The sequence below is a fragment of the Corvus hawaiiensis genome, chromosome 3 (assembly GCF_020740725.1).
Source record: "Corvus hawaiiensis isolate bCorHaw1 chromosome 3, bCorHaw1.pri.cur, whole genome shotgun sequence".
Classification (NCBI taxonomy): domain Eukaryota; kingdom Metazoa; phylum Chordata; class Aves; order Passeriformes; family Corvidae; genus Corvus; species Corvus hawaiiensis.
The window spans coordinates 120,776,070-120,912,379 of record NC_063215.1 but is presented as its reverse complement, the minus strand read 5'-3'; the positions used below and the strand labels follow the sequence as shown (position 1 = coordinate 120,912,379).

At 56.3% G+C, this 136,310-nt stretch overlaps 4 protein-coding genes and 2 long non-coding RNA genes across 13 annotated transcripts; 4 read left to right on the top strand and 2 right to left on the bottom strand.

Moving 5' to 3' along the window:
• The first annotated feature begins 24,596 nt into the window (after positions 1-24,596).
• KIZ (kizuna centrosomal protein) lies at positions 24,597-52,709 on the top strand. 4 transcript variants are annotated; one of them, XM_048298043.1, is made up of 13 exons: positions 24,597-24,874; positions 25,728-25,790; positions 27,080-27,233; positions 29,193-29,285; positions 32,686-33,013; positions 34,209-34,425; positions 37,811-37,945; positions 38,436-38,600; positions 39,788-39,923; positions 40,614-40,755; positions 44,535-44,634; positions 50,852-50,895; positions 52,470-52,709. In XM_048298043.1, the coding sequence occupies exons 1-13, from the start codon at positions 24,612-24,614 to the stop codon at positions 52,571-52,573; spliced, it is 1,944 nt and encodes a 647-aa protein (XP_048154000.1). In that variant the 5' UTR covers positions 24,597-24,611; the 3' UTR covers positions 52,574-52,709. The 4 variants fall into 4 exon arrangements, with proteins under 4 accessions (XP_048154000.1, XP_048154002.1, XP_048154001.1 ...); XM_048298045.1 differs by having other exon boundaries at positions 27,080-27,236; positions 32,686-32,887; XM_048298044.1 differs by having other exon boundaries at positions 27,080-27,236; positions 40,620-40,755.
• Positions 52,710-56,110: 3,401 nt separating this feature from the next.
• On the top strand, positions 56,111-88,576 carry XRN2 (5'-3' exoribonuclease 2). Of its 2 annotated transcripts, XM_048298012.1 has the most exons (31): positions 56,158-56,246; positions 56,844-58,427; positions 60,499-60,626; positions 60,716-60,827; positions 61,111-61,222; positions 61,975-62,033; positions 62,113-62,202; positions 63,183-63,255; positions 63,348-63,398; positions 63,557-63,714; positions 64,104-64,178; positions 64,269-64,402; positions 64,489-64,546; positions 64,633-64,740; positions 65,394-65,438; positions 65,736-65,867; positions 66,885-67,003; positions 69,173-69,308; positions 70,855-70,962; positions 71,049-71,138; positions 71,620-71,692; positions 72,472-72,555; positions 73,153-73,250; positions 73,335-73,414; positions 74,541-74,597; positions 75,152-75,220; positions 75,320-75,454; positions 76,295-76,422; positions 80,040-80,100; positions 84,467-84,605; positions 87,804-88,576. In XM_048298012.1, the coding sequence occupies exons 3-31, from the start codon at positions 60,586-60,588 to the stop codon at positions 87,864-87,866; spliced, it is 2,688 nt and encodes an 895-aa protein (XP_048153969.1). In that variant the 5' UTR covers positions 56,158-56,246; positions 56,844-58,427; positions 60,499-60,585; the 3' UTR covers positions 87,867-88,576. The 2 variants fall into 2 exon arrangements, with proteins under 2 accessions (XP_048153968.1, XP_048153969.1); XM_048298011.1 differs by lacking the exon at positions 56,844-58,427 and having other exon boundaries at positions 56,111-56,246.
• A 2,133-nt stretch (positions 88,577-90,709) lies between these two features.
• Positions 90,710-92,225, bottom strand: NKX2-4 (NK2 homeobox 4). 2 transcript variants are annotated; one of them, XM_048298062.1, is made up of 3 exons: positions 91,834-92,225; positions 91,242-91,729; positions 90,710-91,208 (listed from the first exon to the last, which is right to left on the bottom strand). In XM_048298062.1, the coding sequence occupies exons 1-3, from the start codon at positions 92,201-92,203 to the stop codon at positions 91,068-91,070; spliced, it is 999 nt and encodes a 332-aa protein (XP_048154019.1). In that variant the 5' UTR covers positions 92,204-92,225; the 3' UTR covers positions 90,710-91,067. The 2 variants fall into 2 exon arrangements, with proteins under 2 accessions (XP_048154019.1, XP_048154018.1); XM_048298061.1 differs by having other exon boundaries at positions 90,710-91,729.
• An 8,990-nt stretch (positions 92,226-101,215) lies between these two features.
• LOC125323261 lies at positions 101,216-103,179 on the top strand. Its single transcript, XR_007202447.1, has 3 exons — positions 101,216-101,477; positions 101,588-101,981; positions 102,083-103,179. It is a non-coding gene; the product is annotated as an uncharacterized LOC125323261 (long non-coding RNA).
• A 4,215-nt stretch (positions 103,180-107,394) lies between these two features.
• On the top strand, positions 107,395-115,287 carry LOC125323259. Its single transcript, XR_007202445.1, has 3 exons — positions 107,395-107,611; positions 113,317-113,569; positions 114,280-115,287. It is a non-coding gene; the product is annotated as an uncharacterized LOC125323259 (long non-coding RNA).
• NKX2-2 (NK2 homeobox 2) lies at positions 111,389-119,275 on the bottom strand. Of its 3 annotated transcripts, none has more exons than XM_048298070.1 (3): positions 119,073-119,275; positions 112,631-113,403; positions 111,389-112,248 (listed from the first exon to the last, which is right to left on the bottom strand). In XM_048298070.1, exons 2-3 carry the CDS (start codon positions 112,884-112,886, stop codon positions 111,689-111,691), a joined length of 816 nt encoding a protein of 271 aa, XP_048154027.1. In that variant the 5' UTR covers positions 112,887-113,403; positions 119,073-119,275; the 3' UTR covers positions 111,389-111,688. The 3 variants fall into 3 exon arrangements, with proteins under 3 accessions (XP_048154027.1, XP_048154026.1, XP_048154028.1); XM_048298069.1 differs by lacking the exon at positions 119,073-119,275 and adding an exon at positions 118,967-119,064; XM_048298071.1 differs by lacking the exon at positions 119,073-119,275 and having other exon boundaries at positions 111,389-111,837; positions 111,940-112,248; positions 112,631-113,301.
• Between the last annotated feature and the right edge of the window lie 17,035 nt (positions 119,276-136,310).

The following is a 136,310-nucleotide window of genomic DNA, read 5'->3' as shown; positions in this document are numbered from 1 at the left end:
CTGCGAGAGCCCTGGTGGCTGCTGTGCCTGGGATGGCCGTGCAGCCCCGCATCCCGGTGGGATCCCGGTGGGGTATCCCCCAGGGGCTGTGGCAGGGAGCGCCGGGGCGAGGGACAGGCCGAGGCAGCTGAGGAACTGAGCTGCAGCCAGTCCAGGCCTCGCTCAGGGCCCCTTTCCCTGATTTAAGGACAGGCTATCATCCTGTGAGCACTAACCTGGCTCTCCTCGGAGCAAACCCAGAGAATTCCACTCTGGAGATGGGATCCTGACTGGAATACCGAGCCACCGCAGCGGTAATTAAAAAGGCAGCATTAATCATCTCCGGTGTAATTCGCCCCCGAACCTGTATGAGCCAGTGTCACTTCACAGTTCCCTCCTTACAGACAAACGCGAGACCCACATGGACCCGGGGGTGTCCCAGCCGTCCCTGGAGCTCTCCACTTCCCGCCTCTCCTGTTGCTCTCTGCGGTCAGCTGAGCAACAAAACCGAAACAGGAACTGTGGGTGAAATAACTCTCTCCCAAGGAGGATTCTGCTCCCAAGGTCAGTAGTAAGTGGTAATCATTACTTACACAAACGACTCGATTTCTTTAACACACCAGGCCACACACCGGAGGTGAAGGATAACTGGGGCAATGGGTTGCACGTCTCATTCTGAACACCAGACGCCAAGGAAAACGCTGGGGCGCGCAGACCCGTCTGGGTTATCCTTTACCGGCAAAGAATCCCGAGCAGGTTTGACTGGACACCAGGGCACTTCTGTAAACAGGACTGAGCTCCCCGCAGCAAGGGCTGGGGAAACTGCCAGGCATCACTTGGCCCGCCCTTTCCAAGGTTTCCCTCACCGCTCCTTCCAGAAGCACTGGGGCAACTCGCACGGGAAGAGGCTTCCATAGTCCCAAACACATCCCGCTTCCCAAAGCCGATACCGGAGTTAGGCGCGGATTCATCCTCTAGCTCCCAGTGGCTCGGGGGCTGCTCGGGGCCGCGCGTGGGGCCGGCCGTGCCCTCGGGGCGTGCGCTCAGCAGGCTCTGGGAAGGCTTTGTAGGGACGCGTGTGTGGTCCCCACACGCACGGACAGGGCGCTGCAGAGCCCCCCGGCCCGGAGCGGCTCCCTGTCCCTGCAGCGGCGTTCCCTCCGAGAGCAGGGGCTGCGGTGGGAGGCAGGAGGCTTCTAACAGCGGTTTTGGCTCTTTACCGCTGCCTAGGCAGGGCTCGTTCCTCCCTGCCTGCGGAGACAGGGCCAGGGCTGCCACTGAGCAGGGTTCTCCCCGCATTTTTGGTCTTTCGGCCTATTTTAAAAGCCCTTCTGTGATAGAGAGGAGCTGGGCAGAGCTCTCGTACCGTGGGATTTCTTCCTGTAACTTTCAGAGGAGTTTTCCCCAAGTCCTCGTATTCCTCCCCTACAAAAGTGCGTCATTCCCTGCAAGAGAATCCGGTACTCAAGCTTAGGGTCAGAAAGGCGCTTGGGGCTTTACTCTCCTTTCTCTTTTTTGTGTGTGTGTTGTGGACTTTTTCAAATTCACCCGCTGCTGAACCGTACAATTGGAGCGTTTTATTATCGTTAACGTAACACCTTCACATCAAGCGTGCGCTGGCACGGAGGAACACGGTAATTCCTGGCGAGGGTGCCACAAGGGCGTGGCTCTGTTGGCACAGCCCAGGGACGAGCAGCGTGTGGGCCACGAGCTCCCCAAAAGCCATCCTTGCTGCAGCATGTGCTGGCTTGTGGCTTGAGCTGCTCCATCGGGATCCCTCACCCTGGGAGGGTCCCAGCTTTCCTGGGAGCCCTGCCCTGGCTGCGGCCCCCACCCCAGCGCTGCTGTGTGGGCGGTGGGTCCTCAGCCTTCGGCAGATCCCGGGAACGCCGGGGGGAATAGCCATAAACCCCATTTAAATAGGGAGCTGGTGGGAGGGGAGAGGGGAACATTTATTACCATCTAATCCCGCTCAGCTTTTCTACACCATATGTCTGAGCGGCAGAACATGTGAAATGTGTACTAATTACTCTGCCTGTGTCATGTGTGTATATTTTATATGCAGTCCCTGACCTTTTTGTTAATAACTTCACATTATATTCATTGACCTGAAACAAATTGAATTCAGTGGCACTCACTCCAGAATTGAATTACATAGTCTTCTTAATTGGTCTCTTATTTAAATGTGGAAAAGTAACAGTTTACCACCTGTAATTATTTTTTTCCTTAAGAAATTCCTGTGGAGAGCGCCTGTGTGCGTGCCCGTGCACGCGTGCTGGGCTCGCGTCCGGGGGGCAAATTCTCATGGGGACCCCAAGCCCGGCCGGCACCGTGGGGCAGAAAGAGACCCCCCGAAAGTTCCGTCCCTCCGAAGCGAGACCACCCGTGAAAGCGCGTGGAGGCCCCGGCACAAGCTGCCCCGCTGGGGGAAAGGGCAGCCCCGGGCCAGCAGCTCCGCCCAGCCCCCAGGAGCCAGCATTCCCCGCTCTGCCGGGTCCCATCCCGGCGCCGAGCACGGCGAGCCGAGGTGGGAGCGCAGGTGCTGCTCTGGGAATGCCGACCCGCCGTGGGAGAGAGCCCGGCCGGCTGGAGTCTGCGCTCGGCTTTCATCCTTCCGAGGCTGAGTTAATTGCCGAAGCCGCGAGGAGGAGACTTACTCTTTACTTACTATATTTAACTTAAAAATGCAAATGTTATTAGTGTCCCGATCAGCGATAAGAGTGCCTTTGTGCCAGGCTTTAACCTCCATTAGGGGGGATTAGGAGAACGTATCCACATTGGCATTTTCCAAGTGTCACTGTGACAGCACTTGCTGCACAAATGCCTGGCTGTCACACTGAGGTTTATCACCAGGTTTTTTCCTGCGAATGCAGACTAATAAGCCCAGAAATTACAATTGCCTCCCTGCCGAATCTGTGATAGGCGGAAATAATGATATCAGTGCCCTGCTAATCTCCTGCCTCCGCGCTTGGCACCAGCCTATTGAGTCACCTGTCATACGCCGCTTTGATGAGGCGAATTCAATCTCTCAGCTATAATGACAATGGAGCCATTTTAATGTTTGGAAATGATTATGTGAAGGTTTCTCTTTGCTCTGTCTTGGCAAGCAAACCGGGTCAGCGTTCCGGCTGTGTCTCCCGCCGCCGCTAACGACTTGGAAGGAGCCGGCCTGTATTAAGTGAATATGCCAAGTTATTAGAAAGGAGATGCTGAAGGCAGCTGGAGGGGGGAGGAGACTCCCTTTTTATTTCCTTTCTCACAGCGAGCGTGAGCCCGAGAAGACGCTTCACACGCACACACGAGCGTCTCCCACGCGTCCGCGGCGCCTGGCGGGCCGCGAGAGCTCCGCGCGCGGGCAGCCGCAGGCTCCTCGTCCCAAAACCCACCCGGGAATCGCTGGCTGGCTTTGCACAGCAGGCTGCAGGGAGCTGGCTCAGCCAGCAGACCGAGCTCCCAGACCTGCTGCAGGCCCTGCAGCCTGCTGGTGTGTTGGGAAGGGGGCTGCTGGGGAGCTGCAGCCGGGCCTGGCTGGGCAGCCACGGAGAGGGTCTCCCACACAGGATCCCTGCCTGGCTGCCCCCATCAGTTCAGTTTGTGGTAGAGGCTCCGAATTTCTCCATCTCTCGGGTGTCTCTGGGTGTGAGACCGGGTCACAGCCCGCCTTTGAACAGCAGCTGAAACACTTGGTTTGTTTATCTGAATATGAAAGGAAAATAACTGCGTTTCCTCAAGCTGCCAGAGCTCCCAAATTCACAGAGGAAGGCACCTCCAGCTGGACGAGGGCTTAAGTCACCTTGGAGGAGCTCAGGGTCTGTCAGAGCCTGCTGCTGGAATTTCACAGGTTGGGTACAACCTGGGGACTCTCCATGCTGCCCAAACTTCCAGCTGGATGGGCTCTCCCTGGTGTGTCTCTCTGCCAGGATCCCGTGACGGGATGCGGGTGACGTGGCCATGGCCAAGTCCTGCAGAGAGGCTGGCACGTCCTGGCGGGAAGCGATGCTTCCCACACGGTTCTGCCGCCACCGCCCCGAGGGAGCCTCTGGCACTGAGGTGTGGCAGCCCCAGGCTGGGCGGGTGATTTCTGCCACCTTCCCTCCGGCCTCCCCTGCCAGGGCACAAGTTTTCATGGATACGACATTGGTTTTCCGGGGTCTTGACCAAGTCTTGGCCAGGGGAGGGATAAAGCAGCAGAATTTCAGATGTCAAGCTTTTATTAAGGCCAGCGCTTGAGGCCGGCCCTGGATGGGTGCTCTGGGCCGCTCTTCAGCGGGTGAAAGGCAATCGTTGGGCTGGAGAGAGAGGACAGAGCGGAACCCCATTGACCCACGCCGTGCCGGGAGCAGCGCCGAGCCCCTTTCGCCGAGGGCCCTTGCGAAGAAATCTTTTTTATTAGAGCTGAGTGCTGAAATTATTTCAAGGAAGTGATTATCTGCCTAATAACCGTGCCCGCGCGAGCGACTGCCAGGGATAGAATTACGGCAGCGGATTTGGAGAGGGGCTGAGCAGGCGTCGAGCCAGCGGCGGCACGGGCGCACGGGGCCGTCGCCTCGTGTGCGTTTGTAGGGATGCTCCCGGCGGGAGCTTGGCTCTGGTCGCTGTGGTGGGAACGGGATGGGCGGTGGGCTCGATGCCGGGACGCCCTTCGGTTTTGGGTGCATCCTCGCCATCCTGGAAGAGTGTGGCTTGGGCGTCACCCCGCTCCCCTGCCAGCCTCGTGCCTGCGTGGCGGGGAGCAGGGTGCCACCAGCGCCGCGCAGCCCCACGTCCGTCTCCCCTAATTAAGGCAGCCAATCTAATTAGGGCGGCGCCCCGCGCGGCCGCCCCGCGGGGGCGCATCAAAGCCGGCGTGGGGCGCGCGCGCGGGCAGCGCAATTACCTAAGTTAAGAAAACATCCCTGTAATTAGCCAGGCAACTCCGAGCACAAGGAATGGAAATTAGTCACAGCGCAATAAATTAGTCGGTGCATATATTACGTGCCGGGAGCACCCCGGGGGCCTCCTGTTTGCAAGGCTTTGGTTTGCAGCCCCATGCCTCTCAATAAAGCATTCATCCCTAGGTGATTATGTGCCGGCAAAAGGAGTTTTTAACTGAATTACAAATTTTCTTTTCTAATTCTTTTGTAGGCAGAATTGGGATCCCTCACTTTTCTCTCTCTCTCTCGTGCTTTTTTTTTTTTTTTTTTTTTTTGAAGGTCCAGGGAGCAAAGCCACTTCCCTCTCCCCCTTCAGCTAATAATTAATTTTCAGCTTTTCAGGGTGCTTCAAGACCCTGCATTGTTTGCTTTAATTAGGAGCGGTAGTTAAGGAACTATTTCAGAATCCCTCCCCAGTTTTGAACTATTTTAGCTGTCGTTTCTTTCCTGGGGGAAGAAAAGGGGAGGGCAAAGCAGGAAATTGGACTGTAGCAGCACATAACATTTGCATCAAAATAATACAGCCGGCAACAGAAAATCACAATCACATCACTCAGAAGGAAGGAACAGAATACAAATTAAAGGAATAATGTAAATTTTTTGCCATTAAGCTTCAATGACCATTTGAAATGGTGCAAGGCACAAAGGTTTTGATGAGCATCATCCAGTTTGATTATTCATACTTGTGCTTCTGCTTGAATTAAAGTAGGAGTGCTAGAGCCTGTTAGAGCAAAATGTTTGAATTGGTAGTGAACTCTCACCTTTACTTGCATCCATTTACTTTTCAAATGAATACCAGATAAGTTAGTGCATTTTATAATCGGCCTGTTTTCCAGTGAGTGCTGTCATTACATACCAATTTCTTTTAGAAGTGCTTCCTAAGAAACATTAAATACTTACAAATAAGGATGTGTCCATCACCGGCAGCAGCCCTCTCTGAGCGGGGCGCCGCGGGCAGGTTGTGCGTCCTCCCTCCCAGGGCCCTGTGTGGCTTCTCCGGCCCTGTGTGGGGCTGCCGGTGGCGTCTGACCCGGGTCGGGGGCTGCCTGTGGGCTCCAGGCAGGGGTCCAGCCCTGCTGCCCACACCCTGCCCGGCCAGGATGGCCTGGCCTGGCTGCTGACAGGGGTCCTGGGATGCTCTGCTCTGCTCTGCTTGTGTCACCCCTCTGACAAACAGGGCAAGGGCCCCAGCCCACGATCCAGAAGCTCCCGGTTTCACAGGGAAGCGCTGCCCCGGGCTCAGGGAAGGCAAAGGCTGAGCCAGGCGCTCCTACTGATGGAGGTGTTGGTGTGCGGGTGCTGCAGAGCCCCATGCAGGAACATTCCTGCCAGGCTCTCCAGCAGCAGCTATGGGAGGAAAGAGCACGGCCAGGAGCTCTCCCTCCACTCCCAGCCTGCAGCTTTCCCCCCTGAGCAATTGCTGCTTTATCCCGGTTCCAGCACTCGCAGACGTGGGGCACGGATTGCTTGCAGAGCGGACAAACGAGAGGAGAGACCAGTACTGAATGTGGGTTTTCAGGTGAAAATTCACATTCATCCATGTGAATAACTATGGATGCAGGGGAAAAGCAAGGAGCAGTAGGGCCAGGTAGCAGGAGCCAGCCTGGAGAAGCTCCCCTGGGGCCTGGTCTGACCAGTGTGAGGGGCTGGCAGGTTTGCTGGGTGCCCCCAGAGCAAAACCGGCCAGATGTCTGTCTGTGGGCTTAATGGCCTCAAAAGTTGCAGCAGGAGAGATTTAGATTGGCTATTAGGAAAGGTTCCTGCCCCAGAAGGGCTGCTGGGCCCTGGAACAGGCTGGCCTGGGCAGTGGGGGAGTCACCATTCCTGGAGGGGTTTAGCAGGGCCTGTGCGGACGTGACACCTGGGGACGTGGCTTAGCGGTGGCCTTGGCGGTGCTGGGGGAACAGCTGGACTCGATCTTGGAGGGCTTTTCCAACCTAAATGATCCCGTGGGCTCCTGGAAAAGCCAAAAGGCAGCCTCAAAACCAGCGCAGAGAATCCCAGAAAGATTTGGGTTGGAAGGACCTTAAAAGGAGGGACTCCTCCCACTCGCCCAGGCTGCTCCAAGCCCCATCCCAACCCTGGCCTTGGACCCCATTCCGGGGATGGGGCAGCCACGGCTTCTCTGGGCAACCCTGATTTGCTCAGTAATAATTAGGTTACTGCTGGCTCTGCCGCTCAGAGACATCCTCCGGCTCCATGCGCTCGGAGATGTCAGCAGAGCTCCTGTGGGCTGGCAAACACCCGCTGCTGGCCCAGCGGGAGCTGCGGGATGTCTCACCCTGCCCCGCTCCGGGGCTCTATAAAATGCCTTTTATTGAGATGAGGGAGGGGGAAATCAATGCGAGCACACATCAAACCTGAACAAACCTCCGGTTCAGCAATCCCCGAGCAATCCCTCAGGAGCCAATGAAGGCCGGGTTATTTAAATGAGAAAGGCCGGGGATGAATGCCTGCCTTTGTCCGGGCGCTTCCCCAAGGTGATCTGGGTTAAACCCGTGCTCTCAGGGTTAATTATCAGCTGCTTTTCTTTTAAAAATGTTTTTTTCCTTATTGACACAGGGGGGCTGATTTATGTAATATCCATCATAATTCCCAGATTTCTGTAGATTACAAGGTTATGCCCACGCACCGCTCTGCCGGCGGAGGGGCTCCGCGCTGGCCTCCCGCCCCGCTCCGGCCACTGCCGCCCGCCCTCCCGCTCCCTGGCCCCTCTTCATGAGGGATGTTTAAGATGCGGGGCTCCGGGGTGCAATTAAACCCAAATAAAACAAAAAGGCGGCGCGGAAAAGCGCAGCCCTGCGCTTTCCTTCCGCCTTCTCCCCCGCCTGGTGTCCGTGCTGCTGCTCCAGCCCGCCAGGGATGGCTTCGGGGGACCACCAGCCCCAGCCCAGCGGAAGCCCAATCCCGTTCTCGCCCCCAGCTGGGGGGAATGGCCCATGGGGTCACCTGTGGGGTCACAGCCCTGCACACGAGCCTGGGGCTGCTGTGGGGTCTCTCCTGTCCCCGTCAGTAGTTCGACAAACCAGCTGACATCCCGACTGGGATCCAGCTCTCCAGAGCAGGTGTCCCGAGCCTGAACACTCCGGTCCTGGGGAAAGGGAGCGATGCCCGACCCTGCCAGTCCTGGAGGTTGGAGACGCCCCAGTAGTGCTGAGGTGGTTTCCCAGTGCCTGGGCACCGGGAACAGGAGCAGGGCTGGGCTGGCAGGCGAGGGGAGCTCCTGGCACACGCGGCACCACGGAGACTTCGGGAAGGAGCGTTTCCTCGGGCCTGGCTGCTCCACGTTACTCGTCTCGCCATACTTATTTTTCCTCCCCCCATCCTCAGGTTTTCTGCCACTGCCCTCCCTGCCCAGTGCTTCAAAGCCACGCTGCCTTTCCAGGCCCTTTTCCATGTCCTTGTTTTCCGGCCTGCATGTGGGCAGCCACAGATTTCTGACAAGGCCGAGCGCGTCCCTGCCGCAAACAGCAGCTTTCAGGGATCATTCCACTCGACTGGCTGAGAAGAAAACTGCTCTGGTAGAAACTATGTCATAATAGTTGGGAACTGGATAACAGCACCCCGTTGCCAGGCCTGGTCTATTCTCCTGCGCCAGCATGGGGAATTGGTCTCCACCAAAGCAGAAAATGGAGCTGGCTTTTCGGGAAGGTTTAAAATCCAGAGGCTCTGGAGTCACCAGATGATTGTTTCAGTAATATTTCTGTGTCCAAGCCAGCACTTTCATTCCAGGCAGTGCTGGTCTGCAAAGCAAACGTCCCACAGGATCCAGCCAGAGCTCCCCACTAAGGTTTGACTTCGGCCTTCAGCTCCCCACGGCAGCATGGCTGCAGGTGGGGGGGAGGGTGCCGCTGCCTCTCAGGAGTGACCGAGTGGTGAAGCCTAAGAGCAGCAGCCTGAGCGATGATGAGAGGAGTGACCCATGCTCTGGATCTGCTCAGAAATCGAGATCTGCCTAGGTTTGCTTTGGAAAGGCAGGAATGAGGGGGCCGCCAGAGAGTGAGGGCTGGGCGTCGCCGGTGAGGGCCTGGCACAGGGTGGCAGAGCCACTGGCGGAGCGGGGCCGGAATAAACCCACGTGCCCGTGTCTGGCTGGCACATGTGGCACTCCAGCCCAGCTGGCACCCCGGGAAGGGTGTCTGGGCAATCTGAGGAGTTGGTTTAACCCCAGGTCTCCGGTTTGGTCCTCCAGGGGAGGAGGTGCGGTCATCGCACAACGCCCGCCCGCAGAGCTCGCAGCGGGTCCCTCCCGGTGGCTCCTGGCAGCATCCCAGCTGGAGGCCACTGGAGAAGTGACGTTCTTCCATGATCCCACGCCAGCTCTCCTGGATGCTGCAGCCATCCCCGCACAGTTTGCCACCTCTCCCTTTTCCTGGCGCGCTTTGCGCAGCTGGAGTTGGCTCGTGCGATAGATGGACGAGGTTCAAAAAACATGACTCCTCTGAACTTTTTAACCTTACACGAAAGGGAGGAATTCTAAGAGCAATGGGTAAAATTCAATTAACTGAGATGACAGAAAATAATCTACTGAGCGCGTACATCAGGCAATTGGAGGCTTTCATACCTTTCAGAAAGGAAATAACCTATTTCTTCCCTTGTTATCTAATGACACAGGAGTTTATTTCTCTGGAAGCAGTTACAAATCTACCTAATGGGGCCTAAATGCTGTTGCCAGGCAATTAGGGGGTTCATTGTGTGCCTAATTCTTTCATTTCCGCGGCGGTGCGAGGGTGGTGGTGGTGGCGGGCGCGCCGCCCCTGGGCCACGCTTGCACGTGGGCACGGGGTGTGCCCCCCGAGCCTTCCCGGCGTGGAGCACACCTCTGGCTCTGGGCGAGCCTGTGTGTGCTCCATGGCTCTGCCTGGGGCACTCCTGGCTTTGTCACGCTGACTTACTCGGTGTCTGATCCCTGAGTTATCCCGCTCCTCTGAGCTGACTGCCTCTAAACGCTCCTGGCGCGAACCCTCCGTGCAGCCCGGGCGGCCTTTGGTTATGAATGAGCGTGGAGACACACGCAGGGGTATTATTTATCTAAAATATATAAGCAGGAGGAGTCTCCATAAATCACAGGCTGCTATTATGCTGGGTTCATGACAGCCATATCTTTGTTTTTCTTTTGCCACGGAAACCCGGAATACATTAAACACGCCAGGCCTTGGAAAGGGACCTTTCAAACCTGTACAGTCGCTCTACTTATCCCATTCCTTTAGCATCCAATATCTGACGTCTCTTCTACAAAATCAATCTTAAAATTAGGATTTAAGCCAGAATTTATGGCAGGAAGCTCCTGTATCTGCCTGTAGGAGTATTGTTGTTTACGACCTGAGGAATGGGGTGGTTAATCCTGGAGGAAGAGCCTTTGGAAAGCTGCTTTACATTGGGCTCTGCTCACATCAGGCCTGCTGGGGAGCACTGGCAGGCGTGTAGGCAAGGCTGTGCCTGGACCAGGATGCTGCAGGAGGCCCGGGATGCTGCGGGCGCGTCGCTGCCCTGCAGTGGCACCTCACGAGATGGTTCCAGAAGGCCCCTGCTTGGGCTGCGCTAATCAAGGGCTGTGCCCAACAGTTTACTGCAGCATTTAATTAAACAAATTTACCTTTCGAGGGAAAATCCACGGCAAGCAATTTGGGTTCTGGTGTATCAGAGCCTTTTTTGAGGTTACTAGTGCTTTTAACCACTGTCTAAAGTGCAGGCGGTGTTAATTAGCATATTTAGGATTAAGTAGATTTAGCATGCAGTAATCATTCCCTAATTCAGTAAGAACTATCTCTGGTGAATAGTGGACATTAATGACAGTTGCAAGAGCTTAGATATTACATAATCACTAATTACATTCTGCACAATTAGCGGAGACTCCTCAGCGTGAATGGCTAATGGCTGATTTGTGTCAGCAGCCTGTTCTGGCTGTACAGAAATATAAACAGTCTGCATAATGTTCTGAGGGAATTAGCATAGGGAAGGAGGTTATCTGCAGAGGTGGGAGGCCGGGGGAGCACTGATGGATGGGGTGAGCCTGGAGCCAGCGTCGTGCCTGGACACACGCCTGCCCTTCCTCAGGAATGACCTGAAAATGCTGCCACGCGCTTCGAGGCTCTCAGCTCTTGTGGGCAGAGGGCAGATCTGGCACCCAGGCGCCTCTGAGGGAGTCTGGGGTGTTCCGCTGAGTTCTGAGCGAAGGGGTGCAGAGCCGGCCCCTGCAGCCGAACCCCGAGTCCTTGGAGGCCTCGTGCTCCGAGCTGGGGAGGGAGCAGCTGGGAGTGACACATGGCCAGCCAGGGCAGGAGCGGGGAGCAGCGACCTGGAAGTGCTGCTTGGTTTGTTTGGGGGATTTTTTCCATCACTCTGTCTCCGGAAAATACAAATGTGGCGGTGCCTTGCCCTACCGCATTCAGCATTTCCTCACCATTAACCATTTCCCAAAAGGATGAAGAGGCTGAGTTTTGCTGCGCGCCCATCACGTGCACCGAAACTGCCCCTCAGGGAGAGGGCCTTCCCTGGGCAAACCTTTCGGGGATTTGGCGGCGGTGAGGTGGCAGGCAGGGGAACCAACCCGTGCTCCATTGATTCTTAGTGGTGTTTGGATCAGGTCCACGGGTTCTTACGAGCAAATTCAGGCTCCCACGTTTGTTGTGTGATTAAAATGAAGGAAAGCAGTATTAAGCGGAGGGAATTGTTTTGGACAAATCCCAAGCTGGAGACGGGCACTGGGGCCCTATACCTTGAGGTACTGGGTGTTTTAAATTAAGATTGCATGCGGTTTTAAAAGGCATTGTCAGAGCAAAAGCAATTTAACAAAAGGCAATGTATCTGACGGCGACTCTCCTGTCTGCCAAGTGCTCTTCTCCGCGAGCGCATTGTAGGGACGCAGATTACATCTCCTGAATATTTTTGTCTGTCGCTCGGTTCATTTTCATAATAATAACTCGCATCCGTCTCCATCCTTTCATGTTGAAGGGTTGCAAACTATTACACAAACACACCACCCGCTCCTGATGCAGCCGCCTCCCTCCAGGGGACAGCCCGGCGGCTTTCTGCAGCGGGGAGCGGGCCGTGGCCGCCCGGGGGGATGCTGACCCCAGCGGCCTCTGCTCGGGGTGGGGACGAGGCGTTCTGGGGAGCCCCTGCCTGCAGCACACCCCACCTTGTGCCTCCAGCACGGACCTACGGGTGCGTGGCTGCTGGGGAAGCACGGCGTGGGCGAGTCCCTGTCCCGCCTGTGCCTGGGGGGGCCCGCAGAGGGGACACGCGGTGCCCAGAGAAGCCGTGGCCGCCCCGTCCCTGGGAGCGTTCCAGGCCGGGTTGGAAGGGGCCTGAAGCAAGCTGGGATAGCGGGAGGTGTCCCTGCCCGTGGCAGGGGGTGGAACGAGACAGACTTTAGGGTCCTTCCAAGCCAGACCGGTCTGGGATTCCGTGTGTGAACGAAAACATTTCCTTCAGACACATTTCGTTCAAAGCCCCCGCAGCCTCAGCGAGGCTGCAGCACGCAAGCAGCTGTGCCCCGTTCCACGCCACCAGGCAGGGATCAGGGAGGCTTTATAACATCTGCAGTGCTGTTTCCCGACAGCTGGGACGTTCAGAGCCAAGGCTGAAAATACTGGCCTTTGGGTGCCTCCTGTAGAGACCCCGCTTTTTCACCTCTGCGGGGCTGGCGGCCAGGCCGGTGTGAGGTGGGGGTGAGGCCAGCAGGGTTTCTCCTCGGTGCGCCGGGGAGGAGCAGCTCAACAGGGCGGACGCAGCACGGAGAGCATCGTGTCCAGTTGGGGATCGCTCAAAGCCACGCTCCTCGGTGGCACCGGTGGCTTCTCCGCAGCAGCGACCGCGCGCGGCGCGTGCTGCGCCCTGCCCGCCGCCGGCCTCGGAGCCTCCGGGCTCCTCCAGGCCTGGTGCTGGGGGCTGGGGACGAGTTGCAGGCCATGGCGTGGGGCAGCATTTCCCTAAGTGCTGTTTGCCGAGGCAGGTGCTATTCCTTACATTATCGCCAGGACATTTAAATCTCACTGATTGGCATTGTTGTCTCAAAGACGGTGTTTTTCCTGCTGAGAAACTGCATTAGATCGGCGAAACGGAGCTCATTTCCATTCACTCAGCAGTCTCTCTAGAAATGACATGCAGTGCTTGAAACTGTTTATTTCCAAATTCAGGCCTCCTCCGCATCAGTCATCAGCTTCAATTACCAGTTTTCCGGAGCCGAGCCATCAGGCAGTCTGACACGAGGGTCCAACCTAATTCCCACCTTCTCCAAAGTCAAGAGCATAATGTGCAGATGAAAAGGTGGAAAATAGCCTGGACTTCATTAGCATGCAGAGCCCGGCTGTTCATTTGCTTGCTGCGAATGGAAGTTCTGACACTCGGCGCCTTCTGCAATATGAGAAAAGTCCTCTTCAGAGTATATGATGTCCTCGCCAGCCAGCAAAGGTCATCAAAAAGGCAGGCGCTGACCTTGCTCCCTGCTCTTCATGACTAGTTTATTGATTCCAGGAACATCTCATTACATGCCGGATCAACATATTATTGCCATGTTCAGCGGCTGAATTGTTTACAAGTGTCTTTATAACCAGCAAAAAGCCTTCCGGATGATGCATGACTACACTCATTTGGATGTGACCTGCCAATTAGATGTTATCCGATCCGGTGCCGTGTGTCCTGATCCCTGACCGGGCCCGCTGCCCTGCATCAGCGCGGGCCCATTTACTACTTCTTTCGAACGGCTCTTTGGCAAAGTGTCCATTAGCCTGTCAGTCTGTAAATATTTTATTTTTTTTTTTGCCTCGGCGGCAGAGGCGCCGCCGGCGCTCCCGCTCTGTCATTTGCTATGCATGAGGTTGATAATCAGCTGGGGGAGGTGAGGGGGTGTTTTATGGCGCCGTCTGATGGCCCACCCCATTTGCAGTCAGCGTGCGTGGCCAGCGCTCCCGCGCCGCGTGCCGGCCCCGCCACGGGGACCCAGCGTATTTTATTCCGGCGCTGGCATGGCGAGGCTGCTGATTTATTGCGGCAGCGAACCCCCCCGCGGCTCAGCCTTCCCCTGCCCTGCCTCCAAAGGCCCCATAACTTACCACCCAGCAAATGCATTTCCCCCTTCCCCACCTTTTCTGTGCCCTGCATCCTCCCTCGTTAAAATATTGTGCTGCGTTATTCATCCCGGCCCGCAGCCGGGCGGCTCGGGGTATTTACATGCCCGGAGACGCGAGAGCCTCAAAAATAAATCACGGGGCACGACTATTATTTTAATCTCTCACTACAGACACTTCTGTGGCTCCATAAAGAAAAGAGTGGCGCGGCAACTCGACGAGCGAGTCCGTAAAGAGACAGCTTCGTGCCAAAAAGCGGCGCTGGGATCGCGGCTTCCGGGCACCCGCCTGCACGGGCTGGGTTTCTGATTCTTCTGCCTCAGCCTTTGCTGGTGGTGGCAGTGGGGCGGCTGAGATACCAAAGGGAACTCCGTGCAGCCCTGGATGTGGCAGTGCCGGGTTGTCCGTGGGGTCTGCGGCCTAGCTGGGATACGATGAAACATTCACGCACATGGCACCCTCTGCCCGCAGCGCTGCAGACATTAATTAAGTTGCCCAGCGCCCCTTGGCAAGTGTCAGTGCCGAAATCCCCTTGCTGGGGTTAAATCCAGGGACCAGAAGGGCTAAAGAGCTGCAAGGGTGAACCCGCGGCCCCAGAAACGCCACATCTCCAGCATCCCGCTCTCCAGAGCCAGCATTGCATCTTCCCAATCCCAAAACCTGCTGTGCCAGGCCCCAGGCTGCCAAACCACGGGAATGTGTGAGGAGTGAGGGATGTCCGTGCTGGGTGACAGAAAACAGCTTAGGGGTCCAATTCCCTCTTTACAACATGGAGCTTTGGGAACTGGGGGCTGGGAAAAGGGGGGTTTGAATTCCTTAGAACAGCACAATTAGCTTCCAAAATAAAAACTGGAATGTGTTTTTTCAATTAGAGCTGAGGCGGAATAGACTCTCAGGTCAGACCAGCCTGAGGCTCCAGAGACAGCACAGCACGCTGATCTGAATTTTGGAAAGGAGGGGGGAAAGCGTCCGTTTCCTAGCAAATCCCTGGCTCTGGGCAGCCCTGGAGCTGCTGGCATTGAATATTCAGAGGGCTGATTCCCCGTGGTGAGCTCGGAGCCGGCGCTGCAGCCAGGTACCAGCGCGGGCTGGCACAGCGGGAATGGAGTCTGGGAGCCCAAATCCCAAATGTGGCATCTCCACCTGGGCGCTGGGATCTCCCTGCCCCGGGGCAGGTGCCAGGTCCTGGCCTGTCCCACAGCCCCGGCGTGGGGTCTGGCGTTATTTTCCCTGTGATAAGCCCACAGTGCTTTATCAAGCCCCAGACATCCATCCAAATTTGGCACCTCGTCCCTTCGCTTCTGTTCATGTCCCTGTTCCGGATTCCTGTTCGTGGTGTAAATTCTCTTTTTATAGGGGAGAAAAAAATCAGCTCTTTATGACGGTGAACAGGAAAGTCGCATGACTATGGAGAGGAGCATTAACCTTTCCTTTAGCTTGGAGGACTTAACAATCTTTTAAAAATCAATTTTTTATTAATTTTGGAGTGATGCTTAATGCCTGAAGGGAGTGAGGCGCAGCGGCATCGCCAGGGGAACTCTTTGCCGCTCTAACTTAAGGTCAGGCCTCCGAGTGCTGCTGGAACCACGGCCCATGCAAACATGGAATCATGGAGTTGTTAAGGTTGGAAAAGCCCTCTAAGATCACTGAGCCCAAGCGTTCCTCCAGTGCTGCCAAGGCCACCACTAAGCCGTGTCCCCGGGTGCCACATCCACACATCTTTTAAACCCCGCCAGGGATGGGGACTCCACCACTGCCCAGCTCCAGGCTGGCCAAGCACCACGTCTGCCCATACGGCCCACGGGGGGGTGAATTAAACTGGTGGTGCTTGGCCAGCCTGGAGCTGGACCTCTGCATCCGTGCGGGTGGGGATGAAGGAGCCACCTCAGTTTCATTGTAAGACTCGGTGTCCCTGGGAGAAAATCAGGATGTCCTTCGTGGGCCGAAATTTAGATTTAGCAGGGCAACTGTCAGCCATTCCTCCTTGGAGACGGGGGCAAGGAGACAGCCAGGAGAACCCGTCCCCTTTCCGGGGGGCTGTGTAGGGAAGGAAGCAGCTGAGGGGCTGTAAATCCTGCGCCCAGCGAGAGCAGTTCATGGGGCCACAGACCTCACACGGCTCCACCTGGAGCCCGGAGCTGGGGGATGGAGCCCGGCCCCGCGGCACGCGTGAGCCTCTCCGCGTGGTGGGCACACACAGGGGAGGGCGGGCTTTCATTAATTACTGATAATTACTTATTTTACATATTGTTCTCCACGGGGTTTTGCTGCAAGGAGCTGCTGGTATTTTAGGGATGAGCAGGGTGAATCTCTGCCCGCACAGCTGAATCCCTGGGACGGGGCTCCGAAGCCACTGGCGCAGCCCTCGCCGAGTGTTTCCAAACTGAATAGTCATTGGGTTGGCAGGTAATTCAGAAACTATTTGTATGAGCTGTTTATCAAATTATTAACTGCACAGATGTTGTTTGGTTGAAGAGCAGCTGAACCTTCTCTCTGCCAGCCGCGGAGACAAAGGTCTGCAGGAATAATTGGAGATGTGCATGGAATATTAAATTAATTTACTGCTCTTAATTCTTATGCAAATCCTGACCTCTGATAGAGCCTATCAATTACCCTGCACACAGGGAAAAGAAAGGAGAACAGTTTCTTTCTTTTCTTTGCCCCCCTCTCCTTTTTTTCCCGTTGTTCTCCAGTTTGGGGTTTTGTTTCTTTGTTGTTGTTGTTTTTTTGGTTTTTTTTTTTCCCTTTTGAAAGAGACCTTGGGAAAGGAAATATTTGTGGGAGGAAAAAAAAGCCATTTATTTGTGGGAGAAGCAAAGGGCCCGGATTATTTAATTGAATCTCCCGGTCGCAGCGATGTCCCCTGGGAGACAGGGTGCAGTTTTTAACATTGTGGGGTGCTGGGGGGAGGCCTGGGAATGGAGGCCAGAGCCGTGCTGGAATAGCTCCACGTGCTTCCCTAGGAGGGGCCCCACTCTGCCAGCACCGTGTTGGGTCGCAGTGGGAGAGAGCTGGAGGCCCGGGCTGATCCTCGCTGGGTTTTGGTGGGGTCGGGGGCAGGAAGGGGCCCCTCGCTCCGCTGGGATCTAGCCGGAGCTCGGGTGGGTTATCGGGGAGGGCTTCCTGCCCCGGGAGTGGGGCTGATTCTGCCAGTAATTACCAGGGAAGAAGAAAGGGAATTTGTTGTCACGTCTATTGTGAGATCCCAGGTAAAATGAAGCAAGATTTAATTGGTCCTCGTTAAACAGAGCTGGGTTTCTAATATGGAGAAAGGCCTGGTCCGGGCAGTGTTTAATTGGGGCTGTGCATGCGCTGCTCAGCCAGCGCTTAAAGGAAGACACCGGGCCCTGCTCTTTCATCCCATTTTCTAATAAGGATAAATAAACAGGATGAATAATGCCATCGGTCTCTGCCCCGGCCCCTGCGAGACCCCAGCAGCGCAGTGCTGTTCACCCCAGAGCTGCTCCCTGAGATCCGTGAATCCAACGTGAGTGGGATCCCTCGGCACGGAGCGCCTGGTGCGGCACCGATGGGCTCCATTAGCAGAACCCCCAGTTCCAGCTACGGAGCAGCTCGGGGAATTCCTTGGTTAGTGGCTGTCAGAAGGGAGCCCCAGGAGAGGATGGGCCTCAGGGGGCAGGAGGGGAAAGACGGGAGAAAAGGACAGAAAATAAAATGATGTCTTTCCTTTTTATTTTTCCTTTCTTATTTCTTCCCCCCGTAAATCCCAGGAAGTGCTGGGAGACTGCACTCCCCCTCCCACGCAGCCCACTCGGGTAATTTCATTTATCCTGCAAATCTAATTAGCAATCCGTGGCTGACATTAATACAGATCTAATGAGGCCGGCGATGACCAGATTATCAGGCGAGCGCTGACACAGCCTTAAAGGCACATCGAGCCCTGCCATCGGTGGGACCCGGCAGGGGAAAAACTGCTTTAAAGGGGGAGAAGAAAAAAAAAAGAAAAAAAAGAAAAAAAGGAAAGAGAGAAAAAAAAAAAGACGAGGGAGGGGGAGAAAAACACGAGGAAAAACAGTGCGGGTAGGGCTTGGCTGCTTGGCTTATTAAGGGAGTTGGAGCTTTGCTGGATGCAGTTTATCCACCAGCATTGGGCCTCTGTCCCTGCCTCTCCCGAAATACTGTTCTGCAGAGGAGAAAAAGGAGGGGGGGGGAAATAAGGAAGGAAAAAAAAAAAAAAAAGAAGAAGGACCCAGAGCCCAAGGAGTCGCTGTGCAATTTATTCCAAGGGGTGGCTGTTTAGAAGGCGGCAATTTGCGGCGGCCGGGGGTTATTTAGTGCGATATGAAATCAAATGATCCTATTGCTCAAATAACAGTGTCTGGGAGGAGAAGCGAGCGCGCTCCAAAGGTAATTGTCTCCAGATGATATTCCCATTATCCCCCGATCCCGGCCTAAACGCTGCCAGCACCGGACTGGAATCGATACGGGGGGAGGACCGGGAGGATCCCGGGGCCGGGGGGAGCCATTCCCGGCACTGACCCCCCTCGGAAAGGGCGGCAGGGCTTCGGGAAGACCCCAAATTCCCTGTGGCTGCTGCCTATCCGTGCCTCGGCGGGAGCGGCAACACCGGCGGGGGAGCCGAGCCCGGAGCCCAGGTAAGGGACCTGCGGGGGGACGGGGAGAGGAAACCCGGCCCCTTGCCTGCCCCGGCGGGCAGCCGCTCTCCGAGCGGACCCTTCTGCATCGCCTTACCCCAGCCCAGGCTGTCGGTCCGGTGTGACCGCCCGCGGCCCCGGTCCAGCCCCGCCGCGCTCGGTCAGCCGCTGCCCGCGGTCGCTGCCGGCCGCGGTCGGTGCCGTTTGCCCGGAGCCGCTGGAAGAGCAGCCGGACCGGGGCCGGCTTCACTCTCAACGCCCGGGTTGCGGATGGAGCGGCGGCCCCCGCTGCCCGCGGCGCTGCCCGATGGTAAAATCGCCGGAATTCAATGGCTCGAGGAAAACGACGGGGGAAAATCCAAGGGGACGGAAGGCCGTGAGCGAGGGCGGGGGCGAAGCCAGCGGCACCTACCTGGGCGGGGGTCCCCGGGGCGGGGGTCCGGGCTCGGTCCGCGGCCGCTGCGGCGGCGGGGACCGCGCGCTCCGGGTGCGGCACCCCGAGGCGAGCGGCGGCCCCGCAGCCGCTCCCCAAATTCCGTCGGGGCGTCCCCCGCGCCGCCCGTGGGGCGTCCCGGGTTCCGCCCGGAGCTGCGGGTGCTGGGATGGGGCTTTTCCCCTTTCCGCCTTTCTTTGTCAGCCCCTCGCCCGGGCGGGCAGCGCGGCCCCGGCGCTTCGGGCACAGAGAACAAACGCGCTCCTGCCGAAAGAAATGACGGCGGGTACTGGGGGAGCGAGACTCCGGGCTGGGGCGCTCGGGAGCATCCCGGCTGGGGCAGCTCGGTGCTCCCCCGGCTAACAGCGGGAGGTGGCTGTGCTGAACTAGGGGGGACACTGCGGGCAGCGGCAGGAGGAGAACGCTCGGGATCAGGCGCGCCTCTCTCAGGTCAGGTCCTGACGAGAACAGGGCGCAGGTCACCCCCGGGCCGCCGGGAGAGGCTGGCACGGTTTGCGTGTCTGCAAACGGGCAAAACACTCGGGACCTGGAGCCTGGGGGTGAGCCCCAGCCTTCGCCTACTCGCGTGTCCACCCCACGCTGCCTTTCAGCGCTTTTGAGCGCTGTCAGAATGCACTGTTGGAGGGGTTTTGCATCTCTGGCCAAGCCTCTTTGTCAGCTTCAGGTTCCTATTTCTGTTTGGCGTGTTCTGAACGGAGTGCAGGGCCCAGGGGTGCTGAGCTCCGAGCAGATACGGCTTAATTCATGCAATAGTCCTGTGCTTGTTCTCCTGCTTTTTACAGACAAGTGAGCAGTTTATTTGCATGGATCCTTTCATTCACCACCAGAACAATCCTCTGCACAGGACAGGGGGAAGACGGCTAATCAGTCACAGCAAACCAGCACGGTGCTTTGGGGTGGGAAGTGAAAAACACCACGCGCACTCAAACCTGGGTTTCACAGAACTGGAGCACTGGCAGAGGCAGTGCGCGGGAATTGCCCCAGGTGAGACCTGGGCTGCCTGTGCAGGCAGCGCTTCCTCAAAGGCAAGCCAGCTTCCCCAGCACTCCCAGGCCCTGGCACTCAGCTCCAGACCTCTGGCAGAAGTGAGACTGGAACAGAGGCAGCCCCCCAGCAGTGCCCAGGCAGGAGGAGCTCGGGGTCCCCCCCGCCCCCCGCTCCGTGCTCGCTCTCCTCCCGTGCGGCCCTTTTGCTGACCCGCTCGCTTTTATTTCCCAGGGGCGCTGCTGACCTCCAGGTGTTCCTGCTGAGACACAGCCAGGGTTTGAGCGCTGGGCTGTGAGGGGGTAGGGGTCCTCCAGGGACCCCGTGTCTGTCACTGTGTCTGCCCCAGGAGCGGCGCCCCGCTGCCGTGCTGCCAGACCCCGGTTCCCGGCCCCACGAACCGCGCGGCTCCCCAGGTGCCTCCCTTTGTTTCAAACCCTTGGAGCCTGGAGCACCTGTTGAACCTGAGGAGGAGCGCATCAAAGTGGCTGACAATTAGGAAACAAACACATACCATTTGAGGCGTTCTTGGGTGGAATCCAGTCGTACATAGATGGGCTTGTTGCTGTCGTCATCATACCGAATATTCTTCACAGTTGTGACATCTGTGCTGCGCAGCAGCGTCCCCGGCACGGCAAACACGGCATTATCTCGCTGTGCCAAGGCTTCGTTAATCAAACCAGACAATGGGCCAGACGCATCCCTTTGAGCCCGGCGCTGGGATCCTCCAGCCTTTTCACCTTGTCCAAATGCAGGCAGCAGCTCGTCAGAACTGATGGCTCTGAACTGTGGGGCTGGCAGGAAAACACATAATTCAGTCAAAAGAATTCCCAGTTATTTTATATCCTCCCTTTAGTTTTTTGTGACTCGCAGAAGCTAAACTTTTTCAGTCTTTCGGTGGGTACTTGAGATCAATCCAGTCATTTGTTAGAACACTAATGAGGGAGCCTGACAGATGTGTGTCCTTTAAAGCAGCAGCAGCAGCAAGTGCTGAGAGCAAGCAGGATGGAGTGGCCTGGCCGAGCCGTGGCCCCACCGGCAGGAGCTGCGGAGTGGACGGCGCAGGGAACAAACAGCGTGGCCGTGAAGGTGCCGTTCTCCTGAAAGAGGATCCCGGCAGAAACACGGCTTGGTGCAGGGGCCAGCATGCCGAAGGCGAGGTAGGACACTGTGTGCTGGGAACAGGTGTGGGTGCAGTGTCCCCTTTTCCTCACCGCGGCACCGCCTGCTCCAGGCACAGGGCAGTCGGGCACGTGGCGTCCTGAGAGCCCCTGGAGGGATGTTCTCTGTCCCACGTCTGTAAGGAGGGGAGCTCGTGGTGCTCGTGTGGCAGGCTCTGCCGTGCGCCGGGTTCTGTCACCCCGGGTCAGGCTGCAGCTGAGTGGGACCCCAACGGGCCCTTGTGGCACTGAGCTTGGCTGTGTGTTGTGAGCCGCTCCTCCCGCTTGCTGCCTGGTCACTGCAGGCCTGAGGGAGACATTCCGAAATACTCTCTCCTGGCACAGAAATACGCCAGAGCTGGTTCAGCTTGAGGAACAGCAGTTACAGTGGCACCGGGCGCTCCCGAGCACGAGGTGTAGGTGCTTTCAGGGAAGAAGGGAGTTGAGTCCTTTGGCTCTGAGTGGGCTGGTTCGAACTCAGCCTCTTGGCTCATATCTCAGAAAACCTAAATTCAGTTCCCATTTCTCCAGGGATGGGGAAGCTCAACACTGTCAATCTCCTCTTTCCTCTTCAGAGACAGCAGCAGACACTTGAATAGAGACTCCTTGTGGTTACAGCCTGGTCACGGGAGTGACCGAGACCCGAAATCTCCCTGACATCCATCCCCTCTGGATGCTTGGCCTTGGAACAGCCTCACTCGGGCCACGCCTGCTCCGTTCTGCTCGTGGAGCCTCCTGTGCTGCATGGGACACTGGAAAAGCACTTGGAGATGGCTGGAGAAGGAGGGAGGCTTCCTGGCAAATGGTCTCTAAACAGGGCCCTTCCCCGTGCCGTGGCTTTTCTGGGGCTCGTTAACATCAGTGGTACGTGCTTGTATCTCAGTTCTCCAGGACTGATTCAAAGCCCACGGGCAGGGACGTGCCTGGGGGCTTTTCAGTTGTGTCACCTGGCTTCGGCTAAGGCCCCCACACTGTTAATAAACATGCCGTACTTGTCACTGCTGCAGTCTCCAGGTTTTTGTTTACTCGGCCGCTGGGTTCTGCGTTCCGGGCTCCTGCTGGAGGAACTCTGTCACCTGCCCCAAGGCAGCGGATCCCAGGGCAGACGTGGTGTGCGCCGCTTGTGCATCAGAAACGAGTAATAACAGGTTTCGAGGAACTGTAACACTTAATAAAAGCGTCTTATTACATTTAAATGTATTAAAATGTAAACATTAAATTCAGCACGTTAATTACTGTTTCCAGGCGCTGCCGCTGACAGGAAATGGATCCTCACAACTGCTCTGCTGAGATCGCTCGCTGCCGTTACTGCTCTCTGGTTCCTGGGGTGTTATTAATGCTCTGCATTTGGGACTCGAGTCATTAACAGCCAGGACTTCACTGGGCATTATGTAAATTCTCTGTTTGCTACACAAACACACAGCTACCAGGGCCTGCGTTACGTGCTTAACTGGGAGAAAGGAAAGCAAATGCTTTTTCAGCTCGGCCCTGACTCGTGGGCGAGCTCACTGTGCTCTCAGGGATCAACCCAGCACCGAGAGAGGGAAGGCCTCTTCCCAACGCATCCCTGTGTTTCTGCAAATCCCTTTCCAGAGTAGTGTGTGTCCCCCCACCTGCTGCGTGTCCCATGACAGCCCGCCACGGACACCAGCAATTCCTGCTCTGTAAGGAGGTTTTCCCACTTTCCTGGGAGCGAGGGGCATCCCATCCCTGCAGCAGGTATGTGCAGCACGTGGATCCGTTGCCCTGGAAAGCTGGGAAACCCTGCCAGGGGTCTCTGGTAGATGAGAGGCCTGTGGCCAGGTGCCCAGCTCCGTGAGGCCAATCCCACGCCTTTTGGGATACGCTTACATGCCAGAGGAAAGCAGGATGCTGAGGGACACGTGGCTGCCTCCCTAAATGGAAAAGAGAGCAAAGCTGTTCAGATCAGCGCGCATCAATCCCTGTGTGGGAATCAAGAGATGCTTTGGTTTGGCAGCTACCGGGGACAAAGCCACCATCTCATTCAAAGTGCGTTTAACGCGACAGAAGGAGGCGGCTCCCTTTGACAGTTCTACAGCTCTTATCAGACTACATCAAAATTAAATTAAAACAATCTAAAAGAAGTGTGAAGTACTGCGGGGAGAACACAAACCAAACACTCCTCTTTGTAGGCTTTCAGGGAAGGGACCGCATCCCTTATCAGGGATGGGAGGATGGAGATTATTCTTGAGTCAATTATGAGCCGTGGAGGGGGGGGGGGGGGGGGGGGGGGCTGCGGTGAGCACCGAGACATGGAAGAAAGTGGGAAATACGTCGTTGTCGGGGGGCACCGGGCTCAGGCTCCTTAGCTCCTTATTTTTTTGTTAAATAAATAGCAGGATGTGGAGCCCTGCCTGCGGTTCAAGACCCTCGAGCCCCAGCCCGAGGTCCACAGCGGGAAAAAAGCCCTCCCGGGGCTTTGCCTGGAGAGAAACTGTGCAGCCCGAGGGGTCAGGGACCACCAGCCACCTTTTCACTAAACCCTAAAACTGCAGTTTGGGAATAGGGCTTCCAGTGTGCTCAGGATTTTAGACAGTGCTGGAAGCGCTCGGAAGTTTTTGTGCTCTTTTAGGCGTTCTTTTAGCAAGCACCAATATTTTTGGAAGCAGGCCCAGGAACGCTGGTGGATCACTAAACCCAGTCTAGGAACCCCAAAAGCCCCTGATCCCCCCCAAGTCCCCAGACAGAGCCTCCAGCTCCAGCTGAGCTTTCATGTGTTGGTTCTCGGCCAGAAGTTCTAACGAAGGCTAATTACTGTGATGATCTTGCAGTAATTGTACACTGATTGCAGTCCTAATTATGCTTAAGCATTTCACTGCTCTCCGCAATTTTGTCTATTGATGTTTCGCTTCTCCTTCATTTCAATTATTCCCGTGGTATTCAGATTTTATTGGGGCCCTGGAATTTAAGCGCTCATTTGGCAACTTCCTTTCAAAGGGTTCGAAGTTTTTATCTGGAAATGAAAGGCGGGCGTTCTGTTTTCATCCTGCAGCTGGAGATGCGAACGCAGGGCTGGGGGTGACCGTGGCTTCTCCCACCTGAATTTTGGAGAGGTGACAGCACCAGAGGGACACAGCGGCACTCCAGAGGACGAGGAAGCGGGGTTTTTTTTTCCTTGAAAACCATGGTGTACAATAAACTTGGTAAAACCAACTGTAACTGTTCAGCAGCTCCCAGTTATTTTTTGAACTGGCGCTTTGCAAATTTCCCCCTTTTTTAGGGACGCGGATCCTGCCTCGCCCCAGGTGCCCTCCAGCACCGAGTCGGGGGCTCATCTGGGCGAACGGCAACACCCGAGGTAACAAGGTGGTGGCGAGAGACGGGGCAACGATAAAGGACGGCTAAAAAACGACAAACGCCTTAAAGGCTTCCGAAGCGCCTCCGGGCGGCGCAGGCCGCGCCCGCCCGTCCCCATGGCAACGCGGGGCGGCACTTCCGGGGTCCCGCGCGGGGCATGGCGGGAGCCGCACGTGGGCGCCGGCGGAAGCCGCGCGGGGCGACCGGGATCGGGATCGGGATCGGGAACGGGATCGGGATCGGGATCGGGATCGGGATCGGGAACGGGGACGGGATCGGGATCGGGGAGGGGAACGGGGCCACTGGGACCGCCACCGTGCACCGGCACCACCGGGACGGACACCCCGCGACCGCCGGCCCCGCAGCCGCCCCGCGCCAGGTGAGCCGGGTCCCCCCCCCGCGGCGCGGTTGGGGTTCGGTTCTCGCCCCGGGCGGGGGGATGCTCGCTGGTGGGGAGGGGAGGGACTTGGGGGAGCTGAGGAATGCCGTGTGCTACCTGCAGGATGGGGGAGCGGGAATGGCATCGGAGCCAACGGGTGCTCGCATCCATCGGCGTCCCCATCCCTTAGGGTACCGGTGTTCTCCGTTTCCGAGGCACGAAAATTACTTGGAGAAGTGTAAAAACAAGATCTCGAAACTGGCGCTTGCTTGGCTGTCCGTGGTGCAAGGGGAAATTGAAGGGATGAGATCCCGGATGGAGCGTGGCTGTTAAATTGCCATGTGCAGGACGCGAAACCCTAGTCCTGCTCTGGGCGCTGGCAGGATCCATCCCATGGCTAAAACCTTGCTCTCAGGCGGAGCAGCGGGAAGGGCTTTTCCTGGCTCCCCTCCCTGCAGGGAAACTGGGAGATGCTGTCCGTGTGTCCGTGTGTGTAGGGAGAGCCCAAATGCGCGGAGAAGGGTGCCCAGACGTGTTGGGGTGTGTGACGTCCCCTTCACTCCCGCAGCTTCCTGGGGTCTCTGGCTGTTCCAGTGGGTCCCCTGTGGATGTTCAGGCATCTTTTGCCTTTCCAGCAACCCTGTTCCAGCGAGGAACAAAGAGAGGGGTGAAGGCTTGGGAGTTGTTCTGCTTAGTGCTGAGCTGGGCTGGCAGATGAGTCTGTAGCTCCCAGCGGAGCTGAGCTCTCTGCTCAGCAAGGGCTGTGCTCTGCAAAACCCCTTAGTTCTGGCATTCGGAGGCTTCAGGTGGGGAAATGTTTTTATCTTGCTGTGTGTTGTTTGTTTTCTTCCAGTGGAGCCAAAAGGCTGGAATTAGGAAGGCAGCAGATGGAACACACGGTGGCTGATCCATACCTGTAAGCCCATTCAAAAGCTTCTTGGGGGTTATTTCATTTTAGGTACAAGGGTTCTGTTACCTTGGAAAGCCTTTACGATGTTGTCTGGAAGGTCTGTCAGTAATAATACATTTATATTTGTATGTTAGGTATAATGTAAAATTCATGTCTTCAAGTTACTGATGAAATAACTGCAGCAGTAGCATGAGTGCCTCATTCTGTGGACACTAGAATCTTGGGAGCAACGAACGTGCGGGTTGGCTTTATCCTACTTTTACAAAGCCACCACAGCTTAGTCCGTGCTGGAGAATCCCAGGGTCTTAGAAAGTGGAAAGCCTCCAAAAGCCCTGGGGGGTGTTCCAGGTTCTGGTCTTGCTCCTTGGATTCTTTCTGCAGCATCTGTTTAACGGAAGTTGCACGGACAGTCTGTACCAAAAAAAACCCCAACAAACCCAAACCCTAAACAGCAAACTGAAGCAAAAAAAATATCCTGAAGTCCCAACAGCCGAAGAGGACTGAGCAGTGTCTTCCAGTGCTGCACTCCTTTCCTCAGAGGAGTTCTGTAAAGCTCCAGGGACTGAGGGCTGGGTGCTGCTGGAAGGGACAGAAAATGCCGATACAAGTTGAGGAGGAAATGTGTGGACAGGCGGGGCAGCATCACAGGTACTTTGTTTCCTGGTGTTACTGGCTTTGGTTTGACCTAACAGGTTTAGGACTGTGGTTCCTCTGAACGTCTTGGGGGCTTTGGGGTGCAGTTTCCCTCCTGGCTGAAGCGGAGAGCTGTGAGCCAGGGGCACCTCTGGGTGCCCATTTCCCTGTGTTGGCGTTAATGCCGGGTGGCTGCCCTGGGGAAAGAGGCCTGGCTGGAAGGGAATCTGTAGGTGGGAGAGAGCTGGGTCAGATGGCTTTCCGGTGCCCCTCTCGGTGGCACCGTGGGCTTAGGCAGCTGTGAAAGCTCAGCCTCGGCGTTCCCGCTCGGGTGGCTTGCGGAACACGTTCCTCTGCTATGGCTTCCGTTTTGATTTAACGGGATCGGCGCTACTGGAACGCAGTCCATGTAAAACACACTTAGAGGAGATCTGTCATGTATTTGCCCCTTCGGAACACCAAAGCCCCTGTGTAAATCTTCAGGGAAGCGGCACGTGTATGCCTATATAAATACAGGTGTGCAGAAGAACGAGTCTCCTCCTTTTGGGGTCTGGGCAGCTCGCCCTCGGTGTCGGGGTCTGTGTGTCTGAGGCGGGGTGATTGTGCTGGATGCTTTTGGTTTATTTTCACGCCTCTTCAAGTGCCTGTTGTTCGCCCTGCAGGGTGAGACTGAAGCACCTGAAGCTGCAGAGGCACCTGGCAGCGGTGTCGGCGCGGCAGCAGCTGGCCCTGCGCCGGAACCGGGCCCTGCGCCGGGAGTTCCTGCAGCTGGAGGCTCACATGGAAACCACGGGCTGGGAGAGCATCCGGAAGATGGAAGTAACTTTCTATAAGACTTGATCGGGGGTGTTTGCCGTTGTTATGCAGGAATCTCTTGGTATGTCCTAGAGCTGGAAGCAAACTCCATCAGGGTCCGTGTTTCAGGCTGTAGAACAGACAGGTCTGAAGTACCCCAGACTCAACAGGCTGCTGTAAGAAAAAGCCAAGCCCTGAGGGTTTCTTGAATCGTATTATTATTATTGTTGTTGTTGTTATTATGATGTCATGCTGTTCCCTAAAGTTCAGTTGCAAAGTGATGATTCCAGACTTTCAAAAATGGGATTGCGACGTCTGCTTGTGGCACTGCTGCACGGAGCCAGGTTTTTGGGGGAGCACAGTCTGGGAGGGAGCTGTGTTTGTTCCTGCTTTCCAAGGGCAGCGGCGCTCCTCAGAAGCATTTGGCTGCGCTTATTCCTCACACAGCTATAGCCTAGGTAGCGCCTGTTGGATCTGGTGACGTTCCCAGAACATCTTTTCCTGGCTGCAGTGCAGCAGCCCGGAGTTCAGAGCCTGTCCCTGGGGTGTGTGATTCCCTGCCCCTGATTTTTAGTTGTTATCTGAAGCAGAGCAGGAGAGGGGGCTGTGCTGCGGTGCCACCTTTCCCCTGCTGGTCTGAAGGGGTTTTTCTTCCTCAGCTCACCAGCCTGCCCAGTGTCAGGGCCGGTGGCTCTGATACCTGCTGTGAGTCCCAGTCAGAGTGCCACAGGTGGGGCTGCACGCAGGGTTTTTGTTCAGCCCTCCCATTTTGATGTTCCTGCGCCATCCATTTTATCTTTGCCAAGTTGCGGTTACTTTTCGGAGCTGCTGAACAAATGACATCTCCTCGGTGTTAGTTATGGAGAGCAGGAGAGTTATGGAGCGTGCAATCATTCAATCTATCGTGGGAGTACACAGAAAGAAATTATTGCCGTTTTCTCTCCTCTTTTTCCGTACAGAATGCCCTTTAGGAGCGCTTCATCACAACGCTGTGCACATTTATTATGTGGCTGTAGCTCACAAAACTCCTATTGTTTCTGAAAGATGCACTTTTGCTCCCTGTGTTTGGTCAGTAATTTTTTAGGGTGTATATAAATACATTCGCTGCAGCTTTCAGCCAAATCCGGGAGTTACATCTGAGTTTCTTTCGAGCATCTTGACCCCTCAGGTGGTGAGGTTTTGTTCCTTACGGTTCCACGTTCGGAGGTTTCCCGAGCAGCCTCCTTCCTACCTGGGAGCCGAAAGCGGCGCCGCCGCCGGAGCGAAGGGCAGGGGCGGGCGAGTTAATTGTGTGAAGGGTTTATTCCCACGCCTGTTCCCTGCTGCAGCTCAGCTCCTGGAGTGCTCCTAGCCGGGCTGTCCCAGCGTGCTGCTGGGGGCTGCAGTTCGGATTGCAGGGGGTGCCCAGCCCCACTCCCAGCGCGCTGCCGCCGCTGCCGCTCCGTTAAACCCTGGAGCGGGGAGAGCCGGGTTCGGGGCAGCCAGCACGGAGCCTTCCTTCCCCGCTGGGCTGCTCTCTGCAGCATCTGCCGGGGATTGTTCCTCACGGCAGCCCAGCCAGTTGTAAGATGGGGCGTGAAAAAACACATTGCGGAGCTCGTTTTCATCCCGAAGCAGCCGAGTCGTTGTCCGGAGGCAGCAGCAGTAATTCGGTGTTACAGATGCCGGTTGGGATGCAATAAATACGAGTCAACAAGTTACTGCTGTTCTGTAGGATTCTGAATGATGAGTAAACGTGTACGAAAGCCCTGCAGCAGGTTGTGTACAGGCCACGCTGCTTGGGCAGGGGAGCGGAAAAGCAAGGAGAAAATGAGATCTCCGCTTTTAAAGACAGCCTGAGTTAAAAAGGCTGCGGGGACTTTGCATTTAAAGGTGCGCGGTTTGCAAAGTGCATTTTGCAAAGTGGTGTCTCTCGGGGTGGGGGGGTGGGGGGTGGTTGTTTGGCCTCCAGTTTTGTGTGACGGATTTGTTCCCGTTTAGGAATGGTACGGAAGGGAAATTAAAAACCTGTTATCCCTTCAAGAGGGCAGCTTGTCAGCAGGAGGTGACAAGGAGGAAGGATCCAGCGAGCAGGTAATGGGGTGGGGAGCGGGGGGTGGAAATGGGCTTCATTGCAGCGCCGTGCTCTCCTCGGAGCTGCGCAGCCTTTCCATGGGGATGGCGGCGCTGGCACGTGCAGCGCGCGATTGTGTGTAGTGCCCGGGAGAAGGAGAACCACCCGGGTAAAACGTGCGATTATTTCATCCGAAGAGCTGGAATTAAAAAAGCACTCGGACTGTTTACGCACGTCTTCCTGTTGGCTTTTATAATTCCTGCGCCGGGTGGTGTGGAGGTGGTCGTGACCGAGGAGGAAACGTTGCTAATGAGGGATATTTGCGGAACTGCAGCCGGGGAGCCGTGTGCTGTGTTTATAATTTTGTATGTTCTGACCTTTCCTCAGAAGGAGCAGAAGGAGATTGCATATCTGAGGAACAGACAAAAAGACTGACAAGGAATACTTAAATATCTGCTGCCATATATCTGCAGTAATGCAGGCTCCTAATCCCTCCTCCTATCTCCATATAAATGATACAGTTCAAGACCAGAGCTGTTTTCTCCACTAAACGCAGCAAAGCTCTTTTAGATGAAATGTCTAAAAACATCTTGTAATAACTTGGAGCATGCTGGCAAGAGTAGTCACTTGTGACTGTGTGTGGAAGCCCCTCAGCCAGCCGGCGCCGGAATAGGCAGGACGGGAGCATCACTCCATTATTCCGAGGAGCCAGCAGCACGCGCGTCCCTTAGGCTACAGCATTCATTAAGGAAAGCTTACTGGGCTGAAAGCTGGGAACAGATGATAACGGGATATGATTTTCATATTTAATGCATTCCTTGGAAGAGTGTGTGTGCTGCAGATTGATAGAAGAATCAACTGCTACTTTACTAAAAGACTTTCTAGTTTGCCCTATAGCTACCGATGGAATCATTCAGCCAAGAAATTAACTTTTTCCCCTTTTACCTGCTTTATGTATCTGCTAAGCAGGCTGCTGGCTGCCAGGGAATGTTATTATGCAGTTAAATGTTTGGTATTTAAGACTCTTATCAGAAAAGAAACAGAGGCCACACTATTTTGTTTTTATAGTAGGAGGAAGGTTTTTGGTTTCCTTTCTTCAGTGCATTAGCAGCCGTTAATCTGAGTTTATAGGAAGTTTTCCCCGTAGATTAAAAAGTTAAAAACCTTGAATTTAGAGCATTCTTTAAACTGTAATACACAAAGCAGTGAACCCGAGCAGCCTTGACCCATACAGGCAGGCCTGTGGCAGGGAGCAAACTGCGGTCTGAACCGGGAGGTGTTGTGGGGAAAGGCGGGTTTATTTTGGAATGTGAGCTGTCCAATTAGGGCAGGCGGTGTGGGAGATGGGATTTCCATCCGATGGAGAAGTTGACATCAGTGCTAGGGCATCAAAGGCTCGTGGTGTGACTCGGGGGTTTAAACACTGTGGGCAGGTTTTGGACAGTACGAGAGTGTGGCGTGTGCCCAAAAATGTCACTTTGTGTACAGTAATGGAGTTGATCGTGGACTCCCTTTATTCCCTGTCCTCCTCCTCCTCCTCATCTCCCTCCTAAAATACAGAGGTAACTTCAGCTACACTGTGCATCTTTTGCCATGTCCCTGGGCTGTGCTTCAGCTCTTAATTCTGGTGGTTTTCTTGGTTTCAAATCTGCTGGTTCTCCTGTCCAAAGCACAGGAGTTTGTTCTCAGTGTTGCTGCTCCGAGTCAGTCACAGAGAGCGCGCAGTCAGCGTGTGGGATGTCCGGGACGCAGCTCATGGAATGGGTTTTATTTCCCAGCACTGGGATTGGGATGGCTTCCTTCAGGCTGGTTGGGATGCAGTGACTGTGTGATGGCCCCCTCAGAGACAGCGTGGGGGGTCATCTCTGGGCCTCGGGGACCCAGAAGGACAGTCCCAGAACCAGCCTTCTGCAGACGGGCAGCATCCCAATGCTCAAACACCATCAGGAATGTCTGGCATGTTCTGTGGCTGACGTGTGCCCTTTTGGGCTGCCAGCTTCCGGGGGAGTCCTTGAGCTCAGAAGTCCCACACTGAGGAGCTCCTTCCTGGCTGGCAGAGCTGTACAGCCCCGGCTCCCGGATCCTGTGTGCCGTGATGCACTTCCTTGGAGCCTTCAGAAGATTTTGGACTCGGGCATGCTGGAACCTCCCAGGAGCCTCTTCCCTGGGAAAGGGATCGTTAGGGATATGTGCTGTGCTTGTGCCCGTTCGAAATCCGTTTGTTTTGGGGCACTGCGTCCGGGAGCTGCCAAAGCCACGCAGGACTGGCTGGAGGCATTAGAAGGCACCAAATCCAACGCCCGAGAAGTAATTAGGAGGAACCTGAGAGCAGTGGTGATGGAATAAGTGGTGAACTTAATCTGAGTGGCAAACCTTTACTGCTCCTTAAAATGACTTCATGGCTTTTTGTTCTGCTCCTTGTTACGTGGAATTCGAGCTTTTTTAAGGAACCTTGGCCACAGACCAGACAAGATGCCTTTGTTTCCTTTCAGCTGGGCTTGGCAGCTGACTTTGTGTGGGAGGAAGAGGTCAGGCAGTGAAAGAGAGGGGAGAGGTGTGGAGGTGACTGTAAATTGTCCTGCTGGGATTTGGGGCTGGAGAGGAAGCCCTGCTTAGTGTGAACAATGGCATTACGATGGCTAATTTTGGCTTTGCATAAACCGGCGGTGACCCTGCAGCAGTCGTGGTGGCAGCGGCCACTCCTCCCAAATTGTCCTGATTGAGTAGGCTCGCAGAGAAAGAGAGGCAAGTATTAAAACACTGGGGTTTAGCAGCAGAGTGGTTGTACTCCTGGAGCTGGCTTTGTGCAAGTTCAGCAGTCCTTGGAGGAGAGTGCCATTTAAAATGTGTCTGCTCCGTGTCCCACGTCAGCTGGTGGGAAAGGCGATGTCACTGCCATGGGAAGAGCAGGAGGGAGACGCCGAAACTGAGTCTTGCCTTGTTCCGTGATGTGAGGGAAGCTGGACCTGCTGAGTGATTCACACATGGAGCACGATGGTCCCTCTGGGCTCTGTGGCATTGTAGGCAGCTCTAAGCGTTGTGCTTTGGTCCAGGGTCTCCAAAGTCTGTGTAGGATCCCAATCTCAGAGGTCTGACCCTTTGTAAAATCCAGTCACCTTTTAGGTGGGTTTGAGTCCTTGGTGTGTTCGGGTCCTGTTGGGCCGGGCTGGGGGTGCAGGCAGCTCCTGCCACTGGGTGTTTTGGCTCGTGGAGCTTTAACTGAGGCCTGGCCCCTCATTTCACACTGGGATGCACGGAATGTGTGCCAGGGGTTGTGTAATGTTGATGCCGTAGCAAACCCTTGAATTCTGTGGCACCTTTCTCTTCAGAGCCCCGCGTGGCACCTGGAGAAGCTCCGTGTGCCACGCACAGTTTGTGTCCCGTTTGTCTCCTTCAGCCACGTCCCACCGTGTGTTTCAGGTGCTGCAGACTGGAGAGCAGGCGGGAATTGGCACCAGTACGGCCAAGCCAGGAGAACTGGGCCTTCCAGCAGCAGCCTTGCTGGGCTGCCCCACATCGGCCGCCTCGGCCACGGGAGGCTTGGGCTCCCAGCAGGACCCGCCTGAGCGCTCCACGTCCCCTGAGGGGCTCGGTCCCGAGGCCGGCAGCGCTGCTGGAGAGGGTGAGGAGGGAGCAGCGGGACATGGGGACCTGGCTGCCGGTGAGGAAGGCTCCGAGCAGCTCATCTCAGCTTCTGGCGCCGGAGCAGCGCCCCGCAGGCAGGGACAGCGGCAGGGAAGTGTCCCAGGTACGGCAGTGGGATGTGTCCCTGTCTGCCCCAGCCAGAGCCATGCCCGTGTGCACCTTCTCCTGCACCTCTGGCACTGGCCTTGGAGTGTGGTGGCCCTTATTCCTTTTTTCTCTCTTTGTCTCTTTCTTCCTTTGGACTCCGTTTCCCCCCCAGGCCGCTCACCCAGACAGGGAAGGGCGTGCTGGGCGCTGATCCTGGTCGGGGGCGCCGTGAGGGAAAGTTTCCTCACTGCTGTGCCCACCGAGGCCCTGGCGTAGTCTGAGCCTCATCTAGAGAGGTTTAATGTGAACCTGCTTCATCAGAGGAGTCACTTCTGGTTCGGGCTGGTTTCCATCTCCCTCAGAGCTGGTGCACAACAGCTGATCCATTTCCAAACTGGGATTCAGCAGTGTGGGTGGATTTGGAAAACCCCTCGATTCCGCTGCATCCCCATTCCCCAGCAGGCAAGGGAGTTGGGTTTGTTGCACATCCCTGCTCCACAAATTCAGACGCAAGGCCCTGGTGCGGCTCCTGTGGGGCACAAACCTGAGGTGATTCAGTCCCAGTGAAACCCCATGACAGAGCCAAGCAGGAGTGCTGGGGGCTGTGCAGAGGCTGGTTAATTTAAACCTAAGGTGAATTTTATGGAAAACTGGGCATTTCTGTAGCAATCCCAATTTGTTACGGCACTGGCTGGTCCACTAACTGTTGGCAGTCTGTGAAAAGCCGAGCAGCGCGTCTGTGTCACCCCAGTTCAGCCTCTCAGAGCCTCCAGGCGAGCATTCCTGCTCAAAGGTTTCCAAAATGGGTGCAGTAGGAGCCTCTTGGGGTGCACTTTTTTTAGCCTAAGAGGTGTTTTCTCTGGCTTCTCTGTTTGATTCCTCCAGAGCTGATTTGGTCAGGTAGCTGGTCTCTGTGCCAGCGTGGTTTCTGAGGAATTCACGGTTTGTCCCCAAACCCCGAAGGCTGCAGCCTCCCTGGACTCCCCCTTGTGAGAGGAGCATGGAAGGACAGGGGCCGTGGGCAGGGAAGCCCACAGACAAGGGGAATAGAGGGATGGAGGGATGGATGCTCCCTCACACAGGGTGAATAGTGTGGGTAAGCTTGGTTTCATTCCCTACGCTGTGATCTACTCCATAGTGCTGCTAGTGTTTTGAGAAGAATAATTACTGGTTTTATATCTTTGATGCATTATTTTTTGTTGTTGTTACAGGGGCAAAGCCTGGCCTGAGCAGCTGGCGGGCTCACAGGGAGGGGAGCAGTGCCGAGCTCCCGGTCCCTGCTGGTGCCGAGGAGGAGGCGAAGCCGAGCGTTCCCGACACGCGGCAGGAGCAGGATGGGGATGCCCAGACTCCGGAGGGCTCCCTGCTGCCACCCCTGAGCCCTCCTGCAGCCCAGGAGGAGCCCTTGGACAGCTCAGCACCACACAGGTACCACTTCCCTGTTTCCTGGATCAGCTGGGCTGGTCGGGGCACCAGAGCTCACACAAAGTTCTCCCCTGTCCTTTAGTACCTTGTCCCTGTGCTGGGCGTTCAGGGGCTTCGGGCACCTCACTGGGGTCAGAGCTGCCAAGCGAAGGATTTGTCGTTAAGGTGCAGATGGATGTTCTTTAAATGTACACAAATCTTATTCCAGTGACTCTACTTGGGTAAAACTTCCAGGGGATTGAACTGTTGGAGCATTTTGTTTGGAAATAGAGTCAGAGAGAAGGAGGACAGTGCGCTGCAGACACAGGGCCTGTCCTCTGCTGCCAGGTGACAGCGGCAGGATTTTGTGGCCAGCAAGTGCAGCGCCAGGGCGTCGGCTGTAAGTCCATCCCAGCCGGATTTTCGGCCCCGCAACGCCCTCATGAGACAGGGAAGTGCATCCCTGTCCCGGCAGGGCCGTGCCCGCCGTGAGATGGTGCGCGGGTCGCCCTGGAGGGCTGGCAGGGCTTTAGTGGGACATCATGCAGAGGAAACGGCACTTTTAGCCCTGGAGAACAAGTGCTCCTGCAGAATGAATTGTCCTCTTTTGCCAGTTGGTTGGGTTTTCCCGTCTTGGTTGTTTGAGTGTTTAAATCTGGTTAAGGCCTGTTCTCCCCGCGTTCCTGGGCGCCTTGTCCTGGCGGTGCTGACGTCAGTACTGGTTCGGGTGTTAACCGGTGACACCTGAGCAGAAACTGGGGGCCAGCAGCAGACACTTCTGCAACTTTAGCCTTTCCATTTGCATCGGGCTGTTGCTTGCTATGGAAACATCCTCTGATTTACATGTAAATAGCTTCCCCCCAGTTTTCCCTTTGTATCCCACCTGTTAATCACAGCAGAGCGAGAGGAGTCAGAGCTGAGCGCCGGCAGTTTAACCTTGCGTTCCCTCCCCGGCGAGGCCTCGCCTCGCTGTGCAGCGCCTGATGAGACATGGAGCAGCTCTCGAGGCCCGGGGAAATTATACACAAGGTTTGAGCGCCTGCATTGTCCCCGGGGCACGGCTGGAACCGCGGCGCAGAGCTCTCCTCCCATTATGCCAAGCTGAATGCCTCCGCTTCTCAAGGCCGTGGAAGTGGGATCACCACTGCTTGCTGGTGCTGCAGAAAAGATACAGATTTTAATTTGCTTTACCTGAAAATGAAAAGGCAGATCAACCGGCAGGAGTGGAGGAGCAGCCGTTCCCTCGTTGCGCTCACGGCCGCGTGGGCTTTCCAAGGCACCTGGAATGCGGCGTGCATGCCCGAGCCTTGCAAAACAAATGAGCCAAAAATCTTGTGGAAAGGCTTGCAAGCGATTAGCACGTGAATTTCAATTGTACAAGTCACCCAGACCATGGGAATGCAGCTTCCTTTGCTCTGTCACACTACGGATTCACAACATGCGATGTCCCTCCAGCCCCCGTGGTTTTCTCTTGTGAAATTCCTGCGCTGACTGAAGACATGTGCTGAAATTTCCCAAATTCTGTGTATTTGTTGCCTTAAGTTGAAATGCGTGTAGCTTGGGCTCTCCCACTGCAGCAGTGTCGCTGTGGCATCGGAAGGAAGCACTGATCCTACGCTTCTGGTGAATTATCTGAAATGAGTACGAGGGACGGTGTTGAAAAGAGCAGAGACCGTGGCTGACTCCAGAGGCAAAACTAGTCCTTGTTGTGTGCCAGGAAGCCACAAGTTTTCATCTTTGGAGCAAATGTCTCTCCTGTCTTACTGCAGAGATGCCAGTCTGTTTTTTTTCAGGAATTTTGGGTTTTTTTCCCTGCAGTGAACTGTTGGCAACAGGGAGGGAGATGTTGTTGGGAAAGGTGATTGAGCAGAAGGTTTGCATCTGGTTGCCGGTCACAGTAGGGTGCTGCAGCTTCGCTGCCTTGGTTATTAAAACCGGTGATGGGTGGGAAGTAGCGTCGGTGTTCCGGCGGCTGCGGGCGGGGGCACCCCTGCCTTCTCACACCCCGCCCCGCGGGAAGAGCCCGGGAGGGGTTTCTGCCAGCAGCCCCCCGGCACACGGGGGCTCGCTGCGCTTGTGAAGGCTCCTGGCCTCCCCTCCCTTGGAGCTGCTGATCCGAGGGGAAAGGCTCCGTGTCCTCTTACCATTCCCTGCAGCACCCGGCCCTTTCTTTGAGGGCTTAAACCCGGGGGGCGGGCGGCGGGGGGAGAGGGTCTCTGAGAATTAGCGTGGAGAAAGATGATGACTATTTTAAGGCCTGAGCTGAGGGGGTGGAAAAAGGCAGAGCTTATGCCTGTGCTGCTTCAGCTGCATTGAGGAGGACTTAGCACAGATGGATTGTGCATTACAAAATGTAACACATAATTCAAGCTGTCAGCTTAATCAGACTGTTTCCAGGAAGCAACCTGTAAAAGAGAAGGACCTCTTGTTTGCTGACCTCTGATCCGTAGCCTGCTGCAGATTGTCATACATTTTGTTTTTCTTTATGTTGGTGTCCCTTCCTTCCCCTTCCCTTTTTATTATTGTATCCCTCTCGAGTGGCACCCTGGAAGGACCACCCAGCGGGAGGAAAACAATGGGAAACGAGCCGGCCGCTGGAATACAGGGTTTGTAAGGCTGGGGGAAAAGAGAAAGCACTGTTTAACTGCCTATGTGATCTCCCTGGCATTGTTTTGCTTATTAAATGTCTAGGAAACTCGACTAAAGGCACGGCGGCCCCCACTTAATTGTTCGCTGTTGCCCAACACTCGGAGGGAAAACACAGCTTTGGGCACAGCTCAGCACGAGTGTGCAAATGCTGCGAGTTTTTGTGCACAGAGCTTCTCCCTGGAGGCAAAGCGAGCCGGGGTTAGCTGCGGAAACATGTCAGCTCCTGCATGTGGGGAAAAGAAAGAGAACTCTTTTGCCCCAGCTGGGGTGTTCATAGCTGGCCGAGACCTGGGCTGGGAGCCCCACAAAGCGGCAGCGGGGACCTGAATAGCCATTTACACCTCTGTCCCGGGATTAGCCTGCGGCATTGTTTCAGTGGTTAAGTCCTCATTTGCATCATTATAGAGGTGCAGCCTCATCAAAACCCCTCTGAGGTCCCAGGGCTGTCCCCATACCTGTAGGTGGTCACCAGATTTGTTTCGCTTGTGGAGGTGAAGGAATTAAAGTGCTCGCCACGGGGGTAATTTCCATGCGGCCGCTCAGCCCGGGCTGATTTTTGGATGGTTTGTTTGCTCGTGTGCTTTTTTTTTTTCTTCCCCCCCGCCCCCCTTCCTACAGAGCTCAGAAACGTGGTTTTTGCTGTTTGCTTTGGAAAGCTCAAACGAGGCTGTTTGTTTGTCCAGGGGGTGCGATGGGAATGCACTGACAAGCCCCGTCATCACCCCTCGGGTCACTGCCAGCCCTGTCTGTCTGTCCGCAGGCCCGGCGGGATGCTGGCCGAGCTCTCGGAGCTCTGCCGTGCGCTGCAGCTCCTGGAGGACCTGGTGGAGACGACGAGCCCCCAGCACCGCGCGCTGTACCAGGGCCAGCCCTCGGGGACAGCGGAGCTGCCCAGGTGAGTGGAGCCCGGGTGGCAAGTGGCCCGTGCCAGAAAAATGGAGTAAATACAGTAAGAGAGCAAAGGGAATCACCAGAACCGGGGTGTTGTCAAAACCAGTGGCAGAGAGCCCCGGCTGTCCCTCCTCAGCCTCCGGACCCCTAGGTACGAGAACTGGGAGTTGTTGGTAGCTGTACTGACAGTGATGCACAGCCTCCACACACTTGGTGACAGGAGGATTCCTCGGGAGTTAGGAAGAGGGGCCCCAAACAGGCCTGTCCCCCGGCCTGCCACTGGAGGGGACGTGCTCAGCTTCCCTCTCCCTGGGAGGCTGCACCTGGCACGTCCCAAGTGCTGAGCGCGACCTCCCTGTCCCGTCCCACATCTGTCACCGAGCACCACGGATGTTTGTCCCTCTGGCTGTCCCCTGGCTGTCCCCTGGCTGTCCCGTCTCCAGCCTGGGATGGGCTGTGCTCACGGGGCCCGTCCCCCCTGCTTTGTGTTGCAGTGCTCACGGTGAGGTCGGCGAGCTGACTCAGGGCGACCTCGAGGTGATCGAGGCCGTGGTGCTCCGGCAGCTCCTGCTCGTGTCCCGGCGCACGCGGAGCGGGAGCCTCCCGCTGGAGAACACCGGCGGGGCCGCGGGCAGAGCGGGGCACGAGGAGCACACCAGGTATGGGAGACACCAGGTATGGGAGACGCAGAACCCGCTGGGGGTGAGGAGCATCCTCCTCTCTGCCCCCGGATCCGTGCCGCCCCTCTGGCACGGAGGCCACCGGGCCCGCACCTCGTGGCACTCGGAATGGGAGCGTTCGGGAGTTAATTTATTTCCCTCCCATTCCCCAGTGGGGACTTCTGCTCCACAGGGCAGCCTGGGGGCCCCCCCAGCCCATCCAGTCCGCAGTGTCTCCCACCCCAGGCCCCTCTGGCAGGCAGGGAATTGCAGGAACTCCAGACACCTCTCAGCCAGTCATTGCCGGGGCCTGCAATGAGTCTCAGGCACGTAAGGAGGGGAAATGTAATTTTGAGAAGGAAATTACTTTGTGTGAGACAGAAGATGCACGTGGCCTTTAAAAACAACAAAGTGCAGTTATTTAAAATGGGCTTTTTTTTCCCCGTGCATATGCCACAAGGACAAGTGAGAATTACTTTTTTTTTTTTAGGTCTCTTTAACCCAGAAATGAAAACAATTTCCACTCTGTCTTGCTTAGCTTCTGTCTAGACCTCCCTCCCCGTCGCAGGCTCCGCAGTGCTCAAGTGCTGGCAGGATCGGGGCACTTGTGAGCGCTGTAGAAGGGTCTCTGTGCCGGTACCTGCCTCTCCTGCAAGGCTGATACGCCTGCGAGCACCAATATCTCCTTGTGTCTCCTGAATGGTTTCTTAGGGACAAACACTCGTGGAGTTAATTGGAATTCACTGCTCTGAAACTTCACTGGAGCAACAGCAAAAACAAACATCTTTGGCAAACAAAAGGATTGCAGGATTGAGATTTTCTATGTTAAAAGACACCTTCTTTTATTTATTTTTTTTTTCCTTTCCCCTTTTTATTCTTTCTGAGCAAAAAACAAGCCTGAGGCAGTGGGTGCCCAGCTGTGCCCCAGGGAGTGAGCAATGCCACGGTGCTGAGACAGGGGTTGTGTCTTTAGATCCTGAGCCTCAGGACAGGGCAGGCATCATGATGATGATGATGGTGGTGGTCACTGCTGCCCATCTCCCCCACATTAGCAGAAGTTGCAAGTGGCTTCTTACATTTTCCTCTTTGAACATTTTTAAAAGGGAAAGTGGGAATTAAGGCCCAAATGGGTGGTGGCTTTTCATGTGGATGGGGTGTCCCACTGACGGTGCCGGTTTGTTCCCCAGGGACACGGACGCGCTGCGGACTCGCCTGAGCCACCACGGCTTGTTCCTGAAGCAGCGCCAGGTTCGGCTCCCGGAGCGGGTGGCAGAGATGTTTGAGCAGCTGCTGGCTTCGGGAGAGGAGGCACAGGACGGCCAGGTGGGCACCAGCACCGGAGACTCCTCAGCACCGCTACGGCTGTGCCCTGGCAGGGTGTGGCTTTCAGGGCAAGGACGGGCAGTCTGTGGTTAATCAGCCCTGGGGCCCCAGGAACAGATGTCCAGTGCTTAATCCCAAAGGAAAAGGGGCTTTTTAAGGTCCCCACCCTTCACCCCAGTGAGGCATTGGAATGAGCTCACCCCTTTGCTCTGGTGCGAACCATCACAAGGCTCCTATCTTTCTGTGACTTTTTATCATTAATGATGTATTTTTACTTTTTTTTAAGCAGAGTGGGGTTCGGTGCTGAAGACAGAGAGCATTTTATAAATGGTGGCGCACTCATGGTTTCTCGAAGCTAATGCAAAAGGTCATAGCCAACTCTTTAAATAAATAAATGAAATTGGCATTCCAGAGGCTGCGAGTGCCTCAGCCTCTTCCTGTGTTGTTAAACAACTGCTCTACCAAACGGTGAGAGAGTTAGGGTAGAACATCAAGTAGATTTTACAGACTCAAGTCCATGTTTCTGTCCCAAAACGGGCCCCAGAGCAGCACCCTAGAAGTAAGGTAATGGAACATCTAACAGAAACACCTTGGAAGCAGATTGCCCCGGGGAGTGTGGATTAGCCTAAATGTGCGTTGGAAAACACTCGAGGGGGACAATAATGGAGCTGTGGCTGTTTTTGTTTTGAGTCTCAGGTGGTGCTGGGAGAGGCCCTTCTGGGAGAGCGGCGTCGGGATGGGTCACCTGTCCAGAGCGATGAATCCTCGCGCAGCCTGCCATTGATCCCGACCAACGGCGGGGAAGGAAAGCAGCTGGAAAGCAGAGAACCAGGTAACGGGCGTTCCAGCTCCAGGTGCCTGCTCTGGACATAGGGGTGTTCTGTCCAAATCCCCGGGGGCCTGTGCTATAGCCACTGTGATGGATCTGGGGGGGATTTTCCTAAATATCTCAGTATCCCTTGAGATTCTGGTTCCTTCCCAAACTAAGTAATGCCTGCAGTGGCAGGTTTTTCTGCGGGAGAGGAAAAGGCCAAGCCCTGTGGCCGCTATAAAATGGATCTGTGAGTTCCGTGTGCACGTTTACAAAACATCTCCCGTTTAGGAACTGGGGGATGCATTTGCTGCCTTTCCTGACAAAGCCGGACCACAGAAGGAATTGCCCAAACGAAAGGGTACGTGCAGGGCCATTTCCCAGCTCAGGAGGTGCCGGTGTGTGGGAGAGCCCAGCTCATTCCTTCACACAGGGAGGGAATACATTATTCCAGTGACGGCAGCTCGCTCACCCTGCTCCTGGAGCACCCCTTCCATCAGAGTCTGGCAGCAGCAGGCAATTAGGCTGCCGTGCTCTTTGCACAGCAAATGCAAACAGGCTGGTCCAGGCTCCGAAATCCACGCCACTCTTGCGTGCAGAGGCGACCGGACTTTGATTTAAGCTAATTTCCTGCAGTGGGTCTGGCACACGCCGCCGCCGCCAGGCCTTGCTGCAGGTTGTTTGTTTCCCAAATCCATCGGGTCTTCAATTCCTCAAGACATTTGGTTGGCTTGTCCTTCTGTGAGGAAGCTACAGAGGCAGGGTGGCAAGTTCCCAGTGGGCGCTGCTTTTGAGAGCGGTAATGGATAGTTTAGATCAATAAACAAGAGATAACAAAACTGGGAAATTAAAGGGAGTAGGGCTTAAAAGCAAGCAAACCAGTCTGATGGCTGCCGCTTTGAAATGGTTTCATTACGGCGTGTTCACATCCAGAAGTCACAGGCTGGAGTGAAGATGAGAGCGGGGAAGAAAGCGTGGTGGGAAAGATTCCCATTACAGGTGGAAGGGGTGGCTGCATATTAACCTCGGGCCCAGCATTGACTGGGTTATATAATCACACCCTGGGGCTCAGTGCCGGGGGCGGCTTCAGAGGGAGCAAATTCAGCCGCTCGCACCGAGCGCAGATTAAACGTCAGATCACAGGGTCCACGCTCACGTTGGCAGAAACAAAGGTGGGGAGCAGCAGCGCCTCTTTAATTCCTTGTAATCATGTTCCACATGCACCCTGTGTGAACAGCCTCTCCTTGAGCCCACCGCGGCCCGCTGTCGGTGCTACCGGGGTCAGTCTCCACGGGGAAGATCCAGTAATTATATGGCCAACTACAGAGGTTGCTGGTTCGATTCTTTCCATGAGTAATGGACCGGGGATCATTAGAATAAGCGTGGGGCAGATCCCTGCCGGACGGGAGCTGTGCCTGTGCCAGCCAGGAGCCTCCTCTCTGCCTCCTGTACCAAAGCTCCCCCAGCCACTGCCATCACTGAGACTTCCCGACCTCTCCTGGCTCTCTCACGGAGCAGACGTGCAAGTGCTAATGCTTCCTATGTGTAAAAATGCCAAGAAGCTCCTCAGCCAAGCCCAGTAACTCCAGTTCCAACCCGTCCCTTGCGAGGGAGCTGTCTCTGCCGTTCCTCTGTCTCCAGAAGAGAGGCTTCTCACACCTCACTTGAAAGCCAAGCAGCTCCTTTCAGACACGATTCATCCTCAGCCCTCATCCTCAGCCTGTGCTCCTCTGCGGGCTCCTTGTTCCCCTCCCCTCCTCTCCCTGCCAGGCAGCTGCTCGTTCCCTTTTATCGTCACCATTTGCTGTGGCCCCAGGGCTCTGGAATCGTTCGGGCCTAAAATAGAAGCCACATCTCTGCATGTTGGCTTTTGGGCTCAAACAACTTGTTTTGAGGGGTTTAGATGAACTGGTATTTGATGTCCATCCGTACGTGATTATTTTGCCGTGTGACTTTTTCTGAGCTTAAGGGATACAGATTTGGGGTGGTTCTTATTTCAGTAGCTGCTGCATTTTTAAAGTGCTGGTTTGAAACACCAGAAGCCTTTTGGGGCTTGATGGACTTCACTGTGAGAGATGTGTGGATACACCTCCAAACAGTCTTCAGGATGGCTCTCCTGGAGATTCGGTTTATTTTTCTTTTACTTCCGTTACATAAAAAGAGAACCAAAACATTTATTTACTTGAATATTCTGTAAATATTCCAGAAGTATTTGTGTTGGTTCTCTAACACCCTGTCTGGAGCTCGTGGAAGGCTGGCTGCGGATAATGGGCTTTAAAGGGATTGTACCTGGTGCACGGCTCGCCCAGAGAGGAGCTGGCTGATAACAGCAATCTCCTGAGATACCAGGCTATGTGAGGATACAGGGGGAGATCTGGGCTCGTTCTCAGCTCCTCCATGGATGCTTTGTTTTTTATCGGGGCAGACACGTAAAAGCGGCTGTTCCTGTGGTAGGCGAATAATGCGAGATTAAAAAGGATAAAACCCATTATTTCTTGTTTTGCTGGATGACTGTTTAAGAGTCTCATTTATGAGTAGGAAATTGCTGATTTCATTGAAGGGGCAGGTTTGTTAAATCTTTAACAAAACCAGATTCTCTCTCTCCCCTTCACTCGTGGCTTTGATTTGAGCAGGCGTTGAGGCTGTAGAGGATTTGAATAAAAATGGCGTAACCGCTCCACTCGTTGGGCTCTGCTTTTACAACAGCTGGAACGTCACCCCCAGCCGCTCCCCGGGTATAAAATCTCCAGTGTAGGAATAAGGAGGAAAAGCCCTCTTAAGAAGAAAAAATTAGCCTTTCTTTATATATCATACAGGAGCATGAAAGAGCACGAGCTGGATTCTGCTTCCCTTTTTGGGCCACCTTCAATGAGCCAACCATCCTGCCACCGCTTTTCCCATGCCCACGTGTCCTTCCCGGCGAGGTCCTCCTTTGAGGATTCCGAGGCGCTGCTTGCAGTGCACCAATCAAGGCATTAATAAATCTCACTCAACTTTTTGCTCTGTTGGATATCATCTGATATGTTTGGGATGGAGAAAATTCCTCGGGACAGCGCTGGGTTGGACACTGCACTTAAGTCCGGCTGGATGACGCCCTCCGGTAGCTCATGTTGGACACTTAAGTTCCTAAAAGACCTCGGAGTCTTTCTAGAGTTGTGAATTCTGGGTGGAAATTCTTCGCCCGTCTTTAAAGCAGAGGCAGCCTCAATGTGGACAGAAAAACTGAATGGTCCCGGGCTGGGACATTGGTGACAGCAGGGCTTGGTTATCGTTGCAGTGCTATAGATAAAAACATATATATAAAAAATATATATGCAAAGCAGCCTTTTAGAGTGGGATTTGTGCTTGAGCATCGTGTGCTTTGGAAACTAATACAAAGATGAGCAATTGTCTGACTCCAGTGAATGAATCCATTTGCCTCTTTTTTTTTTTTTTTTTAAATCAATCTTTACAGAATGGAAATGAGATCCACAGAGCAGAGGGAAAGGGAAGAAAGGAAAGTGTGGATAAAAGGTTTTGAAATAGTTGGGTGTTTGGCTGTTTAAGTCATAAAAATCTCAGGATAAGTGTTTAGTTCGATTTTTATTGGATTTGTTATTTTACAGAATTTATTTATTATTGTCTAATAATTTATCTAATTCAAGAGAATGGCTGAAAACAACTGAGGTATCAAATAATATTGACGGAACTGTAACATTCCAAAATAATCTACATTTAAGGGGAAGGAGAACAAAAACAACCTTTCTGATTAATGTAAATGGGAACCTGGAAAGTTCACAGTCCCTGTTTTTCCTGCACAGGCTGGGATCGCAGCCACAACAGTCCCAAAGGAAGTGACAGCCTGGAAGCGCATTCGGGAAGCAGCTCCTTGTCGGATGGAAGTGCTCCTCCCTTCTCCAGGTAAAGCTGTAACACTGGGAATGATTCCATGAGGGAGAAGCCCCGACAGAAAAGGGCTGAAGCTCCCCCGATTTATTGTTTTACCTGGACCGGGGTTAAGGTTGGTGTTTCCGTAATCAAACACTGCAGGTTTGGAACACCTCAGGTCATGAGCTCCTCCTGCGTCCATGACGCGGATTTTTAGGCTGCTGTGGGGGAGGCCAGTCCCAATTCTGCAATTGCTGTTAAACTCATAGAATTTCTGTGATTCAAGCACAGTAAATGCGAGCTGTAAGCCAGCATCGATGACTGGCGCTCCTGCTTTTGTGTGGGATTAATTCTTACCCCCTTAGGTTCAATTGTTTTCTCTTTTTATATTTTCTGGAACTTTGAGAATGATGAGCCAAGTTACCCTGCCTTGTGCTATGAAATGCAAGGGTGTTCCTGTAGATGAGTTTCTGAAATGTTACATTTTAGCCCTTCCCTGAGGCCCGGGACAGCAGGAGGAGCAGGACGGGGCCCTGAGGACTTACTCGCAGGATCAGTGCAGCTGAATAAAATGTGTAACTTAAAATTAACTATTTTTTATTTGAAATAAAAGCTCTCCAAGCTAAACCCCATTGCTGCTGCACTGCTGTGTCACGGTGCCTGTGGCCACTTCTGCCTTGGTTAGATGCTGTACAATTTTTTTTGCCTTTTTTCCCCCTATTTTTCCAATTTTGACTTGTAACAGATTTCAGATACTTCCCTCTGGTCTCTGTAATTCCGGGCCTCTTCGGTGCTCAGCAGCAGCACAGGGATACGTGCAGGGATACGTGCTGATGCTGCTTTAAAAAGCCACCGTAACAAACCTCTAAGTCAGCGTAAGAGTCAGTTTTTGCAAATGGCTCAGGCCCAGCCTTCCCAGCGCGGGGTTTGGGAGCAGCCCTCGGTGCTGGCTGCCCGGAGTGCGGCACAGGGAGGAGGAAGAGGCAGAGCTGTTTGCAGCCATGCCGTGCCATGCTGTGCCGTGCCGCGGCTCCTCGGCGCTGCAGCTCCGCTCCCGGCAGCCACTCCTCGGGCTTTATTGCTTTCACAAGTGGTCTCAAACCCACTACTTGAGAATAAACATCCCTGCGAGCTCGGCCGTGGCACTTTATAAATTCTCCTTTGCCGCGTTTTGTCACTGAGCTGATGAGTGACCTCGGCGCGGACCCCGCCGGACCGGAATAAAAACCGTGGCTCCTCTGATGTCCCCCAGACAATAATTATCATGTGCCAGTTAAGCCCAAACTACAGCTGAGGGATTTTACTTTAAAGCGGAGGCTCGGGCGCAAAAATGCATTTATAGCTCTTTGTCTGGCACCTCATTATGTGTGGGCCTGATTCATTAAGTAATTGGTTTGCAGTTGTTTACATGAGTATTAAGGCTTTCTATTCAGCAGCCTTTGAGATACACATTGTGCAAATGTTGCATGTTATGAATGCGGAATGAGGGGCCGGGGCCCGGCCCTATTGGCTAAACACTGCGCGCTGTTGAAAAGCAAGAGAAAGAGATTGGGTGCTGCTTTGCATAGCAATGACTTTCTTAATAAGCTTTACAGATTGATACACACAAGCTATAAAAGATGCAAAGAGATACTCTTAGCACATTTATCCATGCTCGTTTCACTATTATGGGCCTGGAGAAGGGAAGAATTGAGGGCTTTCATACTCGGGTTTTCAGTGCGTGTCTTCAGTGCATGAGACTTAATAGAATCCGATGTTTATTGTATTATAAATCATGGGGAAGTAGGCAGATCTGCAACAGTTTATTATTAAAGATTCTTTCAATGTAAATCTTTTTCTGCCATTGTATTTCCTACAGCAAAATCATTTTGTGGTTGAGTGGGGATGAAAGGCATAATGTACGACGGAGTGAGTCTTAATAGGAAGCTGCTCTCCGAGTAAAGACCACTTGTTCCCTTTTGTTCGGCGGTGCATGCCAGAGCTTCCTCTTCTCCCGCAAATGCCGCCTGCTCTACCTCCAGCGAGAGAACTGCTTTTCCCTGGCTCCTTTACTTTCCCCGGGGGATATTTCCACGCACGGAGATGCACCTTTGGGTGGGGTGTTGGGGTGGGTGCTGCAGCAGGAGAGGGGGCGTTAGATTGCACGGTCCTGGCGGGGGAGGAGGTTATCAGAAGTCAGGGCCGAGGCTGCCGGCGAGCGCAGGCGGGTGGGCAGCGATGTGTGTGGCATTCCGGGGGGCTGTAGCGATGGATGCAGCCAGTGGAGGTCACTCGCTTTCTGGGAATTCCCCATTTCGGATGCGAGCGTTTTATTTTCCTTTGACTTGTTTGCGCTGTCTCGTTTCCAAGTAATCTGGAGATTAAAGGTGCGTTATCAGCTGAGAACCAAAGCCCGCTTTGGATTTGTCAGGACACCAACACGGTGTAAAGTATTTTAAACTTTAATTAATCTGCTGGGAGGACTCTGGGGGGGGTCTCTGAAGGCCGGTTTTCAGCCCTGTTGCCCAACACAGCTGTAGTGACATGCAAATAGAAGTTGGCAGAGTCGAATTCATCTCTTAATCATTCCTGGGCCCGTTGGCTTTGGCCATCGGGGGGCACTCGGGCTCTGCGCATCCCCCGCTCCCCCCTTCCCGAGCCAGTCCCAGGCACCGAAAACTCCGCTGTGCTCTGAGGAGACATCCCAGGGCTTCGGGGCTGGCAGTGCTCAGGACACGCACAAACGCCGTTTCCCTTGGAATTCCAGGGAAAGTGGCACCGTGCGGGTCCGGATTCCAGGGACGTGCACCCAGAAACCAGCCAGGATCCGATGGTTTTATCTCCCTGATGTACTCCCAGTTGTCAAATGGCTTCTGTAAGAAGCTGGCTGAAAATTCCAGCGGGATTCTCCGCCGCTCCAGCTGTTTGCGTGAGCTTTGTCTCCTTCGGCTGCACCCGCAGCTGCCGCAGAAGCAGCGCTGTTGGGGTGGCGATGCCCTGCCGGGTTTGTGGGGAGAGGCACCAACATCTGCCGGCCGAGCACAGAGGGAACAGTGGGCGTTTTGGCACTGCCCCTGCTCTCCCGCACAGCTTCCTCGCAGCGCTGTGATGCATCTTTGTGCCAGTGGGGGTTTTTTTCTGCAGCGTGGTGAATCTAAACAGAGAGCAGTCTTAGACACAGCTCGATAGAAATCTTTGTGTCCTGACATAAGGGTCATCCTACTCGCAGTGTAATTACTGAAATTCAGTGTTATTACTCCAGCTCTGGCATGATGAATGGACTTTTGAGTTTATACTGCCGATGTAACGCTGTGCAGAATATGTACTGTAGATGCTTGGTTTTCCAGGGCGGGGAAATCCCTTGGCATTTAGGGTATCCCAAATTTTTTGGGTGTCTTTTCTCTTGACACTAAAACAGAGAAGTTCAACAGGTGCTTTAGCAAAAAGACACTCAGGCCACGGTAAAGGTTTTCTGCTGTTTTCCAGTGAGCCCCCTTGATTAACTTGGTTCTTGTTGTGCTGGCATTTTCCTCTTAATATTAATTTTCTTTATAGAGGGAAAAATATTTTCCTGGAGCTTTTTCATTTCTTACTGTTGCAGCATCTTCGGTACAAAAAGCCTGTTTCATCAGAGAAACGGAGAGATTAAAAGGCCCTTTGAAGTGAAACTGGTTTGGGTTTTTTCTTTGTCAGAGCCTGGGTTCAGTTTGGAATTATTTTCGGGAAGAAGCAAATGTGTAAATGGATATCGGAGGGTCACGGCGGGGGATTAGTGGAGGCGCTGGGACCGGCCTGGCTCCATTTATGCCCCGAAATGTCTCGGCGGAGGTCTGTGCCCATTGTGTGCTCCCACTGCCAGGGGAGCGCTGCCGCAGCCGGGGCTGCGAGCGCAGCTGCTGTGCGGCGCAGAGGTGTGCCGCTGCATCTCCCAGCTTTGCCTAACGCTGCACACCTGATCCTGGACTTCATTCCCTGCAGCGTTTTCCAGGCTTGGCCTGGGGGAGCTGCCGTTTCCCCTCTGGCCTTTCCGATGTGCTCGCTCCGTTTTCAGTATCTGCCCAGCATTTCCCTGTGTGGCAGCTCTCCTGCCGAGCCTTTGCTGCCACCCTGTCCCCATCTCCCTCTCCGGGGATGGCTGTGTTTGGCTCTGGGCTCCTTGGGGAGTGAGCCCCATTCCACGCATGGTGGATTAGTCCTGGGGAGATGAACCCCAGGGAACGGATGGTGTTTGGTAGAACACAAACATCTCTCTCCCTGCTCTCCTGCCAGCTTTGATCTTTCTCTTCATGGGAAGCTGGGGTGGGTGGCAGTGGGAAGGTCTCCAGATCTTCCTGCAGCCGCGGTGGTCCTTTCTCCGCAGATCCTTCAGCTGGGTCTGGAGGACCAAGCCCTGGAGACCTGGTCAGTCGTCCCTGGTCATCCCTCAGCACCGGACCCAAAGCACTGACCCGCTGGTGTTTGTTGTGGGGTTGAACCACGGAGAGCAGTGGGACAGACCTGACAAACTTGGTTGTCAAATGGCTTTTGTGAGAAGCTAACTGAAAACCCCAGGAATCCCACGCTCCCTTCCCAGCAGCAGGCCGGGCTGTGGCCGAGGGGAAGCGGTGGCTGCTGCCCCCTGATCGGCTCCTCGGCTGCTTGAAATGGCTCCTGTGCCAGCATCCGCAGGAGGAACCCCCACCAGCTGCAGCTCAGCAACAAGTGCTTCTGTGCTCCACAACACAGGGAAAAACAGCGCAGCCTCTTGAGCACATTTTGATGGGCTGAGCCTGGGATGCTTGGAGCACCTCCTGGGAAGTGCTGAGGGCCAGGAGATCTGGCCAAAGGGAGCGGGTGCTAGGGGTGTTCAGCGTACTGCAGGATCCGCCCGGAGGCCCCGGCTTCAAATCCTCTCTGGGTAGCCTGTCGAGTGAATGTCTTTGAAAGAGAAGTGAGACTGTGAGGCAGTGCGGGGTTTTGCTCGGAATAAAAGGGAAAGGCGGTGGGATGGCGCACTAAAGGAATGTTGGAGAAACCTTTGAAGCCCACCGGTTTAAGGTTTTTACTGAACAAGGTAATAACGAGTTACAGCACTGTTAGTACTCTGCTAGGGCTGTCACTTGGTACTGGCATTTCTGCCTTGGTGGAACTGGGGCTGTGTTTAATAATCTGGGAACTTCTGTCTGCAAAGCGGGAGCCTTTGGAGAGGAAACGGGATTTAAGCAGTGGGAGCTTTCTCTGGGTGAAAAGGAAAAGTGGCTGCACCACTGGTAGCTGCAGTGTGTGAAGCTTCACGTGTGGCTTTCCAGCTGCAATCCCAAATTCTGACTGAATACTGAGGGTAATGCAAGCAAGGAATCATCCCTGCTTTTTTTTGTCTCCTCCACAAATGCCTCCACAATAGTGGAATATTTGCAGCTCCCCACTTTAGGCACTTTTGTATTGGCTGCCGTGTTTCTAAATGACATGCAGCAAATCAGAGCCATTTCAGAGAGTCCTGTTGTGACCAAGGTCACAGCTTCAAACCGCACCTTGACATTGGCTTATATTTCACTGGTTGGCCCAGTGATGTCCCAAATATCTCCTGTTTGATCTTCCTTATTAAAATCAGCTGAAGCTTTATTTTTGGAGCTTCTTGCAGGACTGCTGCTGTAACAGTTAATTCTCCCCCGTGTTTGCCCCTGTGCGATTATTCCCCAGCCCCAACACAATGCACGCGCTGCACACAAAAGATCAAAATGATTCCAGCTTGTTTGAGAGATTCAAAAGGGCCTGTGATGCTCCAGACACAAGAGCGGCCATTTAGCAGAGCAGGCTCGGGCTGCACACACATCAAGGTAGATCAAAGGCAGCAGAGATTGCACATTTCCATGGGGCCGGGGCACAGCGCCGGGATCCGGAGGAGCACACAGGGAGGAGGCGCAGGGAGCAGCACCGGGGGGGGTTTATTTTTGTTTGGATTTTGTCTCCCCGTACTTTGCGTGCTCTGAAGGGCGGCAGCAGCTCGACAGGGCCCTGCTCCTCTGCACCTTAGCTCGGTGCTGGCGTAAATCAGTGCGGCTAACAGGGAACGATGCCAGGAACAGCTGGACCAGTGTCCCTGCTGTACATGAATTTCTCCACCTTTTAGGTGAAGAAGCGCATGATTAAATAGTTATTTGGGGGGGAGGGAAGTAATTACAGAAGTTCCCGGGTTGTTGTTTTTTTAAACCATTCCGCAGTATTTTTTTTTTAAGTCGCTTACGTTTTTTTAATTGCAGACATTGTGCTGATTATTTGAAATCTTTTACAGGACTGAATTGCGGAAGGAACCAGTAACTGTCATAAGATCCAAAGGTAAGAGACGAATGTTGCGCTGCGGAAAATTAGTGTCTTTCTAGTGTAATTTATACTGTAGAAGCCCTCCCAGAACCACGTTAGGACCTGTGTAAAGTACAGACGAGGGAAAGCATGGAACGTCCCTGACTCAACGTGGGAGCCAGCAGGGAGCTGAGGAGGACAGATCCAGGGCACAGAGGACGTGTTTGTGGGGTGGGTGGTGTGGAACCCAGAGTCGGGATCTTTGCAGGGTTTAATCAAACGCCACTGAACAGCAGGTGGAGGGAACGTGGAGAAGGAGAAACCTGAGGGTTCCTCAGTATTCCCTGTGACGTGGGTGCAGCTGGACGGTTTTGTCTGTGGCCAGGTTGGTTTTGTTCTGAATTGGTGTCTGGGCCCTGCGTGTTTTCGCTCCCCACACACTCCAGTTTCCCCTTCACCCCCTGCAAGGCCCGTTGGGGCCCACAGCCGCCTCTAACGGAGCCTCCTGCCAGCAGGGCAGCGCTAGCAGCCAGGAGCTCCGCCTGGAGCCCTGCTCGGGGTGCCCGGCAGTCTGGAATGGCCTGGTTTTAGAGGCATGGCATGGAACTGAGGTACAGATGCCATCAAGGACGGCTGCTTTGGTGGCACTTGAAAGGCTCTCGCGTCCCCGGCCCCTTTCCTCAGAGCCGTTCGGCGTGGCAGCGAGCGCGGGGCTCGCTCTGATGTTCCCGGTGGAGCGCAGCTCCGCGGCCTGGGGGGCCGGGGATGGAGGATGAAAGATGCAGCTGCTGCATTTGTAGATAAGGTGTTTATGGAGCTGGTGCCGTCAGAGGCACCAAAGTGCCTCAAATGCGAGCCACAGCCTCTGTGAGTGTGACAGCCTTCCTCCTCCTGCTGTCCCTGGCCGAGCCCTGGGCCTCGTCCCGGGCACTGCGGCTCCCACGCTGCCTTTGGACAGCCAGCAGCCTCTGGAATGGGTGGGAACAGAGAGCACGGCTCTGTCAGCCACTGTGGCCTTCACTGCGTGTGCCACGCATCCCGTTCTGTTCTATCCGTGGGTCAAATGAACTCACATCTCCAGAAATCTCTTCAGGCACTCTGAACTGCCGTGGGATTCTGCTGCTGTCAGTGAAAGGGTTTGCTGATTCCCAGAGCCTAAGGTTAAAGCTACAAGATCAGGCCTGCCTGGACCTGATCTGATCTCAAAGTGGTGGTTTTTCACACGTGACGTCATTGCCGTTTTTGTGCCAACTCTGCGATGTCACGGCCTGCTGGTGACTTCATCGCAGGGTCAAGTAGTGGGAGAAAGGGGAAGAGACTAGACAAAGCTGCGATTCAGGCAGCAGCTGGTCAAGTAAATTGCTTGGAGTGGAAATGTTCTGCCCGGCTACCTTGCGGCACAATGGAGTGGGAGCACTGAATGAGGCCGCTGTCCGGGCACAGCCGCTTCGCTGCCGGACACCGCGCTGGACACGCACACCTGGGGCCGGGGCTCCCAGCTCCCACTCCTGGGTCGGCCTCGGGAGAGCTGTCCCGTGCTCACGTCCGTGACAAACGGCATCGCCACGGAAAAGGTTTTACAGCTCTGCTTTCTGTCTCCCCACCCGCAGCGTTCTGGGGCGAGTCTGATGACAGCAGCTCCGAGCTTGAGGCTGCTCTGCGCCCACAGACCCACAGCACAGGTTCAGACGACTTTGGTGACTTCTACGATTGAGATTCTGGCACTGGCTCTTGGGAAGAAACAAACTCTTCTTTTCTTTTACACGGTGAGCGTGCCGCGGGCCGAAGCGCTGCTCGTCCCTTCATTGGCAAAGAAAATTAAATACCAAATAAACATGATGGGTCCCATACATCTCGTGTGTGTGCTCTCTCTCTGACGTGCAAGTGTCTTCCTGCCCCCTGACAGTCCCCTCCTGAGGCTCATCTGCATCCCAGTATTGGGACTCCTCCAGCGCTAGACGGGGTTTGGGAAGAAGCAGACAAGCATTGTGGGTATGCAGACAGGCGCTGCTGGGGCGGGCTGGCACGTTTGATCTTTTATCTTCTTCTGCAACAGATCAAGAAGAAGAAATGCATAAAATGCCCATTTGTAATTCAGCACATTTTGGAACAGAGCAGCATTTACATGCGGCGAGCCCCAGTGCTTTCCTGCTTTTCTCTGCTTTGTGAAATCCGTGGTGGCGTTGCTGCGTGGACATCACAGTAATTGGATGACTCTAGGAGCTTCATGCATTTTTAATTTTCTTCTTTTCATTCCTTTTATCTAAAATTAAGTTCATTAAACATGAGATTTTCTTTGGGAGGGAGAAACCAGGGGACATATTAAAAAAAAGCTGTTCATAATGACGACAAGTTCAAAAGCAGAAAGCAGCACCCCAATTAAGCCATGCTGTGCTGCAGCCCCGCATCTCCCAACACGGGCACCAATCTCTGCACCCCATCCCTCAAAACCCCGCTAGAAATGGGAACAGCGTTCAGTTTAATGTGAGGAACGCGTAGGCTGAGAGCTCAGCAGCACAAAGCGAATTGCAGAAGGCTTGGAACCGAGCAGGAGCCCTGGGCACAGCCGGCTGCTGTGGGTTTCAGTCTGCCGTCAGTGAGGGTGCAGCCTGGAATGTTCTGGGAACCGGGCAGTCTGCTGCACCGAGGATGGAGCTGGGTGAGTCTGTGACCAGGGCTGGCATCCTGGGACACATCCTGGGCTCGACTAAGGGACTAAAGCCGGACTTTACTGAGGGCTTTAACGTCCTTTTCACCACACCAACCCCCCCCTGTCCTGTGGGACTGCTGTCCCCAGAGAAAGCCCTGCGCTGTAGGGTGGGCACGTTGCTCAGGGGCTGGGAGGTGCGTGCAGAGGAGGAGCAGCAGCCCCGCTGGACAAGTCCAGCAGCCCGCGCTTCCGAGGAACATTGCCTGAGCTGCGCGGTTGTCTTCGCAGCTCTAAGCCCTTCCCCAGTGACTCCGGGCTGCCGATGTCAGCCTGCTTTCTGTCTGCTGCATGACACCAGGCTGCGGGGCTTTCCGTCGCCGCAGTCCGGCTCAGCCCCAGACAGCGGCCCGTGACAGGTGACAGATGGCTGCGGAGCCGTGCGCAGGCGATCTCTGCCTCTCGGCGTCGGAGCAATAGCCGAGTTCCTTCGCAGCGTTATTTATGATACTCTTACTGTGCACAGACTCATTAGATGCAAAACATCCTGCCAGTCAACTTCCCCGTGCTCCTTCACAGCTGTCACGCCGCCAGCCCGGGGCTGATGGCAGGTGACGCTGATGGACAGGGGGACTGGAATCAATACAGCCCCAACAGATTTCCATCGGCACGCCACTCATCCGCGGTAAGTGCCTGAGCGGGAAGCCTTCCCTGCTCCTTGCCGCGGGTGCGCCGCGCCGCTCTGTGCTGTGCTCACGGATGCACAGTTTGGGGGCAAGGCCCGGGCTCGTGGCCCAGTGCAGCTGCTGGTGCTCAGACCAACTTTCCAAGGAATTGTCTGTTGCAGTATTAATTTTTCCAGCGCTTGTTTACCCAAGTAATTATAAGATAAGACGACCGCGTTCCGTTTGCGTCCGCCAGCCTTCTGTTTCCTTTGGCATTATCAGAAAAAAACTGACTGCTCATCAATACAAACAAAATGTTAACGCTGAGCTGCCGTGCTCCCTACAAAATTCCAGGAGGAGAAGCACGACAAGAGGAAGCTTCAATCAGGGAGCGTTTCGTCAGGAACAGACAAAGGACAATCTTCAGCTGATAACCACAGGTGTGGCGCCACTACAAAGTTGCAGGCGAAATTTATTCAAGTCACACATTTTATTCAGAGGAACGACAAGAGAAAACGGCTTAACAACAGCCAAGTGAGGATAAGAATAATGAGAGACACAATATTGGGTTAATTTGTTCTACAGAGAATTAGCCAGGTACCAAGGTTCCCCTCCGCTCCCCAAACCGGCGGCGTTGACTCGGCAAGCACTGCTGAGATTTTGTTATTTTAGTTAATGACTCCCGGGCCGCTCTTCCCTGTCCTCGGCCCCGTGGCTGCCCTGCTAACGGAGCTGGTGTGCGGGGACGGGACACGGCGGAGCAAAACCTGCCTCGTGTTAATCCCGTTTAATTCCCGACCGTTTGATTCCATTGCGGCGCCGTCAAACGGCCATGAATTAACAGTATTTGCTTATGCCACGGGCAGAGCGAGGGGACAGGGGCTCTTTGCCTCGTGCCGCTCTCACGGATCACACCGAGCCGTTTCCCACCGGAAACGTCCCCTCAGAAGGCACAGAGCAGCCATGCCCTGAATCGCTCCTGTTGTTGCAAAATGCGGAATATATCGGAATTGTCTGAAGTCAGGATGTTCTTTAATGTGCGATCTTTGCGCACTTTCGCGTAGAGACCTAATTAGCGCATCCTTTCTTCAAGGACACCCTGGAGCTACCAAGCTACTACTTTCGAGGACGTAGTAAACCCAGATGTTGAGGCCTGTCTTTGTGTACGTTCCTAACTTGTCGAAACACTCCAATCAATTCCGTGTATCCTATAGCTGAACCATGTTCATTGTCACACTAAAACTCACACCTCCAGGTCAAAAAGAGGTGCAGACCCTTCCCCTGAGCATGAGGAGGAGTTGGCTGGGGTTACGTAGCTCATGTGGAAATTACTGATCAATCCTAAAGGAAGGGCTGTGTTTGGGAAGTTTGCAGCTTTGGATTTCTGTGTATAAATAGTGGTGGTGGAAGTCTGGTGGTTGTGCTGGATTTATGGAACACACCGAGCACCTGGCTCACACAGCACTGAAATAAATCATCAATGTCTCTCTTAATTACTGCCTTGTTGGGCAACACTGCTGCGTGTGCGGCCAAAGGAACCCCACACTTGCTTTTTATTAGCAAGGGAGGGTGTTTTTCCTGTCAAACTGCTCGTTTAAGGCTGGCTTTGGAGGGAAGTTGTCACACTTTGTGTCCTGGCTGAGTGTGAGGGCGCCTCAGGAGTTGGCATTCCCTCAGGCTTTGCTTTTCCTCTTGGATATCACTTTTGTGCCCTCAGGCTTTGCTTTTTCCCTCTGGGTGTCCCTTTCGTGCCCCAGGAGCTGCCCAGACACGTTTTGGGGGGGGCCGTCCCCTCACGCCCCCCGCTTCCCCTCAGGCCGCCATTGCCGTGCCCTCAGCCCACACCTAAGATGGCGCCGGCGGCGCCGCGGGCGCGCGCCCCACGTGGCCGCGCGTCCCGCCCCCGCCCCTTCCCGGCGTGCCCCGCGCCGCCCCCCGACCCCGGAAGTGCCGCCGGTGCCGCCGGTCCCGCTCGCCGCGGCCCGTCCCGGTCCCGCGCCATGGGGGTCCCGGCCTTCTTCCGCTGGCTCAGCCGCAAGTACCCCTCCATCATCGTCAACTGCGTCGAGGAGAAGGTGAGCCGGCCGCCCGGCACGGCACGGGCCCGCCGGCGGCCGCCCCGGGGCTCGGCGGGGCGGGCGCGGGGGGTCGGGGCCGGTTGGGCCGCAGCGGTGCAGCCCCCGGTGCTGAGTCCCCGCCGGGCCCCCGGGGGCTCCCCCGGGGCTTTTCCAGGGCGGCTCGGTGGGTGGGCGGGCGGGCTGGGGCTTTGTTTGGGTGTTGTTTGGGGTTTGGGGAGGTTTGGGCTCTCGGAGTTCTTTTCCGGAGCTGTAATCCCGGTGGAAGCGGCCGCTGTGCGGGAGGAGTTATCCCAGCCCCTCGCTCCTTCCCGCTGGCGCGCGTGAGCGCTCCTGGGAGGAATGCGCACGTGGAGGAAGTGGGAATGGGCGCTCGGAGCGGGAACCGGGCTTCTCCTCCACTTTCCCCCTCTCCAGCCGCTTCGCTGCAATTCCAGCCCTTCCCGGCTCTGCCTTCCTGCGACTTCGGGCCGGAAAAGTGGGATTCGTGGCGTTGGTGAAGCTTGAGTAGGGAACGGGGGGGGGGGGGGTGCTTTTTGCTGTTTCCTCTCTGTCTCTCACAGTCCCTGCTTTTCCACAACTTTTTTTGGGAATCAGAAGCCGCAGCAAGCTTCGGGAGCGCAGCTGCCTGTCTTGGAACGAGTGAGAAAACGCCAAGGAAGTGGTTTAAAGCAGCCTGAGGGTCTGGAAGCTCCTCAGCCTCCCTGTTTCCAGGCGGATCCTGCTCCAGGGATGGGCAGCACAGGGAGGCAGGGCGGGAAGGGGACTTTGGAGGGGGAGCTGAGCTGTGCCTTGGAGCTGCAGGGGGTTCTTGGGATACCCACAGGCGCTTCCCCGCTTCCTCGGGCTCTCAGCCTCCTGACGCTTGCGTAATCCCCACAGCCGCGTCATTTGCGGGTCTTACTCGTTGTTCTGCAGCTCCCTGCTTTTCCCTGGGGCTTTATTGTTTGGAGAATCGCCCCAAGCCTGGAATGTCACGCTGCATCCGAGCAGGTGCTGGCGCTCTGTAACCTGGAGCAGCCTCAGGGCAGGGTTTGTCTTGTTGCTGGTGTGTTCTAGCCCAGGATAAACATCTCCTGGCCAGACAGGGAGCTGGTTGTTCCAAAGGCATCCTCTGAAACCTGGCTTGCCGTAGCAGCAGGAGGAGGTTTCGGTGAAGGCTGTGGCACAGCCTTGCTGCAGGGTCCCACAGGTGCCTTTCCAGGCAGTATTGCAGCTGAGATGATGTTCGTTTACGTGGGTTTTTGTGGGCTGGTTCCTTCAGGCACATCCCTGCAGCCGCGGGAGTGTTGTGCCATCCTGTGGGACACGGTGGGAGGGGACAGGGAGGATGGCAGTGGGGGGGTCTCCCTTGGATTTACTGTGCCCTGAGCATGGCAAGTTCTCCTCCTCAGGGCTAACTCAGGGTGTTTCTGAGAAGGCAAGCTCTGGAGTTCCTGCTTCCCAAACTGCTCCTCCAAATAATTTGTGTTCTCTTTTGTTGGGTTGTACCGGCTGCGTTCTGCCCTTCCCGAACACTGCTTTGCAGAGTTCAGAGCTTGTGCCAGGGCTTCTGCCTCTCTGCTCCTCCTTCCAAGGTGTGCCTCCCCTTGGGGAAATGCCTGGAAAGGAGATGAAGTGTGGGAGCTTCACGGTGGAGGAGATGGGGGAAAAGAGGGCAAAGGGATGGAATTCCATGTGGAGGCTGCGGAGGTGCCCGGCCTGCCTGCAGCAGGATGTTCAGCTCCGTGCTTCCCCAGGGCGCTGCCGTGCTTCGGGTTCAGGCAGCGAAACAGAGGAGGTTTGGCTAAAATTGTCAGTTGCTCTTGTGGTTTTATTGCAGCTGTGATTTCAGCCCCTCTCAGCAAGCTGGGAGGTTTATCTTACCTGTCCCTGCAAGAAGTGAATTTTTAATGGGGGATAATTAAGATCTAAGAATCTATCTGGAAATTTTTATAGAAAAAAGAGGGGGTTGTGGGCTTTACAGTTTTTTCCCTTAATGCTGAGCTCCAGCAGCGCTGGCTCTGCTGGTCTCTGCACCAGACTCCTGGGTTGTGTCATCCCTGCTGTGAGCTGTCCTGAGGCTCTGAGAAGCCCCGGTGCGGGGGCTGTGGTGGTGATCCAGCTGTTCCTGGATAAAACCCTTCCAGACCCGTCACCTGAGAGCAGCCAGCATTTAAGCAGCAGTTACAACCGTAACAGGTCAGGGCAGTTTCCTCTGAGAGCAGATTTGCCCTTTTCGGCACATTTGTGAGTGTTTAGATTTATCTCCCTGTAACCGAAGCTGCTCTCACGTTTAGGCCAAACAAAGGTTTGTGTAGCCCTGGTTTTACTGATGGTGTGTCCCCTTTTTTTCGGTCTTTGGTAACTGAGCTTGTAGCAGCCGAAGTTCTTTGTTAAAATAAATGGGGGGACACTACCAATTCCTTGGGTTCGATTTGCCGCCAGTGAAGCGGCAGCTGCTGCTGTCCTCATCCACGTTGCCTTGTTCCAACTCAAGAGCACGTTGCAATTACAGCCAGGACAGCACACGGATAAATCGCATTCATTAACATTTTTTTATATTCAAATCTGGTCATAAATCTGAGAGTGGACTAGGACAGCAGGGAGAAGCTGTAGTTTGTCTTACTGTAGATGAATTTAAGCTTCTCTCACGATGTCATCAGCTCCGTGTGTGTTTTAGGATTGCTGTAAATCTCTCTAATCAGAAATTTTGTATCTATCTTTGTAGCTTGTCTCTTTGAAATATTGAAAAGTTGATCCTTGTTCTCTTACCTTGCTAGATTAATCAGATTTAAGAAAAAGAAATAATCTTCTTCTTAAGCTGAGCAGGAAGAATGAGAGGAAGATCTTGAAGATAATAAAAAATCCAGGAGAGAATATTCTTAACCAAATGGACAGGAATTAATAAAGCTGCAACTAAAGTATCATGTTTGAAGATCTGTTTTCAATGGTTTCAATAGAGGCCGTGGATGAGAAGCGAATAGTTTAGTTATATCACAAGAGATATCGCTGCCAGATGCTTCAGCCTTCCAGCAGGCTGCTGCATGAAAACCCCCACGGGTTTGTGAAGGGGGGCTCGTTTCCTGCCTCCCGGGGCTGCCATTCCTTCCGAATCCCCTTTAGCTCTGGGGAGAGCGTGGGGGGGGCATGCAGGAGACCCCGGGGGGTGGCCCGCAGTAAGGTACAATGTTTGCACCCAACACTTAGTTTCTGCTAAAACCACACCATCTGAGAGTGTGTGTGTGTGTGTCCAGAGAGCTCAGCAGAGGGAGCAAACAGTGCTCGGGGATGTCATCTGCCAGCATAACTGGGCCAAATATAAATACCAGAAAAAGGCTTTGGAGGGTTTAATTTTGGCCTTTTAAGAGGGGGATAAGCTCAGCCAGTCCTGCTGCTGCTTTAAGCAGGAAAATTGTCCAAAGTTGACAGCATGATCTGTAAGTTTTGGGGTTTTTTTCCTTCTGAATCCATGTTAGAGATGTGGGGAACTCACTCAGTGAGTAGCAGGCAGTCTGCAGACAGAAGTTCAGGGAAGTGCTTGATGTTGGCTCGGCAGCAGCTTCCAAGCTCCATGTGATGGGAGAACTGGCGGTATCCCGGTTTTCCCTGTCCCGTGCAATCCTGGGACCATAGCCTTCACCTCAGAACATGCCACTCAGTTTTAAACTTGGCTTTATGCCCAGCTGCTCAAGAGCCCACTTTGTTCCACCTTTGTGGTGCGTTATGACCCGTTCCAGCCAGAATTCCTCTGAAAACCATCAGGCTTTTCCTTGCTCGGCTCCTGTCGCTTCCACACTGTTGGGATTTAATCCGGTGTGTTACAGGTGTGGCTGGTGGTGTTGCCTTGGAAGGGAGAATCAGAGTGTTGCTAACTGCCTTTTGACCAAACTAACCACAAAACCCAGCCACAAACCCAACAGCAGCAAAGGCCCAGACAAAACAAACCTGAAGTTAGGGTGAGGAAACAAAAGTGACCGTGGTTGTTGGGGGTGTTGAAGGATCCACTGCTGAAATAGTTCAGACATGCGGGTGGCTCCGGGTGGTTTGGGAGGAAGGAATACCGAGGGACACGGGAACTTCTCTCGTCAGCAGTGCTTTGTGGTTGAAAGCAGCTGTAGGAAGCGGTGCTGTTTAACAGTGAAGAGTTCCAGGTGATGTGGCTGCTCACCGCGATCTTATCCTTCTGCGGCCGAAGTAGGCTTTTGTGAACCTGTGTGAGAATAGCTGCTGGTTATTTGTGCTGAAATCCTTGTCCTGACTGCGTCCCCAGGCCAAAGAGTGCAATGGTGTCAAGGTCCCCATCGACACGAGCAAAGCCAACCCCAACGAGGTGGAGTTCGACAACCTCTACCTGGACATGAACGGCATCATTCACCCCTGCACGCACCCAGAGGACAAGTAAGGCGCTTTGTGGGGCTCTTCACAGGTAACGCCTGCCTTCACTGGCGGCGTTTCAGGGGTTAAATCGAGTTTGCTCTGTGTTTTAGGCCGGCGCCCAAAAACGAAGATGAGATGATGGTGGCGATTTTTGAGTACATCGACAGGATCTTCAACATTGTGAGACCCAGGAGACTCCTTTACATGGCCATAGATGGAGTGGTGAGTATGGACACCTTCAGTTCCCAGCCGTAGAATCCTCGTCTCCCCTCAGTACGGCAGAGTCGTGGAGCAGCTTGTGCTAGAGGGGACCTTAAAGATCGCCTGGTTCCGCGTGGGCAGGGGCGCCTTCCACCGGCACAGGTTGCTCCGTCCAGCCTGGCCTTCAGTAGGTCTGATGAGAAATCACCTCTGTCAATAACTTGTAGCCTGAAGCAGCTCTCAGGACAGGAGACATTGTCCGGGTGTCCCAGGTGACCCGAGGTTTTCCATACTTTTCTTTCAGGCTCCACGTGCCAAAATGAATCAACAGCGGTCCAGGAGATTCAGAGCCTCAAAGGAGGGCATGGAAGCTGCTGAGGAGAAGCAAAAAATCCGACAAGAAATTCTGGCCAAAGGTAGGGCAGTGACCTTCTCAGGGGCTCTCCCACGAGAAGCACCTTGTTTGATCGCCGCGGCAAGGTTTCGAACGGGGCTGCGCGTGTGCGTTGCCGGGAAAAGGGGAGAACAAGCCCGGGGAAGGCTGGATCTGTGTTTTCCAAAGTTAAGAACTGAGACAAAACAAAATGTCATCTTTTTCTTCTTCGGTCTCCTGCCTGAAATGAGTTTGTGTTGAGTGCTCTTAATTCCTTTTGAAAATAGATTGAACAGAAGAGCGGGGATAAATGCAGTGGGAAACAACCGAAACCCTTATGGAAGGAAGTACACGTTTGTAGGGCTTGATGAAAGGAGGATTGAGGCTTAAAAGCAGGGATCGGATGGAAGTACTCCCGCACAGGGTTAATGAGCTGCCAGCAAGGGGAGTTACTTGACAGTGGAAGCTCTAAATTCACTGAGGAAACAGAAGTCAGAGCAACTTTGAGGGTGGTGGTGACACAGCTGGAGTGAGAGGGGAGTGTGCTGCTGCTGTCTGGGCTTTGAAATCACTTTGCTGAAGTAACAGCGTTCGTAAACGTGGTAACACCTGTAGGGTGGAGGAGATAGTACAGTGGTAAGAGCTGGTTTCATTTTGTTTTGTGGGAATTTTATTAAACAGACTGGTTTCAGTGAGTTAATTATTCCCAGGGGAGCTGTCTGGGTTTCCTCATGCAAAAATGTTGGCAAGGGTCCATCTGGACATAACTCAAAAACTCTGTTTCTGTTGCTCCAGGTGGCTTTCTGCCTCCAGAGGAGGTGAAGGAGAGGTTTGACAGCAACTGTATCACCCCGGTGAGTGGCCTGGCCCTGTAGCCAGCGGTTGCCAGGGGCTGAATGAAGGTTTAATTTCTTCCCTCCCAACCCTTTTTAGGGAACCGAGTTTATGGACAATCTCGCTAAATGCCTCCGCTATTACATCGCCGACCGCCTGAACAGCGACCCGGGCTGGAAGAACCTGACAGTAAGTTCGCCACTTTCACCCTTGAGGGAAATGAAGGAGCTCTTTGGGATCCAGCTGAAGAGCAGTAGAAATTTGACAGGTTTGTCTCTTGGCCTGGCTCCGAGCTGTTACTGACAGCAGGCTGATCTGCACGTCCTGCTGGGACTTTGGAGGTCCATTTCGTGCTGATAGCTCCATCTCCCAGCACCATTTGCTGTGATTTCAACTGAAGGGCCAAGGTGTGCTGCTGAAAGCCACAATTTCACCTCATGGGAGACAGGGCTTGAGGAATACTTTTTCTGCTGTCGGGGAAAGTGTGGAGATACATTGTAGTTGTGTTTTTGGCGCTGTTTTCTCTTTTCTAGTTGCTCCCTCAGCACGGCTGCGTTTTCTCAGTGGCTCTAATGGCGGGCAGTGAAAATAACACACGTCAGCTTTCTGGGCTTGGAGATTCTCCCCTCTTCTTGCCCAACCGCTGCACTCCCCCGGTTCTGTGCACACAAGGAGCAGAGCTGGCAGGAAATGCAGCTGCCTGGGTTATTTTGGCATGAGCTGACCATTCAAGTGCTCTAATGTGAGGGGCAGTTGGCTCTGCTCGGTTCCCCCCATCAGATGGGGGTTTGTGGACACTAATGCTCGTCAGGATGGCAGGGAGAGGAGGGGGTGACGAGGTCATGTTCCAGTGCATCAATGAGCTGAATCTGCGAGTTCTGCAGTGCTCGTTTCGTTGCCCTGATGGTTTATCAGGACACGTCCAAGGTGACGTGATTGTTTCAGTGGAATTTGAATCAACGTCAGCTTCAGCCTGGAACTGCCAGAGGAAAGTGAGGGTCTCTTCACTGGTTCCATGCTTGTAAAATAATTTCATCCTAAGTTATTTTAGTTGAGGCCACAAATTAGAGTTTCAGGTATTCATGAGTCAGGTGCCGTGTTCAGTGCATACGTTACTGGTTTTTTCCTGCGGCATCATTAGTTGCTGACGTGGTTTGGATGTTTTTCAGGTTATTTTGTCGGACGCCAGTGCTCCTGGTGAAGGGGAACATAAAATCATGGATTACATCAGGAGGCAAAGAGGTAAAATTCCAATTAATGTGGACGTTTTAAGGTGCGGTCAGTAAGAACTCACTTTGCATGACTTTGACAAAATGCAATTTTCTTTTGTGCAGCACAACCAAACCACGACCCGAACACTCACCACTGTCTGTGTGGGGCTGACGGTGAGTTCCCTCTTGCTTTTGTGGTTTCTGGGTGATCACATCAACGTCTTGGTTGAGGCAGAACCTACTTTGCTTGTAAACTTTTTTCTAAAAAAAAGCCCCAAAACGCAATGATGTTTATCCTTCATCACGTTTTATTCTTCTCTCTTGCTCGGTAGCTGATCTGATCATGCTTGGCTTAGCTACACACGAACCAAACTTCACCATCATTAGGGAAGAGTTCAAACCAAATAAACCCAAGCCGTGTGCTCTCTGTAACCAGATGGGGCATGAGGTTAAGGATTGCCAAGGTCTGCCCAGAGAAAAACAAGGAAAGGTAAGAATTTTGCTGTTTCTAGGATTTTTTTAATCTGTAGTGTAGAAGGCGATCCTCAAATCGTTCTTGCTGTTGATTTTGGCTGAAGCGTGGTGCGAATTGTTATTGGGAATACCTGGCTTTCCTCTTGGAAGTAAAAACACAAAAGTATCGTACCAAACCTGACACCCTCCCTTGTGGTGTTTTGTCGTTCGGGGGTTTTCCCACCGAATGAGAAAAAAGGATCAAGAACTAAATGTAGGTGCAGAGCAGCAAGGTGCACGCTTGGCACAAGGGCTTGGGAGCCGGTTCTTGGATCCCTGTTAACCCCTCTCTCAGCAAGCCGTGAAAGTGGGGCTGGAGAAGCTCTGGGATGCGCTGGGATCTAACGCGAGTCCCCTCTGTTCTAGCACGATCAGTTCGCTGACACTCTGCCGATGTCGGAACAGGAATTCATCTTCATCCGCCTGTGTGTCCTGCGAGAGGTGAGGTGCAGCAGCTGCTTGCTGTGAATGCCACTTCAGACCCTGGGCTGCGTTTCCTAAGCTCCTTTCTCCTGTGCGCGTGTGTTGCAGTATTTGGAGAGAGAGCTCACGATGGCCAGCTTGCCTTTCACCTTTGATTTTGAAAGGAGTGTTGATGACTGGGTCTTCATGTGCTTCTTTGTGGGGAACGACTTCCTCCCTCATCTGCCATCTCTGGAGATCAGGTACATGAGAATGTGTTTTCTTTCCCTGCAAGAACGGCTCCTGTGCTTTTAACTGGCGCCAGTCTCACCCTGTGGTTTGTGTTTAGGGAGGGAGCGATCGATCGCTTGGTTAACATCTATAAAAACGTGGTGCACAAAACTGGGGTGAGAGTCCTTCCTCTTCCTTTAATACCCGTCTGTGTGCTGCAGAGCGGGCTTGTTTCTCACATCTGTTGTTCTCTGACCTGCAGGGCTACCTCACTGAAAGTGGGTTTGTGAACCTGCAGCGGGTCCAGATGATCATGCTGGCTGTTGGGGAGGTTGAAGACAGTATTTTCAAAAAGAGGAAAGACGACGATGTAATTATTTTGTTGCTGCTCTTACGTTCTTGGAGTTCGGTTTTAATCGCTTACTGTTAGCCAAAGACACTCCTTTAAGAGAATAAGGAGAAAAAAAAAACAAAGCCAGGTTTTGTATTTTCTTTGTTATAATCGCTGGTGAATTCTTCCATGCTCAAAAAATAATCTTGTGCTTCCAGCTGAGCTTCTTTTCCTGGAAATGCCAGTTTGACGTTCAGGTTTTCAGTTGGCCCAGGAATCACAGAATGAAAAAAACCTTTTCTCGAGTTCTCTTTCCCTGTTTCTGAGACTTTAATGTGTCTTTGACACTTTCTTTGGGCAGCTCTGCACTGCAGGCAAGGAGTCTGTGTCCTTTGACACTGCTGTCAGCCCCGAGTAAGGCTACAGCTAAATTTAGCAGATGGTTTAAGCCATTACCAGAGCTCTGGGGCTTTGAGTTCCCAGCTGGTTTTTTTCCCCCATAGATTTTCAGGGTAGGGTTAGGAAATTCCATCTCATTTCTGTTGGGTTTACAGACACAAGAATTGACCTGTGTCTCGTTCAGAACATTCCCTGAAAACCTTGTGGCATGGTCAGTTGAGGATTATAAGGAAACCATTTTCCAAGGAATTTGTGTCCTTGACTGAGTTTATTTCACTTTGTTCTTTGTTTAGGATAACTTTAAAAGACGGCAGAAAGAGAAAAGGAAAAGATTGAAGGTAAGCGAACTCCTTATCCAGTGCAAAAACTAGCAAGAATTAAAATGTCTACTTTTGTTTCTGGAGGTTGGAACTGCAGGTGTGATCATGGTGTCTTCTGGCCTGCGTGTGAACTATTTTGAAGTTTAAAAATTTTAAATTACGTTGCGTTTTTTTTTCTATTTGGATATTTTAAGAATGGGCCCTTGTGTATTCAGTTCCACGTAATGTTAGTCTGACAGTTGTGGGAGAGCATCACCTCAGTGCTGGGGAGATCACACAGCTCTTTCAGCAGCCTCGTGTGTGTTTATCTTGCAGAGGGATCAGCCTTCCTTTATTCCTGGTGGCCAGTTTTCCCCTCAAGCCCTGGGAAATCGATCCAGCCCGCAGGCAATCAGTAACCCTCGACAAGCTGCCTTTGAGATGAGGATGCACGACAGGCAGAACTCTGTGAGTACATGTTCAGAGGTGTTGGCACAGAGAAAGGAAATACTCCAGGCACCTTTTTCTCTGCCCCGTCGGGTTTTCTTGAAAAGCTGACACCTAAAACATTATTCTTTGAGGAAGTGGCTTTTAATGACTGATTTTTCTAAGCCTGCTTGAATAAAATTGTCTTCTTCATTCCTGCTTGGAATGATGCTTTTCCCTGGGGAAAGGAGAGACTCGGATGAAGTTTTGGGCAAGGTGGTGTTAATGAGGGAAGACAGGGAAGAAGTGCTCTGCTAGAAGTCCTGTTCACTTTAAATAACAATTACGACAAATATTTTCTTTCTGGGTAGAGATCTTCATCCAAGCAGCGACCAAATTAAAAGTTCTTTTCATCACAAAGATGTCTGTTCTGTCTCTGAAGTCAAAGTACAATGTGCTTTTCCAAAGTATAATTTGTGCTGCTCTTCCCTTTTAATCCCGAAACGTTTTTTGTGCCTGAGTCACGCAAATTAGTTCCCTTATGGAACGGGAGACGTTTCTTTTAGGCCCTAATATTAAAATAGGTAAATCTGAGAGGTGTTTAAAAGACCAGCTGTGAAGGAACTCAGAGTATTTCTGGCAGTTCTGAGCACCTTAGAAGCACCTTTTTTTTTTTTTTTTTTCACTAGTGCTGCAAAAGGAAGTTGTAGTGGAAGCTGCAGCGGTGCTCCAAAATTGGAATGTATCCGAAATGGCATTTTTAAATCAGTTCATACTGTGTTGTTTACTGCATCCTTTTCTCTCTCCAAACCAGTGGCATCTTTGCCTCTGTGCATCAGTGCCTGCCTTTTAACAGGGATGAGTTTTTCCCTTTTGCTCCTTGACTCGATGGGTTAAGGGGTTGTGCAGCCTTTGCCTGGAGTTTTTTTGGAGCTGAAGAGAAGGCCCGTGATTATCACAGAGCTGTTAATTTTAACTTGAATTTCAAAAGCCTCATAAATCCTCCTCTCCTCTCCCCGCCCCCCTCCCCCTATTTATCTGTAATAATTCTGACCCTAGACAACTTCAGCATCTCCAAACACCAGCCTGACTCCTGATGGCAGCCCGTCCCTGGGAGGAGGAATTAAGCGGAAATCTGAGGATAGCGACAGTGAACCTGAGCCAGAGGATAATATCAGGTGAGGCCATTTTTTGTAGCACTTTGTTAGCAAATTGCTGAGATAGATGCAGCCTAATTAATGCCATTTAGCTCAGTGCAGCAGTGCCTTCGGATGCTTTCCTATGATCTTTTTATCCAGCAGTAATTAATGTGGAGGGTGAGAATATCCAGTAAATTCCGGTGAGATGGGTGAGCTCCGGCTGTTAAACCCAAGTATCCAGATTAGTATGCGTGCAGGTTTGCAGCCTCCAAGCCACTGCTCCCTCCGCGACCGAGCTTGGCGAGACATTCCCTGATTATGTGAGCGGAATGCCGCTGTTCCCTGGAATCTGGCAGCAGCTTAACCCGCGCGTCTCGGACTGCTCGCGTGGGCAGCAGCGTTTGTCCTCACTTCCAGTGGTCTCCTCCATCTCTGGTTTGCAGCAGGCCTGGGTTTGTCTCTGAGTTCTTAGGAAGGCTGAGCCTGGGATGGTCGAGACAGGAATTTTCTGAGCATTAAGTACCAGTGAGCCTGCACTGGTGAAGGGTTTCAGTGAAGCTCTTGCTGTTTGAGTCGAGGGTGAAGGCCCCTGCAGCTGTTCCTGAGAAATGCAGCCACGGGGATTTGGTGTCTGTGCAGTCAGGCCCTGGGTGGACATTGGAAAACACCCAGGGTTGTTTCCTTGTGGAGTTCTGGTCACAGTCACCACAATGTGTTTGTGACATGTGGCCCATCAGCTTTGCCAATATCACAATTCTAGCTCTCATTCTTATTTTCTTTCCCATGTGTCTGTATCTGAGGGGACTGATTTTTTTTTTTTTTTTTAAATCAAGCAAGCAGAATTTTTATATAAAATCAGGATAACTGTTAATATTCCTTTCCGTCTGAGCGTCAGCAGAGGGTCTGAAAGAACCTTGAACAGTGTGAATGAACTGTGGTGCTTTACGAGCAGCAGTGGTTGTGACAGGGTTGGTATTGCCAAGGAAGAGGATGTGCTACATTCAACCACAGTTCTTTAAGCTCTTGTAGCTCAGAATATTTTTCATGTCCTTTTCTGAGTGGAAGCTAATTCTATGCTTGGCATTGTAAATAAAAAGAACTGCATAGATGTCCTAGATACGGCCAGGCTGTTTGTGAAAATATGTTCTGTGTTTAGAATGACTTTGAAACCAGAACAAATTGTTGCAGTCGGCTGCAGATGGGTTTTATGTCACAGGAAGGTTTTTTGAATTTCTGCGAGTGTCTGTCTGCCAGGCAGCTCAGAGCCCGCAGATGTTCTTGACTGCATCCCTCAAGCCTTCGATGCCAGGAGCTCTGTCCTTGCTCACCTGCTTCTCTGGAAGCCTTGAAAACATCTCTTGGCTTCTCTGCCTGCCCATCAGTGTGAATCATCTTGGAAGGGTTTACAAAGGGTCCCTGTCCTGAGCAACTGTCTCAAGACAGAAGCGAGGGAAGATCCTCTTCGCAGAGCCAAGGGGATGCGCATCCCGTAAGGAAGCATGACGAGCTCATGGCTCTCTCCTGCAGCTCCACACACAGGAGTTAGGGCTCTGGGAGTGTCTGACCAGTGCCAGCTTGAGGTGACCTCTTGGAGTTGTTTGGAACAGAAGTCTGTTTAAGAAAACAAATCGTTATTAAGGGATTATGTGGTTTAACCAGTTTGGTTCTTTGCTGACGTGATACAGCAGAGCTGCAGGGTGCAGGTGCCCCTGTGTGAACGAGGAACAAGTGTTTGTTCTCCCTGCCCCATCTGTGGACAGACGTGAGGGGGAGCTGTGTGAAGGAAGGACGAGCCGTGGCCGAGGTGGCTGCTGTGATCCCAGCGTCCATCTCTGGCCTGAGAGACTGAAAATCCTGGGCGAAAGGGAGCTCATCTGATGTGAGGCAGCAAGCACAGGGCGCTGAGCTGCAGAAGTGCCTCTGGTAGTCACAGCTTGTCCAAGCAGCAGCAGAACACGGACATTATTATTACTGATTTGCTTGCCTTTGTATTTGGAGTAGCGGGAAAACACTGTCAGTTCTGCCAACAGTCACATTTTATTCTGTTGCTGCTGAGCATCACTTTTTCTGCATTCATTCAAACTGTATACAAATGGCAACTGAAGTAGCAAGGGGCTTGGTCTTACATTGTAATTCAGACCTGCAGATGTGCATCTGTTAAGGTGTCCATCCATGGAAACGTGTTATCCGTGCCTGGTTGTGTTGCAGGTTGTGGGAAACCGGTTGGAAGCAGCGCTACTACAAAAACAAATTCGACGTGGACGCGTCAGATGAGAAATTCCGTCGCAAGGTTGTGCAGTCCTACGTGGAAGGGCTTTGCTGGGTTCTCAGATACTACTATCAGGTACCCCAGAGATTGTTGTCTGATTTTGTTTCGGTCTTGGAAAAGCCATGGGGTTTTGTTGGAGATGTGAAATAAATGTGTGCCCAATTCTGTTTGACTCTGGGGGTTCGAATGCAGTTTCACTGTCCCTGGAGCTGCTGAAGGAGCAGCTGGACGTGGCACACACTGCTCTGATCTGGTTGACAGAGTGGTGATTGGTCACAGGTTGGACTCTGGTCTCAGAGTCTCTCTTTTCCAGCCTCGATGGTTCTGGGATTCAGTTCTCCCATCAAGTGCCCCACCACTTGTTGGTGCAGCAAGAACTGCTGCTGTTTTCCCTTTCCCAGAAACAGTGACATTGCAGGTGACTAAATGAGGGAACAAAGGACAAAGCCTGTGAAATGTGAAATGCCAGTAAGAATTTGCAAGGGACAGAGTTGTCAGTCTCCTCCGTGGATTGTAATGCTGTTCCATGAAGTGTGTTGCGACTGAAGTAATCTGGATCCGATTTAAATCTTTTGATAATTGAGATGTCAGATTGGCAAGAGATTAGTGGGCCGTGGTGGGGTTTTGTCGCACTGATGGCTAATAAGGAGCTCCGTGCCCTGAAGGCAGAGTCAGATTGGCTGTGTGACCTGGGAGCACAATGTGCTCCAGCCTGTGCAGTTTGTCTGTCTCAGCAGGAACTCGGAGCTTCCGCATGGGGCTGTGTTAGGAAGCCACTGGGCTGGGGGAGCTCCAAAATAGGGTTGCTCGAGGGTCTTTGTTTGGCTTTTTTTCTTTTCACCACAGTAAAAACTGACTCCAATAACTGCTGCTGGCTGTCTGTAAAAGTTGTGCCAGAATACATCACGTGCCTTTCCATTCCTACAGAAAGCTGATGATGCAGGGCATGTCCCACTAGTGGGAACATCTGTTTGGAGAGGGGGGAGAAAAAAGGGGAAAAAAGAATGAAGGCAATCCACCTGGCTTTTGAAACATTTGGAGCCTGTCTGAAGGACTGCAGCGAATAATTATAGGCGCTGTAATTTTGTACCAAAAATATCACTGGAGGAGCCTCGTTGACATTTAATTGTTCAGAACTGGAAGTCAGAATAGTAGTGGGCTTTTGTTTCAAGTGGTGCTGCTAAGAAAAATAGCTGAGGAGGTGAAAGCTTGACTTAGACCTCCTGGAGCCACGTTTCCTTTACGAGGTGCATGGTGTTCTGGTGTGTTCTGAGTTTGCTTGATTTTCTCCTTCCTGAGGACACGCTGTGTATTCCCCACTGCTCAAGGCAGGAGAACAGAAGGGGAAGAGCAGAGTGCTGCTCCAAGTGTGCGCTAGTGCTGGTCCTGGGGAGGGAAGCACCAGTTAGAACCAGGATGCTTTTCAGCCTGCGGCAGATGCTGGGTGTCTCTGCTCCCCCACGCCGCCCCGGGTTAGCAGCGGGATTTTGCTGTGTGCTGCAAGCTGGGTGCTGCCAGGACAGTACTGCTCCCTGCCCTTTGGTCATGTTTGGTGACCGGCCTGCATGGTTTGAGTTTGCTGCTGTGCCTGATTTTGTGTCTTCTCCCCTCCCTGCCCCAGGGCTGTGCATCCTGGAACTGGTATTACCCTTTCCACTACGCTCCCTTTGCCTCGGACTTCGAGGGAATTGCAGACATGCCCTCAGACTTTGAGAAGGGCTCCAAACCGGTAGGGCTCTTGGTTTATCCGTTCGTTCACTGCTGATTTACCCTCCCATTAGAAGTGTCCCACATCTGCTTGTCTGCTTTCAACAGTTCAAGCCTCTTGAACAGCTGATGGGGGTGTTCCCGGCCGCCAGTGGGAATTTTCTGCCGCCGACGTGGAGGAAGCTCATGACAGACCCGGTGAGAATCCACCTTGTATTCCTATCTGGAAGCTCAGGTCATCTTGCACTGGTGTGAACGTGGCCTGCTGCTTCTCACTTCAGGCAGAGAAAATGCTGCAGACCGGGAGGGCAGGGGTTTGGTAGGTGGCAGTGGTTCTTCAGAAATCCTTAGAAGTGATTTCTTGGAATTCAGATGACATTTCCCAGCTCTCTTACACTTCAGATGGTCTCGTTTCTCACAGAAACCTTCCAAAACTTAGTTGGGGAGCACATAACTTATCCTAATTAGCTCTCCTTCTTATCCTAATTACTCTCTCCTCCCTAATTCCTTATTTTAAATCTCTGAGTAACGCAAATGCCCGACCTCCTCGCTTTGGGCTTAGATGGCACTTAATGAAAGACGTTTCTGTTATCAGAGATCTTTGTGTTTGGCACCACGTGACATTCTGAACCCGTGCCAGAGTTGGCTTTAAAGGTGATTTTTGCTTTCTCAACTCTAGGAATCAAGCATCATTGACTTCTACCCTGAAGATTTTGCTATCGATTTGAATGGGAAGAAGTACGCTTGGCAAGGTGAAATTTCAGCTCTTTTTTTTTTTTTTTTAATTCTTAGACATTAGTCTTAAAAACCTTTAAAAATAAAGAGAAATTGGAAAATCATCTCAGTGAGAAAACACTGCAGCGAGTCGCAAAGGTAACTTGTGTTACTTGTTGTGGGGACAAGCATTTTACAGCAGGTGTATTTTGGAAAAAGAAAAAAATCAGCATGAAGAGCAAATTACAGTTCGGTACCTGGTTTTGGAGTTTGGCAATGATTATTGGTAATTTCTGCAGTTACTCTAGATTTGTTAATTTGTCCTGAACTAGATTAATCATTCTTCTGTTTTCAGGAGACTCAGTGTGTAATTGTCTTTTGTCTCCTTTGCATTTAATTAATGGATCTTGTTCTGCTCAATCAGTGGCTCATTAGTACTGTGCCAAAAATGCTTTGAGGAATATAGAAATATTTTGGAGCACACAAGGAATGGAGAAAAGAACTACAGCATCTATGCAGCTTTTCCTTTCTTTAGAGAAGGTTAATTTTCAAGGTCTGCCAGATTCTCTGGCTGGGTGTCATTTACACTGCAGGTAAAATTTTAGGTTTTCAGTTTGAGGGCAACAGGTTTTTTGTGAATAAAGGCACAGAAAGATCTGATTTCTGAAGCAAAAGTGCAATTTGAATCAGAATCACTCTGCTGTAGCTGTTTCTTGGCTCAGGAAACCTACCAGAGTGCGCCATCCTGGTGTCTGTTTTTGGGGTTCTTCTGGGTTTTTCCAACAAGCATGAGAGAACACTGGTTTGGTTTTCCCAGGTGTGGCGTTGTTGCCCTTTGTGGATGAGCGGCGCCTCAGAGCTGCCCTGGAGGAAGTGTACCCTGACCTCACTCCTGAAGAGAGTAAGAATTGGGGTGCTTTGTTAAAGAACTGGGGTGTTTTGTTGAAGCATTGGGGTGTTTTGTTGAAGCATTGGGGTGTTTCGTTGCCACCTATGTATTTCACCCTAAATGAACAAGGTGCACTCGATGTTTGGTTGGGACTCTTCCTCATGGGTGCTGCTGGTAGTTGGAGGGATCCTCAGTGGATTTGCTTTTGTAACTCTGGTTCAGCTTATAAAGGCCAGCATTTGTTTCTCTGTGTGCAGAAATAACATCTGGTTCTTGGGGGTAAACTGTGGGAGATGTGTGGGGTTTGGGGCTGGGTTTTGTCAGTTCTGTCTGTATCTGCAGTGTTCCTCTGTTCTAAACTCAGCATTTCCCCACTGAACACAAGATTCCTATTATTTTACTGCCTGCCAGCTGTCCTTGTGACCAGGCACGTCCCACTCCGGGCAGACATTGTCTTTCCTACACTCTCAAGGAGCATTCAAAGCTTCCTCCTAAATCACAGTGAAACTCTGCTTTTGTGGAGGTGTCACCAGGGCAGTGGTTGCTGGTTTGCTGCGTTCCTTCTTTCCTTCCCTCTGAACTCCTGCCCCATGCCCATCATTTTTCCAGGCAGAAGGAACAGCCTTGGCGGTGACGTTCTCTTTGTTGGGAAGCACCATCCGCTCTGTGACTTCATTGTGGAACAGTACAAGACCAAAAACACAGAGGTGGGTTGCACTTGTTGCTCGGTGGAAATGGTCAGGTGGGAGGGGTGGTGAAGTGCTTCAGCTGGAGAACTCCCTTCTCCGCAGGCAGTGGATATCCCGCCGGAGCTGTGCCACGGGATCCAGGGAAAGCTCACGCTGAACGACAACGCCGTCCTCCCGGATCAGTGAGTGTGGCCTGCGGGGTGGGTTCCTGCTGCTCAAGGACCTGGCCTGCACTTAGGGCCGTAGAAATATTTGTGTGCCCACGAGGGGTGAATGAAAGCTCCTGCCGAGGCCGCGTGCGTAGTTCCGAGGGTTCACAGCAGGCCTGTGTTACCTCCAGCATGGGGGAGACCCCCAGCAAAACAGTGAAACTCTCCTTCTACGATCCCATTCTTTTAACCTCACAACTCGGCTTTTAAAGCAGCCCCAGATGTCTTTTGAACACGCCAGTGCATTTGTTTATTTGCTGAGGAGTCTTTGTTTGTTTGTCGTTTTGCCAGTGGAAGTCAGATTTTTCGGTGTTTAGTTATTGTTTTAATGAGGTAAACAAGGCCTGGGTAATAAAAGTAGTAGTGCTCTGTGGCCTTGTTTGGCTTCTCTGCTTTTGTGTGGATGCTCATGTGGGCTGATGTGACTCCCCGTTAGTGCACATTGCCTAAAAACCCCAAAACTCGGCTTTTTATATGCCAACCTGCATTACGTGAGAGAAAAATCCAGGTAGTGATAGCTTAGATATATTTTGTCCGTGTCAGTTTAGGCTGTAGCACTAAAATCAGGGCTGTTCCCAGCTGTACGAAGAATACCCATATTTTTAGTTTTCTAGAGAATGCATCCAGTTTGAGGAATGATCAGTGTAACCTTCACCTTGTAGGGCACACGCTCGTTTCTCTGACCGTGCCCAGAGGCACAAGCAGCTGTTCAGTGCCTCGTTTTTGTTAAGTGCACAAACACTGGCTTGGTCGGACAGAAAATGTACCCCAGGTCCCACTAATAGGCATTTCTCTGTTCTTGTCATGGTTGTGAAAGAATACCAGCGAGTCAGAGTTGTTCTTGGAGGGAACAGGAACAAGAAACCTCTTCTGGCATTGCCTTCCCTAGACAGACCCTAGAGAATCCCCACACAGCAGCTGCGAAACAAGCGGCATCACGGAACAAGGATTCGGTCGCTCCGGTGCTTGCGGAAGCACTTGGTTTAGGGGAAGGGCAAGTTAACTTTGGAATAAGTGTTTTGCAGGCTCACTTGGCAGAGCAGCAGATGGTGAGAAATGCGTTACATGGTGTTCTGACAGAGGTTTTTCTCTTGGCCAGGGTGGTGGAGTCTCCTGTTCCCATGCTGCGGGACCTTACGCAGAACTCTGCAGTCAGGTCAGTAAACTCTGGGCTTTGATGTGAGGGTGCACAGCATGCAGCACTCAGAGCCCTGAAAACCTGTGTCATTTTTATCTCCAGAGGCACGGCTTGGTTCAAGCAGAACGGCCGTGCAGAGGCGGTAAGAAATGCCGAGTCGTGCCATGTCAGGACGCTGTAGGAAGGATGTCCTAAATGGGGGTGTTGTTACTGGCAGTGATGAGTTAAAGGAAGGGTTCAGCTGTTCCATCTGCCGCTGTCAGGAGGCTGGAATTGTTCTGTGCTTCTCCCTGCCTCTCTGTCCCCAGGATTTTTCTCCCTGTCTTTGGAGATGGTATATGAGTAGTCAGGATGCTGCTCTTCATCTTAGGCTGAACTTTCCAGGGAGCCATTACTCTCTTTCCTTGTAGCCTCGTTCTTTCTTGGTCCTGGAAACCATGAATTCCAGCTGGAAGAGTGAGGTTATTCTGCTCATCTCTTTGCTTCTAGCTTTCCTGGTGATAAAGCAGCGATTACTGTTTCACTTTGTCCTTGTTATCCAGTGAACCTAACCCTCAAATACTTTCTTCTAGCATCTCCTTCAAAGACCCACAGTTTGCTGAAGACTTTGTTTTCAAGGCTACCGTGTTACCTGGGGCAAAGTAAGTGTCAGCTGCCAGCTTTCGAGTCATTCCAGTCTGATTTATTGCTCTGACTGTTTGCTCCTGGTGAGTGCTTATGGAACTGTTGTTATTGTTAAGGAAACCTGCTCCCGTTCTGAAGCCAGGAGACTGGGAAAAAACCAACAGTGATGGCAGGCCTTGGAGGCCGCAGCTTGGCTTCAACAGGGACAGGAAACCAGTGCACTTGGACCAGTCGGCGTTCAGAACCTTGGGGTAAGGCTGTGGGGTGACCGCTGCCTTGCTGGGGGGACTGCCCTCCTCGTTCCTTTTTAAATTCAAGCAGGAAAGGGACGGGCCTGGAGTGTCCGAGCTTAGGTGCTGGTTTTTCCATGTTGGACACCTCAGGGTGGGATATTTGAATTCAGTATTGCTGAAAACTGAAGGGTTTTGCAGGAATGCCTTGCTTGCTTCTTGATATTTCCCCCCCCGCCCCCTAAATATTTCTAGCTCACTTTCCTGCTGTTTTAGGTTTTTAAAGCTTGTTTGATGAATACTTCCTAGAGGGTACAATGAGGATATTGTGCACAAATGATAATTAAGACTGGTAATGAAGACAGGAATGTCTTTTATGCTTTTAAAAACGAAGAAGCTTCAGAAATGAAATGGGTTTCCAGACCGGAGAGTGCAAGGAGCCGTGCATTTATCAAAGCCAGAGAAGGGAATGTTCTAAAGGAGACTGTAATACTGGCAAATAAAGTTAGACTCTGGAGTGTCTCCTTAGGAAGAGAAAATACCTTCTTCATCTTATGCCTCTGGAGGAGCTGCAAGAAGGAAAAGCACCTCCTTTTAGGAAGGAGAAGCGGGGCTGTCCTGGGGCTGCACTTGAGAACCCTCTTGCACGTCACAGTCACAATAAAAGGCACAGCTGTGGCGTTGGAAACCCAAGCATTTCCCTGGGAGCAGCTCCCAAGGCCTGTGTGTGTCGGGACGCGCCTGGGCCCCGATCCACCGGTGCATCCCTGGGCCGTGGGATGGGCTGGGAGGCAGCTGTGCTGGGAGATGGAATCACCACGGCATCCTGACCTGCTCCCTTGCCATTTCTTCCCCTGACAGCCACACGATGCCGAGGGACCGGGGCATGCCAGGCATGTATCCCAACGCCGTGCCGCTCGGAGCTTACGGCAGCCCCTACGCCAGGCCCCTCATGGGCGGGCAGCAGCAGATCCCCAAACTGCTCTCAAGTAAGTGGGCTCTGCTTCCTGCTTCTCACAGCTGGGTTGGTCTAAACGTGATCTATATGTATTTCACTTATTTATCTGTGGTTCAATACGCTGTGGAGAGGAGAACATGGGGAATGGGAAGGCAGAACCGCCAGTCAGGCATTGCAGTTTCAAATTCATCTCCAAAAAGAGAGTATTTATGTGGGTTTGGGGAGGTTTTGAGGAGCTCAGCAGTCCCCGTGCTGCTGTTCCTGCCGAGTCCTGGTGCGCTGTGGGAAACGCTCCAAACTGCTCTGTCTGTCCCACGTCCCTGGAGCCGATCCTGCCCGCGAGGCGCTTCCCGAGCTCTCGTCCCCGTGGCTCCCGAGCCCCTTGTGCTGAACAGGCAGCACTCTGCAGGCAAATGCCCCCCAGTGCCATTGTCTGGCTCAAACTGAGGAGGTTCGGAGCCGCTGGTGGATGAGAAACCCCAGTCCATCTGGTGGCCTCGGAAGACTGTCAGGTGGCTTTCCTTGGCGCACGCCTCCTTCCCCTTCAGAGCGCCGCAGCCGTGTTCTGCAGGTGTGCCTGGCAAACCTCAGAGCAATTGGTTGGGCTCTTCTTCCCTCCTCGTTGTGCTGCTTTTTCCACGGGGCAGAGGTTGCTGTCCTGCTGTTGTCTGGAGCAGCAGGGAGAGGAGCCAGGTGGAGCCGCCTCATGGAGGCTCCTTCACTGCACAGGGCCGCGCTCCCCGGAGCCACTTCCCGGCGTGCTGCTTGCAGGGACACCGCAGCGCTGCACGCTGCAGACGTGGTCTCTGCCACTTCACTGGGTTGTGTTCCTCCTCCTCTTCTGCTGAGACGCCAAGCTGTCCCAGGAGACTGGACTTACACTCTAACTAACTTCTCATTTGCGTGGACTGCCATGTGAAATCTTTGCAACTGATTACGGCAGAGCTTGACACAGAATTTGGAGATTCTTTCAGTGCCTCATTACTTGAGGCTGAGAACAGCTCATGTCCATCAGGAGGATGGATCCAACTGCCTGAGGGCTGCGTAGCTCCCTAGAGCCATTCCCCAAACCCATCCTGCTGCCTGGCAGGAGGGTCAGGCCCCAGCCCGGCCCAACTGGGACTGTCAGTGCCGAGTGAACCACATGTGCCTCAGCTCCTCTTTTACCAGGCAGAGTCAGACCTGCTTAAACCCGTGTTAGGAGAACACCTCCAGGTGGCATGGCCCCAGATTTCTGCTGGGATCAGCCTTTTGGATGTTCACCTGCCCCAAGACTGTAACACATCCTGGGTTACGGTTTGCATGGGTCTGGTGCCCAGCAGGCCTGTGAAGGTGAGGAGTGTCAGCAACTCCCCAAACCTGGCTGCAGGGAGGCTCTTGCTGAGTGGGAGCGATCTGCCTGCGCAGGTGTGTTTGGGAATTCACAAGCACTTGGGCCGGTTTCCCCCTGACAGCATTCTGCCTGGACCCCAAAGGTGTTCCTAGGTCTGGCAGGACAGCCTGTTGCCTTTTGCAGTCCCCCCTGTTCAGCCCCCAAGTGTCTCCATCAAAGCACAGGCACCTTCAGCTAGAAAATCGAGTTAGAAGAAACAGGAAGGCCTCTTGGATAGTGCGGTGTTGTCTCCTGTGTCCGAGTTGTGTTCATCAGCTGTACTGTTGCCAGAGAGCCGCTGTTGTGGCGTGGCTGGACTGGGAAGCATCCGGAGCCCACACATCCCCAAAAAACCACAGCTGATGTGGTCAAAATCCCCCACGTTCAGTGGCACTGACGCAGAGCAACTTTCCCCGGGGCGTGTGGTATTTTTCTACGCACGCTGCGGTGAAATCAGCCTCCGGAAGGGCGACGCGGTCAGGCCAGGAGCCACCTCCTCCTCGGGAGCCGTCTGGGGGTGTTCCTCGCCGGTGCTCCCTGATTTGCCTTGGACGTGCCAATTTTCAGCTGATGAATAATTGTCTGCGCTGATAACTTGGGGAGTCAAGTGCGGGGTGGCAGCGCTCTGGGAATGGCGGGTTTGGCTCCTGCAGCACAGGACATCTGATTTATGACTCGCGTGGCAGGCAGTAAACTTGTCAATTAGCTGCGTTGGAAAAGTGGTTTTGATTAGTGCAATCAGTAAACACGAAATCTCCTCTTTGATTGCCACCCTGATTAGATAAATTATTGCTTGAGGAGCTGCTGGAGGAGGCAGTTTCTTTGGCCTTATAGCTCTAGGAAATGCCTATGTTTTGCAGCCTAAAGAAAATGTTAATTGTCATTCCTTCTCCCACTTTGTACCTTTCTGAAGTGCAATTCACCGCTCCAGACTCTCTCCCTCCAAGGTTGTTCTGTCAGCCGCACAAATGAATAGTAATAAGGGGGCTTTAAATGTTTTGATGATGTTTCCACGAAGCCTCGCTTAAACTGAGCTGCAGAAAGGTGTGGTTACAGCAGGAGAGCTGGGCCCTTGCTCGCATGGAGAGGGAGGGTCTGGAAGCAGGATGCTGCCTGTGTTTCCGTGCTGCTGCTGCCTGTGAAACTTGGAAATTATCAGAAACAGAGTGTGTCCGTGTGCCGGCCATTATCCAGCTGCTGGAACCAGCTGTTGGAATTAGGTCACACTTGAAGGCCATTGAAAGCCATCAAAAGTGTCAGTGAAACTGGAGCTTTTGATTGACGCTGGCCCCGAGTGCTGGGGGCTGCCTGGGTGCTATTGAGGAGCTGCTGCTTTTATCCTGTTTGCTGACCAGGTTATTTAGAAGGACAACAAGCGTTTAATTGCGGGCCCTGTTAAAGCAATGTTGGTCCTGCCTCGCCTTTGTGCAGGGCTGGTTTGGGTGGCACAAACAATGGACGAGTGGGTGGTCTCCCGCACGCCAGCGCTGGGGCTCTGGCCAAGGTTTTACCCAGAAAGGCTTAATTCAGTCTGATTCCATTATCTGAGACATCATTAATAGGTTTTTATTAGGGTATTATCACTGGCCACGTTAACTTTTAAATGCACCTTTACTATCTCTGGTGATAATGTATTTATATTTCATTTTAATGAATTCTTTGTCTTTTGCATCCTAAGTAGAACTGTACTTACTTAAACTGTGAGTAAGGCAGAACCGCCGACGTTATTCCATGCTCTGGCCATTGTTTTACTTGCCTTTACGGAATAATTCAGCCAAGTCAGAGGGAAACCGGCCCGCCTGTGTTTTGGCTTTGACATCGTTGTTGGTCACAAACACTTGTCCAGGGGCGACACAGTGCTGGGTGCGTATTTTTAATGTACCGATGAACGCACTGCTGAGAGATACAGATATTAAATGGAGTTGTTAGGGTGACAGACAAGGTTTTGCATCTTCAAAAATTCAAGAGGAGGCACCTGGGCAGCATCTAAGCTCTAACCAATGCTAGCTCTGGCAATTAAAATTTGTAATTCTCTATTATGAAGCTTATTGGACGTGCTAAAGCTGAAAAAGTTGCCTTTTCTCGGCGGGCAGCAGGACTCTGTCCAAGGCGGCAGCAGGAAGCCGTGACTTGGGGCGTGTTTGCGCTTGCACGTCCAGTCTGAGCTCTCCTGTTCTGGCTTCCCAACAGCAGCTCTGGGGCACGCAGAGGAGCGGGGCACAGCTCTTGAGCTGTTCTTGCTCTCTCTTATTTGGCCGTCTCGTTTCGCCCTCCAGATCTTCGACCCCAGGAGTCCTGGCGAGGTCCCACGCCCTTGTTCCAGCAGACGCCGCAAAGGTAAGGCAGGAGGGACGGGAAACGTGCCCGGGAGGGTGGATTGGGCTCTGCCAGCCTTGCCAGTGTTTGGTTTTCCCTCCTTTGTTTGGAATATTGTGGTTTAAAATTGTGGAAACGATGCTGCGCGGCAGGTTTTTTGAGTTAATTAATGTCCGTGATTTATTGAAGTTTTGAGAGCCCACTCCGTGGTGTTCACCCTTTAAAAGGCTCGAGTACTTTGTATTAAAAAAGACGAGGGAAAAACACTTTCCATTAAAACTCGGCTTCAAAATTAACTTTACTGTTGGTGCTTTGGTACCGTTCTTGGTTCTTTGGCCTTTATCTTATTGAAGCTTTTGAGGTACTATGAAATTGAACACAGAGAGCTTAAAACTGCATTAGATTTTGGACAGGCTAAACAAATTTCTTTTTAGGAGGGCTGTGGAGCTTAATGAGGCATAACTAATGGTGTTCCACTTTTATCATTCCTGTGCCGCAGCCGCAGCATTAGCACAGACCAGCCATTGATTCTTGCTACAAACCTCTTGAAGTCCTAATCAGCTTCTTTGGTACAAGTTTTTCAGGCCTGACAAGCCCATTGTAGGGCAGTGTCACTGTAGGTCAGTAGTTATTAGTTGCCACTGAAAACAGTTTCTTTAACTACTTAAGGCTGAACTGAATTAAATGCAGAAGGGACTCGGGGAAGGATTATGGAATCTGCAGCCCAATAAGTGCCATCGAATAGAAGGAATGTGACATGGTTTGATAATCAGGGATGTTTTACATGCGTCCCCTCATTGATGGCTTGTGTGTGTCCTTCGGTGGGGTGGGCTCAATAAACCCGGGCTACCTGTGGCAGCCATGAATAATGACATTTATTTTTATGGTTATGGAGGAGGGAGGGAGGGAGGGAGACAGGGAGAGAAGTTTCTGCTCTGAGGCGCAGCCTTTCTCCCTTGGGTTTATTTGCAAATGTTTCGCCATTGAAAATACGGGCTTTGGGGGAATTTAGCGAGCTCTCCACAGTCACTTTCCATGGCAACCATCTTGATCCCCACTGAAGTAAGCCTGGCTCCCTTGTCCTGTGCCTCATCCGTGTGGAATATTGTAAGGCAAGATGCATTCATAATGCAAACTTTAATATTGCTTGGACCATGGGAGTTGCCACTCCCACCCCTTAATTAAAGCCAATTTATATACTTTTATTTGTGAAGGACTGCTGCAGGTCTGTCACTTGTCACCGCCTTCTCTTTGTTACACCGTGGAGGGTTTATGAAAAGCTCTGCCAGCACTGGGGATAAGTAGTTTTGCCGTGTTCTTGGAAGGTTTTGGATTTGGGGAGCAGATCAAACGTGCTTAGAGCTGATGCTGAGCCTCTGTACAGAGGCAAGCGCAGAGACTTAAGCAGAAGGTTAAACACAGAGACACTTGGTGCAGGAAAAAACGTCTGAACCTGTTGAAGGCATTTTGAGCTTCCCGTTCGTTCCCTGGGAGCTGCTGGTTCCCCAAACTGCTGCTCCCCCTCTTGCTGCTGCAGCTCCAGGAGCAGTAGGTACCACGGGGGCAGAGCAGCCAGGGATTTCTGCTCAGGGAAGGGACTGACTGAGGGAGAGGCCAGCCCTGCTCCAGCCCCGGCAGACGGAGGGGCTTGGCAGGGCGCTGGGATATCCCAGATTCACCACATCAGCGAGGGATAAGCAAGGAGCCCTGTCCCCCTGCCAGGAAGGCTTGGAGCCTTTGTGCTGCTTCAGGGATGGAGTGGTGCAGCGGGGGCTAAACCAGCTCTTCCTTCCCAGGCCTGGGGGGGAACAGCCGGGAGTGTAAAGCTGCTTCTCCGTAATCCAGCCAATCCTGTCTCCTGTGGAGGGTTTCTTGCTTTTAAATCTAGTGGTGCACCTTGGTGTGCAGCAGGGAAAGTGAATTTTGAGGTCCCTCCCCGCTGTCCTGATGTTCCTGGGCACTGCAGAGATCCTTTCCTGCTCTCGAGCCAGTCCAGAGTTTACAGAGAGAGATTTGCCAGTGGAAATGTGTCATCTGGTAAAGCAAACCCTTTTGCTTAACCTGTTCATAGAGGAGACATCCAAAGTGGCTGAGGCACGAAGATGGGAATGTTCTTCTGTGTAAATTCTCCTGAATTTAGCTGACCTGGCTGAATGTGTGTGAGTTACCTGACTCTGTGGGTAACTGTGCCAGTGTGAGCTCCTGGGGTGTTCCAAGTGGCACAGTTCCTTTTTTTGTACAGATCTCCACCTGAGGGTGGTTTAAATCGCCAATCAGTGGTGATTTAAATCACCTGAGGGTGATTCACAGCAAATGATGTTAGTGATATTAGTGGTGGTGTGTTCGATTTGTTAAATGTCTCAAATTTTCACTAAGCAGCACTTTAAAAGTTGAAAACTCCGTGCCAAATAAATATCAATGTCAAATGAAATTTGTGCCAAGCTTCCCCATTCCAGGCGTGGAGGAAGTGCTGGCCTGTGACCCTCAGTCATATTTATCACCAGCACTTGTTGTAGAGGCAGAATGATTGTTAGTGAAAGCCCCAGAGCTGGGGCTATATAGGTAATTCCCAGTAGTTTTCCTTATGGCTGAGCAGTGTGTTTTTCCTGGAGACTCTGCTGTTTTCTAGGAATCATGTGGGGAAAAAAGTTAGTACTCAAAACACTTAATGAAAAGGAGCAAGTATGAACAAAGTGTGAGCTTAGTTCATTCCACGTATGGACTTGGGAGATCGATTTTGAGTGTTCAGCGTGAAGTGCTCTTAGCTGTAACTACAGCATTGCCCCTTCTGGGGAGGGTCTGGGGAACGTCGTGCACTTCTGGAGTGGAGAGCAGAGCACAGAGCCCGCTGTCACCGCTTAGCCTTTGTGCACGTCCATTTTGATCAGGTGGGAAAGTGCTTTTCTAAACAGGAAAGGAGTTACTTGTTTCCAGAGTTTAGCAGGGGTTCCTTCTGCAGGTCCTGCCGTGCCCAGGTGGAGCGGCTGTCTTTGCAGGCTGTGCTGTGGCACCACAATGCCTTCGCATCCAAAATGCCCGTTTTCGTCCATTTCATCGTCCGCCCGCCCGTCTGGATTCCAGCTCAGCCTCTGCTCCAGCTGCTGGGACGTGTGTTTAAAGGCCTTCCCCTCCCAGCACCTCTCCCTCGGCTCTCACAGCTCCGCTTGCCCCGCTGTAGTGCCGCTGGCTGGGAATCCTGGCCAGGAGAGCCGGGACACCTCCCCGCGCTGACGGGGTGTTTGGTGGGAGTCTGGCTGCCTCGGTAGAGAGTCTCCAGGGCTGAAACCCAGCACAGCTGGCCAGAGGCTCTCTGGAGAGGCACAGAGTGATGTGCAGTGCAGCAGGTAAACCTGGAATGCAGGGCTCGCCATCCCAAATCTGGGATGCAGAGCCTCTGCTCTCTGCTGTCCCCATATCCCTCCAGGCTGGCCCTGCTCTGCTCATCAGAGTCCCTCTTCAGCAGGGCTCAGGAAAGATTAACTGTCTCCACTCTCTGTGTTTTTTCCCTCACAACATCATATTGTCCTGCAGGACCCACCTGCTCCAGATCCTTTAAGGAATTGTCCCTCCCCCGTGCTCAGCTGTAACAACCAGGTCACGGCCGCAGCATTTCCCTAAATATTTTGAATCAAACAGCATTGGACGTGTTCTACCTGTTGCTTTCTAATTGTCATGTTGGAAGGGGCACTCGAAGGAAATGAAAGCATTTCTTGCTGTGGGTGATCCAGGATGGCAAACTGGGCCATAATGGATGTCGGATCCGCGTTCCCATATAAACTGTACACCAAATGTCAGTCAGCCCGTGCCAATTAGTGCTTATGTTGCTAGGTCACCGTGGTCAATTGAAAACGGCATCAATAGAACTTGAAAAGGTTTCTTCCCGATCAGACCTCCTGACATATTGAGCAGAATAATGGATGGGAAAAAGCAGCCAAGGCCCCTACCCTAGATTCCGAACGCTCGCCGTAAGAATTCATTTGCAACCTGCAATTAACTGGGAAGAATGGACTCCCAGAAAGAGTCTGGGCGTTCAGAGAAGAAAGCCCCCGGCTCCCGTGTGTGGCACATGTTTACTCCTGGGGTGCTGGGGAGCCTTTGGAATCGGCAAATCCGCCCCTGGGATAAAAGGTGCACGGAAGCCTTCCAGGGAATTGGAAAATTCTGCTGCGTGCAGTGCAGCGGCGGTGCAGCTTTCAAGCTGTGACGAAGGAGAAGCGGTCGGCAAAGCGGCCTTTAGGGGGATGCGGGAAGATACTCCCTGCTCCCGGTTTCCCTCTGGCCCGTGGCCGTCCGTGCTCGGCTCTGAGACAGATCCCGGCCTGGGTCTGTGCTGTGGGACTCTCTCCAGGAGCCGCGTTCACACTGTGGTGTTTCTTTCCTTGCACAGGGCTGCCGGAGCCGCTCCTCTCCTTGCCTGGAACCGCATGCTGCAATCCCCAAATCAGTTCCAGCCGGCCCAGTACCAGGGGCTGGGACCCATGGGATACCCACAGCGACCCGAGGATCGCATGGACAGGGGCAGACAGGTAGGAAAACAGGGCCCCACTGGGTGCACTGCATTCTCCTTCCAGGAAGGGCTTCCTTCTCCTGTGGCTGTGGAGAAGGGAGCGTGGCATGGCAAGGCGCTCCTGGGCTGGTTTTAGTGTCACTGTGTCACCACACACACGGATGGGGGACTTCCCAGCCTTGTCCAGCCCCTCTGGATGTACCCCTGGCGCAAGGCCCGTGCCGAGACTGCACCACCAGTGTTCATTAGCACCCATCAAACGTGGTCCCAGGTCACACACTTCCTGCAGCCTGAGGCAAGTATTCCCACCGGCCTTCCTTTCCCATAAGGAAGTCTGCCCACTGTACCTCTGGGGTTCTCCCTGGTGTGTTCAAAATGTACATCCTTACAGCTTCCCAAATTTCTCCCCTCAAGTGTTTACTGGCTTTCTCTGAGCCGAAAAAAGTACTTAATGCAAGTGTTGGATTTTCGTAGCCAGAGGAATAAACACGTGGAAATAGCTCTCTGTGGTTAAAAAGGAAACAAGCGAGCGTGAGGGGAGAACCTCATCCAACATTACAGGTGACTTGGTCAGCAGTTTGTGAGAATGCCACAGAGTGAAAGTGCAGCTGGAAAGCAGCAGGTGACTTTGCCTAGGGAGTTTCTGCGGGGGTGCGATGCCAGTAAAACACAAATTGTGTATCCTGTCCTACCAGACTGCCAGGTGCTCACGCTGCTAAATGCTCATTTAAAATAAATTCCGGATACCTAGGTTGAACTCCTAGTTCTGCTGCTGTTTGGGGAAGTCAGGACTGTGGGCGGGTTACCAGGGAGGAGGAGGATGGTGCCAGCCCCATTGCCCCATCTTTTGTCCGCAAAGGAAGGCACAAACCGTTGGAAATGTGCCTTCTTCTGGGGCCTGATTCAGCTCAGGACAAGGCACTTTTTAGTCACTCCTACTTGGACTTTTCTTCCTCCCAGCCTGCCCGGTACCCAGCCATGTGTTGTTACATGGCGCAGCACCAGTACAGACCCTGCCAGCGCTGGTTTTGGCTGCAGGCAGAGCTCAACAACGTGGGTTACAATCACAGGGAAATAACGGGGCCTGACCCTTGGCCCAGCCGGTGGAGCTCTAAAATACATTTTAAAGTTGGGTGAGGTGCATTGATAGGGTCAGATTTCAGAAATCTTTCATTTTGTGCTGCACACGTTCACCCAAAACCGCAGAGCCAGAGGAATAAATGCCTGATTGCACTAATCCAGGCTGCCGTGCTCCTGGGGAGAAATCAGGGGAGGATCTTTGTGCCGCTGGAGCCTGGGCAGAGTTTAATTAGTCTGGGAAATGGACACTTGATAAAGTCTGTCTGCCGAGGCACACCCTGCTCTGCCTTCATCCCAGGCAGGGTGCACTTGCTAAAGGAATCTGTGCTTAGAGCAGTTCATTGCCAGCCTTAAATCCTGGTGCCCAACAGCTGGAATTGTGAGGGGGAGCAGGAACAGTCTCCCCGCAGGGCTTGCCCTGGGGGCACAGGGAGGGTGTCCCTGTTAGTTCCCGCTTGGAAAGCTGCCCAGGAGCCTTGTGGACATCCACAGCCTGGGGCACGCTGTGGGCTTGCCCAGAACAGAATTGCCCCGGTGGTGGCCTGGACCCACCTGCGGGTGCAGGAGGCACTGAAACCCACCGGTGACAACCCTTTTATTTTTGTTCACCTGCATGAAGAGTTCACGATCAAAGACAAGTCTTTTGGCTCCAGTGAATCTGCTTCCCTAAAAAAATTCCCTTTGCAGTTGTGCTGTTTATCTCCCTGTTAATTTTAAATCTTCGTTGCCGTGCTCTGTTGTTGTTATTTTTAAATGAACTTTCAGATGTCATCATTTCCTCCCGGCTGGAGTGAAATGAGAAGGTACCTGAAAGGGTTTAGGATGCCAACCTAATCATTGAATCCGGCCTTGCTGCCTGAAAATTTCAAAGCTTTAAAGCCTTGAAAAGGGATTCAAGTGGAAGTGGTGACACGTAGCAGCATAAATAATTATCTTTGGGCCCTTTCACCTCTGAATTCTTTTTTTACAGCATACAGAACATGGTCTGAAAGAGGTTAATAAACGTGCTGCCGCAGAGTGCTCACAAAATTAATGCAGCTGCCATGGATCTGGGGGGCTCCCCGGGAGCAGGGCTTTGCTGCCTCCCAGCTCTCCCAGAGAACCAAAGAATAAACTTGCTGGGCTGCTGCAGGTGTTGGGCAGTTGTGTCCCAGCCTGGAGCAACACACAGCGGAGCGTCCAGAGCTCGCGCAGGCCTCCGCTCTGTCCTTCCCTGCTGCTGGTGTGGAAGGGTTTTTTAAGGGATATGCAGCCAACTTGTTTCCTTTTTTAACTGGGCAACCAAACCTGGAAACAAACCTTCCCTGCATGGCCAGGCTGCAGGAGGCTCCCTGGCAGGTCAGCTGGCCGGCTCCGTGGTTTCTGTGGTTATCTCGGCTGCCGCAGGCTGGATAAAGGTGGATTTCTCTTTAAAAGAAAGGAAAGGAAGCCCCTTTTTCCCTCCACACCAAAAAAAACCCCGAGTAAAGAGCAAACCAAGCCCGTAGCTGGTGTTGGTGCACCACCTTTAATTAACTTGCTGGTCTCTGCAATGTACCAGGTTTGGAAATCATTTTATGTGCTTTGGGGGGGGGGGGCTCTGAAATTTTCCAATGGATTTCTTCACCGGATACTTGATGTACCAAATGGCTGGATTAAAGTGCAAATACACAGCTAACTTGGAGTCGTTTCCAAGGTGGGATTTGGGTCTCTTTGGCCTCTTATGGAAGCGAAGGAGCGCTGGAAAACGCCGCTTCTGCAACAAATGCAGCTTTGGTTTTCCCTTGGAGCACTTCTGTGTGAAAGTACTGAGCGTGAGCTGCCCCACGTAGCGCTGTCTGTCCCCGGCTCCAGCACTTGTCCCTTTGCTGCAGACAGAGCGCAGCAGAGGTGCCACAGGTGGTGGCTGGGGGTGGATTTGTTTGGGACTCCGGAGCCGCTGCTGCGCAGCTCCTCTCTGCTCCAGGGCTTCCAGCCCCAGCCCGTGTTCTCGGGAGACTCCGCGGCCGGATGAGGGATGCTCAGCGCTGCCCCTGGCACCCCTCCGTGCGGAGGATGTTTGGTCCCCGTTCCGTGTGGCGCCTCGAGCTCGCCCCACTTGTTTACTTGTGCTGCTAATCCCAAAAATAAACGCTTGCTTTTGTTTGTTTGTTTGCAGGCGTACGGCCCCGGGAGGCCCTACCCGCTCCCACCTCCCGCAGGAAGGTACAGCTGGAATTAGCTCCTGCCTCCTGGGTATTTTTTTAAAAAACATGGAAAACGTCCGAATCTTCTTGCTTTTGTTCTTTCTATTATTTGTGGGGTGAGGGGGGAAAAAAACCTAAGTCGTTGAGCGCCATCCCTGTAGTTTTTAAACCGATGCCTGTTTTAAATGTGCCCATTTCTTACGGATGATTTTTTGGGAGGGACGGGAAAGAGCGGACTGCCGTGGGGCGAGGTGGGAGCGCTGTGTTTGTCCTCCCTACCACGGACCCAAGCTGTGCCGAGCGCTGCCTGCCACTCTGAGCTCCAGACGTCCTCTACTCCGCACACAAGAGCCTGAAAACAGAGCCGGAGTTGGAAAGAATGCCCAGAAATGGGATTTTATGAACTCCCGGGGCAGACCCAGCAGGCAGCCGGCGGCGCTGAAAGGCACGGCCCTCGCTGCTCCTTGTCAGACGCTTCCTTCAGTTCCCCGCAGAGAAGGGGTTTTTCGGACTCTGAAGTAAAACATTTGAACTCCTCCAGCACGTGCCTGTTCCTGGCGTGGGTTTTGTCGTGGCATAACCAGGCGGCGGCCGTGGATTTGTCTATTTGGTACCTAATTTAAAATAGCTGCGAAGGGCAGAGGTTCCAGTCGTTTTTAGCACTCTTTCCAGGGGTTTTCTGTGTAAGTGTACCAAATCAGTAAATATTTTTATTTGCTTTATAAAGTGGCTTTTGAAATTCTGAGCGGTGGCGCGTGGTTGATTTCCAACCCCCTGCAGCGCCTGTTCCTATCTTTTACCTGCGTGCACACATTCCTGTTGATTCCTTGCAAAATAATTCCACCCAGCCTCTACCCCAGCACTTAAAATCATTATTTGGTATTTAAAAAAAAAAAAAAGAGGAGAGCATCCAGGTCAGCTTTCCCTTTGGACTTTTTCCATTAAATCCAGGAACTGTGTAAATCAGTAAAGTTCCCGGCCCCGCTCTCACCCTGACTCCTCCTCGGTGCAGGACTCGGTGCTCCCTTCCTTCCAAACGCCCAGGTGTTAATCACCAGCAGCGAGGGAGAAGCCAGACAGCCCCGCGCGTAACCTCGGGAGGAAGAAATCATCAACCTGGATTCGTTATTTTCAAGTGATTGAGGGTGGAGCAGAATCCTTCATTGTGATGCAGCGTTCCCGGGGCTGGGAGCCGCCGGCCTTCTCCCTCGGCCGGGAAAAGGCAGGGGGCTCAAAAAGAGCCAATTTGCTTTTTCCAGCAGGGCAAAACCAGCAGCGAGGGTGAGTTCTCACGGGGAATGGGCTGGAGGAAGGAGTGGGGTGGGCCGGCTGCGTTCCGAAGGCGGATGGACCCGCGGTGCCGGTGGCTTTGTCCCTCGCTCCCCTTTTTTGGGGCGTGAAAACAAGTCTGGATAAACATTTTGGGGGGGCTGCTGTGGGAAAGGCTCATCCCTGCGGGCTGCCCTTTGCCCCGCCCTTCACTCCCTTGCAGTCCTACCCCGAGTGGAGCCAGGCTCGGCCCTGGGAGCTGCGCTGCCCGCTCGGACCCTTGAAGCGATGCCGGAGCAGCACGCTGGCCCGGGGGCTCCGTTCCCTCGGCTCCGTGGGGATGCAGGGCTGGGATGCAGGACCTGAGCGGGGAGCACCACCCCCGCCGCCCTGGGGCTCTGCTCGGGGCCTGGGGGTCACCCTGAGACAGCGTCCCTGTGGAGCTCCTGAGGCTGCTGCAGGTACGGTTTTGTTTTTCCCAAGCTGGAGCTGAGCCTGACGTATCCCCTTGGATCTAACAGAGTTGGAGGGGGAAACCGCTCACTAGGCCGGGCTCAGCCCCACCCCAGCCGCTTCCCGTGGGAGCCAGCAGGGAGAAATTCTCCCTCATGGAAAGGGCAGGCAGCCGTGGGGGTCCCCGTGTGGCACCTGCCGGGAGGGGAAGGAGGTATCTGCCGAGAGCGGTGGGGACCCCCTTCCCCTCCAGGCCCCCGCATGGGGCTCGGGAAGGGGTCTGGGAGCGGGTCCGTGGTCTCCCAGAGCCCCAAATCCCGATTTTCCGCCTCAGAATCGTTCCCTCGCAGCACAGCCGGGAGCGGAGCAGGGCCCGGCGCTGCCCGGGAGCCGCTGGGAAGCCCCGCCGGGGCTGGGGTTCAGCGGGTCCCCCAAGGATGGGGGAGCCTGGCAGAGGCGGCGGAGGGGGGGCGCGGAATTAAATGCTTGGCAGCCGAAAGGCCGGCGGAGAAAAGGGGATTTTGAGGTTGTCCCTCGGTCCGTGCACCGAGAACGAAGCAGCCGACTCGTGAGAACAAGGCTTCCTTTTATTGTTTAAAATAAAATTAAAATAAAAAATAAAAATAAAAGAAGGAAAAATTGCCGGAAAGTCCCGAGGAGCGTTTCCCGACGTGCGGGATTTCCTCGGGAAGCGGCGCGGGGATAAACCCCGCTCCGGCGCGGCGCATCCTCCGGCCCCGGCCGCTGCGGGGCCCCATCCCGGCGGGAAGCGGGGTCCAGCCCCGGGAATCCCCGGGCTCCGCTCGCCTCCGCAGGTCTCCGAGCTCGTCGGGAGCCGAGCCAAGGGCCGGGGGCCGCGGCGGCTCCGCGCGCCCCGTCCGCACACGGACGTTCAGTAACTGAGCGGTGTTTAATAACAACAAGGAGAAAAAGGGAGTTTTTCCCCTTAAATCCGAGCACCGGCGCCCCGGCGCTCTCCTGCCACGGCTCCCGCCTCGAGCTGTGACCCAGTTTACCTCCGAGGGGGATAAGAAGGGAATGGCACTTGGGGGCACCCCCCCGGAATTAATTCTGCCGAGATGAGTGGCGCTTCGGAAGGTTTATTGCGGCGCTGCGCGGGTCTGCCGCGGCACACGCCGGGGCTCCCGGGCTCCGCTGCCGCCGGGGAGCGGGGCCGGGCCGGAGCGGAGCCCCGCGCTGCCCCCGGCCCGTCGGGAGGAGCCCTGGGCGGACGGGACCCGGCGGCGCGGACACGCGCGCACACCGACACCCTCACACACGTTCGCGCTCGCACGCACGCACTCGGCGCTGCCGTCGGGGCCGCTTGTCCAAAAACCGGAGAGACTTAAAAAAAAAAAACCCGAAGGGAGGCCGGGAGGGGACCGGGGGCGGGGCGGCCGTCGGCGATCCCCGCGGGCACCGGGCCGGGCCGGGGCGGCCGTCGGGGCTGGGAGCGTCCGGTGCCGGAGGAGCGGGGCTGTCGTGGCGGCGGGGGGACACACGGGACGCACCGATTACCACGTCCTGCCGTAGAGCAGGTTGGGGCTGACCATGCCGCCGTTGTAGTCGACGCCGGCCGAGTCCAGGGGGGCCAGGGGGGCCACGGGGCCGTGCAGCGCCGGCGGGCTGGGCGACAGCTCCTCCAGGTCGGCCGCCTGCCCCAGCGAGCCGGGGTGCGGGTGCCCGGCGGGCGCGGCGGCGGGGGGCGCGGGGGCGGCCTGCCCGGGGCCCGGGGTGCCGCTGCCCGGCGGCGGGCAGGGTTTGCCGTCCTTCACCAGCACCGGCACGGCCACGCGGCGCGGCGAGGGCTGCTGGCACAGCCCGCCGCCGCCTCCGCCGCCGCCGCCGCCGCCGTCGGGGTGCAACTGCTGGGCGGCCGCCTTGTCCTTGGCCTGGCGCTTCATTTTGTAGCGGTGGTTCTGGAACCAGATCTTCACCTGCGTGGGGGTGAGGTGGATCAGGCTGGCCAGGTGCTCCCGCTCCGGCGCCGACAGGTACTTCTGCTGCTTGAAGCGCCGCTCCAGCTCGTAGACCTGCGCCTGCGAGAAGAGCACCCTCCTCTTCCTCCGCGGCGCCGCGTGCAGCGGCACGATGCCCTTGGCGCCCTCGGCGATGCCGCTCAGGCCGCCCATCCCGGCCACGTTCATCCCCGCCGACGGGCCCATGAACCTGGAGACTGAGCGGGACGGGCGGCTCAGCGCCGGCGGCCGCCCCGTCGGGGCCGCGGCTCTCCCCCCGCCCGGCCGCCCCCTCCGCCGCGCCCCCCGCGCCCGCACTTACTGCTGGAGTAGCGGGGGTCGCCGCCGGGCCCGTACCAGCCGCCGCCCGCCGCCGCGCCGCCCCGCATCCCCTCGGGGTAGGCGGGCAGCTCGCCCACGTTGCCCAGCCCGCCGTTGCAGTAGCCCCCGACGGCGCCGTGCGGGAACTGCGAGACGCCGTGGGGCATGTGGTAGGCGGCCGCGCCCGCGGGGACGTGCTGCGGGACGGCGGCGGCGGCGGCGGCGGGCACGGGCGCCTGGCGGTACGGCCCGAGGGGCGCGCCCAGCCCGCCCGCCCCGTCCATGCCGCCGAACTTCTTGTAGCTCTCCTCCATCGGGCTGAGGATGTCGGTGACCGAGAAGGGCGTCGTGTGCTTGGGGCTCAGCGACATGGCGCGGCGGGGCGGGACGCGACGGGGCGGGCCGGGCCGGGCGCTGCCGCCGGCACCGCCGAGCCGTCCGCGGCGGCGGCCACCAGCCCCGGGCGCCGGTAGCTCGCCGGTTCTTTTAGCCCGGCGCCGGGTTTACGCCAGACGCGGGGGGGCGGAGCGGCGGCGGGCGGCCCCGGCCCCTCCCCGCCTCCCGCCGCCCCCCGGCCCCCTCCTCCCGGCCATTGTCCTGCGCCCGTCCGACGGCTCTTAAGCCCGGCCACCCCGGGGGCAGCGCCGGAGCGGCTCCGAGCGGCCCCGGCCCCGCCGCCCTCGCCCGTAAGTACCTGCCCGTTCCCCCGATCCCCTCCCCACGGTGCGCGGCGACCCCCCGGGCAGAGCGTCCCGGGGCAGCGCGGCGGCCCCGGCCCCGACGGCAGGAGCCGGGCAGCCCTCTCCCCTCTCCGGGCCGGGCCCCGGGGCTGCGCCGCTCCCGCCCGGCCCCGGCCCCTCGGAGCCGCCGCCGCGGGGTGCGGGGCCGGCGGGGACCCCCGCGACACCGGGGCCACTTTAAGGCCGGTGCTTCGTTTGCGGTTGTGTTTCGGGGCTTTCTGCGGTCGTTCGTCGTTCGCTCGTTGGTTTTGGCACAACGAAAGGCTCCCCGGGGAGCGGCCGCGGGGCTCCTGCCCCGGGACCCTGCGCCCGTCGGGGGCAGCGCCTGCGGGGCTCCGGCCCGGCCGCGGGGCCGCTCCCGGGGCCGCGGGGGCTGAGCGGGGTCTCCGCCGGGCTGAGAGGCCGGGGCGCTGCCAGACGCCGCGGCCGAAGCTGCCCCCGGCTCCCCGGGCCGGGCACCGCCGCGACGGGGCGGGCGGAGCCTGTGCTCGGGGAGATGCGCTGGGTGCGCAGCCGGCCGCGCCCGGGCCGCGCGGGGGATCCCGCGGGGCTGCGCCTTCCCCAGGAATTGATAAAACTCTAGGTGCGTTCAGTGAGCGGCACCCGCGCCTCCCCGCAGAGCGGGCAGCCGTTCCCGGGCTGCTCCCGGTGTTTGCTCCCCCGTTTTGCTGAGGCCCGTTTTGGGGAGCTGGGCTATCCCTCACCCTCCGGGCTGGTCCCTTCCCTTCTCAAACCCTATCTTTTCCCTGATCTCTTCGGTTCTTTCTGGGGGCAGGGCACGTGCAGCTCTGTGGTGATTGTTAAAAATAGGATATGAAAGATCAGAGCGAGCACAATTTTGCGTTTCAAAGTTTGTGCTCCCCGCTGAAACTCTGAGAGCCCGGCGAGGCTCAGGAGTTAAACGGGTCCCGAATCCCCACGCACTGCCATCCGAATCCCCCCTTTCCGCCAGTTCTGTTCAGCTGCAACCTTCCCACCGTTCGGGCAGAATTCCCGGCACCTCCATCCCTTTTCCCGGCACCTCTTTTCCCCTCCCCTGCTCAAAAAAAAAAAAAAAAAAAAAAAAAAAAAAAAAAAAAAAGCCCGTCTCCATCCCTGTGGGAGCAGCACGGGTGGGGACACCGCTGCCCCTCAGGGCACTCCGGGGAGGGACACAGCTCTGTGCCCGGGGTCGGGCCCCCAGCACAGCCCCCGGTGCCCATGGATGGATGTCTGGATGGATGGGCAGAGCGTGGTGTCCCTGCTTCCCGCCGGGAAGGGAGAGGCCGCTCCCGGTGCTGTAGGGGTGATTCCCTGCAAGCCCCTGGGGCAGTCTGGCATCTCACCGAGGCCTCGGTGCTGCTTTGGGGACAAACCAGACAGAGTTAGGCAAAGGGCTGAGAGGGACTGGTCCTGTTCGCGTCAGACCGGCCCTGTAAGCCGGGATTTGGGCATGTGGCACAAGCGGAAGGGTTTGTAGGGGTTCAGGTGCAGCACCAGAGCCTGCGGCCTCTGCTCACACCCCAGGACGCTGCGCTGGGCACCTGGGGCACAGGGAGCAGAATCCAGCGAGTGTGCCCCGGGACAGCAGCCCGGGAAGGGGGAGCCGGGGGAAAAGGACCCCGAACGCCACGGCTGCCCCAGACTCCTGCTGGAGGAGCGATGTGGAGCTTCCCTGCCGACGCGGATGGGTCAGGCTCTTGAGGGCTGGGGCAGGTCTGGGGGCTGAGCCAGGACCCTGCCCACTGGGACACCGCTCACCCCTACCCTGGGCGCAGAGGCATCCCTGCATCCCTGCCTGAGCCCAAGGGGAAGCACAGCCCGAGGGGAGCTGGTAGAAATGCAGCCAGCAAAACCCCTCATGGCCATTTTGCACCGAAAACACCCCAGAATTCTCCCCACATCGGGAATGTGATGTTCGGGATAAAAAGTGTCGCATAAAAGCATCCCCTCGTTTTGTTGGTGGGTGTAAAGAAGATCCTTTTGATGAGGCAGATGTCTGACCAAAAAAAAAAAAAAAAAAAAAAGAAAAAGAAAGAAAAAAGAAAAAAGAAAAAGCCCAATTTGAAACCCTCGTCGCTTATAGAATGTTTTTCTGATTTAACCCTGCATCACCTGGAGGTTCTGTGCAAAACAGGAATTCTTCCTTCCCTGTCCTGGGAAGATCAAGCTGCGGATTCCAAGTGAAGTAGTTTTAAAGCAAATTTAAAAAAAAAAAAAAAAAAAGAACAAAAAGACGTAGGAAAGGCAGCAGCAAAGCGCCAAGGAGCCAAACTCCTCGGTTTTAATTTCTGGGGGGTGATTTTCCCCCGCTCCCTGATTACCCTCATTCCGCAGAAGGCCGCCCGGCTCGCGGGCCGTGCAGATGTTATTTCCAGGAGTGCAGATGTCATTTCCCAGCCCGGCTTGTCTCCCTGATCATAATGACACATTTGGGGCCCATTTCCACACGCGACTTGTCCTTCGCCGCGCCAGCCCGCGCCGGTGGCGGCGGCGGCGGTGTTGACCCCGGTGAGCCACAATTGACACGGAGACGGAGGCTGGTATTTTTTGGGGGGGGCGGGGGGGGCGTTTTTCAATAACCCGGTATAAATGCTAATTTATTTCTGGCCCCGAAAGCGATGGTTTCCTCGAAACGCTCGGCGGCAGGCTCTGCGGCGGCAGCTCGCCTCGATTCGGCTCTCACCGATAATTTGCGGAGATTAAAAGGGGCTCGGGAGCGGAGGCTTAAGGAATTGCTTTCCAAAGACGTCGCGAGATTGGAAAAGGAACCCGGGGTTTCCAGCGCACTCTAAAACCATTTCCACGCAAAGCCCGGAATTAGGAGTCTGAAGTGGCACTGAATGGGCTGGTCACAGGCGAGGCGAGGAATTAACCCGGCGCGGGGACACCGCCGCCGCCTCTCCCCCGCCAGGGGAAATCGAGCCCTTCCCGAGGAGCTGCGGGCTGGGATGCCCGGCAGGAATGCCCGGCGGGAATGCCCGGCGGGAATGCCCGGCAGGAGTGCCCGGCAGGAGTGCCCGGCAGGAGTGCCTGGCGGTGGCGCGGCCGCGCCAGGAGAGCTTGGGGCAGGTTTGGGGGGGTTGCCTACCCTAAAGTCAGGTTTAGGGAGGTGTTATCTCCCTGTTATCTCCCTGTCCGCCCTCAGGGTCCCCTGCCCCTCTTTCCCTGGTGATGACTGTCATGACATAATGTTTATCCTTGTCCTGCAGGTTTTCCTTACGCTGCTTTTTGGGATAACTCCCTCCCCCCCCCCCCCCCCCCCCCAATAAAGATATTTGTCGGGTGTCACGCACCCTTCCCGGGAATTCCTGCTTGCCGGATGGACGTGTTTTCCCGTGGGCCTCGGGGGGCGGAGCGGGGACAAGCCAGCTTTCCCCCTGCCTGGGGAAGGGGACGTTTCCAGCTGCTGAGCCCCCAGGTAAGCGTCCTGTGTCCTCAGACCCAGCTGGGAGAAGTTGCTGGGATGGGAGCAGAGCCAGTTCCAGCGCGGGCAGCAGGAAGGCAGAATATCCCAGAGCTGCTGTTAAGGTTTCCCTAAGTATTGAGGCGGCAGAAAATACACTCCTGTGGCATCTCCTCCAGCTTTTCCTCGGATAAGGGAGCCCAAATATTTCTCTGGCACCGCAGCACTCCGCGCCTGGATCCCTGATCCCTGCCTGCTCCCGGCTGGCAGTGGCGTGTGCCGCCAGCTGCTTTGTGCTGGGCCCACTGCCCCCCTCCCTTTGTTGGGGCTGCGTTTTTCCACGTTGTTTTCCTGGTTTAATTTGTGGGAATAGCAAGGCCAGCTTTCCCTGTCGCTGCGGCGTGGGCAAGGGAACGCTGGGAAAACCTGGGCTCCTGAGTTATTCCCAGGTTCACATTCCCTCCAGGTGCTGCTCTTGCCTCTGGAATGGGAGCCCGTCCGCACGGCACGCAGACGTTTTCCCATGGGGTGTACCTGGCCTGGGCTGCGCTCGGCGTGGGCAGAGGGATCACCGTGGAGTTCCCGCCTGGTTCAGGGTGGAAGGCACCTAAAGGATGCCGGCACTGGATTAGGTTGCCAGGGCTCCGTCCAACCTGGTGTGGAGCACTTCCAGGGTTATCTGAGGTTTCCTGGCAGAGCTGGATTCACGCGAAGCCCCCAGACAAGCACAGGGGTTTTCCTGGGAAAGAGGGAAACTAAAAAGACGGAGAAACCTCCATTTGGGTGAGGTTTAGACACAGTGTGAGGAAGTCATGAAGTAGAGAGACTTCCTGAAGGATAATCTCCACGACCTTTGAAGTCAGAGCAATGCTCTGCGTACAGTCAGGAGTAACCTCAGCCACTCGGGGCCCTGGAGCACCAAAGCGGGGAGGAATCCCCTCTTTTGGAGGAAAAATCCATCCCTCCTTTCTGTGCAACCCTGGGCAGCAGGGTTGTGTCTGATGGCTGCAGGACGCGACAGGGGAACAGGGAGTGTGTCACTTCCCAGGGATATGGAGAGCCAGGGGAGGTGGTCCGGTGGTGCAGTTGGGGGTGTGAAATGGGGATCAGCTGGGATTTAGGGATGTTTATCCCCCCGCCAGTGGCAGCTGAGGAGCAGCTTCAGGGCTTGCTCCCTGTCCCTGGAGCAGGAGGAGCCAGAGCCCAGACATGGCAGAGGTGGGATAAACCCAGGATAAACCTGTGGGAGCTGAGGTTCTGCTGTGGGATCGTCCCGAGACAGGGCCTGGCCAAGGGCCCCTCATGCTCCTGGACTTCTCCAGCCCTCCCAGAGCATCCACAGGCAGATGTCGACTCCTCCTGGCCCTGCCGGGTCCAGCCAGCAGCTCCAGCCCGTGCAGGGCTGGGAAAAACGGGGTGGGCATCCTTGAAATGTGACGGAGGGACCCGGGGAGCTGCAGCGCAGCATCCTGTGGTTTGTGGGATGGCCTGGTGTGGAGGCGATCCAGATCCCGGGTGGGGGATGGCCGGAGCTGGGAATAACAAGACCGGGTCAGGAGGAGTCGGTTAAAGCGGATTTATGAAGGATGTGACCCAGAGGGAGACGAGTGGTTCTGCTCTCAAATGAGCTCACGGCGGTGGGAGGCACCTCCCAGGCTGCCTCCCCAGAAATCCCTGTCGCTGTAGCCACCTTTGCCCGGATCCAAAGCTGCTCCACAGGGAAAGTCCCTCTGGGCCGTGGCAGGCAGGATGGGTGTCCTGCTGATGCCTTCCCAGCGCCGGGAACTGGCCGCTCCATCCCGTGCAGAACTCCGCGGTGCGCGGTCCCTCGCGACTGATGGACGTAACCGAGCCCACCGAGTTTTGGGGCTCTCGCCTGCAGGAGTCAGGGAGAATCCCTGGAAACATCCCGTTGCTGAAGTACTGGAACGCGGCCCTCCTGGAAAAGCAGCGGAGAAGTTTCCCGCTCCGAACAAAGCCCCCGAGCAGATGTTGGAAAGGTGCTGGCCTCTTCCAGATGCTGTTAATGCAAGACTTCTCTAGGTTAAAGAAAGAGGAAGCTGAAGTTAAGGACCTTCTCCCGCCTGCCGCGCGTTTTCTCCTGCTCAAGGCCATCCCTCTTCCCACAGCCCGGGCTCCTGCTCCGGCTCATTGTTCGCTGCCGGCGCTGCCGTGCCGGCGCTGACCCGCCGGTGTCACGGCTCCCCGGCGCTGTTTGTCACCATGGAGTTGGCTCTGCGGGGCAGGAGCGGCGCTCCGATCGCCCACACCGGGCTCAGGCAGCGGCGCTGCCTTCCCCGCCCGGCACAGCCCGGCGCTGGCTCCGGGGCCATCCCGAATGGATGCAGGGCTGTGGGCCTTCGTCCCTCGCTGTGCTCTTTCTCTCCTGAAGGTCTCCCGCGGGCGGACGGGGAAGGGAGTGGGAGCTGAGGGAGCCGAGGATGGGAGGAGGCACGGATGCCTTTAAGTCGTCCCTCTTATTTTCCTGCAGGAATCTGCCCCGCTCCGGAGGCAGGGTTTGAGGTGTCCCGTGGGGAGCTGTCCCCTGCTGGGCTCCAGGTGTGCGGGATACAATTCCCAGTGCCCGCCAGCGCTGGGAACGTCTGCTCAGGGAACCAGGGTGGGGCCGAGAGTTTTCTCGGGGAGTTCTCGGGGTTTGGCTCTTGCCAGGAGCCAGCCTTGACGGTTTTGTTTGGTTTGTTCTTAATTTGTGTGGCAGGGCTGGTGCTGGGCTTGCCCCAGGCCCGACCCCTGCTCTGCCTGCCTCGGTGCAGGGGGAAGCTGGCGACTCCGTGCTGCTGGGCCCCTTTTCCACCCCCGGGGAAGGAATTGCTGCCCGTGGGAGGCGAGCGACAGCTCCGGGTCTCTGTGCCAAGCACACCCCTGTCCCTGCCGCGAGGGCGGTGTGGGAGGGGCCGGGAGCGGCCTCGTGGCCACCGGCGGGGCCATCCTCACCAAAACCACGCCAGCGGAAGGTGCCGACGGATGGGGAGCGCTGGGATGGATGTTGTCCCTGGAAAAGAGCAGGGCCTTGGGGCTGGGCGCTCCCCGCGGCGGGACGGGGACGATCCCGGCCTGGCGCGGGCTTGTCCCTGCCCAGCTCCACAGGGGGACGCGACGGGCTACTCCTCATTTCTCCGGGATTCCAGCTGAGCTTCCCGCAGCCTGGGGCTCTGTGGTGTGGATCCCAGAACCACCGAGGCTGGAAAATCCCTCCCAGCCCATCGAGTCCAAGCTGTGCTCGGTCCCACCTCGTCCCCAGCCCGGAGCACTGAGCGCCACCTCCAGCCCTTCCTTGGACACTCCAGGCATGGGGACTCCAAACCTCTCCGGGCACTTCCAAAGGGCCTGACCGCCCTTTCCATGAAGGCATTCCCGCTGCTGCCCAGGCCGGCTGTCCCCCAGTGCCTGGCCCACGGAATGCCCGCGCCCCGCCCCGCTGGAATACCGGCGGCACCTCGGCCGTGCTCGTTCTGGCGTTAAACCGCTAATTAATTATGACATTTGTGCTGCCGCTGCCTCGTTCTGCGCCGCGGCTCTGCAGAGCCCGGCAGGCAGTTAATTAGCTCTCTCTATGCAAAGGATACTGGGGAGAAATAATTGCTTGAGGGATCGTCACGGCCTTCCCTCGGCAAGGCCCTACCTACGAGCCTGCCGGAGCCGCACTCCGAGAGGTGCCTCTGTCAAAGGGCAATCCTCTGGAAGAGAGATTTGAAGGAAAAGGTTATCTGGGAGATGGCGGCTCGCCGGGTGTTATTTAGTGCTCCTAAGTCCAAGGGAAATCAATTATCTAAACAACTCCCGTCGGGGAATGGGTTTCTTTATTCTTTTCTAAATACGTGCTCATCTTTGCCTGCGCGGGGATGTGTGCAGCCAGCGGGCCTGAGAGCGAGGGAGGAGCCCCGGCCTCCCGCGGCCGCTGCCTGGCCAAGCCCAGGGGCTTCCCCACCTCCCCGGCCACAGACCTGCCAAACCCTTCCAGGGCCTTCACTGGAAGCGCTCCCGGGGTGGTGCTTATGGTGCCTTGCACCTGTGGGCAGATCTCGGTGCTTTTGGGGGGGCATTTGTCCCCAGGGCCCCCCTCGGAGGGTTTGGCAGCTCATCCCCCTGGAGCAGGACCCCGGGGAAGCTGCTCCTCTGCTTTCCCCACGTTTGCTACTGCTGGAACAAGGGGCTCGTTCAGGTGCCTTCAATCCCGAACCATTCCACGGTTCTAATCCAGGTTTGGTTTTTTTTCCCCAGCACACCAGGCACTGCTCTCCCCATTTTGTGCCTTCTCTGACAAGGATGGGCCCGTGACCAGCGCGGGCTCGTCGGGATGAAAGGCGGGTTTTTATCTGGGGGCCGACAGAGGCGACGAGGACACCGGGATAATGAAAGTGGTGTTTGTGCCTGCGGGGATAAACAGGAATTTTCTTAGCCAGATTGGAACCTCCGGCAGGTAACCTGCCCCCCGCTCCCCCTGCGAGGAAGTTGTTTTATTAGCAGACAGTTCCACGGTGAGGCTGCCACAGGAGCGGTGCGGTAATGGAGTTGACATCTATATAATGGAGTTGACATTTTATTCAAAAGGGAGAAGAAAAAGCCTTTAACAAACAGGGGTCCCCCCCTCCCCCTGCCTTTCTTCCCGTGCTTCGCTGCCATCGATCGCGTCGAGCCGCACAAACTTTGAGCGGCCGCCCGTGCTGGCAATTTAATAAAATTCCGTGCAGCGGTGGGTGCTTCAGGGACGGGGGGATAATCAGCCTGCTGGGAACCTCAACTTGGCTGAGGAGTCAAGGCAGGGCCTTTGTTCGGCAGCGGAGCGCCATGATCCGAGCCGGCTGCTGGCAGCACGCACGTGGCAACGCCACACGCTGGGTCCCAGCGGGCGCTGGATGCTTCTGGGATCGGGATCTCTTCCTGGAGGATGGGGATTGCTGTCCAGGCCACCTCGGGGACGGACGGCTGCTGCTGCTGCGAGTTCTGGGGTGGTTTGGGTTGGAAAGGAAACCCCTCCCGTGCCATCAGGGTCCATCAGGGCAGGTTTGGGACAGGAGGGACAAACAGGCCCAGCTGGGCTTGCGGAGGCGACAGAAGAGGCCAGAACCAGGGGCCCAGAAGGATCCCTGAGGGAAAACACCAGCTCCCAGCTCCCAAAGTGCTCCGGGGAAGGAGAACATTCTTGATTAGCTCAAGTCGGAAGTCCCTTGGTGGCACCTTCCCCCAGTGTGTGATTTCAGTCACACGTCTCCTCTTCCCCCTCCTGACGGCCCGGTTGCTGCAGCCCGGTTGACATTTGTGTTCCTGATGTAATAACCAGGTGCTAAAACACCGAGATTACACTTGGATCAACACATTTGGTTCTTAAACCCCAAAAGTAATTATCTTTTCTCATCTACAGTGGATGGAAATATTATTCCGTTAAGCGGCTCCGAGCGGTGTCACCATTGCCATGGCTCTGTGGATCCTAACCTCAGGTTTTCCCCCCCTGGCTGGAAACTTTCTGGGGAGCTCTGGGTGATCCTGGAGAGTTCGCAGGTGGGAACTGCCTCAAGTAGAATGAAGGTGCTCAAAACCGGGCCTTGAGCATCTCCAGGGATGGACACCTGCAAAAATCACCGTTAAATTCGTCTGGGTTTTCCTTGCAGGAAAACATGTTGCTGGAGCCCGAGCCAGTGAGCGCTCTCCATCTCCCGGTGCAGCTGGCTCGGATCCCTGCAGAGCAGGGCCGCGCCCAGGGCCGCTCGGGCACCCTTTGGAAGGCATTCCCGGGGAGGAAATTGATCGGGAAGTCAGGAGCGGCTTCAGCTCGGGGCTGGGAACCCTTGGGAGAGCTCTGGCCACAATTAAGTGCCTAATGAGGAGAGAGCGGGGATTTCCCAAGTGCAGAGCCACAGATGGGAAGGGAAGGCGTCTCTGTGGCAATTCAGATCCGTCCTGCTCGGAGCCTGGGAATGGCCTCGTGGAGTGACTTCTGTTGCACCGTGGATGCTGGGAATTGTCAGGAACACAAACCTCGGTTCCTCAGGCGCCGCTCAAGGAGTAAGACTGCTCCTCCCGTGCCTCCGTGGCTCGCTGCATCCTCTCCTGCTGGCACTGCTGTCCCCCCTTTGGAATAACAGTTGAAATTGTCTCTTCCCCAGGTGCTGGCTGGAGACCCCACGCGAGCGTTCCAAGGACAAGAGGCTTTCCAGGCAGTTTTCTGGACGCAGAGCCACCTGAGGAAGGTGCTGGTCCCCCGGGAGGCTGCTCTGGGGCGCCTGCCCTGCTGCTCTGTGTTGTTTTGTGTTCCTCCTCTGTGCCTCTGTGGGTGTGGGCTGGACCGATGTTCTCCCTGCTCCCGTTTTTCCCTCCCTGGGAGCCGCTCCATGCCCAAGCTGGGTCAAACCCGGCTCCCTGTGTGCCTTCTCTGCTCTCACCCTCCCTAACCCCAGAGTTTCCAGGGCAGATCTGGGAGGCACTTGGTGCCCTCTCCACCCGTTTCCCCCTCGGTTACAGACGACGCTGTCCAGGTTTGCTGGTGGTGTTTTTCTGTTTCACCGCCTCTGCGGCCTCTCGGAACTCCTTGTTCCACCTCCAAACGCTGATGAACACGGAGCCTGTCACCGCCAGCCTGGCTTATCCTCCTTGGAGCACCTGAGTCAGAGCCTCCTGAGGGCGCTGGGAGTTCTTCCAGTGGATCTCGACTCGGGGCTCCTCCAGGCTGGCGCTGGCTTTGATGGGCTCGGAGAGCGGCACAGGCGGCACAATGGGATCCTTGTTCCTCTCGAGCCCCCCGGGAGCTGTACCGAGATGCTGAAGTCATCCCAAACAAACGCAGGTGGAACCCTTGTCGTTGTAGGGTGGCGTCTGAAGGGGCACAGGCACAGCTCTGACTGCGATTGCCTCCTGAGCGTGGGCGGCTCAGGAGGCGGAGGGAGCCTGGAGTGGTGGGAGTTATTCCTTGAAATCCGGTGATACGGACAAACGACGTGTCCGAGCAGGTAGCCGGGATAGTTCTAGAGATTTGGGAGCACCGCCGCGGTGTCCATCCCCGAAGGTCCCTAAGGCAGCCGCTGGAGGAGTCGAGGGTGGCTTTTCCCCGCTGCTGCCTCCCCCGCTGCAGCCAGGCGGGGCGGATTGAATCTCTCCTCGCACACGGCCGAGCCAGAACAAGCATCGTGCCGTGGCTGAGCGGCAGCCCAGACAGAGGCGGGCGTCCCGCGGGCCGAGGCAGGAAGCCTCGGGCTGCAGACCCCGAGGCGCGCTAATTTAATTTGATTGTGTGTTTGATGGCTGACTGCAGCGGCCGTGAGGCGCTGACGGCGAGGAGAAAAGCTGCTGCTTGACCTTAAAACCGAGCCGGGGAGAGCAGAGGCCGAGTATTTAGGGGCATCGCTGCTGCTCGCACGGGGCACGGGAGAGGTCCCAGCTATCCCTGCTGGTGGCCGGGGGCAGGACACGTGTGGAATTCTCCCTGCCTGGTGATTAATGGTTGTCACCAGCTAGGGAGCAGAGGAGCAGCAAAGCTCCTCAGCTCCCCCGTGGCTGAGCTGGAGCGGGAAAACCCCACGCTCAGGTAGGTGCTGCTCCCTCAGGGTGTGAGCAGAGCCTGGCTTTGGGACAACGGGGTGGAGTTAAACGGGGATTGCCCCCGGATTCCCGCTCGAACCCCGGCACACTGGCAGCAGCCACGTGGAAAATCCGGGCTAATTCATCGTTTTCTTTATGCCAGTGGTAAAACCCCGACGATGTGTCCGGCCAGACGGCTTCAGGCACGCCGCCGAGCTGATTTATCCCTTTACAGGTGCCGGGGGATCCGGGAGAAAACCCCCACATTTTCAAAAGTCAGAGTCTCCCAAAGGCAAACGAGGTGAGCCGGTGCCCCTGGATCAGCTGGAGGGGCCCCCCCCCACACACCCACCAGGATGGACGGATGGACCGATATGTTCCAGAGGGGCTTTGGACGGGCCAGATTCCAGGCAGGTTCCTGTCAGGCGGGACCTGACACAGCGCTGGGGCTGCTCTTCCACAGCCAGGCGTTTATTATTGGTTTGTCACTCGTGGGTTGCAAACCCTGGGCTCGAGAGGAAGGGGGGAGAATAAAAATTTGTCCTGAGTGCCCTGGACTGCACCGGGGCAAAATGAGTTCCGGTAGTCCCATTCCTCTGGCTTTATAGGTGCACTGCGTGATCCATTTAGTGATTTATTTGTCCCAAGACTTTTTATGTGAAGGGAGTTTGGAGTTCCTGTGTGTGGGATGCTCCAGGATGCCCCAGGAAGGGATTGGGCGTGCACTGAGTGACCATTGCTCCTCCTCTCCCTCCCTCCCTCCCTCCCTCCCTCCTCACCACAATCAGCTCGGCTTTGCTCTTGGATGGCTCTGGGCTGAGTTTTATTTTCGCCTCTTCCAGAAACCCTCAAGAGAACCAAACTACAAAAAGCTGGGGATGTTTCCAGTGCCTGTTCTCCCGGTAACGCGGAGTTTTAAGTGGCCTCGCTTGAGAGGCATCGATCTCTGTGCTGCCTGAACTCTTCAGCAAACAGCTGCCACCCCAAGTCACCGCTAACACCGGCACCGAATTCCCTTTTGTCCGGGGTTCTCATCCAGCTGTTCCCTAACTCTGAGAGGGACGTGGAAGGCGAGTCCTGCCTTCATCCCTCGCTCCCGCGGGCCAGGAGGCAGCTCTGCCCTTTAAGGCCTTTGGGTATTTGGTGTGTTTAGGACTTGCAGGAGGGGTTTCCATCCTGGCTGCGGTGTGGCGGGAGGGGCTGGGTAAGATGCCTGGCACCGCCAGCACTTCCCACAGGTGTGGAAATCCACGGATCTAGCACAGACGAGAGCACACGGATTGGGACGGTCCCGATGGACGAGCACCCGCGGGGACGCGGATCCGTGAGGGTGGAGAGGGCAGCAGGGAATTCCCGACACCGTCCCCTGGGAGGAGCTGAGGCGGCACGAGGGAGGGCTGGGGTGGTGGCCCCTGCGTCTGGGGGTTACGTCCGAAATCACTGCCGAGCCCTTCCCTTCCTCACCTGTGACGGGGCTGATGCGCAGCCAGGGCCTCTCTGCCTGCTGGGGGAGTCCCCAACCCCTCTGGATGCACGCAGGGCAGCATCTCCTGCCTTTAGGGCAGAGCAAGGCCAGCTTAGGAGCCACTGGGTTAGTCCTGGGATCCTCCATGGGCCGTGCCCCACACCTGCCTCAGCCACGGGGCCCCGAACCCCTTTAGCTGGGTTGCTGTGGGATTTTGGGAACACGCCTGGGGAAAGAACCTCAGGGGTCGCCTCCCTGCAGCTCTGTCTGAAATGGTTCAGGCTGATCCCTGCCAGGCCCTCGGAATTCATCACATTCCTGCTCCAAAGGGGAGGAGCAGGATGCGCAGAGCCCTGGGCCTGGGCTGCTGCAGCCCCGGGGAGCGCCTGCCCTCCGCAGGGGCTGCACGAGCGAGGGTTGGGAGCTTGGGTTAGCTGTGGTGCCCAGAGCTCCCCCGTGGTGTGGCAGAGGACGGAGACGCATCCCGAAGATATGAGGGGTTTAAGGCCATTTACACCGAAAGTTCACCACTCGGTCTGATTTTGGGTTATCCTGAGTGGTGCTTTATCCCCTTGAGGAGTCAGTGACTTTTTGTGGGACAACTCTGACTGAAGAGGGGGGAAATAATGACGGGATAACAGCCGGGAAGTTCCACGATGGGGGGAAATCTTCCAGGGACTTTTGTTTTTGGACTCTGGCACAACCAGAGATGAACTCTTTTCCTCCAGGCCCCTCTCCCCTGCAGGGTGTGTGCGTGGGGTGGGAGGAGCAGCTCCATCCCTGCACGTCCAGAGACACAACCACTTCTTAGAGCTGTTTTATTTTCCCTGGAGCTGTTGAGCCTGCTCCGTCAGACCCGATTTGAGGTGGCGACAGAGCGATTCGACACAATTTATTTCTTGTGGTTTTTATCTCGTGGAGAACTTTCCCCCCGGACTGGGGCTAAATCCCACGGAACGCAGCAGATCCCGAGGCGGGAGCAAGGCACTCTGCTTGTCCAAGCGAACCTGGAGCTACTCCAGGCAGGTTTGTCTGAGCTCCAAGATTTTTCCAGCAGATCTGGGATGTTTCATACCAAGAGCACGGACGCCACTCCCCGTGGTTAAATCCCAAATACACCCGTGGAACTCGGGGGCACTGCAGGAACCCCACTCAAACTGCCCAAAGCTTTGTACGACCCAATAAAATACGTTCAGATTTTGATTTTTGTGGCTGGTGAGACTTGCGGGGCCTGCGGGGTTCTCTGAGCCTGCTGGCTGTTTAAATTTCGGGGAGGGAGAGGAGGTGGCGACAACCTGCACCAGCCACGGGCAGGAGAGGGAAAGAGGCAAAGAGGGAGAGAGGGAGAGAGGGAGAGGGGAATGGAGGGAGGCTGCTGCCTGCAGGGGCCGCGGGGGAGCTCAAGGGAGGGGTCTCTCCCGCTTCTCTCTCATCGGAGAGTTCCCGATTCTCTACGTAATTAACCGCTGATTACCGGTACCGTGCGAAATGCCGCAAATTCGCCAGCACCGAGTTAAACCCAAAATTCCCTGAGGCGTCCCCTGGTGAGGGAGAAGCACAGGTACCCCGTGCCGTGCCCAGGTGCCTCGTTCCCTCTGGGTGTGCAGGCTGCACCGTCCCCAGTGTCCCCAGTGTCCCCAGTGTCCCCAGTGTCCCCAGCGTCCCCAGTGTCCCCGGTGTCGCCGGTGTCCCCAGTGCAGGGAGGCAGCTGCCACCGCCCCTGTGGCTCCCTGTGGGGCGGGAGCGCCGGGAGGAGGCCGTGGCTGCGCTGCCCCATCCTCTCCAGCCCTCCGGAATCCCACGCTGTCCTCGCCGTCGGTTTGGTTGTTCTCCCGGTGTGGAAAAGACAACTGAGCACCAAACCCTGCCCGGGCTCTGGGGACGCCCTGTTTGCCCCAAAGGCGGGGTCCTGGGGCTTGGGGGGCTGCCGGGGGCAGGAGGGGTGGCACGAGTCCCTGCTGCCGCCGTGTCCTGCCCCCCGCGGGGATCAGGGGCCAGATCTCGTCACGCCCCGAGCTCCGCGCTGGATTTCAAAGCGATGCCCCCGGACCCGCCGGTTTAGGGCCGAGGCCGCTCCTCCCGCAGCGGGGCCAGGAGGCGCTGGGGGGGAGCGGGGGGGGGGGGTGTCCCCTGCCCCCCGGGGCTCTCCCCATCCCTGTCCCGGCCCGTCCCCCCTCTCCGTGTCGGGACCCCCGGGGGCGGGCCCGACGGCGCGTCCCTTATCCGGCAGCGCCGCCGCGCGGCCATCCCGGCGGGGCAGGGGGGCGGGGAGGGGTGGTGGATTTGGGGACAGGGTCCCCAGAGCCTCGGGGCTCCCCCCCTCTGCCATGCCCGGGGGCGCGGAGGGGCAGCGCAGCCTCCGGCCCGTCCAGCGCCGGGCTCCGCGGGGCTCTGCTGCCTCCCCGCGGCCGCTCCGCGGGCTCGGGGGGCCGCGGAAAACACGGCCCTCGGTAGGAAAACCAACCCCATCCCCTTGTGTAGAGCGAAAAACCCCTCCGGGGGTGCTTTTCGGGGAGGTCGGGGGTCGCTGTTTGCGGGGCAGCCCGCGCCCAGGGTCGCGTCTCGCCGCTCCAGCGCCGTCGCGGGGCTCCCCCCGCAGCCCTTCCGCCCCCGCCGGCTCCTTAATGAACCCCGCCGAGGATTGCCCTCGTGCTCGGTAAATATTGGCTCAGCTTCCCCTTGAGCGGCTCCTCGAGCAGCCCCGAAAAACCCACAGCGCTGCCGCCTAAGCCCTACGGTCAACAGGGGACGGGGGGAAGCCACCGCCGGGCTCGGGGGCTCCCGCCCCGCGCGGGGGCCCCGCGGCGTCCCGGAGATCCGGCCGGGCGAGAAAACCGGGAGAGGGGGGGGAAAGGAAAGGGAGCGCGGCCTGAAGCTCGGGCTGGGCTCCCACCGCCCGCGGCTGCCCCGGATCGCGACCCGCGGGCCGTGTGGCGACCCAACCCCGTCCCGGCGGCCGAGAGGGGCTGCCCGGGGGCCGGGGGCTCTCCGGGGCTGCGGGGGGGGGGGGGGCGGAGGGGCCGGACCCCGCCCCGGGGAGCCTCGTCCGGGACCCCGGAGCCGCTGCGGGCACCGCAAGGATCCCGCGCAGCGCTGCGCGGCCCCCGCCCCGCCTGGGGCGCGGAGGGTGCCCGGGCTGCGGGCTGCTCCCCGCGCTCTTCCTCCTTGCCCCGCTATTTCCTTTCCCCCCGTTATTTTTCTTTTTCTGCTTTCTCAGGTTCTTTTTTCTTCCTTCGTGTTTTCTTCTTTTGTTTTGTTACCTTTTTCTTTTTCCTCTCTTCTTTTTTTGTTTCTTTTCTTTTTCGTTGTCTCTTTTTCCTTTTCCCTTTAATTTTTCTATTTCATTTCCCCTTTTTCTTTTTCTTTTTTCCCCTATCCATCTTTTTTTTCCTTTTTAAATTTCTTCTTTCTCTCTTCATTTTCACCCCCGTTTTCGTTATTTCCCCCCCTTTTCTTTCCTTCTTTTTTTAGTTAATTAATTTATCCCCCCTATTTTATTTTTTTTTTCCCTTTTAAATTTCTCTCCCTCCCTCTCCCTCCCTCTCTCCCTCCCTCCCTCCCTCCCTCGGCCGGCCCGCCTTGCACAACCAGGAGCGCGGACAAGAAAGGGCCATTTCTCCGGGGGGCAGCGGGACGTGCCAGCCGGGCTGGCGGTACGGCCGGGCCGCGCAGGGAGGCGGCAGCTGCAGCCCAGCCCGCCCTCAATGCAGCCTTGTTCTGCCCCGGCCTCCGCGCCGCAGCGCGGCCGCGCAGCGCAGCTCCGCGGGCTCCTGCGGGGGGACGCGCTCGGGGCTTTTAGTGCGGGGGGGGAGGATTTCCTGTGAAATGAGAGAGAAACTTGTCAGCAGGGACGGGAGAAGAGGAGAGTCTCTGTTGGCCTTCAAAGGGAGAGCAGAGAGGGAGGGGAAGAGAGCGGGATTCTTTTTCCTTGCGCCCCCTCTTTCTTTCCCCCCCCCTTTTTTTTTTCTTTTTTTTTCTTTTTTTTTTTTTTTTTTCCCCAGAATAGATATAGCACGAATTTTTAATTCGCCTGCCTTTCACGGACAACAATGCTGGGTTTGAAAGCTGGGCACAATTTAGGTTTTGTGAGGGGTCCCCGGCCCAGCTGGCCATATGGGATACAACATGTAGAACATGCCGAACAATGAGCGCGAGTGACAGCCCGAACAAAACGCGGAGGACACCGCTCCCTGACTCCGCGCTCCGCATCAATGCCGAGCCCCAAAAACAGCCACGGCCGAGGCAGGGAAGGCGCAGGGAGGGCGTCCCCCCCTCCCGGACCGTCTCTCCCGGTTTTTCGCCGGCTCCTTTGGCTCCTTTGGCCGCGGCTCGTTAATATGCACGCCTCTAACATGCTCACCTCCCTGCCTCCCCCATTGTGCTGCTCTCTGAAGTCTACTGTATATTGTGCAAAGATAGACTGGCCCGGCGGCACGGCAGATATAAGGCCACGGGGGTTAGGGCCACACAAATGGTTTGATAGACTCGGCACAGCCCGAGGGGAAGGGGAAGGGAAAAAAAAAAAAAAGACAGAAAAAAAAAAGAAAGTAAAAAAAAACCAGAAAAGGAATTGGGAGGAAACAAATTTAAATTTAAAAAAAAAAACAAGTAAGAAGAAAAAAGAAGTGACAATTTTCCGTCTCTCCGCTCCTGGCTCGCACGCCGGGCTTGGAGAAGGGAAAACCGGCGCTCGTCCCTGCGTTGCCCTCGGGTCCGGGACAGCAGCGGAGCTTCCCAGCGTTCGGAAGCGGAACGGCCGCGGCTGCTCCTCCGCTGCGCGGAGCCTCGGTGGTTTGCGGAAAGGAGGCGGGGGAAGGAGGGACGGGAGAGGAGGAGAGGGGAGGAAAGAAGTGCGAAAAAGATAAAAAAGCCCCAGCCGAGGCTGCGCGGGGATCCGCGGCCGACGGAGGATGCGCTGGGGCGGAGGGGCGCGCCGGGCTCGGCGGGGCCCGGGAAGAGGTTGATGTTGTTGGAGCGCCGGGATTTGGCAGGATCGGGATGCGGCGGGGCCGGGAGCGACCGTCTCTTTGGCATTGAACTGCCCCGTCCCGGCCGGGCTCAGCCCCGCGGGACGGGGCGGGCGCTGCCCCGGCCCCGCCGCTCCGGACAAAGGCTGTTTGGATTTGTTTTCGTTTTTTGAAGCATCTCGAGCAGCCTAAAAGCCGCAGGGGCGGGCGAAGGAGCCACTGCTCTGCAGAACCCGCTCCGAGCCGGGGCTGCCCCTGCCCGGTCCCGGCCGGGCTCGCTGCCGGTCCCCGTTCCACCCGGCAGAGCCGCCCAGCCCCGCCTCGCCTCTCTCTTGTCCCCTGTCCCTCGTCCTCCGTTTTTTTTTTGAGGGGGACGGGGTGTATCCCGGTGTTAACCCTTTCTCCCGCCCTGCCTGAGCCGCCGGCGCATCCCCGAGGGCTGACGGCGAAGTTTCCGCTGTGCCTGCCGTTCGCAGGGCCCCCAGCCCGGGGAGGGGGCACGGCGGCGATGCCGGTACCCAGATCTCCGCAGCGCTGCGGTGTAGAAAAAGCGCACTCGCAGACAGAAAGCAGGGAAACAGAAATTTCCCCCGCTCCAGTTTGCCGCCGGCGGGATGGAGCCGACCGCTCCCACCAAAAAAATAAAGCCGTTTTTCCCCGAAGGAGAAAGAAAGAAGTCCGGCAGGTGGAAGGGGGTGCGCGGGGCCCTGCTCGGCCGTGTCACCCCCGCGGGGCTGCGCCGGGGGATGCCGAGAGGCGGCCGCGACGAGAAGTCGCACAAAACCCTTCCGTCGTTGTTATCGCTTCCTTCTCTACTATTTTTCCTCGAAAGGCAGCTTTGAAAAAAAATTTAGATTCGTATTAAATGGCGGGGCGGGGTGGCACGGGCAGCCGCTCTCCGGGCGGGGTGGGTTTCAGCGTGCGCGGGGCTCCTTCCTCCGCTCGGGAATAGTTGAGGCGGCCCCCAAACCGGAGAAGAGAGAGCGGAGCGCCCGGGCCGCGGCTCGCGGCAGCGACAGCGACCGCGACAAGGTGTAAAAACACCCCCGCTGGCGGCTGTCGGGGCCGCAAACCGCGCTCGAAGGGCCGCGCTGGAGCTCCCCTTTTGGGGTGCCCCGCGCGGCGGCCGCGCCCCCGTTCCTCACAAAATCACAGGAGCAGCGGGGGGGGGTTTTATTCTTTATTTTTTTCCCTTTTTTTTTTTTTTTTTTTGTTGTTGTTGTTGTAATTCTGACGATCTTCCCTCCCCCCCTTTCCCTTTTTCCTCTTTTATTTTAATTGTAGGTAGACAGGACCACTCTGAATGGCGCAAAAAATTTCTGTAAACAATGACGCACAAAAAACACCTCCCCTCCCTTACCCCCCGCCTCCCTCCCGAAATGAAACCGAACCCCCCTCCCCAAAAAAAAAAAAGTGAAGGAGAAAAGAAACGGCAGAGGGAAAAAAAAACCAAAACCAAACCATAATAATAATAATAATAGCAATAATAATAATAATAGCAATAATAATAATAATAATAGCGTTTCCCTCTCCATTCCTTCCCCCGCAGTTTCGATTTTTTGTTTGTTTGCTTGTTTATTTTCGGAGCATCAGTCTGTCTCCTCCTCTCTCTCTCTCTCTCTCTCTTTCTCTTTCTCTCTCTCTGTCTCTGTCTGTCTGTCTCTCATCCTCTGTTTGTTATCTCAGGGTTTTCCTCCGTTTTTGGGGCGTGCGCGCGTGCGGGGGGCGCGTGTGCGGGGTGTGCCGCGCTGCCCGGCGGCCCTCACTCACCAAGTCCATTGCTGCGCCGGTACCAAGTGGTGCGCTGTGGGGTACTGGGGGCTGCCGGCCGCGCTGTACTGCGCGTTGTACTGCATGTGCTGCAGGGACTGCGCGCTGTACGCCGAGAACGGGATGCCCGTCTGGAAAGTCGCGGCTGCCAAGTCCTGAGCTTTGAGCGTGTGGCAGGGCTTGCCGTCCCTGACTAAGACCGGCACGGCCACCCGCCGCGGGGAGGGGAGAGGAGTCACTTCCATACCTTTCTCGGCCCGCGCCCGCTTCATCTTGTAGCGGTGGTTCTGGAACCAGATCTTCACCTGCGTGGGGGTGAGGCGGATCAGGCTGGCCAGGTGCTCCCGCTCCGGCGCCGACAGGTACCGCTGCTGCCGGAACCGCCGCTCCAGCTCGTAGGTCTGCGCCTTGGAGAAGAGCACCCTCCTCTTCCTCTTCTTGCCCGCGTCCCCGCCGCCCGCCGCTTCCTTCTCGTTGTCGGGCGACTCGTCGGCCGACGGCTCCGGGGACTTGGCCGAGGGGTCCTGGCCGCCGCCGCCGGCCGCCAGCCCGTGCACTGCGGACAAGCCGTGCCCGGTCAGCGGGGGGACGGGCCGGGCCGGGGGGTGCCCCTCCGCCGGCCCCCGCATCCCTCCCGCCGGCCCCCGCATCGCCCTCCCGCCGCCCGGCCGTGTCGGGATGGAGGCCAGCCGTGCAGAGAGGCACCCCCCCCCCCCCCCCCCCCATCCATCCATCCGTCCATCCATCCATCCGTCCATCCTTCCGTCCATCCATCCACGGCCCCCCAGCTCCCGCCCCGCCGCCGGGGGCAGCTGGAAGCGGCGCTGCCCCGTTCCCGGCCGGGACGAGCCGCAAGGCCCCCGCCCCCCGCCCCCCATACCCCGTGTCCACCCCCCCATCGCCCCCGGTCCCCGCTGCCCCGTGCCCCCGGCACTCACGGGAGTACTGGATGCCTTCGGCGCTCGCCAGCCAGCGCGTGTAGGGATTATCGCTGTTATCGTAGAAAGGGCCCTTCAAAGGCAGCGTCGGAACAGTGTCCAAGGGGGTTTGTCCCAAAACTCCCGCTTTCCTGGGCGGCTCGGGCGCCTCGCTCTCCTCCTCGCCGCCCTCCGCCGAGCCGTCCTCATCGTTGGTGTCGGGGAGGTCCAAAATGTCCTTCACCGAGAAGCCCGTCTTTGTGTTGGTCAGAGACATGTTCCGGCCAAATTCCGGCTGGGAAAGTTGGAGCCGCAGCTTGGCCGAGCCGCCGGGTCACGGCTGGGCACGCACACGCCGAGCGGCGACAACGACACCGCGCAGGGACACGGGGAGCAAGGAGGGGGCGGGGGGGGGGGGACACGGCACGCGTGGAGGAGGGAAAAAAAAGTAGAATAAGAATATGGATTTATAGAAAAATAAGCGGCGGGGGTTGTGCGGGAGAAGCGGCCGCAGCGACGGGTCTCTGGTTGTTCTGCCACGGGGGAAAATTCCGAGAGCGGGAGTAGCAGCTGGTTTCGGGAATAGTTTGTAACTCCAGGGAAAAAGGGGGAAGAGACGCCAAAGGAAAAAAAAAAAAAAAAAAAAAAAGGGGAAAAAAAGAAAGAAAAAAAAAAAAAAAAAAAGATCACTTCTGGATCTTGTTCAGCCGCGCCGAACCCGCGCCTGCCGCTGGAAAATCCCGAGCCATTGCTGGAGCGAGGAGTCCATATAAGGCTGGTCCCCACACATGAACCTGCCGAGAGGAGCGAGAAAAAAAACCTACATTAAACCCAGGAAAGGTTGGCCACGTGTGGGCGGGTCTTGGAAGTCAAGTGGATGAAGACAGTGTTTGCAGATGTGAAATTGCGGGTTTTGGGCGAGCTCCGAGCTTCCACCATTGGTGATGAGTGGTATAACGTGTCAGTTAATTACCGGCGCGGGGAGGGCCCTCGGCGCGGGGGGGGCGTGTGGCGGCGCCGGGGGGGAAGGAGGGAGGGAGGGAGGGAGAGAGGGAAGGAGGGAGGGGGCGACTTCCCAGCTTTTTTTAAGGGCACTATTTACATACAAAGAGCTCCGCACCAGCCCGGCGCTCCGCACGCCCCGAAGTGCGTTTTCCACCCGTGTTTTCCTCCGGGCGAGGGGAGAGAGGGAAAAAAAAAAAATTAGAGCAATAATAATCATAATAATAATTTGGGAGGGGGGCCTGTGGCCGCAGCTCCGCAGCCGTGCAGCCCGCGCGGGACCGAGGCGGCTCAGATGGCAAGAGCCCAACTTATCTAACCCGCCTAGGTCAATATTTTGGTTGGGGCTTAGGGATGAGCGCTGGAAATTAAACAGCGAGTAATTGATTCTAGTTTGCTCCCAAATTAAGCGAACTGGCAAAACGCGATCGCCAGGCACGACCCGGCGAGATCCGGGCGGTGATTATTGGGGACGGGGCGGGGGCTGGGGGGGAAGTGTGTGCTTATTTGAAGAGGTCTCATTGATTTTGCCACCTTCTTCCAGGGGAATGAATCCAGCCCGTTGGGATCACTCGATGGGCTGCAGCCCGATGGAGTCGTACAGGACTGAATTCTCTTTTTTTTCCTTTTCTATCTTTTTTTTTTTTCTTTCTTTCTTTCTTTTTCAGGACCTGGGGAAGGATGGAGAGGGGCAAAGAAGGGGGTCCTTCCCTAGGCAAGGCCGGCCCCCCAGGTGTCACCATGCTCGCACACACCCCACGGAGCCCGCAGCATTCCCGGCCGCGGGTGCGGCCCTGGGGGCTCCCTCTGCCCGGCGCGGGATGCAGAAACCTCCCCCCAGCTTCTCTCTGTCTGCCACCAACTTTGATTTTCATTTCCTTTCTCCCTTCCTTCCTCCTGCTCCCTGCACCCGCCCAGGAGCCTCGGCCGTGCGCACCCTCACGGGGCAGGGCCCGGACCGTCTTCCTTTCCCCCTTCTTTCCTTCCTTCCCCTTCCATCTCTTTCCCTCTTCCGTCCCTTTTCTTTTTCTCTAATTTTTCATCCCTCTGCCTTTCCCGAGCCCTTCCCGGGCCGGGCCGGAGCGCGGGGGTGACGAAGATGCGCGGGGGTGACCGAGATGCGCGGGGCGACGCGGGCCGCGGGGTTTGTGCAATCTGGGAAGGGGCTTCCCCCCAGCGCCCTCATTTCTGGGCGACAAAAGTTGCCCGAGTTTCCCTCCCCGCGTGGTGGGGGGAAGGAGCCGCAACGCCGCGGGCCGCGCTGGGGAGACGCCGCCTCAGCCTTCCTCCTCCGCGCCCGGCCATGGATCCGCACCTTCCCCTCGTCTCCCTCGCCGCTCCCCCCACTTTTGCTGCCCCAGCCCCCAGCCTGCCTCCCATAAAGTATGTGATGTGGCTGACAATGCCCAGGGATTTTTCCCCCCCCCTCCTTTTTTTTTTTTTTAAGCGAGCCCCTGCGCGCATCCTGGGTGGTCGGCCCCGCGCAAACACAAATACAACCCGACGGCTAAGCTGGGGACAATGTCCGCAATGTAGACAAATGTCCGGCTCCTGTTGGAACCCTTTGTCTCGGCGCAGTTTTTGCATTTATTTCAGTGGCGAAATAATACGTGATTGACGCCCTCTTTCAGCGCGCCCTAACTGTTGGGAATAAATCTGAGGTTGTTCCTAGTTGTCATGGTATTCAACCGCGCTCAATGGCTATCTCTTCATCCATTGCGGAGCCCTCCTCGATATGGAGGGAACCCCTTCGGCCCGGCCCCCTCCCGCTCCTCTGCCGGGCACCGCCGATTCCCACTCAGTCTTGGGGTTACCCACGGATTTACGCGGCCCCCCGGCTCGGATGGGGGTTTTATTACGCCGAAGGGGAAAAAAGAGCGAGGAGAGCGGCGATAATCGGGACAGTGGCGGGACGGAGGACCCTGACAGAAGCCGAGCCCGGGGAGGGAAGGGCAGAGCATCCCCGGGGCAGCAAACGCGGGCCGGGCCCCGCGGGGCGGGCCAGGGTTTAATAATAGTAATAATAATAAAAATAATAATAATAATAATGATGATGATGAACACTCCCGAACCTGAACCCATGCACAAACCCCACGCCACGGGCAGAGCGTCCCTCGCGGCGTGGGGCTCTCGGGAGGAGGCCGGACACAGCCCCGGGGGTCGCGGCCGGACACAGCCCCGGGGGTCGCGGCCCCCTCCCCACGCGCGGACCTCGCTGGGCTCCGCGGGGGCGGCCCGGGACGCCGTGACGTCACCGGCGGGCGGTGACGTCAGAGCCGCGCGGGCCCTCTGACGCCAGGAGGGGTCGCGGGGCCGGGACGCTGCCCCGCACCGGGGTCGCGCTGCGCGGGGGCAAAACCCGACGGCAGCGCCGCGGCTGTCGCGACAGGGCCTCGGTCCCCCCCCCCCGGCCGGTCCCACGCGTGGCGGGGAAGCTCCGGCCCTGGGACAGGCGGTGACAAGGCCGGGGGGGCCGCGGCCCTTCCGCCCCGGCCCCCGGAGCCGCGGCGCGTGTGGCGGGGCCGAGCGGCGGCCGTGGGGGAAGAGCGGCTCTGCCCGCGGGGCCCGATTCCCTCCCTGCCCGCCTTCACGGGGGGCTCCCCCCCGCCCCTCGCCCGCGGGCTTAGAGCTGGCTCCTCTGTTTTCTAGGAGCGGGGAAGGGGCAGGAGAGGGGACAGGAGAGGGGGCGAGGCCTCCCGAGCCGCTCGCCGCTGTCCCGCGTGGGCCCGGCCGCCGCGGATCCCGGCGGGCAGAGCGGGCTCCCGCCGCGCCGCAGGCGGCCCCTGGGGCTGCTTTTGGGCGGCTTCCTCGCCTTTCTGGCTCCCGGCCGCGGCCCGAGGGTCCCGCTCCCCCGCACGGCGCAGGGGACCCCCTCTGCTCTAAGCCGGCGGCTCCCCGGGTCCGCTCCCTTCTCCGCCGAGCGGATCCTACGCGTGTATCACATACGGCGCAGTATAACTGTGCTGCTACCGAGTGTAATAATGCACATTATAGAGAGAAATGCGGGAAACCGCGCTGGGCAGGAGCCTGCCGCTCTCCCTCCCCTCCCTGCCCGCTCCGAGCTCGTCTCCATTGCCATTCCCACCGCCGCTCCCGACAAGTGGATCAATTTATCGTCTGATGGAGCCAAAGATGCCAGATATTGTTTTCCCTTCGCTCCAGCCCGCAGACAAACAAACGGAGCGGGGCTGCACCTTGCCGCTCGGCCCGGATTAGCGGAGCCCGCACAAAGCCTTTGTTAGGGGACAGGTTGATTTTATCTCCCAGAATGAGATCCACTTGGAACGAACGGGGAAAGGGAAGAGCAGCCCGTGTCCTGGTAACTGTCACGAGGAGTCTCACCTCGGGAGCATCCCTGTAAGTAACACCCTCTTTGTTTTAAAGTGCGGCGGAGGGAAGGACAGCGGCCACATGAAAGGGGACAGCTCTTCCCGGCCGGAAAAATCAAAATCGAAATTTTAAAAATCGGAGTGAAACGATGGCAGTGAAAGAACCCCTCCGGCCCCAAGAGCCGCGCACGGAGGGGTTCAAATCGCATTTTCCAGCGCTGGAGAGAAGACTCTGCGGCTCGGCGGCGGCTCCGGCTCGGAAGGGACCGGCCACGCCAGGCCGTGGGCACGGAGCCCACGCCACGGGATCGCCTCGCACACCGGCAGCCCGGCCAGGGAGCGAGTGAGAGAGAAAAAAACAAACAAACAAAAAAACCTATTTCCTAAAATCGAGGGTAGCCACCAGAGCCTCCCGAACCCTCCGGCGCTTGCAGGAACTTAATTGTAACGGAGTTTCTGCGGGCTGAAATTCCCGGCTCGTTTCCTGGCTGGAAAAAATGGCATTGGCAAAGGCGTTAAGGATGTTCTGGGGGGAAAGAAAAGGGAAAAAAAAAGGCGGGGGGGGAAGGGGGGAGAAAAAGGGGGAAGATCGCCCCGCACGCGGGAAGGGAGTCAGCAGCAGCATTCCCAATGGAAGCTTCAGGGAAAGCCCCCACCGCCCCCCAAAATCCCGGCGCCGGCCTGCCTTTCTCCATCGGACAATTAATTCTTCTCCAGGACATAGGAATCTAAATGAGCTTCCCTATTCTCACGATTGCTCTATCTCCTTCCCCCCGACGCTTCAAAGGCGGAGATATCCTTCCAATTCACCCATATTCCTTATAAATCTGTAGATGTGGATCTGCCCCGCAGCCAGGCTCCCGAGGTGGCGAATTGTCATAGAAATTGGGATTTCCTCCCGCCCCCCCCCCCCCTCCCTGGGGGCCGGCGGGGTTATGGCAGAGCCGGAGGGCACATGTTAGGGCTTTGATAAATGCACTTTAATGAGATTTTGGAAATTATTGCCCACAGCGATGGAGGCAGTGGGCTCCGGGCACAAAGCCGGGAGCCCGCAGCCCCCCGACCCACATTTCGTCTTATTTAATTCCCCCCCGCCCCTGCGCTCGGGGGGAGCCGTAAGCCCGGCCCGGGGCTCCCTTCCCCTTTCCAGTCTATCCTAAACCGGTTTATTGGCCGGACGGACGGGGGTCCCCCCCCGCCCGAAGCCCCCCGGCTCTGCCCGACCCGTCTCTATTGATTAAACGTGTCCCGACGAGATTAAGCTTTGTCAGAAATGATTTTTTTCTCCTCGGCAAGGAAACCCCGGCCCGCTCGCCCCGGAGCGAAGGGAGTGCGGCGGCGGGATTTACTCTCTTATCTGGATCCACTTCCCGCACCCGCCCGCGCTCCGCAGAGGTCTCCGCGCCCCGGTCACCGCCGGGTGCGTGTCGGGGCTGGGGGGTGGGGGGACCCTCCGGGGCGCCCCGCGCGGGGCGGGGGGAATCAGCGCTGGCTGGGGACGGGTCCAGCCGCGTGGGCTCGGCTCCAGCAGCCGGGGCCGAGCCAGGGGCACACGCGTGGCACGGGCAGGGAAGGGAAGGGGTGAAGGAGGAGGAGGCCACGCCGGGGCCGGGGGCCGGGGCCGTTCCCGGTCATTCCCGGTCCTCTGGCGGACTCTGCCGTCGCAGCCGAGAAGTGTCCCGCGGCCGGGGCAGGGGGGAGCGCCCCGGGCTGCCCCTCCCCGCGCTGCCCCGGCCCCGCGCCCACCCGCGCCCGCGGCCGTGGCCGTGGCGGTGTCTCAGCCGCGCCGTCGGGGCCGGGGCCGCGTCCCCTCGGCGCTCCGCACCAGCTCCTACCCGCGCGGACCCCTCCCCAAAGCCCCTTCCCACCTGCTGCTCCCGCCCTCGGTGCCCCCTCTGTCCCCTGCGCCCCGGGGCCCACCCGGCCGGGGGCTCCAGCTGGGGTCCCCCCGCTGCCTCTCGGGGCTCACCCGGCCAGGTCCCGACGCGGGGGGTTTGGGGGGTCCTCGCCGCCCCCCGGGGCTCACCTGGGCGGGGGTCCCTCGGCGGCGGTGTCCCCCCGCCGTCCCCGGGGAGTCACCTGGGCAGGGGTCCCCGCGCGGGAGGGTCCCCCCGCCGCCTCCCGGGGCTCACCTGGCCGGGGGTCCCGAGGCGGGGGGTCCCTAGGCGGGGGGGCTCCGGCGGCGGCCCCCCGCCTCCCGCATTGTCTCCGCCGTGTGCCGGGGCCGCTCCTCGTCCCTCCGGCCTCACATCCCCCGCGCCGCTCGCTGCCCTCCCCGGCGGCTGCCGCCGGGCGGAACACCGGCCATACGCTCCGCGGCCATAAATTGGGAAGAAGCGCAAACACGCCGGTTCCTGGGTGGCTCTTTTAAGGCTGAGCCGGCCCCTCTCTCCCCCCGGGGGGCAGAGCCCTCCCCCCGGCCCCCCTTCCCCAAAGGAGCCGCTGGCTGCGGCCCCCGCCGGCCCCCCCGCGCCCACCGCCCCGCCGCTGCGCACCCCCCGCCCGGGCCGGGCCGGGCCGGCCCCGCTGGCCGTGCGCGGATGGCTCGGTAGCCAGGGCGCCGCACAGCCCAGCCGCCAGATGTGGCACGTTATTGATGGGGGGAGGCTCGTTTACATTAGATACGCGGCTGATCCGGCCGCTGATAGCGCCGGTGTGCGGGAGATTAGAGCTGCGCTGCCGCGGCCGCCCCCAGCCGCCTCCCCTGCCCCCCTTCTTTGGGGTCCTTTTTTGGGTTTCAACATCAATTTTTAAAAAATCGTTGCGAAGAAAAGGGGATGGAGTTGGTGACGGAGGCTGGTGCTGCCCAGCTTCCCTGAAGCCAGGGATGAAGAGCGGTCGTGGAATCCTGGGGTATCCTGAGTTGGGGCTCATCGAGTCCGACTCCCGGACAGCCCCAGAAATCACCCCACGTGCCTGAGAGCGTTTTCCAAGCATCCTGAGCTCGGTGCCGCGGCCGCTTCCCAGGCTCCTTGCCGCAGAAGGTATGATCCCACCGTGATTCCAGAGAGGACGGAGAGCTCCCAGCCGGCCGGAAGGGCTTCCTGGGCATCCCACGTCCCTTCCAAAGGGTTCCTGGGTGACGCACAAAAGGCGGGGGGGGGGCACCAGCAGTGGCACCAGCGGCGGGCAGAGGGAAGGCGACAGAACCCCTGCTCCATCCCACCCGAGCCGGATCCCCACCCCGCCCCCCCAGCACCTGCCCCGCTCCTGGAAAGACCTTGGAGTCCCGTGTGAAAGTCGCAGGGGCCGGGGACAGATAGGGCTCAGTGAAATCCCCCGGTCACAGGCAGAGCTGCCCGCAGATAAAGTGATTGATCCCCACCCCGGTCAATAAAGAGCTTGTTCCAGGCAATTAATAACTTCGCCAAGCTTGTTTTGTTGGGACAAAGTGCCCCGATTGCTGGGCGAGGGAGTGAAACCGGGGGGGGTGGGGGGGGGAGAAAATAATCCCGCGGTTTTACGTCGCCCACAATAAAATACCCATCAAATGACGGTGATTTACAGACATATTTATTTGCATGAAGAAGCCTCATTTGCGTAAATCTGCAAAGTCTTTGCTCTCGCAGCATGGAATTCCGGGTGGATGCCCAGGACGTGTCTCTGTCTCTCTCTCTCCATCCCTAGGGAACGCTGCACAGAGGGATTGCAGCTCTGCGAGGGTGGTAATAAACCAGCTCCAGCTCCTGCCTCCCCACATCCGGGAAGGAGGGGAAGTGCAGGAAAAGGCAAGGGAGCAAGAGCTGCCTTTGGGGCCCCACAGGTGCTCCTTGGGACAGCTGTCTGTGCTGAGAAGCCCGGGCCGTGCTGGAAACCGGTTCCTATTTTATGAACAAAACCTCCGTATTTTTACGAATTAACCCGTTTTCATTTGTTATTTTTACTAGGAGGGCGTTTTGGCGCCGGATGCGTGGATCCCGCCATCCCCCAGAAGCGCTAGACCCAAACCGGCAGGCCCAGGGACGGAGAGAGAAGCGGGTTTCACTCAGCCTTGGAGAGTCAGTCCTTCCTGCTCCCCAAACACCCCGTGTGGAATCTCTTGGAGGGGCTGGCTTTGAGGCGCGAGGTCCGGACCCCAGGCTGGGGAGGTTGGGATCGGCTCCGCCTCGTGGCAGGGCGGTCATTCCCAAGTTTTTGCAGTCACTCGAGCTGGCACCTCTTTGTGTCCTGGGATTGGGAGAGGCCTGGGAGCTCTGGGTTTGGAATGCCCAGGCGAGGAGAGACACCCCCCCCAAAACTCCCTGGCTGCAGGGACAGGCTCCCACCCGCCATCCACAGCCCCCTCCCAGGAGTGAGGGAATCCAGAGCTTGAGAAGGCGGCACCAGGACCTGGCAGGGCTTGGGAAGAGCAGGAGCTGGGAACTCTGGGCTGAGGTCCTCATTCCAGCCTGGCTTGCAGAGGGAATTAAACAGGTGCCCAGTCCCCCACAGCAGGGAGTGTGAGGGAGGAGGTGGGAGTGGGACGAGGGGCTGGGAAGGCACCCCCACACCCCACTTTATGACCCCGCTCTGTGTTTGAGGAGCCCAAGCCCTGTCCCTGCCCAGGCCGGGCACACACCTGGGGGTGACAGATGGCCACGGGCTGTCCCCGGGCTGAGCACACAGCGCAACCTGCTGCAGTTCCAGCACCTGGAACAGGGCAGGGAAGGAGGCAACCTGTGCAGAGGGAGACGGGAATCGCCCCGTCCAGCCGGGTTTCGGTTGGAAGCAGGCACCCGCTCCTCGTTTTGTAAAATACGGAATTCAATTTCACCTCATTTCTCCTCATTCTGCTCTTTTCCTGGGTGTTGCCCTGGGACGGAGCAGGAGCAGGTGCTGGTGGGAGCTGCTGTGGGGACACAGCAGCCCCAGGCTGCGGCACCGGCTCGGACAGCCCATGGGAGTGGTGTGGGCTGCTGGGGGCCCTCTGACAACAGCACTTTTGGGGACACCGTGGCCTTGTCTTGTTTCACCTGCCTGAGACATCTCCCAGCATCCCAAGTGGAGGTCCATGTTCCTGGGGAAGCAAAGGGAGGGGGAGGATGTCCTGGTGACACCAACGGCTGATTTTCTCCTCCCCTCCTCACTGTCTCCACAGCCAGCCTTGGTCCCTCCATGCGTACCCAACTTTTCGCGTGGAATTCGCCGCTCGCTGCAGCGTTGGGCTCGGAATCCCTCTGGAAGTTGCTCTGGGTGGATTTCGCTCCCAGCAGCCTTCCGTGGAAAGCACCTGCTCCGACTCCCCCACGTCCACCCGCACTTACGGATGCCGACTTTTGCCCGGGGCGCTTGGCCCAACTCCTCAAATCTCGCAGGTGAAGCGGATTCCCTGGTGGGAAAAACCAAGCAGGTTGGGAAAGAAAAAAAGGCAACCCAAGTGACAGTGACGCCGTAAACCCTGGGAGCGACGCGGAGCCACCGGCGAGGCGCAGATAAAGGAGCGCTCACGCCGTATCGCGGGCGCCCCATCAATCACGCGTCCGTCTCCCGGCGCCCGGACCCCGGGAGCGGTGGGAATGAGCGGTGGGATCACTGTCAGCCGAGATCAGCCAGGCTGCGGTGGGAATGCTGCTGACACCGCAGCGGTGGCGTCGGCCCCGTCCGGCGGCTTCCTGGGAAGGGAGCAGGCAGGGTTGGAGCCGGTGCTGTCCCCGGTGGAGACAGGGCCACGGGGAGGGGCTAGGATGGATATGAGGGTGGTCAGGAACCGGAGCAGGCTCCCCAGGGAATGGGCACGGCTCCAGCCCAACTCGGGGATGCTCCAGGTGGGAGTGTCAGGGCATCTGTGCAGGGCTGGGAGTGGGAACGGATGACGCCGGTGGGTCCTCCCAGCTCAGGGTATTCCATGGTTCTGTGACACTCTGGGAGATCAGGGTGCTGCTTGGCTCATTTTCCGTCTGGACTTGCCCATCACTGAAGGCTTCCACATGGAAATCCTTGGTGGGAGCAGTGGCAGGAATTCCCTGCGCACCACAGCAGATCCCAGCGGGAGCAGGCCAGCACTGCCACGTGCTCCAAGGACACTCCTGGGAAGACCCTGCCACATCCCCAGTGACAGCGTGGCAAAGACGCTGCAGGGGCTCCTCAAAGCTGGGCTGGGAGGGCTTCATTCCTTCCCAGGTTCTTCCGCTGCTGTGGGAATTATGGGTGGTAGGAAAAGGGGAGCCCCGGTGGAACAGGGCAGCTCTTCTGGGGTGGGAGGAGGGACGAAATCTGTCCCTGGGGTCCCTGTGCCTCGGAGCCCAAGCCTGAGGGAAATCCCTGCCCCAGCTGTTCTGCCAGCAAAAGGAGAACCTGAGGAGGAGGAGGAAGAAGGAAACAGCCAGGTCTGCCGCTGAGGAATAGGAACAGGACATCCACTTGTGGGAGACACCTGGGGAAGGCACGGAGAGCCAGGGGGCTCTGAGCAGGACCTGGCCCACTCAGGACGACCTGGGAGCACAGTGCCGGAGGTTTCCCTCATCCCTGACCCAGGGGCAGGACCCTCCCTTGCCCCCTGGCCACCCCGTGCCCCCTGAGGGGCTCACGAGCCCAGCCTGGGCCCGGCTCAGGTTTGGTGCCTCCCCCAGCAGCTGCCGGCAGCAGAAGGTGAGGAGGCAGAGGTGGCGGAGCTGTTACACATTAACCGGGACAGCGGCTGCTCCTTCCTCCTCTGTCCTGGAACCATCCCCGGCCCCGGGCTGCCCTGGCTAATGTGTAATCCCAGAGCTCGCTGCTCCTTCCCACCAGGATGTCCCAGTAGCTAGGCTGGCCCGGGGAGCTGCGGCGCACAGCGGAGAGTATTTGATGTTCTCGGGTTTTATGGATAAATGTTTTTCCAGCGCCCCTGAACGCTTCCTTGTGGGCACAGAGCAGCCCGAGGGACAAAAGCGCCGAGCCCAGCTTGTGCAGAGGCCGTTTTCCCGCTGAAACCTGCTCGTTTTTCCGGGAATGGCGGGAACTGGGCTGCTGGAGCTCGCGCTGCTCCCTCGGGATGCTCGCTCAGCTCGGGGTGTTGGGCGGTTGCTGCTCACCCACACGCTGCGGCACAGCCCTGCCACAGGAGTAGCTGAAAACCACCTGGACCGGCTCCTCTCCTTGGAGAAACTCGGACTTTTGGGGCTGTGGAGGTGCCCTTAGGGATTTGCACCTCTTTTCACACCCTCAGACTTGAAATCCTGGGATCCAAGCCCAGGGAGGAGTGGGGATGGGATCCTGCGGTCCTGGCAAGAGAAACGTGCCCGTTTTGGCTGCTTTCCTCCACCTTTTTTTTCTTCCTTTTAAAATAAATTTCGTATTTCTGTTTGATAATGCCCGCCAAGGGTTTGTTTTCCCCTCTCGGCACTGCCAAGCAAACTCTTTTGCCGGGGAGATAGCGCTGCACAGCCCGTTTGTTGCACCAGTAGGTCACATTCGTGCTAAACAGGATGCCGAATGCCGCCTCCGATCCAAAGTTTTCCACCAAAGGCGAAGACCTGAGTCAAGTAATGAATATCAGGAGGGTTCTGCTCTTCAAAGGCAGAGAAAAATTGATTCTTTTTGAGATAAAACTCGCTGTTTAAAAAAAAAAAAAAGATTGGAAGTGAAGCTAGATTTCCTTGTCGCCAATGTTATCCACAGCAGTAGCAGGGTCTGGTTTCCTCCCCCCCGGCAGGATGGGAGCTCACAAAACCCCGATTTGAGTGAGAGACAGAGGAGAAATTGGCTGGATTTGGGATTTTCCAGGCCTTTGAGGGCCTTGGAAATGCTCCTGGCTGGGAGTGTGGAGGGGCTGGTTCTTGGCTTTGCTGAGAGGGGAGCGGCGATGGCAAACCTGGCTCCATCCCCAGGGATCTGCTGGAGACTTTGGGGGGAACAGGGAATTCCATCAGCCTTCAGCTGCTGTGCAGGCAAAGCAAGGCAGGAGGGAGGCCTCAAAACCGAGGAAAATACACGGAAAAGAGGGGGAAGAGAACAACCAGCACCCTGTGAGCTGCATGAGAGATACCCCTGGATCCCTGTGAGTGTCCGAGGCCGGCTTGGACTTGGCTTGGGAGCAGCCCGGGGCAGTGGAGGGTGTCCCATGGCACGGGGTGGCACTGGACGAGATTTAAAGGCCTTTCCAATCCAAACCCCTCTGGGATGATTCCTTGAACTCTGCTCCAGGCCAGGCTTTTCCAGGGAGCGGGGGTGAGCAGGTGAGCTGCTGCAGCTCCTGGCTGGGGGTTAGCTGGGTGCTGAACGCCTGACCTCTGCTGGGCTGAGGGTGATTACTGGGCTGCACTGGAGGCAGGAGATTCCTGGGCTTCTCCTCACCGTCCTGAAGCCATCTGGGATTTTCCCCCTCCACACCCCAACGCGGTGGAAGGAAACCGAAGGAGCCTGGAGCGCCCGTCGTGCTCCGCCTCGGTAACCTCGGTGGCGATTTCCCGAGCCTCTCTCCCCTTTCACGCCCCACATCTCGTGCTGAACAACTCCTCGGGCTCGGTAATTTCAGGATCAACGAGGGCACTGGCAGTGGGGAGCAGATGACACAGTGGGGAGAGGAGCGCGCAGCCCCAGCTTCGTTCTGTGGCGGGTGTGTGCATCCCTGATCCAAATTAACGCCGGGATCAACTTTCTCCCCGGCTGCTTGGGCTCGGCTTTGCGCCAAAGGCAGAGGCTGGGCCGCGGTGAGTAACTGAGAGCACCCGGAGCTCCACGTGGCCGCAGGGGGGAAAGGGCAGGCTCGCTGGGAAAGGGGGAGGCTGGGGAAGCAGGAGAAGGGGCTGGGCTAAAGCCAGGTTCCCTGCTCCCAGCAGGATGGAGCTGCTGGATGCTTCCACTGGGAGCGGAGGGAGGTCTGTGGATGCGGAATCTTGGTCTTCCTTGGATACAGAGCTGCTCCAAGATCAGGGAGGCTCAAGGGGGTGTTTTATGCCCAGTGGGGACACCCTGTGGGATACAGGTGCTAGCTCTCCGCCCTCCCGCCTTGTCCCTGAACCAGCAAACAGGACGAGGATCGTTATTTGTAAAAAAATAACCCAAAAAGCCCCCGAGGAACCTCAGCAGAGGCATCACCCTCAGGGGTCACAGCCCAGGCTCGCCTTGGGTCGCCGTGCTTGTGGTTTTTTGTGTTTCCAGTGCTCAGAGCTGCTCCTGAGGCACAGCCACCCCAAACCGGCCCTGAAACCCCCACATTTTGGGGGCTGCAGCCCGGGCTGTTGCTCCCCACCCTCTGCCCCCCCTGGGGAGGTGTCACTCAGGTGAGCAGCAGGGTTAGGAGCAGCATCCCAGGGCTCCTCTCGTCACCCCCGCAGGCCGCGGGGCTGCTTGTTATTCACCGAGGCAGGAGCCTGTCTGCAGTCAGGCGAGCCCGAGCAGGAGCTGGCAGCTCGATGGGAGAGGTTCAGCGGCTCCTTCCTCACGTGCTGGCCACCTGGAATATTCTCCTTGAACTTCCCGCCCTGGCTCCCGAAGCCCCGCGTTATCTTCCTGAAGGACACCCGAGGCTGATTTTATTCAGCACGGAGTGGATTCTGGGGCCGTCCGCAGGAGAATAAACGCGGAGACTTCGGCAGCCGAGGACGTGGCAGCACACCGCGGCGCCTCGCTGAGTACGCGGCGAGTCCTCCCTCAACTTCAGCGAAGTGAAGAGCTTGAAATAAATCTCGTCAGCATGCCAAAACAAAAAAAAAGAAGAAAAAAACAAGAAAAAGAGGAAAAAGTGAAGCGAGCGCGTTACCGGGGTGGCAGGGTGTCAAGCGATGCGGCGTTTCTGAATCCTGCTGGATTTGGCCCCTGTGGCACGGCCAGGGAAGTGCCGGTGGGATGAGGGAGCTGCTGGGTGCTGGTGCTCCCGCTGGTGAGCAGTGAGCAGTCCGGGGTGTCCCTCGGATTCCTCTGGAGGCCGGGAATTTCTGTGTGGTTGGAGTGGCTTGGGAAAAGGAGTTGTTTTGGGTTTTCTTCCTGGAGGCAGATGCACGATGATGATGCTCCCAAATGATCCAGCGGGAAGTGTTTTCCCTGGTGCTGGGGGGGGTGGGATGGTGACCGGCAGAGCCGCCCACGGGTGGATGCTGGCACACGGCGGCCAGAGGCCGCTGTGGGTCACCCGCTGGTGGCACTGGAGCTTCCACCAGCTGGAAGGATGGCTGGAAAACTCGGGATGAGCTCCAGCTCCGGCGGGATGAATGAGCTGGGGCTGGAGGAGCCCACGGCAGGCACAAAGCGGCGGCTCCTTTGTGCCTGCCCGGCTCGGAGCTCTCGGCATCCGCCGCGGGCTGAAGTGGCTCTTGGGCTGTTTAAAGGTTGAGTGCTGCTGCTCCGAGCGACGCGAGGCAGATTCGGTTAAATAAACACGGCAGCTTAGAGAGAAATTGAAGGTGACGCGCAGAGCTGGAGCGGAATTTAATGTTGGCAGCCGCCTTCCGGCGCGGCTCTCCAGCCGCATCCCTCTGGAATGGGCTGGGACGCGTTCCCTGGAATGCTGGGGAGGGGGAGCCCGGCGCTCGGAGGGACCGGGAAGCCGCTCCAGGGGACCTGTGCTGGTGTTGCTGGTAATTCCTGTGCGTTTTCGCATTTTGGGAGGAGGCCGCGCTGCCCCCCCGGGCCCGGTCGTGCTGCAGAGCCCTAAAGAAGCCATCCTGTCCCTCAATCGCTCCGGGCGCTGCTTCAGCGCCCGGCAGATCATCCGGGGGTCATTCCAGCGGGATCCATCCTCGCCCCCCATGAACAGGTGCTTTCCCGGGGTTGTGTTTGTTTGGGCCGTGAGGGTTTGGATGTGGACAGGGCTTTTCTCGGGGGCTGGGCCCCGGTCTGCGGTTTGCTCGGGGTGTGGAGCAGATCTCCCTCCTGCTCCCTGCCCCGGGAGCACATGGAAGCAGGGAGAGGAGAATCCCAAAGGATGAACCAGAAGCTTGCCTCCCTCTGCAGCGCTTCCCCGCCTCTGGCCCAGGTGAAAAATCCCACTGGGTTTTCCTGGGGGGAGAACTTTCCAACACCGATAATTGGTGGTGTGGAAGCAGAAGTGCCTCTCTGCTCCGAGGTACAGCCCTGGTGCAGCCTGCTCTGTGCAGTGGCCGGGTGCCGGCGGAATTCCGTGGTGGGATTCTCCGGAGTACAGCACAGGGCAGGGATAACGCAGGGAACGGCTGAGGGAGCCTGCTCTCATTCCTTAAGTGCCATGAATGCCCTGCCTGAGGAAGTGTGGGCACAGATCTCGGCCCTTCAGGTGCCTTGGGCGGGAAAACGGAGTTTCGGTCAATCCCAGATTCCCGGAATGACTGCAGTGCAGGGAAAGGGAAGTTTTCATGGAAGTTTGGGGCTTTCCTTCCATCCAGAGCTCATGGATCGCTCCTGCCTGGTGCGTGCTGCTCCTCGGAGCAAAGCCCAGGGCTCTGCTGCTCCTTGCCTTGTGCCAGTGCCTGCCGCTGATGGATTCTGTGTTTTCCAAGCCTCGGGAGTTCTGGTGCGCGGGGAAGGAAGGACCCGCAGGATTCCCTGTCTTGGGAGGGGCGGAGCTGGGGAATCTCTCGGTAACAGTGCCACTAAAAATCCCATTGAAGGAAAAGGCTCGGAGCACCCTGGCACGGTGGAACTGCGGCAGGGGACAGGAGGAACGAGATGAGCTTTAAGCTCCCTTCCAACCCGAACCCTTCCGGGATTCCGTGCCAGGGAGAGGTTTTGGTGCACGGAAAGCGGGCCAGGGCTGGAATTGCTTTGGGAACGCGGCAGCAGAGGGTGGGTGGGACAAGGAGCGGAAGGAAACGTGCAGGAAGAGGGCCGGGGGGCCTCGGGATAACCACACCACGGAGGCGATGCTGCCACACCTGATCTGTCCCTGGTTTGCGACCCCACCCGTGGCACAGAGGGGACAGCAAAGCCCCGTGTGCCTCAGCCCCGCTGCCCCCTCATCCTGGCGACACCCGCGCCCCCCCGTCCCCCTCGGCGTGGCCGGGGGCTCCGCACGAGGGCTCTGGCTGCGGCGCCGCGGATGTCGCGATCTGCGCTGACACCGTGTGGCCGCTCCCCGCATCTCGCCCCGGCGCCCGGCGAAGCGGATTTCAGCCCAAACAGCCCCGGAACGTCCCCCGGAGCCACCTCCGAGCGCAGGCAAGCGTCACCCTGCGGAGGCAGGAGATGGCCCTTGTCCCGCTGCCCTGCCGGCCTCGCGCCTGGATCCCTGCATCCCCCCAAACGGGCCGGATTTGGGGCGCTTCCAGTGGCTCCAAATGAGCTGGATTCAGGACTTTTCGCGTGGTTTTAAACTCAGCTTGATTTAAAACGAAACAGGGTAAATTTAGGTAAAACACCAGAAGGGATTTTGACCGTGGGATTAGTGAGGCCCTGGCACAGGGTGCCCAGAGCAGCTGCGGCTGCCCCTGGATCCCTGGAAGCGTCCAGGGCCAGGCTGGAGCACCCTGGGATAGAGGAAGGTGTCCCTGCCCGCGGCAGGGGGGGTGGAAAGAAGATGAGCTGCTGCAAAGGTCCCTTGCGTCCCAAATCGTTCCGTGATTCCCCAGAAAGGCCTGCCTGGCCCTCGTCCCGCTGCTCCAGGATATTTCCAGTTCCCCCCGTTCCTGACAGGCAGCTGATGTGGGGAGGACAAGGACCTTTTACCTCCCCTTTGGGCAAGCACGAGGCTCTGGAGAGGAGCCTCGGAATTCAGGGACTCTCGGAAACAGCCCTTTCTCCTCAGCCTTTTCCAGCCGCCGGGATTTGGCAGGGAGGAGCCCGGCTCTGCCCGTTTGGGGGCAGGGCCGCGGATTTTGGGATGCAGGTGGATGGGGCTGGGGGCTGGAGACAGGCAGGGCTGGAAAAGGAGGTTATTCCTGATTTCTCCAGCACAACCCCACGGACACAGGCAGGGAGCTCTTTGCCCAGCGCTCCCAAGCGGGGCAGAATTTTGGGATAAACCTCCCCTGGCCACGCCGGGAGCCCCGGGGGCGCTCGCTGTGCCCGGAGGGTGCCCGTCCCCTGCGGGCCCAGGGGCAGGCGCGGAGCGGAGCCGAAGGAAGGCTTGGCGCTCAGGGAAGAGCCCCAACAATGGACAATGGGGCCATTTAAGGGACAACAAACAAGTTTCTGCCCTGGGAGTTGGTCCCGTCGGAGTCACGGGGTGAGGCAGGGCATGAATGGGGGCTTGACTCGAGGGCGCCGGGCTTTGCCCCACCGCGGCCGCCGCGGATGCTCGCGCGTTTATTCCTTGTCACAGGATCAGGGCCGGAGGAAGAGCGGGGACAAAAGCAGCGCCTTCGCTGTCCAAAAAAAAAAACCAACAAAAAAACACCCCAGCACAAAACCGAAAAAAAAAAACCCCAAAAAACCAAACCAAACAAAAAACAAAAAACCAAAGAAAACCACAGAAAATAACCAAACCAAAAAAACCCCCAAACAACAACAACAACAAAAGAGAAGGAAGGAAGGGAGAGAAAGGGATTTCAAATCGGAAAATATGAATATTCCAGGACTGAACCTCTCCCAGCGAGGCTGGCTTGGAGCTGGAGAGCTGGGGAAGCTCCTTTTCCGGGGAATTCAGGGCTCGGAGGGGACGTGGTAGGGTTGGGAAGCTGAAATCTGTGCCCTGTGGATTGGGGGGGTGTCCGTATCCAGCGCACCTCTGGGTCAGGAGCCTTTGGCTGGAGCAAATCCTGTGGGGAAAGGGGCTGCAAGGGCAGAAAGTTTGGGATAAAACAGCTGCAGGATCTCCTGCTGCCTCCCTGGGCTCTGCCTCCAGCCCAGCTGGGGTTCGGTAGCAGCTCTGGGCAGGAGCCCTAACGAGGTGACAGGAAGACGGATCCTGCTGGAAACGGGGAACACGAGGGAAAGATCGCTTCCTCCCGAATTCCAGGCCTGGCTGCCAGATGGAGCAGGCCCTCGCTCTCCCTGGGAGCACAGCAGGGTGCTCGGGTGAGAGGTGCTGGGGCTCCCGGGCTCCGCCCTGCCGCATTCCCCGGGAACGAGCTGCGAGACTTGGAGAGCCCGCAGGAAAGTTAAAGGGGTTTGTTCCTGCAGTTCGGGAAGCTCAAAATAGAAATAATGCCGGAGGAATAAATAAAGACACCCAACCGGCCAAGCCAAAACTGAGCGAGAGCAGCACTGGGAGGGGAGAGTGGGGGGAAATGTGCTGGACTGGGATGTGCTGCCGGCCCTGCTTCCTCTGGGATTTGGCTTTTTAAGGATTCCAGTCCGGGGTGCTGTAGGCCCGAGGCTGATCCCACAAGCGGCTGCTTCTATCCACGGGAATCAGCACTGGGAAGGCCTTTGGTGTCCGTGAGCCCCACAGCCCACCTCCCCTCCCCCTCCCTTTGGGATCTGCGCGTGACGCTGCCACGAGATGGGCCTGGACGCCAGCGGGACAATCCGGGGATGCCGCCAGCCCTGGAGCTGCTCCTCCCACAGCTGCTCCGTGCGGGCAAGAGGTTAATGAGCGCAATTAACAGCGAACGCTCTAATTGCAGCCGTTCAGAGGGAGACTTTCCGAGCATTGGTTGTGCCCGGCGCGCTCCGGCGCCTGTCCCTTCATTAATGGGAATCGAGCTGTAATTAGTCGCTGCCTTATCCCGGCGCTGCCAGGAGGCCTCGAGGATGCGGCATTCCAGGCTGAGGGGTCCCTGGTGGATCCTGCCCTTCCCTCCTCACCTGAGTGAGGCGGAGTTTGGGGTGACTGAAGTAATTTTGAGGTAAAATCGATGGGTTTGGGAGGGAAATCTGCTCCAAGCGAGGTTTGTGGGCACCCACAGCACACAAAGCCTTGACATCGCTCTGGAGCAGCAATTCCATCAGGGATATTGGGATGCAGCTCTCTTCCAGGCGGAATTAGTGCCCGCGTTGTCCAGGGTGGCAACGCGACACTGCCCCAGAGCTCCAGCCCCGTTCCGGGTGGCACCATTCCTCCAGGTTTATCTCCCCCATGGATCCGAAGCTTTTCCCAATCCATATCAAAGCCCTTCCTTCCCGTGCATCCCACATGAATAATGGATGCTGGTGCAGCTTCCCATAAATCATCGCCGTTCCCTGTGCCACGGCTGCTTCGAGCACAGACATCTGCATTTCAGGCCACGGGGAACACGGAGAATCCATCTTTTCCCTTCTTCCTGGTGGGATCGCGGGCTCGGTGCCCCCAAGGGAAGGGTGACTTCAACCCCATCCTTGGTTTCTGAGGCCGGAGAATGCGCGCTCCTGGCTTTTCCGCGCTGCTGGGACACATCCCGGGGCTGCTGCTCTGGGACCTTTTTCCATGCGCAGCTGACGCCCAAGGTGTTCCCGGAAAGGCCTCGGGAGCTGGGAAGCTCTTTACTCCCCAATGGAATTTGGGGATTGGAGGGAGGTTGGAGCTGGGTGGTTCCCGGCCTGGGAAGGGGTCGGTAGAGGCCCAAGCCACGCTTCCCTCCTTCCTTGTGGATCCATCCCTCACCGTCGGGAGCAGCTGATCCCTCCCGCCATCCAGGGCACACCCACCCACACCCCGATCTGCTTTGCAGAACAGATTTTCCAGGGAAAAGCCACAGCATTCCCTTTCCGGCCCATCCTTTGGGGGTCTACAGAGCGTGCCTTCCTTTCCCCGCCGGCGCATGCGCGGGTTCGAGGGATTCTCCCACTCTTCCCTTTCGCCTCGGCTCATCTTTTATCAGAAATCGTTCGGAAACTTCTTCTCTTTTCTGTAATTTATGAGCTTTTATTGCGGCCCCGGCACTGCGCCGAGGAGGCCGCTCTGAAGTGTTCTCGAGGCTCCCATTGTCCCTTATCGCGGGATTGTATCTCGCCGCAATCCATCCGCAGCCATCCTTCGGAGGCGCGGGGCTCTCGCGCGAGGCCGCTTTCATCCAGGCGCTGACAGCTCTTGAACGCTTCATTACTCGGCGGTGGGGCTGGGAATTGTGATCATTAGGCGATTTTTCCAGCCCTAATCTGATTTTATAAACTGTTTCCTTCCAGTGGCTCCAGGCGGCAAACACTAAACGCATCTGTCTGCCGAGATCCTGGCCGATAGCCGCCGCAGGAAAACCCACTCTGGACATCTCGGGGAGGGAGCAGCCTGGATATTTGTCCTATATTCCCACATCCAGGCGTTATTTAGGCTGGAATTCGCCCGGCAAAAATTCCCCACTCTTAAGTCGTGCACAGCTGCGGCCCCTCAGGTGCATTTCGGGTTTGGTGGAGTGGCATTTGCACAGTTAAAAAGGGGGAAAAGAGCGGGAAGGTGGAGATGTGTTTCCACATCCCAGAGATGTGTTTCCGAGTGGGTTTTTTGGGAATGAGTGTCCCCTTTCCCCTCACAGCCACCTACATAGTGTGGGATCCCCAACGGAGATGATGTTTCCTATTTAAAAACTTTGGTTTTTTCCTTTGTAACGATGGAAAACCCAACCTCCACGGTTCTTTTCCCCTCAGAAACTTGGGAGGGGCAGCCAAGCTGCTGGGACGGGGCTGGATCAAGCCAACGTGCCCCTTCGTTAATTCCCTGCTCCTGGAATGTGTGGGACCAGGGGATCCATCAGGATTCCAGCCCTCCCGGCCCAATTTTGGGGTGGAAAGGTCACTGAACCCCAACGTGGCTCTGTCACCTGCTGGGTTTGTGGCAGGGACATCGGGCTGGAGCCTCCCAGGGGCGACCCTTTCCCCGTTTTTTTTTAGAAGCAGCCCAAATTCTCTCAGAGCTGGGCAGGGTGGGGAGGCTCCCTGGCCGCGTGTCCCTGGGATTCGGCACAGCCTCTCCTGCCCATCCCAGGGATAAGGAGAGCTCCAGAGGTCCCAACCCCGTCCCTGTGCCCTCCTGTTCTGCTGTGGTTGTGTCTGCACACATCCCACTCCCCCTTCCAGAGGCGAGAAGAGTGAGGGGGATCCCGGGAAAGCAGAGTTTGGATCCCCACCTGCTTTTTAACCCCATATTTACTCCTAGAGGCAGCACTGGGATTAAACAAGGAGCGCGCTGTGTCCATCCCCTCCTCCTTTGCCAGGAGGGGAAGCACGCCCCGCTCCTCCGGCCCCCGTGGAAGGGAGGGAATGCTGGAAATCCGAGTGAAACTCCCCTTTTCCTCTCCCTTTGCCACAAAAGCTGGGCCGGGATGCTCCAGCCCAGCAGAGGGAGGCGGGCAGGAGGGGAGCGGGAAGGAAGGAGGTTTGATGTCTCACTTAGCCCGGCCGCCGCCAGCCCGCAGTGACAGGATCCAATAAAACCGTGTTGATCCAAAGCTTAGTCCGTGGAGCCGCTAATCCCGGGGCAGATGGCAAACAGATAACGGGGACACTCCAATTTCCCCCGCTTTGCTCGGGAAGAGGGAGGCAGATAAGGCAGCGCAGGGTAAACACCCGTTGCTGCTGCCAACACGGGAGCAAATCCCGCTCCTCTGGAAGGGTTGGAGCGGCATTTCCCTGCGCGGGGCCGAGCTGGGAGCGCGGCGGTGTCACGGCTCCATCGCGGGCGCCGGGAATGCCGTGGGGAGATTGCCATCTCCCGGCGCGTGGAGATGCTGCAGCGCTGCTGGGAGCGGCCTGGCCGGGCTCGCATCCCGTGGGAGCACCCACACCCCACCCTCCGTGCTCCGGGAAGCTCCAGTCCCCTCCCGGGTCTGTTTGTTTTCCCCCCACCGCCAGCTGCTGTCCCTGGGGGGTGCTGTGCAGGGAGAGGGAGGAGATGGAGCCGGATGGAGACATGGATTCCATGAAATGGAGCTCTGGGAAGGCCTTGGAGCGGGAGCATCCCCCAGGGGGCAGCGGGTGGGGCTGCTCCTCTCGAGATGGAGATCTGGGATCTGGGAGAGTCACATCCCTCAGGACACAGCGGGATGGGGCTGCTCCTCGCGGGATGGAGATCTGGGATCTGGGAGAGTCACATCCCTCAGGGCACAGCGGGATGGGGCTGCTCCTCGCGGGATGGAGATCTGGGATCCGGAGCAGTCCCTGAGCTGCTGGAAAATGCCCTGCCTGTCCCTTGCTCCACGGTGACCGTCCCCACGCCTGTCCCCGTCCCTCTCCCTCGGAGGGGACACGGATGGGACAGTGGGGCAGAGCCGAGCATCCAGGTGGATCCAGGAACGCCGAGCTCTGGCCTTGGACGCTGCACCATGGATTTATCCCAGCTCGGGCAGGGCAAATATTTGACGAGCCGCGCTTGTGTGTGTCGGCAGGGACACGGGGACACAGCCGGGATGTCCCCGGGGCTGGGACCTGTCACTTCCCACGGCTTTAACACTTCCCGAGCTTTGCCACGCCGGGATTCGGGCAGGAAGGCCAGGCCGGGCAGGGCTGAGGGTCCCCGAGGGTCCCCGCTCTGGGGTTTGGTGGCACCAGCTGGGAAAGGGGCACCCAAAGGTGTCCTGAGGGCTGGGGCAGGGAATGCCTGGGGCAGGGAATGCCTGAGGAGGGCCCCTTGGCGACAGCTCTGCCGGCTGTCCCCTCCCGAGCTTTTCCTGCTGGGACGAGAGGATCCCCGGTAGCTCTGGGAAGCGGCACTAGAGGGAGCCTCCAGGCTGGCAGCTCATTCCTGCCTCTTCTCCCGGTTTCCCCCCCGCCTCTTTTCCCACTCCCGGGGACTTCCCAGTCGAGGATTCTGACACCTGAGCCGTCCAGGCACATCCTGCCTCCCATTGGAGCCATCCCAAAGCTTCTTCCCAGAAAACCCGCGCAGCCCTGAGCTTCTTTTCCCCTCCAAAACTATCTTTTGAGGAAAATTTACTTTCCTCCCTTAGTTTAAAAACCTAAATCTTTGCTGAAAATGCACGGCTGGGGGGGGGGCAGCGCTGACAATCCATCGATGCTTCTAATTTTTCCAAAGAAACCCCAGTGAATTTCATCGCCATTCCCAAATTTCAGGTCTTTACATCTCCAAGAACGACGGCTGATAGGATAAAGGTGCCTCTTTCACCTCTGCTGGGCCGTTTTTCCTTAAATCCAGTAACACCTAAAAAAAAAAAAAAAAAATCCCAAAAAACCTTTAAAGTAAAAACCTGTATTTTTACACCTGTAAATATGGATATTTAAAAATTTTAAATACAAAATTTGCATTTAAATTTTAGGTGTCTAAATTACATTTAAATGCAATTTTTTGTTGTTTGTTGGGGTTTTTTTCCCGGAGACTTTTAAAGAAATAAACAACTTTTCCTGCTCATGCTCGAGGCCGGCTTGGACGGGGCTCGGAGCAACGTGGGATCATGGAAGGTGCCCCTGCCCATGGAATGGGGATGAGCTTTAAAACCCCTTCCCACCCAAGCTGTTCTGGGATTCTTTGCAGATTATTCTCCGTGTCCTGCTGAACCTAAGGAGCATTTTAGGAATTTAAAGGTATATAACGTCAGGAACACCCTTATGGAGCAGCTCCAGCTCTCCCACACCTTCCGATGGTCCTGTCGCCAGGAATTTTCACAGGCACACGGCGAGATGCCCTTCTGCACAGGGCATCCGGGTGGGATTTTTCCATGGAAAGGGCCGGGCTCCTCTTGCAGCAGCACTTG

Bases quoted from the DNA above. Each gene is read 5' to 3' on its own strand.
- KIZ (XM_048298042.1), top strand. From the start codon at position 24,612: ATGGCAACGCGGGGCGGCACTTCCGGGGTCCCGCGCGGGGCATGGCGG. The intron at 24,875-25,727 runs GTGAGCCGGGTC...GTTTTCTTCCAG, and splicing joins CCGCAGCCGCCCCGCGCCAG to TGGAGCCAAAAGGCTGGAAT. The intron at 50,896-52,469 runs GTAAGAGACGAA...CCCCACCCGCAG, and splicing joins AACTGTCATAAGATCCAAAG to CGTTCTGGGGCGAGTCTGAT.
- XRN2 (XM_048298011.1), top strand. From the start codon at position 56,172: ATGGGGGTCCCGGCCTTCTTCCGCTGGCTCAGCCGCAAGTACCCCTCC. The intron at 62,034-62,112 runs GTGAGTGGCCTG...AACCCTTTTTAG, and splicing joins ACAGCAACTGTATCACCCCG to GGAACCGAGTTTATGGACAA. The intron at 80,101-84,466 runs GTAAGGCAGGAG...TTCCTTGCACAG, and splicing joins TTCCAGCAGACGCCGCAAAG to GGCTGCCGGAGCCGCTCCTC.
- NKX2-4 (XM_048298061.1), bottom strand. From the start codon at position 92,203: ATGTCGCTGAGCCCCAAGCACACGACGCCCTTCTCGGTCACCGACATC. The intron at 91,730-91,833 runs GTAAGTGCGGGC...CGTCCCGCTCAG, and splicing joins CGACCCCCGCTACTCCAGCA to TCTCCAGGTTCATGGGCCCG.
- NKX2-2 (XM_048298070.1), bottom strand. From the start codon at position 112,886: ATGTCTCTGACCAACACAAAGACGGGCTTCTCGGTGAAGGACATTTTG. The intron at 112,249-112,630 runs GTGAGTGCCGGG...GCTTGTCCGCAG, and splicing joins CGAAGGCATCCAGTACTCCC to TGCACGGGCTGGCGGCCGGC.